The sequence below is a fragment of the Phyllostomus hastatus genome, unplaced genomic scaffold, assembly GCF_019186645.2.
Source record: "Phyllostomus hastatus isolate PE091 unplaced genomic scaffold, TTU_PhHast_1.1 phas_scaffold_93, whole genome shotgun sequence".
Classification (NCBI taxonomy): domain Eukaryota; kingdom Metazoa; phylum Chordata; class Mammalia; order Chiroptera; family Phyllostomidae; genus Phyllostomus; species Phyllostomus hastatus.
Genome location: NW_025334042.1, coordinates 16,786,360 through 16,923,002, shown reverse-complemented (window position 1 = coordinate 16,923,002; position 136,643 = coordinate 16,786,360). Strand labels below are relative to the sequence as shown.

The following is a 136,643-nucleotide window of genomic DNA, read 5'->3' as shown; positions in this document are numbered from 1 at the left end:
TTAGTTTCCCAGTCAGCCAGCCCCTCCTCGCCCGCAGAAAGCATCTTAGCAGAAAGTCCCTAGGTGGTTAAGCAGTGGCTTCTCTTTTAGCAGAAGCCTCCCTCATGGTCTTGGGGACAGCTCATCACAGACCATCCTAAAGCTTGCACACGAGGTGCAGTGGCCAAAGGGAATTTTATTTAGAGAAAAGAAATTCAGCAACTTAGCATTAGATAAGAGGAAAATTACAATAGTCTAAAATCCCGTGAGGAACACTTCCCAGGGCCACTGATGGCTTCTGGGGGAGGACCGAGTTCAAACAGAGTCCAAGTCCACTGCCTCCATCCTGCCAGTCAGACCCAATGGCAGATCTTCCCCAGCCAGCAGAGGCCTTACAGAAAATGTCTGTGGACAGCTCCTGAGCCAGGTAGGGATGAGCTATTTCAGGGAAGTGTCTTCTACACAGAGCTGCCGGGGCCAGCGGCAGCCCCTGGCAGAGAGGTTCTGTGACCCCACAGTTAGACATGTTCCTCTCGGGGCTTTGCTTCTACTGTGACTGTCAAGGAGGTAGCGATTCTCCCCATAGTAGGGGTGTGAGCTCTTGTCCTCAGCAGGTCACAGACACGTGAACAAAGATTCACAAATCCACAAGAAAACAGAGATTGAAGCTGTTTGGAACAAGGCGTGAGCACAGAGTGACCTTCTGAATGCAGAATTGGTGAAGTCACAGAGGAGTGGCCAAGCCAACTAGGAGACAAAAGAGGAATTTCAGAGCCAAGATAGGAAAGCAAGTGTGGAGGAAAAAGCAGGTGTATGGGACCAGGACTTTTAGGGTTGACACTTGTCTGCCCCATCTGGGAAGGGGAGCAGTTTAGTGTAGTGGAGAGTAGGATGAGTTAGAAAAGTGATGGGAAATGAGGTTGGAGAGCAGCCATTTCTTAGTGAAGGTTTCTTTTCATTTTGTTTTGTTTTGTTTTTTAAGTAGCAACACAGACGCATTTTATTTTAAAAAATTCTTATCAGTCAATGATAAGCACAGATATTTCTGTAACTATTGAATATTCAAGTGTAAGTTTCAGTTCACCCATGTGTCATTCTGGCACACAGTTCAATATTTAAGTCACAATTGTACTAGATTATTCTATTGCTGATATCATCGCTTGGGAGAAATTTTTAGTCATTAATACACTAACATTTTCCTTAATATCTTGGCAATGAATTCAATACAGATTTTTAAAGGCAAAGGAAAAATGACAGGACAATATAATGTTCTTGGTAAAACAACAGAGCATAAACTTGAGATTTCATTCTAGTTTTGTGGGGTTTTTTTACATGTTGGCCAAGTTATTAATGGAATTTATAAGGTCAAATTGTTTTATCAAGCCACCATAGAAGAACTTAAATTATGCTGACCTCAAATTTACTTTAATAATAAAATAAGGCCCTGGCTGGTGTAGCCCAGTGGGTTGAGCACCAGCCTGCAAACCCAAAGGTCACCAGTTCAATTCCCAGTCAGGGCACATGCCTGGGTTCTGTGCCAGGTCCCCAGTTAGTTAGGGAGGAGTGTGTGAGAGCCAGCCAGTCAACATTTCTCTCCCTCTCTTTCTCTCTCTCCCCCTCTCTCTAAAAACAAATAAAATACTTTTTTAAAAAAAGAAATTTGTTCATTTTCTTCTTTTATTTATTTATTTTTTTTAGAGAGAGGGGAAGGAAGGGAGAAGAGAGGAAGAGAAACATCAATGTGTGGTTGCCTGTCATGTGGCCCCAACTGGGGACCTGGCCTGCGACCCAGGCATGTGCCCTGACTGGGAATCAAACTGGTAACCTTTTGATTTGCAGCCAACGCTCAAACCACTGAGCTGCACCAGCCAGAGCCATTTTCCTTGTTTATGAATCTATGAAATAGTTATCAAATTTTGTATTTCATATTAATATAATGCCCCAGTACTTAGTTTGAAGTTTCCATCTAAAAAGAAGTGATGTTATTTTAATGTCTGATCCCAATAGCTAATTTTAGCAAGAATTATGGCATTATCTCTTTTTGCTTCTAAAAGAATCATTAAAGAATTTTTTTTGGCCCTGGCTGTTGTGGTTCAGTGAGTTGAGCATCAGCCTGTGAACCAAAAGATCGCAGGTTCGGTTCTCAGTCAGAGCATATGCCTGGGTTGCAGGCCAGGTCCCCAGTAGGAGGTGCATGAGAGGCAACCACACATCGATGTTTCTCTCCTCTCTAAAAAATATAAATAAATAGAATATTTTAAAAAAAGAAATTTTGGGGAAAGATAAAACACTCACATGGTACAAAAAAACACTGTAAGGGAAATTCTCTTCCACCCCAGTCTCCCAACCTCTCAGATCCCCTCTCTGGAGGCACTAAATATCACATCACCAATTTCTTGTGAATCCTCCTGGAAGTGGAGATAATCTGTGAATGAGCAGATAGCACACACACCACACATTTAGATGCATGTATGTATATATGTATATATTCACCTTTCTTTACACAAGTGGTAGAACATTGTACCCACTAATCTATACCTTGTTCTATTGGGTTTAGCAGATACTGTCAAAGATTTCCAAAGTGGCTATATCAACTTACACTTTCACCAGTAATATTTGGTATTATGTATCTTCTTGTTCATTCATTCATTCATATTATTATTGACTCTCAGATTTTCTATTTTGTTCAATGAGTTATAATCTATACCCTAACAGGGTATAGTTTATACCCTATATGCTTATAGTTTTATTGAGGTACCATTATGTATAAGAATGGGTACATATTTGCAGTGTTTAACCTGATGAGTTTTGAACACCTGTAAAACCATCACTACAATCAAGATAGTGAACATGTCTATCAACCATGAAAGTTTCCTTGTGCTCTTTGTGACCCATTCTTCTCTCTTCCATCCCCATCCTCAGGTAATCACTGGTGTACTCTGTCATAAGAGGTGACATTTTGTAGAATTTTATATAAATGGAATCCTACACCATGTACTTTTTTTCTCTGGCTTATTTCACTCACCATGATTGTTTGGAGATTCATCCATGTTGTTGGAATATATCAATAGCACCTTTAATTACTGAGTAACAGCATGTGTGTGGATGTACCACAGATTATTTATCCATTCAGCTGTTGATAGACATTTGGGTTGTTTCCAGTTTTTGTCTATCACAAATAAAGTTGTTCCCATAGCGAAGTACCCTCAGCCTTCCTTCGGAGACCATACCCATGTGCCTCCAGGATCTGGTCACAGAAGTCAGGATAGTGTATCGCTGCCAGGCCCCTGACCCTCCCGCCCACTACCACCTTTGTCCTGAGCTTGAGATGTGCAGAGAGAATCGGGCCTCTCCTGAAGACCATGGGCATGAGGGAGCAGAACCCAGCAAAGAGACCAGAGGTTTGTTCTCATTGCAGGCCAGCACTCAACCCACTAAGCCACACTAGCCAGGGTTGGTTCTCAAATATTTTTTTAATAAATAAACAAAATCCGCTAGACTGATGCAGCAAACTAAGGTAGAGGAGAAAGGAAATTAGGGAGGTAAGAGCCCCTGAATCAGCAATGCAACCTCCTCCCCAACCCTATGGGCTAAGGCACTTTTGGGGAGATAGGTCCTTGGGGTCCTGCTACACTGGGTGAACCGGAGCGGGAGAGATTAGGGTCTCCTCTCCTAACCCCTGCATCAGGACATAGCTGCCCTTCTCACCCTCTCCTACAACCCCATCCCTGATTTACCCCTCTCATCTCACAGCATTCTAAAGGGAGGTTCGGGCATGCTCCTCCTGGAGGGAGTGGTCTATGCCCCTGAGAAAACAGATCCTGCAAAATCCTGGTGGGACAACAGCAGCCCACTCTACCATCTTCATCCCGAGGAGCCGTCTCTGGGGAAGGGATGGAGGGGACACATAGGCCAGGCTGGGACAGGGGAAGCTAGACAGTGCCTGGCGCAGGGTGACCATCAGAGCCCAGCTCAGGGTGCCCGTCAGCAGCCAGGATGGGGTGTGCGTCGGGACCCTCCCTCCGGGGGCTGCCCCAGTTGCTCCTCAGAATGGTGCCCGTCTTTTCCTCCTTGAACTGCTGTCGGTCTTCCCGAGGGATCTTCACCGCATGGTACTGGGGCACGGTGGCCTCAGGGTACCGCGCCCGCTTAAAGAATCCCATCTGGAAGAACACCAGGACAGACATGAGGACTGAGGTCCCTGGAGCAGATGCCCAGCATAGCCCAGCTCCCAGCTCCACCACCCTGGGACAGAAAGAAGCAAATGCTGCAGAAAGGAGATGGGTTGGACAGCATCTAGTGCAGTAAGTAGCCCCCACAGGTGCCACTGTCAGGGTCTCATTTACAGCAAGAGAAAGACCAGGAGGGGGCCCAAGATGCAAGGCCAAGGACATCTCCCTTGGCACCTGAAAGAGGGGACTGAAGATGGAACATCAGGACTGCTGGCCCCAAAGTTTCCACCAGCCCAAGCATTTTAGGGGACCCAACAGCATTGCCTAGAGCACAAATAAGATCTGAGGGAAAACATGGCTTCCTAGAGCCCTGCATACTCCAAAATGAGTCCTCTCAAGCCTCATACACACACACCCTGTGTACTTAAACACTGGGCAGCATCCCCTCAGGGCAGAGTTTTCTATCCGTGAATATGATGGCCTCGCCCCTTCCTAAATCATGAACATGCTGGTCTGGACAAAGTGGAAATGTGCCCCTTGCACACTCACACTCAGGACTGCCAGAGACTCCCACATGCTCAGACTGCATAGTACCTCCTTACACATTTGTCTCTGCACACTCGTGCCCAAGGAAAGACATGCATGCACCTCCCTGTACTCCACATGCTCACACTCCAAGATCCCACCCAACCCTCTGTGCACGCTCCAGGCTGTATATCCTCACTCTCATCAGCTCACCCTTATAACTGTCTTCCACCTGAGTTCCCAGGACTCACCCCACCCTCATGCAATCTCATTTCTTCACCCTGAATGTTCTGGGTCCCCTGAAGGCTGGGCACTCTACTAACACTCACACACAAACATACCCCCATACACACACATGCACACAAACAAAAATTACCCCACAGTCCCTGGACCCCCAGCTTCCACAGCTGAGGGCTGCACGGCCAGATGGGCCCGGTGATAGTTAGTGGGGAAAGATGAGTTCTGGCTGCTCCGACGGAAGAAGCCACACTGAGATGTCAAGAGGGGAGGGGAGCAAATAAGAGGGAGATGGGAAGACTAAGGAAAGACAGGGCCTTATCTCTGCTCTGCCCCCCTTCTGTAGGAGCAGGGAGCAGGGATCCCAGAGCCAGTTTCACAAAGGCATCAATCTTCTCCAAGAACAACAGGGGTCCCAACAGTCTGGATGCTAGTCCAGAGTCAAAGGGTGTGTCTGGTCTGTAGTTGGTTGGGGGTGGGGTGGGAGGGTATCCTCCACAGAGCCCCAAGGACAGCATGGTTCCCCATAGCCGAGCTGTGGCCTGGGATTCCTGGCATGACCACAGGTGATGAATGGGATACCCTGCGCCGAGTGTGCTTTTGTGTGGACGCCCAATTCAAGTGATTCTGCCCATACTCTGTTTACAAGAACGGTCCCATGGAGAATCTGGTACACACAAGGTCTGAGTTCAGTCTTGGAGGCAGGTTCCTGGGGGTAGTTCTCCACACAACAGTGGAGTAGGGGCCTGTGTGGCCCCGGTGGCCTTCCCAGCATTACCCTGTCACATTCTAGTTAAATAGACCACACTTCCCTGCCTCCACGAGTCGGCCTCCCGTGGTCCTTCTGGAAGGCCCAGACCTCACCCACCTCATCTCCCACATCCAGATCCTACTACCACACCTTCTTCTAAGGCCCAGCTCTCAAGCCATCCCTCCTCTGAACTGCCACTACACTTTCTTGACTTAGTACCTTCTGACTACAAGACCCCCCTCCCCCACTGGACTACCAAATCCCTGAGGACAAGATCTGTATTAACTTATCTCTAAAATGTCCAGGACCCGACAGAGTCCCTGGTACAGGCAAGGTAAGTGCTCAGTACAGATGCTGAGTAAATGAGGGAGTGGGTGAGTGAGAACCACAGCATGAAAGGCCACCTGCTTGACAGGGAAGCCCAGCCCCCACTGGCCCCACCCTCCCCAAGCCTCACCTTCCACATCAGCAGCACCAGCAGCGCCAGCACCAGCAGCCCTGCCAGTACAGCCAGGAGGATGACCCACCAGGGGACTCCCTCTGCTACCACGGCCACCGGATCCAAGTACACCATCACTGGGATCTGGGGAGCAAAGAGTTAATGGAGCAAGAGCTCCAGCAGGAGAGAAGAGCTCCCCCACCCTCACCTCCCAGCCCTGCAGCTCACCACTGTGGAGGCATCTCTGAGTAGCAGGTTCTTGATGGAGGACTTCACGGTGATGTTGGCTCTAACAATCACTTCCAGGGACTTCACAGCTGAGTACTCCTAAGAGAGCAGGAAAGCAGGCCCGCCTCCTAAATGCTCTCATCCCCTCACCTCCACCCAGCTCCAAAATTATAAATGGAATGGCACCCCACACAGAGGGTGTTTCTGCCCATCTGGGGTTAAGAGTGTGCTGCATTTGGAAAGGAAGGAGGTAGAAGGAGAGGTCCTAGAGGGGCTGCTGGGGATGAGGATGCCCAGCCTGCACCTCAGCAGTGCTCTCACCTCCAGGAAGGTGCTGTTCCAGAGGCGGCCCCAGACATGCAGCACAGCTGCTCGGTCAAAGCTGTAGAGTGGGCAGCTGAACAACACGCAATTGGCCGTGCCCCGGTCACAGTCCTGGGCACCAAGACAGACAGGGATATGAGCTGCTAAGCCTGCCCAGGGTCCAGCATCCTCACAAATGCGGTCACATGGACACAGTCTTCCCAGAGCCCTCATCCATCCTTCCATGAGCCCCCACACCTTGGACCCCTTTTCTCCTTGCTCCTCACTCATATCTCTATTTTCCTCAGCAGCCTAAAACTTCCCTCCTCCAGAAAGTCTTCCCAAACTAACTTTGTGGTCCAACATAGCAGCCTACCCCAAATCTGGGCTATTGGCTTTGAAATGCATGAGGAGCTGGGAGGATGGCTCTTACTTCACAGCAGCAAGTAAAATAGCTGCCCCTACTCGATGCTGATGTTACCTAATGTTGTTCCTATTCATTGAGCACCTACTACCTGCCAGTACTTAGCTCATTTAAGCTTTACAACTATCCTCCAAGGTGCATATTATTATCATCCTCAGTTTTCAAATTAGGAAATTGAGGCTCAAAGAGACCAGGTGACCTACCTTAGGTCCCAAAGCTAGCAAAGCTAGTAAGTGCGAAGCACGTATTTAAACCCAGTCCCATACCGGGCAAAGCCATACTCCTACACTAAGTCCAAACTCACTGATAAAGGAGGAGCTGCTCCAGGAGCTGCTGGGGAAGGGGACTCAGGCCCTGCTCCTTCCGGGCCTGACCTATATCCATTTGACCTAATCCCACCTAATGATCCATTTGCCTAAAAACTATGTTACATTCATCACATTTCATAGAAGAACAGCTTGAGAGTGTTTGAATTCTGTGAGTTGTCTTTTATTTTACCACTTTTGAGCAAATCAAGTACCCTTGGTCAATTGTCTAAAAGCAAGACCTTCTGCCTTAATTTGAAGCCAAAGAATTAATTTCAAAGTTCTTTGTAAAAAAAAAGGGAGCTCTGCCCTGGCTGGTGTGGCTTGGTGGATTGAGTGCTCTCCTGCAAACTGAAAGGTTGCTGGTTAGTTTCCCAGTCGGGGCATATGCCTGGGTTGCCACCTAGGTCAGGTCCCCACTAGGGGGCGTGCAAGAGGCAACCAGTTGATGGATCGCTCATGCATGCATCAATATGTTTCTCTCCCTCTCTCTAAAAAAAATTAATAAAAATCTTTTTTTTTAAGTAGGGAGTTCTTTCAGAGGAAATTAATCATGTGGAGAAGGTGAGACTCTCCATACAACAGGGAAAAACAGCAATTACACAGGTTCACCTTGCACCCAGGCACCTTCGTTTGCCTCCCGCCTGCTCTCCTGCCTCCCACGCGGGAGGGACAGGGTGTGACAGTAGAGTTCCCTCCCAGACAGATGGCGCCAGAGCTGGCCCGACTGCTTACAATCCCCTGCAGTCTCTGCAACTCCTTGCCTCTATTGCCCAGGCATATCCACACCTGCGTTTCACCTCCTGGAAACCAGCCAAATAGCCCCTTAATCTGTGTTCCCTCCACACTCTCATGCCAGCACCATTCTCAAAGGGTGAGCACAGAGCATATGCCAATTTGCTCCATGAATCCACTTAAATAACAAAACTAAATAAAACAAGCAGGAAATGGGGGGCAAAACTGATCAAAAGGGACAGACTCAATGAACCACACATAACAGACTACAATTAGAACTTATTAAAACTTAAAATGTTTTTGACATTGTAAAAATCAAACAGGTTTTCTTACACAGATTGACTTTTTTGTCGTAAAAGCATTCAAAAGAGCAACAAACAGATCTCAAAGGTAGCTAAAACCACCCCACTGGTACAAAACGTTTTCTTTGGTGTAAAGTGAGGAGATTCGAATGCACAGGTAACTGAACGCTGAACTCTGGAGGAAGCACTTGCTGGGGGTGGGGCGGGGGGGGGGGTGGACTTCTGGTGTCAGCAGCTGCTTCACAGGTGTGATGTGAACTGTCCATCACACCTCTCAGAAGGCCAGCCCCCCTGGACAACCTCCTCACTGAATGAAGCTCCATGCCCCCAGCATCCTCTCTCACCCCACCACACACCCCCATTCTGCCTGCACCTCACTTGCCCTGCCCTCACCAGGGTGATGTTCTTCTTCTTCTCAGCAGAGGACACGGGCCACCAGGACGTGCTAGGCTCCCGCTGCTCAGGAGGCTCCTGCTGCTCTTGCTGCTCCAGCTCTCGACGCCTCCTGTCCCTGCTGTCCACATCCTGGATGTGGGGATGGGGGTCCATTGAGTATCCCTCCAAACTTAACCACCCTGAGATGGCATCTCCTCCCAGCCGCCTTCCTCCTGGCCCCCACTCACCCACACATGCCCACTCCACGATGCCCTTCCCACAGTCTAACGCCCCCCACCCTGCTTCAGCAGCCTGGCTCCCACTCTGCCAAAGCCTCACCAGGTGGAGGATGTTGGGCCTGGGGGAACAAAGCCCCTTCTGCCCAGGCCCCTGCCCGCCCTCCAGCTCCACCCGCATGGGGTACAGCAGCCACTTCCCGTTGGCAATCTCGTGGGGCCACATGATGTTGAGGAAGGCAGAGCCAAGGGTGTTGAGTGACTGGCCCTGGTTGGAGACCTGTGGGCACAGAGAGTGTGAAGGGAGGGAGCAGCTCAGTTTCTGAGTGGCTCTGAATCCAGAGTTGGAGAGGACAGGGTTGAGGGGAGGGCCTCAGGAAGCACAGTTTCGACAAAGACTCAGGACCCCAGACCCCGCCAGGCACCATTCTCCACCTGTGTCAAATCCAGGAAAACCTGGAGATATCACTGGGTGGTGTGGGGAAGCCCCAGTGGAGCCAGAGCAGAGTTCTGGGGAGAGACATCAGCCCCTCCCACCATGTTCTCACACCCCAGCCAAGGCCCCAGACAGAGAAGCTTCCCTGGGCTCTCATAGCCTCCCCAGACCATCAGGTGAGATTTTCAGCCAACGACAATGAGGAAATAGTCAGATGAGGTCCCTGCACAAATACCTGCCCACAGCTGAGGTACATCAGCAGGGGGAGGCCTTGAACTCACCATATAGTAGAAGAGCCCCGTCCCATGGGCCACGTCTCAGCCTCTCCTCTGCACCAGGAAGGGAAGGAGACCATGAGGGACCACATACCAGGACACTTACCGTGACCTCATACTTGACCTTGCTGCCTACATCCCGTTCAGATCGCATGGCACTTTCACCCCGCACAACGCCAGAGAAGAAGAGCTGCTGGGGAATGGCCACCCTAGAGAACAGGGGTCAAAATGGGAACTGATGAAGCCTGGGACCTGATGGAGGGTCAGAGGCAGAGCCCAGGCCTGGGTTTGAGTGTGGCAATGCCCACCCCTCCAGTGCAGGCCCACTGGGACAGGGCTCACCCCGTGATGGACAGCGGCAGCTCAATGAAGACACGGGCCCGAGCAGAGACTGGATGTAGCTCCTGCTCGCTGATCCTGGTATGCGGGCAAAGGCAGGAGTGGGCAGCAGGCTAAGGCAATGCCTCAAAGGGTCAGCCCCTTCTAGGTGGACATCAATTCCACTGCCCCCAACCTTATCCCACACCAGCCCCACCAGGCTTACGTGGCCAGCAGCAGCTCCACCTCCAACTCCGTAGTCTCAATGGTGATCCCTGAGGTGCTGAGGATGAGGTAGAAGGTGATCTAGGCCAAGGGTGGAGCAAGATTAGAGTCAAGGGAGGTCACAGGCTTGAGGAAGGCCCGGGGTTAGAGGTCACTTAGATAGGGGTAAGGGCAGACGTGCCAACCTGGGCACCTCTCTTCATAGGGTTCCCCAGCTCACACTCGACATGGGAGGCATTCTCATTGGACACGCACAGTGGCTTCTCCTGGAGTGGGGAGGGAAGGAGAGGTCAGTTCGGATTATTGGAAACCCCCAAGATCATGCTCCCCTGCCCAGGTCCTCACCACAGAGTCCAGGGCCCGCACTCCTGAGTAGTGCAGAGAGGCTGGGAGGCTGACCAGGAGCTGTGCTTCATGGGCATCATCCCCATCAGCCTGGGGCTGTGCTGGGTCCGAGGGCAGATTAGTGACCTTCAGCTCCAGGCCAATGAATGGCTGCCCACTCAACGCAAACAGGGCTGTTGTCCCATCGGCATCCCTGAAGGGTCAGATCCCACTCACTCCAAGATCAGAACACCTTCCCCTGTCCTGCCTACTCCTGCCTCCCCCACCCACCGCCCCCCAGTGAACGCCACTGGCCTCTACTCCCTGAGCCTCTGCTCTCACCAGGCCAAGCCTCAGGTCTTCCCCATGTTCCAGACATCCACACTGGGAGTCAGGGGACCTCCATTCTGGCCCCGGCCCCACCACTGACTGACCTTGGACAAGTAACTTAACCTCTCTAGGCCTCTGTTCTCCATTTATGAAGTGGGACTGATAATAATTCCTACCTCACGGGGCTGTGAAGACTAAACAGTGAGATGTACTTAAATTGCACAATATTATATGTGGGGTAAAGGATTGTTATTCCTTGCCAGGGGAGCTCTGGCAGTGATGGCCCCATCACTGACCCCTATCTGCAGTCTTCTGAATTTTCAGCAGATCCTCCCCAGCCTTCCATCCTCCTCTGCAGGCCCCACCCCTCCCTCTGCCTGGCTTCCTGAGAAGCTTCCTTCCATTCCTTGAACTCCTGCCTTCCCACTCCACCGGCTCCCTCACCCCCCTCACATGGGCAGAGGCTGGAACTCCATGTCGCTGACCCGGGCACAGAAGCGGGCATGGACCAGCTGTAGATTGCTCTGACAGATCTTATCTTCACCACAGCCTTGCTTCAGGAAGTGGATCTGGGGAGGGATTTGAGGAGAGGGTCATTCCTAGGGGGTGAGCAACGGGGCAACTGCCACCAAAGCATATGGTGGGGTAGAGCATCACAGGACTGCACAACCTGGGTTCAATCCCCAGATCTGCTGCTTACTGGCTGTGTGATATTGAGCTGGTCACTTAACCACTCTGAGCTGTGTCCTCACCAGTAAAATGATGGGAGTGTTATGATGCCATGATAGGGACTAGCAGGCTGGTCCACAGCAAGACCACATTTCCCTGGACTTCCTTGCATGTAACTGAGTTCCAGATCCAGAAGGTGGAGAGAAAGTGGAGTGCTACTTCCAGACTGGCCGTGAGAACCACATAAGGAGCTTCATGCTCCCCTCTCCCGGGCGAACAGGACAGGCATGGTCTTAGTACTGAGGAGGCCACATTTATAGACAGCAGACCTCTATCAGCCTGGGGCCCTGGCTAATCACCTGGAATCAAGGAGCACTGCTCCCTCTGACTAGGAACACATGGTCCTTCGGGCCTTTCTCCATGTGGGGGTCTAGTTGTTATAGCACTTGGAGATGTGAGGAACTACTGGAGAAACATGTGAAAGAACTCTGTGAGCTATGAGTCAGTGTCACTGGTGAGGGGTTATAATTGCTGCTCCTCCCAGCTCCTTCTTCTGGGCTAAACCAGAGCCATTCTCACCTCTGCCCGCTGGGTGCTGGGCTGGTGGGCATTGAGAATGGGGGCTACTGGGAGAAGCCCCTGGCCAGGAACCTGTCGCCGGAGCCGGGGGGTCTGGAGACTATAGGAAAGGGTCACCACAATGGCCCGAAGCTTGTCTTTAACATTCTCCTGGAAAGGGGAAAAATGGAAGGGATACAAGAACAATCCTCAGGCCCCAGCCAAACTTAAGACAAACTCTGAAACCTGGAAAGAAGTTTAGGGAAATGATGGACAGAAGTGGAGAACTGAGCAAAGAGAAGGGAGAGCAACTAAAGTGGAGAAGGGAAGAGACCCACGATTAGGGCTTTGAGAACCAGATGTGACAGGGGACCCTGCCATCTCCATCTCCAGGGAGCACAGAACTTGGCAGGAGACATACGAAGGCAACAGTCAATAATGGAGCCTTCCCAAAAGTCGAGATCTCAGAATGAGGTGTGAGTGTGTTAGGGAAGAAGCTAAGAGGAATCAAGGAAGAGATCATGCAATGACAATGACCCTCAGAGGCCAAGGGGTCAGTGTCCACCTGTAACTGAAATGTGGTGTCTCCACAGACTCGGTCATGCTGGTGTTTCAGCCACACGGTGCCTGAGGCCTGGTGCTTAGGGTCATCGGGGCCACGGCTCAGGAAGGTCACCCGGGGAACCTGGCCCCGGAGCCTGCGGTCTGTGTCCCCGTCTAGCACATAATCCAGGGCTGTGGCGTATGGGGAGAGGAGAGGAGACAGTGAGCTGGGGAACTGCTTCAATCTGACCCTGTACCCAGGGGCCCTTCTTTCCCCTGTGAAACCCAACAGGGTAGGAGACGGGAAGGGGACCCCACTCACCCACAATAGGGCTGTAGCTGCTGGGGGTTGCAATGTAGCTGAAACAAACCCTTAGGTCCACACTGTGGAGGGGCAAAGGGTAGCTCTTGAGTCAGGCAAGGCTTATGGGCCACGCCCACACCCCTACCCTGCCCCCTCCTGATCCAACAGTCAGCCCCGTTGCCAAATGAGGCAGGGAAATGGAGAAGGGAGAGGAGTTTAGAGGCCCTGGATGACCTCACCCAGCCTCCCTCCCCCCTGGGTGCTCCCTCACCAAACCAAGTGGCCACCAGCACAGTTGGGCTGTTCTAGGTCGATGGCTCGTGGAGAAATGGAGACCTCATGGGAGACATGGAGGACAGGTCTGGCCCTGGGAAATGGAGAGTTAAGGGCACAAAAAACATAAGAACATGAGGCTGAGAAACTGGGGGGTGGGTGGGGATGGGCTCTTCAGCATCAGATTTGGCACGAGTGGGCTCGCAGACTCAGGAAGGGAGAAGACAAAGGAGGGGCAGGGCCTCACCTGAAGAGCACTGCAGTGTCGGCCAGGGAGCCCACCAGCAGGTCAGGGTAATGGTTCCCGTCCACGTCCAGGCCGCCCGACAGAGAGTAGCCAAAGCTCTTTACACTCACGGCCTCGCCCTCCAGCACCTGCAGGACCTGCCTGTCAGTGCCCCCACCCACCACTCAGACCTCTGCCTCCTCCCTGCCCTCTGCAGCCACGCCCCCCATCCCACCCACGCCCACTCCCTCAGCCCAACAAGCCCCCTCACCTGGGAAGGTTTGACAACAACCCCCAGGCTGCTCCCGTGGTAGATAAAGACTTTCCCGTCCCCATCAAAGGGAGCGCCCACTGCAAAATCTGGGTGAGCAGAAAAGGCAGTCGGGCTGGGGGCCGGGGTGACAAGGTCCAGGCCCCAACTTTCCCTCCATCACCTAGTTCGATGTCATATGTGCTCCATTTCACAGAGGCCACTAAGTCCCAGGGGCCTTGCACACATCATTTTTAATGCCCTCAGCTGCTCCCTGCAGATACCACCAGCTCAGAAAAGTTAGGTAACTCGCCCAAGGTCACACAGCTGGTAAATGGTAAAGTTCAGGTGTGAGCCCCGATTGCTTCTCTCCCTGGGCCCTCAGAAGAGCTCCTCGTGACCTTTGAGGCACTTCCTGCCCCTGCCCCTGCCCCTGCCCCTGCCCCTGCCCCTGCCCCTGCCCCTGCCCCTGCCCCTCCTGAGCCTTTCCAGTTCCTATCACACCTGGGAAGCCATCTTGGTTGAGGTCCCCAAGGACAGCCAGACTGATCCCAAACATGGAGTCGGGGGTGCCGCTGAGCCGAAGAGGGGAGACCCCAGCCCAGTGACCCCCTTGGTTCAGGTACACATACACAGCACCCCCCAGCTCTTCTTGGCGCTCAAAGAAGTAGGGAGCACCCACTATCAGGTCTGCCCAACTATGGAGAAAGAAAGACAGTCAGTGCGGGGGCCTGCCCAGCCAGGAAAGTCAGGAGGAGATGCCAGAGACCCCCAGCCCCCCTGGACCCAGCTTCTCCCAGCTCCACTCCCCTATGCACACTCACCCGTCATTGTTCAGATCAGCTACAGCCAGCGAGTAGCCAAAGCCAGAGGTCAGGCCCTCGCCAGACAGCATCACTTCGGGCACCAGGCGACTGGCACTGTCTTTGCGCAGAATGACCACAGCCCCCTTGTGGTTGGCCCGGGGGGCCCCTGCCACAAAGCTCAGCTCCTCTGCACGCACCAGACCCTTCCCCGAGTCGATGGAGAAACCTGGAGGGGGGTGACCTCCCAGTGAGCACTCTCCTTAAGGCCCAGGAGCCAAGGTGTGCCGCAGGCCCCGCCATCCCCTCCTCACAGGTCTGGAGCCAAAGATGCAGGCACCTCCATGTTACCACCACCACAGCTGACTGTTCCTCCCCCTACAGAGGCCTAGCAGCCCCCCACACCCAGAGACTGGAGTTTGGCACAGGTAGTGCAGTGAGGTCAGCCTCGGGGACTGGGAAGGAAAGATAAAGGCAATGGCTGAGCAGCCAGACGCTGGGCAGGAGTGAGCGCACTGGCAGGAGCTGGGGCGGGGCCCCACCCCTACAACTCCCAGAGAACTGCTCTCCCCTCTGCACACCCCGGAGGCCCCTGTCCTATCCCGTGCACCTTCTTGGCCCCCACTCCCACCATCCTGGCAGGGAGAGGAAGTCCTCACATGGGTGGAGGGAGACAAGAGGGAGTGGAGAAGAGCTTGATTCACCCAAATTTCTCTCAGGCCTCGTTCCTCCCTTCTCTGCAGTAGGATGCAGATGAGACAATGACAGGGACTTACCAACACGCCTGGACTCTTATCCAGCATGTGCCCACCATCCCTCCCGGAGAAAATGTCCCCCTAGAAGTCTGGCCTCTTTCCTCCCCAGCGTGGTCTCTGTCCACCTGGTTCTTTCTCCATGGAGACCCCTGTTCACAGCCCCTTGGGTTCTCCCCCTTGGGACCTTTTCTTCTCAGGTCTGGTCACTGGGCCCAGCTCGTCTCTGGGTGTGTGGGGGGGTGGGGCAGAGCAGGAGTGGAGGGGAAGCCAGGCCAAGCCCCCAGGGCCCAGGAGGACGTGGGTGGGCGCTTACAAACCTAAGTAGCTATTCAGGGCCAAGTCTCCGGCTGGTCCGGGGAGCCGGTCAGCGGGGTCCAAAGTTTTATACACCAGCTGGTCAGGGTCTGAGCTATCAATGTTGGTCACAAAGAGCAACCCTGTGGGGGTCAGGGGCAAGGGGAGGAGAGAGACACCAGGGACAGGACATCCAGAGGAGGGGCCACGGAGTGCAGAGACAGAGCCAGACACAGAGGCACGAAGAAGAGGAAGAGGTTGAGAAAGAAAATGAGAGAGACAGAGGCCAAAGGGAGGAGAACAGAGACAGAAAGACAGGGACAGAGACGGAAGGGTGGGAGCGTGGAGAGGGAGGACAAGAGAGAGGAGCAGAGGGTTAGAGTGACTCTGGGCCAGGAGAGGTCCCTACCAAAGTAGCTGTTGGCAGGGACCGGGATGAGGCGGGGGTCCTGCTCCTTCTCACCCCCCGCCTCGTAGGGCCCGTCGTCCAGGTGGGCCAGGTCCGCTGAGCCCTGCGCACAGAGCTCCACCCTGGCGGTGCCTGCAAGGACAAACCTGTTAGTGCCCAGGGCAGGGAGCTCGGAGCACCCTTCAGTCCGGATGCTAGTTAGACAGTCACACAGGGAAGCCACTCCTCTCCTCTGCAGCCCCATCTCCACCCGCCCCCCGCAACTTCTGGGGTCCCACAGACTTGGCACACACTCACCGAGTGTCAGCTCAGCCAGCAGCAGCGTGTGGAGACGGGAGTGGGAGTGATGAGGTGTGGCTGGGGTGTTGGCAGGGAGGACCGGCCGTGCGTGTGGGGCTCATGCCAGCGTGTGGAGGAACACTCGGCCATGCGCAGGAGAGGAGGTACCTCCATCCATGCATGTGCTTGCACGACGGGGGTGGGAGGCATGGCAGTGCCCCAGGACTACATGGCAGTGAACGTGTGGGCATGCTTGGCCGCGTGCTGCCCTCTGAGGTAAGAGGACAGTTTGGTGCCCTTCTGCCCTCCCAGAGGAGTGACTCACCCTTCCAGTTATAGGTCCCGGGGGCCCCAAAGAGGAGGTAGTGGCTGTCGGGGGAGAAGGCAGCGGCAGCTCCCTGCTGGCAGAACCCAAATTGTTCATGGCCCTGGGGACGCCCCTCACAGAACTTCCACTCGCCACCATCCAAGTCGTCGTGGGTGGCCAGGTCCTGGCTCAGCACGAAGCAGCGACCAATCACGTCCCTCGTCTCCAGGATTTGGCCTACTCGCTGCCTTGCCTCATATCTGTGTGCGCAGGTCTGCAGGAGACAGAATGAGGAGCCATGCCCCCGGGTGAGCCAGGGACCTGCCCGAGCCACACTGCCCACGTGCACACACTTGACAGGTGCTGTTTCGTGTGCACGCACCACACACGCACAACACACACACATGACAAACCCCTGTGCGGGCACTGCCTGAGCTCCACCACCAGCGCAGTGTTCGTCAGCTAATTCACAACCCACTACCCCACCGGCACCCGCTCCCTTGCCCTGGCAGGAAGAGGTCCGTGTTCCGCACTCCGTCTGTGCACACACAGGCACAACTAAGCCAGCACACGCAGCTCTCGCGCCTCTACGGCCACACCAACAGGACCACTTTGGTCCTGTCTCTGGCCCTTTATGTCATTGCCTCCTCTGCCAAGAACTTCCTCCCCGTCCCCACTCTCCACGTGTCTCTTATTCTGGAAAGCCCAACTCAGTCGCCCCACCTCAGACAGCCTCTCCCCCCACTCTTCCTTCAGACTTTGACAGACTGAGGACTATACCGCTCACTTCACACTGACCACACTCTGTCCCACGGTGACTTGTACTGATAATTGTGTACTTGTGCATATTGGTGAGACGATACACAAACACACACACAGAAAAGGAGAGGATGAGACTCTGCATATGTGCAGTAGGCTATTTGAGTTGCGGACCAAGCGTTTCCCTGTCTTTATTTTTTTTTAAGATTTTATTTATTTATTTTTAGACAGAGGGGGAGAGAGGGAGAGAAACATCAATGTGTGGTTGCCTCTTATCGCACCCCTACTGGGAACCTGGCCCACAACCCAGACATGTGCCCTGACTGGGAATTGAGCTGGTGACCCTTTGGTTCACAGGCTGGTGCTCAGTCCACACACCAGCCAGGGCTTCCCTGTCTTTACATATCCTCTCTCAATAACTAGCACAATGACTGATGCTTAAAAGGTTCTCAGTAAGAGTGTAACAAGTGGATGGATGGACGAATGTTTAGATGGTTTAAATTTATAAGGGGCCATATCGTACACTTTTTATCTCTCCTTGAGGTCCTGGGAATCAGACCATCATACCAAATGCCCAGCCTGTGCTCTGTAAGCACATCCGTCCATATGCACATGTGCACGCACACACACACACGCACACCACCACCCTGGCATACAGCCACAGTAGTGGCACTCACCACAATTTTGCCTCCAGGCCCCTGGCTCCGAACACTCACTCCCAGCCATTGGTTCTCCTTGCTCTCCTTCTGCACATCAGCTGGAGGCAGGACACTGGGAATTAGGGGAGGGGAGCAGAGGCCAGGTCCTCTCCTCCCCTCCTCATTTGCTGCCACCACTCCACTCCCACAGGGCCCATACCTCCCTGATCAATGTCCACTCTGTAGCAGTCAGTCTCCTCCAGGCTCAGGGGGCAAGCGAAGAGACCTCCGGTGCGGTTCGCCTGCTGCCCAGGCAGAGCCAGGGCCTGGGGGGCACCCACCAGCAGCCTACGTGATGGGGTAGGGGAGGAGTTAGCAGCCAAAATGCTCCCATCCCCCAGAGCTTCCCAGGCCCAACACCTTACTGCCACACAGTGTTGAAGGGCTACAGACAAGGACCCAAAACCCTTTCCCAAGTCCTGACAAGGGCAGGTTAAGGGCAGATTGCTAACTTGGCCACGCAATCATCACAGTACATATGCTCGTACTGCAGACACACACACACACACACGGCAACCCAAGCATCCTGGTCAGCACTGCTAGTTTGAAAGAACCGCCTGTCCCAGCACCTGTTCCTGACCAGGCCTTTCCTGCCACTCCCTGGCCCCATCCCCAAGCTCTGCCCCCCTCCACAGTCCTGTTGAAACCTTCCCAGAAATGCCAAGAATGCTGGAAGCGAAAGTAACCGGAGCCCAGACTGGCACCACAAGGTGGCCCAGGGATCAGCTTTGAAGGCCAAGCAAGAGCCTAGACATAGGCCTGCTTCCCCCACCAGGGAACCTGTCAGAGACCCCGCCGCCAGCAAACCTGCCAGCCCAGGTTTGCTGGCGTCTATCCGTCACTCCAGGCAGCAGCAGGATAGGGCAAATACCTCATCTGATCTCCAGTGTTCCCTCTATTCTCCCCTCACCTCCTGAACCCCCTTTTCCATCCTTTCTTCTCCTCCCCACAGCTACGATTTTCCCATTCCTCTCACCCCACCCCACTGCCACCCCCTCCCAGTCTTCTCTCCTACCTCCCCCTCAGACGCTTTCCCAGCTACAACTTTCTTGGCAGGACAATTTTCCATAATCACAGCCAAGGCTTCTTCCCTGAGAGGACTGTGCTGGGAATGGAGGCTGCCTGGGTCCCTTGAGGCTGAACCCTCAGGCCAGCAGTGGAGGAGGGGTGAGATGAGGCGATTGTCACCCAGCTGGCTACAAGGATTCTCTTTTTGAAGAATGAGAGACTCAAAAGTGGCAGCAGGGCAAACGTCAAGGCCTCTCTCCCACACTGCTTCCCTCCATCCCCCCTCCTGGGGGAGGGGCCCAAAGCCGTGTGGGGCAATACTGCAGCCAGGCATCTGTGGGGCACTGTGCCATTTCTGTTGGGTGGGGGGTGGAGGGAGGGCACAGAGCCACTCTCCCTTCCCACAACTCCTCGCCTCTGCCCAGCTGTCATCCCTTGTCAGAGCCAATGTCAAGAGAGAGACCAGGGGCGGGGGGAGTAGTGGTAGGGAGGAGAGCGTGGCATGCATTCGGCATTTGTTAACAACTATTTATTGAAAACCTATCTGCCAAGCCCTATGTCAGGCACTGGTGAGGCAAGGAAGGAATATTCATTCAGCACCTACTCTGGGTCAGGGCCCAGGCTGAATGCCAGGGACATGAGGAACTTTATCACTCTCCACCTAGGTGCTGGGCTAGGCAAGCTACGTGCATTATCTCAACCTTCACGACAATCCTATGTAAGGCTCCTTTTCTGGTCTTTCAAAACAGGACACTCAGAGACGTTAAACGGTATGCTGGGATTCAAATGCACGTCTGTCTAAGTCCAGTACCCGAGCCTTTCCACCACAGCCAGTGACAGGCCATGTTCCGAACACTGAGACTCCTCCAGAAATCCAGAAAGAGGTGGTTCAGTTGGTTGGAGCACTGTCCCATACACCAAGAGGTTGTGGGTTCGATTCCCTGTCAGGGCGTGTACCTAGGTTGCAGGTTCCATCCCCAGTCAGGGCAGATACAGGAAGCAACCTATCAATGTTTCTCTCTCTCTCTCCCTCTCTCCTCACCCTCTCTCTCTCTCTGCCCCCTTCCCCTCTCTCTAAAATCAATAAACATATCCTTGGGTGAGGATTTTTTAAAAAGAGAGAGAAACCAGGCAGCACAGCCAACCTTCAGACAAGTCGGCAGTAATGCCAACACAGAGACAGCTGTCTCTTAGCGGGGGGAAGCTGTCTGACTCATCTCCGTGCTCACCCCCTAGGAGGCCGAGCCACACTTCATGTGGACCCCCAGAGGCAGGCAGTGTCTCAGATGGTCAGTGCATAGCTGAGCACCAGGAGAAGCTAACAGTCAGTGTTCACTGTTCACATCTCCTCTGGAAGTCAAGAGGAGAGAAGAGGGGGAGGAGAGGGGTCCGCAGGGAGGAAAGAAGTTGAGCACATGGATCCACCCAGCCCCACCCTTGGTGAGCAAACCAGCCCATGCTTCCTGGAACAAGAGTTCCCACATGCAGCCTCTCTGGTCCCTCCACCTCTGCCCCAGCCACACACTTCTTCCTGGCTTTATCCCACGGTCCCCAGATACTCCAGGGCTCTAGACAGAACAGTAGCCACAGCTACTAGGAGAGAGAAAAGACAAAATCCTATTGGCAGCTGAGGGCAGAGGGACTCCCTGGGAGCTGGGCTAAGTGAAGGTGAAAGAGAAGTCCACAACCACTACACCTCTTAGTTCTCCACTCACTCCAGGCTCCGACCCAAGTCCAGCCCCCTCTGTCTCTCTCCTCTGGGTGGCCTTCTGCGAACAGTGCTGGAACTGAATGAAGGCTGGCTCAGCTTGGGAGTGCTCTAGCCAAGCCTTTGAATCTGGGCTTGCTGTAAGGTGCTGAACCTATTCTCTAGGTCTGTGGATCCCAATACAGGAATTATAGCATTCACTATGGGCCCTGCACTGTTCTAAGCATTTTACATGCTGGAGAAGGAGATGTGGAACTCAAAACCTAGGGATAAGCAAGGTACTTGGTCTCCCACAGGCCAAAAGGCAGAAGAGCGCCCCCTGCTGGAGCAAAACCCGGGGTTAGGCATTCAGGCCCCTGGGGGAATGCCCTCAGCTTGGCTCCGGGAGACAGAGTCAGGGGCCACCTTCAGAGATGAGGGGGAAATGACAAGAGACCAAGCTATTAAAAATAACCTAGAATTTGCCTAGAAATAGCTTAGAGAGTTCAGCATGTCCTAAAAAGGCCTCCGGTTCTGGAACTCTGGCAGATGGGGGAAGGGGGAAGGGAGACAGATGAGGGAGGAAATAGACAGAAGACTAAAGACGACATGAAGTCAGTTGCTTTCGTGTTTTCCAGACTTCGGGGGACCACTGACCCTGCTCCCTGATGACAGGGATAATAACGGGAAAAAGATCAGAGCTAGCCGCCCCGCCTCCCTGAGCAGGAAAAGAGAAATGAGCTCTTGTCACTACCCTCTGCCCCCAGGCCAATAGTAGCAGGGAGAAGACAGTCCCTGTGGATGGCATTGATCCCAGTAATGGACACTTAGTGTGGCTTAGGCTTGGCCTAGGAGAGAAAAGCTCTTTGGCAGGAGGAGGTGGGAAGCTCCCTTCTTGTCTCCCTCTTTAAAATCACCCACACAGCCAGAGCAAACAGTACACAAAGCACCATGGTCACAGGCCCCTCACAAGTGTGTCCTTCTCCTATAGGTCCTGACCTGATTAGAAAATAACCAGAATTGTCCTCTACCCCTCATTCCACCCTGCCTCCCGCTGCTGCTGAGATTCCTGGAGCTGGAAATTTCCTGAGGAGGAGGAAGGGGAACAGCCTGGCCAGCATCCTTCCTGGATCTCTCTCTCTGTCTCACTGCTGCTACACCTTTTGGGGGCTCTGTTTCCTGCCACTCTCTCTCATTGAAACACCTAGTACAGGTTGCCAGACCCCGCCAGGTTCTCTCCCAGCTTTCCAGTGGTCTCCAGCCACCGAAGTAGCAGGTCTCTCCTGGCTTCCCAGTGTCCTGCTGCCCTGATCCCATCCTATAGCAATGCACTGGCAGGAAGTTATTTCTGGAGCCCACCCTCTACCCCTCCCACGGCACCTTTAGCCTCTCTGTCCTTTCCCTCTCTTCCTGTCCCAAGCAGAGACAGCATGCTCAGTCCTCCTCCCTGAGGGAATTCGGCCCTCTGAAGAAGAAGGGGAGCATGCACCCTGGGACTGGAGCCAGGATGCAAGTTGGGGGCGGGGTGGGGGGGAGCAAACAAAGATAGCCCCTGCCAAGGCAAGAACTGTGCTCTACAACTCATCCTCAAAGCAAGAACCTAGCTCTCGGGGTTGAAGGGTACCCTCCACCTGGAAATAGATGGGGCAAGGCTCCAAACTGGGGTGCCGAATATCTGTGGACAGCCAGTCTTCGTGGGGTTCAAAGACTGAGAGATGAGGCAGGGGTGGGGAATCCAGAGGCTCGGGCACAGGGACTCTGGGCGGGCGCGGTGACTCACCAGCTCTGGGGTCGGGGCTGTAACTGCCGGTGCAGAGCCACAGAGAAGCCGAAGAGGCTCCCCGGCTGGCCCTCCTTGCGCAGGGCGCCCATCACATCCAGATTGAAGGCGACAGCCCCCGGGGAAAGCAGTCCGGCTAGAAGGGTGCCAAGAAGGTAACAAATCCCCGAGAGGCCCCCAGGATCGAGGCCCAGAGTCCTGGCCATCGGCGAACCCTGGGCGCGCTCCCCACGGGCGCAAGGAAACTCGTAGCGCCCCGAGCACCAAGGTCTCTCAGGCCGGTGTTGGTATCGAGTCCCGCTGATCTTCAGGGGTCTCCCAATCCTTCACCGCTCCACTGCCCCAAGCACGCTGGCCGGACTGCTGCGGGCTCTCCGCATCCACTGGGGCTCCCGCCTCCGCCCCCTCGGGCAACGCCCCGCCCCGCCCTCCGCCCGCCCTCCAGCTCCGCGGCAGGTGGAGGCCGGCGCGCGCGGAAAGATGCCCAGGCGGTCTGCGGGAGGAGAGACCTGGCCTTGCTCCCAGGTCCCCCAGCCCCGCCCCAGCTCCGCCCCACTGGGCTCCGTGCTCCTCTTTTCCCCTCACTCCTGTGGGTGTCCGTGAAGGGTGGAGGCGGCGCCTAGGAATGGGGACTAGAGAGGGACTGAAAAAGAGAAAAAGATGGTAAAGAGATGAGAAATGGATGAGGCTAAAGGAGTCTGGGAAGAGAGATAGGCACACAGAAAGAGAGGAAATGAAAGGGGAGCGGTCTCGAGCCTGGGTCCTATTTGGCCCCTTAGCCCTCCCTTCTCCCCCTGGTCACATGGAACACTTCTCACACTGCTCGACTCAAACTGCTTCCCACCTCTTCCTGCACGACGCTCCCAAGCCCAGCAGTGACACCTGGTCTGCATTCAAGGGAAGAAAGGGAAAGACTGGCAAGAAGAGAGAGAAAAACTCAGCAGGCCTAGGGAGAGAAGCAAAGGAAGCAGGTAGAAAGAAACAAACAAAAAGGAAAAGAAAATAGATGGAGAAAGAAAGGCAAGAGTTTGATCAACAAGAGATGGGAGAAAACAAGAAAAACATAGGCTGGGAGAAAGGGGGTGCCAAAGGAAGGCAAAGATGAGAGACTGGACCCAAGAGGCAGAGGGATGGGAAGGATGTCTCCAGCTCCCAGACCCTTTCCAGGACTGCGCGTTTCCCACCCACCTAAGGGCAGAGGATGGGAGGGGACAGAGTCCTGGGCTGGCCCAGGCAGGAGCTGGGTGGGGCTTCGCAGGGATCTCCAGGGGGACCTGTAGGCCTGTCCCTGTCTTCTCCCTTCCCCCAGGCTGAGACAGAATCAAAGGGAGGGGGGACATTTCCAACTCTCTGCTATTTATAACTCCAATCCAGAAATGGGGCCATGGAGAAGAGATAGGAAATAATTTGGCACAAATGGAACCTCACTTGCTCCCATCTTCCCTTCCTAGATATCTTTCTTGCTGGGTGGTGATCTTGTGTGTATCCCTGTGTCCATCTTTTCTCTCTCCTCTCCCCTCATCTCCTCTCCTCTCCTCTCCTCCTTCCTTCCCTCTCTCTCTCTCTCTCTCTCTCTCTCTCTCTCTCTCCCTCTCTATGTCCCTCTCTTCCTCTCTCTGCTTTTGTCTCATCCCAAACTCGACTTTTTCCCCCTTCTTAGAATCTTCCTCAGACTATTTCTCAGTGTCTCTAATGTTTTCTCTGCCCCTCAAATGCTATCATATTTTTGAGATTCTGTCTTCTCCCTCCCTTTCTTAAAAGCTGCAATATGTGTTCTACCTAGTTCTTTACATGCTCCCTTTGTCTCTTCCTTTTTTTTTTTTTTCTAATCAGATAGGAGCAATCAGGGTGTTGCAAGTCCTGATTCCACAGAGACATTTAATCGCAAATCATGCAAATTCCAATCATCATAGTCAAATCTGTTCTACAAAAGGAAAAACAGGTAAGGATTATCCCACCTGACGATATCTCTTACTTCTTTGTCCAAGATTATACTTGTACTTTTTTCTCTTTTTTTCAAAGATTTTATTTAGTTATTTATCTATTTATTTATTTATTTAGAGAGGGCAAGGAAAGGAGAAAGAGAGGGAAAGAAATATCAATATGTGGTTGCCTCTCATGCATCCCCACTGGGGACCTGGCCCACAACCCAGGCATGTGCCCTGACTGGGAATTGAACCAGCGACCCTTTGGTTAGTAGGCTCATGCTCAATCCACTGAGTTACACCAGCCAGGGCTTCCAAGTTTATACTTTTAAACAAACAGGTAGACTCTCACTCTGCTGGCCCTTTGACAATCCTTGCCCTGGGTGCAAATTACTAACAAACTTCCAAATTACTATGCACTTGAAGGTTTGGGCCTCTGTTTTTACAATATTACACTTGTGGCCAGGGGACTAGGCAACCTCTAAACAAGTGCCACTAAGGAAGTACAAGTACGACTGCCAGCAGGCTGGCACTGGGATCCTACTGCTAGTACTCCCAGATATGCTCTCCCATCCCTTTTCTACTTCAGGGCCACAGACAATAGAGAAGGGCTGGTATGAGAATACAGAAAAGTACAACAGAGAAAGGACCCAGGACTCCTGACTCAGAGCCCAGACCTACAGCCCGGGTCAGAATGCCTTTAGAGCCCCAGCTGCCTCCCTTTCTGCACCTACAGCTTCAACCTCCCTCCAGCTGCACTCCACTGGCTCCTGCTAAATCCGAGGCTGAAATCAGATGCCAAGAATCTGCTTCTGACCTCCTCTGCCCAAATATTTGAGAAGTCACCTCACTGCCACAGGAGGAAGGAGAAGGAAAAGAGAGAGAGAGAAAGGCTGCCCAAAATTAGCTTGCCTATAAATAGTGGGGCAAGGGTTGGCGGGAACATGCAAGAGCTCTAGAGCAGCCTGGTAAGTTTAGTCATGTAGATTTTCTCTAAAGGAGAAGTAATACCAGATTGTTGGAATGGAAAGCAATATTATAGAAGTATTGTAGATAAAGAAGGGAATGAAGAAGCTGGATCCTGAGAATGGAGGAAGCTGAACATCAGAATAAACAACCTGCCAGAGAACTTCCTGTATCTGAGTCAAGAGTTTGGGAATTCAGTAAATTAAAACAAATGCTGATACTATATGATTCCACTCATACAACATTCTCAGCCCTGGCTGGTATGGCTCAATGGATAGAGTGGCAGCCTGCAAAACAAAGGGTCACTGGTTCGATTCCCAGTCCGGGGCATGTGCCTGGGTTGTGGACCAGGTTCCCAGGAAGGGGCACGCAAAAGGCAACCACACATTGATGTTTCTCTCCCTCTCTTTCTCCCTTCCCCTCTCTCTAAAAATAAATAAATACAATCTTTTAAAAAATTTCTCAAAATAATGAAACTAGAGATGAAGAACAGATTAGTGATTGCCTGGGGATGGAGTGGGAGGTGACTACAGAAGGATAGTATAGCAAGTTCCTTTGTGGTGATGAAGCATTCTGTATCTTGATTTTGGTGGTGGTTATTTGAATCTATACATGGGATAAAATTGCATATAACTACACATGCATACACACACATCCAGATACATGCAAATGAATGCATGTGAAACACTGGTGAGAAATGGGTAAGGCCTGTAGACTAGTTAATAACATTGCAGCTATATCAGGCTCCTGGTTTTGATGTTGTGCTACAGCTATGTAAGATGTCGCCACTGGGGGAAGCTGGGAAAAGTACACATAGAACTTCATGTACTATTTTTGCAACTTCCTCTGAGTCTGTAACAATTTTAAAATAATTTTAGCCGTGGCTGTTGTGGCTCAGTGGATTGAGCACCGGCCAGCGACCCAAAGGGTTACTGGTTCTATTCCGTCTAGGGCACATGCCTGGGTTGCAGGCCAGGTCCCCAGTAGGGGGCGCACAAGAGGCAACCACGCATTGATATTTCTCTCCCTCTTTCTCCCTCCTTTCCCCTCTGTCTAAAAATAACATAAATAAAAATAAAATAAAATAATTTTAAAAATTGATAAATGCCCAGGCTCAGCAATGCTTGTTCAAGTGGGATCTGAGGCTTTCTCCAGCCCTTTCCCCCTCTACCAGTCTTCTTCCCTCCATCTGGGATCCCTATTTTTCAGCTTGGTTCAAGCAAAGACCTCCAGAACACACACTGTCGGGTTAACTTCTCCCTCCACCTCATCTGGCAGCAGAGCCATGAAGCATTTGTCCCCCAGGGTCAGTCTTTTCCCCCTCACCATACACAACATGATGACTTTCTCACCCCACCCACCTCTCCAGCACTGGAATCCTTCCGCCTGCCTCTGAATTCTGGCTGTAGCCAAAGCTTCAACTATGGGAGTGGCTGGGAGAGAAAGAATATAAGTGTGATTGAGAGGAGTGTCTGGGGAAATGACCACTCTGGTCTTTGAGGATCCAAAGGAAACCCTTGCATCTTGGGAAGAAGGACTAGGAGATCACATCCCACAAGGAGCCATTTAAACTGTCTCAAGGGCCCCTTTTCTTTGAGCACTGGCTTCCGGCCAACATTTGGAACTTGGCCACACCACCAACGGCCCCCTTCTTGAAGCCCAGCCAGATTTCCCAGTATGAGAAGCCTTCTCCACTCACGCCATGTCCTCCCTCAGTCCTCACTCAACCCTTAACAATTCAGCAGCTTCCGGCCCTAACATTTAGCCTAATTAGTCAGCTTGAAGCTTGCTAATTAAAGTTAACTCTGAAAGAGACCTCAAAAGAACAGAAAAATGAGTGGATGAAAAGAGCATGGAGTTATATTCATTCATGCTAAGGGAGAATAACTAGGTGGGGGACTGTAAAGAGAGGTGGGCAGAAAGAGATTTCAACTATCAAGACTCATTCTCGGGATACACGTGCAGCTTTTCTCCATCTCTACCAAAGGCAAGTGGGGTTGAACTTAAACTGCAGCAGAAACTGAGGTTAGACAATACACAAGAACCCAGAAAAAGAGCAACTGGAGGATGACTGGCAAGATCAGCTGCTGTCTGCAGATACAAGTACCCATGTCCTGTGTCCGGCTCTAGGGCAAAGGAATAGCCAGTGTTCAGGAGGAGAGGGAGGGGCTGATGTCTGCAGAATCCTGGCAATCTCTGTACTGATTGTGCAAATGTCACACAGTTGTGCCAAGCAGGGTGAGGGTAATACAGGATGGGCCTGGCACTCTCACTGAGTCAGCCTAATCTTAACAGTGACAGACTCTCCACAGAAACCCTCAACACCAACCTCCCTCATTAGCCCCTGCCTTCTGTTTCACATCCCCCAAGTCACCGTTCTCTGGTACCCCTTCCAACCGCTGCCCTTCTTTCCCAGGCCTCACAGGTCTGGGAGTGAGATACCAGGCATCTTCCAGTCCGCCTCTATTTTGCTTGATCACTGCAGTTAGAAGCTGGAGCCAGCGTGGGGGGAGGACTGGGCCAGGCTGCCCTGTGATGCTCTCACTCTTCCCGCTTCTATTGATCAGCGCTTCTCTGGAATGGAGCCTCTTCCCAAACACTCCTCCCCTGCCAGGATCCCCTTCAATGGATGCCAAGGCTGAAAGGGCATACTGACAAGAGACAGGGCTCCTTCTCTGGGGGTCCTTCCCTTGGCATCTGCAGTATAGTGCAGGGGTTACATTCAGGCTTTGGAGTCAGATAGCCTGGATTTATATCTGAGCTCTACTTTTTGTAAACTCTGTTACTTCACCACTGTGTACCTGAGTCTTCATCTGCAAATTGGGGGTGACAATTATAATACTCTGCAGGATACTTCTATGGATTAAATTAATTAATACATGTAAAGTGCCAGAGTAGAGGGTTCCCTGGACTCATTGAAATTCTCTTCCTTCCTGACCTTTCCCTCCTGGCAGCTCCAGCCGGTTCTCGGTTGATTCTCAGTTCCTTCCCACTAGGAGGGACTGCTTTCCTTTCAGAATTTTTATTTTGGCACTTAACGTCCTGCCTTTGCTGCCACTTAGCCATTTCACTCACTGAGCCTTTGATGGTCGCACATCTCCCGGGATTTAAGATGCTACTCTGCAAATAGCTGAGTAAATCAAGCCATCAGCAGTCCCCAACTCTTCCTCAGAAAACCAAGAAGGATGTTTTATTCTAACTCAGTCAGCACCCATTTCTCCTCCCCCTGCAAGTAGACACAATAAAGTCAAGCTTCAACTATGTAACTCACTCACAAAATAAGAGAATGCCAAAGTTAGAGGTAGTTTTAGATATGGTTTAGTCCAGTGATTCTCAACCTTCAATGCATTTTAGAGTCACCTGAAGAACGTTTTAAAAAGTACTTATGCTGGGGCTCCACTCCTCAGTGACCTAATTAATCTAGGGCCAGGGCATTTTTTTAAAAACTTCCCCCAGGTGATTCTAATGTTTAGGCAGGGTTCAGAATCACTGTTCTAATCCAACCCCTTTATTTCACTATATTTTACTTATTTTACTAAGGAGAAAACCCAAATCCAGAGTGGGTAAGCAACCCACCCAAAGTCACCCAGCATGTTAGTGCCTGGTACACCAAGAGAGACTGTGGCAACAGCAAGAGTATGTTGATGATGTTTATAACTTTTTATTGTTGGGAGTTAATCCTGGAAGCATTTTTCTTAGTTCAGAGAGGTGTTATATAATTTACCTTTTATTTTGACAGCAGCACTTAATCTTCTCGTGAGACTGAGATGGGTTTGCATTCCCTGACCACAGAAGGAAATGGAATTGCATGCACATTTCCGTACTAGCCAGTCAAATTAGCAAAGCTCCCTAGGAGGCCGCTCGAAGTGCCTAAAACGCTGTTTCTCTACAAAGATCACCCAGCGCTGTGGGACCTCGGTAGTGGTGAGAGGGCTGGAAAAGGAAAGAAAGCAGTCCCTCCTAGAGGGAAGGAGCTGCCAATCAACTGAGAACTGGCCGAGCTGCCCGGAGGGAAAGGCCAGGAAGGAAAAGAATTTCAGTGAGACCAGATAGCCTCTGGTCCAGCAACAACCAAACGGTGAGGGACCGCGGGCAAAACCAACCTCCCTCCCAACCCCCACAATCCAAAAGAGATGTTTAAAATTGTCCCTGCAGTGTGAGTGCTAAAAACTTCTTCCAACGCCCATTAAAAGTGAACCCTGAATAAAGACAAGAACTCACCTTCCCCCAACCCTCTACCACTCCCTTTCTTCCCAGGAAAGATTTTCACTACCTGCCAACCTGTCTCAAAAGGGGGAGGGGGGGCGGGGTAATCCCGGCCTCACGTGACAGTGTGGGCACGTGACCCTGCCCCCGCGGGAGCGGAGGGCTGCAGTTCAGCTCCTGGAGTCACAGGGGGCCGGGCGTGTCCCGCCTCCCAGCCCCCAGCCTCCCAGCCCGACGCGGCCATGCTGTCCCGCCTGCTGAAGGAACACCAAGCTAAGCAGAATGAACGCAAGGAGCTACAGGGTGAGCCGATATGTATCGTCGTGTCTGCCGTTTTCTCTTCTGCCGCGGCCTAACCTCAGTCCTGAGCCTGGACCTCGAGTAACTGCCCAGATCCAGGGAAGAGCGCGGGCTAGTGGGCACAGGAGTCGGGGGGTGGGGGTTCCTTTTGGTGCCAACGGGCTCTGGTCCCTTTAGCAACTCCCCTGTCCCCCTCGGAACGCCCACCACGCTCGGACTCCCTGACCTCCTGGTCCCACCCCCTGCTCATGGAACGCTGCGCCGATTGGTCCAAGCAGCCTCTCGTTGTGGAAGTGGGAAGGGACGTTCCTGAAGGGAGGAGGGTGTTGGGGACCCGACAGGGATGGCATTCTCGGAGGCCTGAAACCACGGAAACGGGCGTGAGGAGCTTGTTTCCTGAACCTAGGCTTGGAATCCTGGAGTTATCAATCCTTAGGCCAAGAAAGTGGGAACAGAGTGCCTGGGAGTCTGGAGTCCTGGACGCTGCCCCTGAACCGCCGGCGTCCCTGGGCAAGTGGCTTCCCCTCTCAGGGCACCAGCTTCCTCACCTCTAAAATGAAAGGTGTTTATGTTTGGCAGAGGTCTTTTCAGTTCTTGTACTCTGAGATTAGTTGAGATGTTCCCAACTAATGTCATGAAGGGGTGGGAAACCTTCAGCATCACCCCTTAAAAAACCAAGTCACCATTCCAATCCCTTTCTCCCTCCCTCCAGAAAAGAGGAGAAGAGAGGCAATCACTGCGGCGACCTGCCTGACAGAAGCTTTGGTGGATCACCTCAATGTGGGGTATGAACCTCTCCCCACCAACACCAGCTGCCCCCACCCCAGATGTGGGCACAGGCTAGGTCTAGCGAGCAGACTACTCTGGAAGGGATGAGATGTTGCACCCTTTCTCTTACCCTTCCCCCACCCAGCTTAAGTTTATGGAGAGAGGCTTGAGTCAGCTCTGACCGGTAATGTGGGGCAGGGAGGAACAGCTGCAGTTGCTTGGAAAGCAGCCAGATCTCCCCCTCCCCACCCTAACTTCCCTGGTGCTCACAACTTGCTGCCATCTGCCCACCCTCCCCTCACCCATGCAAGTCCAGCTGTCACTTTGGTGGGAGGGAGGGTGCCCTCCTTCACCACAGCTTACCACCTCTCCTCCACCTCCCACCCTCTGGCAGGCCTGGAGAGCGGCTGGCAGGAAAGAGATGGCACAGCTGGTGAGGGTGAGGGCAGAGTCTGTGCCAGGAGCTACACCAGAGCCAGGCTATCTCTGCACTTCCTGCTGGGTCTCCAGGGACCACCTCCTGCTCCAGTCCTAAATGAAAATGCCATTAACAACCAAAAAGTTGGGAAGGAGCAAAGAATATTGTCTCTTGACCTTGAGTGACTGAAGAGAATGCAGAGATGATGATTCTGTAGGGCAAATAGAATGGCATACTTGTGAACCCAGAGACTGAGTCACCCAAGTGAGCCAAGCAGGGGCTTTTGTCTCCATTACTCACGTCTGGGGAAGATTAGGGGAAGCCGAGGCTGTGGGTGGGGCCTGATCTCCCTCCTCTCCAGGCCTCTCCTGTCACTCAGCATGAATAACGGAAAACAGGAGATCAATAGGAAAAACTGGGGTTTCTGAAACTCCCAGAGGAATCTTGAAACATTGGGAGCCCCCTGCTCTTCCTGCTTCAGCTTCTACCCCATCCCCTACTGTGGCCCAGCTGTCCCCAGAGAGAAGAGACAGGGTCTACCCCCTCTCCTCCCTCCCATGTTGGTGCCTCCTGGCTCTGTTGTGAGGTTGGCCCAGGCTTCTCCCTCTCCTCTTCCTTTGCTAGAGGCCACCCCACTTTCAGTCTAGAGGGCAGCTAAGCCAAAGCCAGATTAGAAAGGGTTTTGTGTTGCTGCCCACGGCCCCTCTCATTCCCCAGAAAGGAACACAAAGGCCCCATCTATCTCAGCCCTTGTCAGGTGTCCTTCCCACTAACCCCACACCCTAACCCCGTGCCCTCTCCAGCCCCCACAGATTCCAGTGGGTGGGAGTACCGGATGTGGAGTCTCCCTGCTGACCCAAAGCTTTGGGGTGGAGAATGAAAGATTCACCAGCCAATAAGAGAACAATTATTGTACAATTATTGGAGGGGGTTAGGGGGAATTGGGGCAGGCAGAAAGTTGAGAATAGCAACCTCATGGCAGTAATGGTAACCACAGCCAGTACCTTGATTGAGGAGAAAATAAAAACTATTGCATAGAGCAGAAGGAAGGGAGAAATTGCACATGTGTGTTCATTCATTTATATGCGAGAGGAGAAAGGTTGGGAGAGAGACTAAGAGCCAAGAAGCAATCCCTGGGAGATTCTCTCTGGACCCTGAGTTCCTGGGGAGGGGGTTGCTCTTCCATCCCACCCCAGAGTCAGGGAGCGGCCCAAGTTCCTTTCTGAACTTTTTGCACAGATCCCTGGGTTTCCAATTACTACCAGATGTGTGCCTGCTGCTGGATTTTCCCAGCTTCCTCACACACCTTTTCCTTCCCGGTGTTTTATTCAGAGATATTCTCCTACCAGATTTGCCCTAACTTGCCCCACCCAGCTTCAGAAACTTGTCAGCTCCCAGCTAGGGTCTCCTGGGAATGCAGGGAAGGAGCTGGGTTCATTTGCATGTACTAGTGTATTACGCATCCTGTAATGGTCAAAATCACAGGTTTTCCCACCTGACCCCTGGCTGGCCTCCCATTCTTGCAGTAGGATATTAGTCCTGGAGACCACTCCCACTAGTTGGCTGAGTTGACCTCCTCCCTCCTCCAACCTCTAGTGTGGCCCAGGCCTACATGAACCAAAGAAAGCTGGACCACGAGGTGAAGACCCTACAGGTCCAGGCTGCCCAATTTGCCAAGCAGACAGGCCAATGGATCGGGATGGTGGAGAACTTCAACCAGGCACTCAAGGTGGGCCACGCTCCTCACATCACCAGCACCATCCTGGGCCCCCACTGACCACCTCCAATAGGGTCACCTCAGGCCTGGGGTTAAGGAAGAAGTGGGTGTGGAGTCAGAAATCCCATCTATGGCTCCAGTGTCAGAGAGGCTCGAGAAAGAGGGAAAGGCAGTTGGTGGGTCCAAGCAAAGCCCTATGTAGGCGGTGAGTGGAACGTGCCCCCATCCGTCCACTAGAGCCACACTCTACCCACCCTGATTTATGGACTCCCACCCCCTCCCCTTCCCAGGAAATCGGGGACGTGGAGAACTGGGCTCGGAGCATCGAGCTGGACATGCGCACCATTGCCACCGCCCTGGAGTACGTCTACAAGGGGCAGCTGCAGGCTGCCCCATCCTAGCCCCTCCCCCTCCTCCTCCGCCCAGCTCCTACCCCTGCGCCCTCCCCATGGGGCAGGAGGGAAGCTAACAGGCCACAAATAAAACACAAGTTTCCATTTCTCTTTGGTACATGTCAAGGAGCTCCTAGCTCAGCATGGAGGGTGGGAATGGAAGGGGCAAGACTGTTTCCCTGAGGGACTGGCACCTTCTGGGTGGAGGGTGGAGCCATCTTCCTCTTACTATCTCAACTTCCCTTTCTCAGGCCTGGTACAGGTGTCTGTTGGGTAAGCAGAGGTTGGGAGTTTCCCTCACTTCCCCAGAGAAGGTCACAGTGGGGGCCCTGCCCCAAGCACCCTAACTCAGGACTTCAGTTTCCTGCAGGGGAGAAATCAGACAGGGAGCAGGCCTGGTCCTGGCTCTGGTGCTCTGCCTTCCCACGTGCCCATGACCTCTCCCAGCCTGGTGCTAAGCCGTGTCATGAGTCTGGACCAGGTGGGAGATAAACTCTTAAGCATGGAGGTGCTTTGGGGCTGGGAAGGGGGAGGAATGACAGGTCCAAGGTCACCAACAGGGAGAGGCAGCTGCCAAACTTGATATATCCCTCCTCCTGGGAGTCCATGTCAGAGGTAGTCAGAAACCCCAGCTGGAAAAGAGCGAGAAGGGGCAGGCCCTGGTTGCCTGCCTGTGCCAAGCCCTGGCTTCAGCCAGCAGGCTTCAGCCTCCCTGACTCCTCCCCCAAGTCCTCCCTCACATACACTTAATAGTTCTGGTGCCCAGTCCACCCTCTGAGGACTTTGGCCTTAGCTGCAGTTCAGGTGAGAGCCTAGGGAGGCCGGGAGCAAAGTTTCTCAAACAAAGCAAAAGAAGAAGCTTCCAGTGTTACAGTACCTGCTAACTTTCCGAGAGGAGGTAAGCAGGGCACTGGGAGCTGGGGTGCTGGGAGAAGACTTGCAGGATCTTACAAGTATTGGTAAAACTCAAAGCTTTAAGCTTTTAACGTGCTTCCTCACATATTTTCCCCTTTGATCCTGTGCAACTTCCTAGTGGTCTTGGTAGATATTAGTCCCACTCTGCAGAAGGGAAAACAGGTTCAGAGACACAGTGAGATACTCAGATCACACAATAAATTTAGGGCCACCAGGACCGAAATGCAGAGCTCTTTGTTCCCTATGTGTTTCCTAAAACAAGGCTAGCTTACACTTATAGAATTCAGATGCCCCTGGTTTAGCCAGAGAGCAAACCAGAGACAGCAGACAAGACCCTTCTGCCCCCTTACAGCAGGGTTGCACACGGGACCTGGCTCATCCACTGTTCATTGTCACCCACAAATGGAGAGTCTTCCCAGATCCTAGCTTTTCCTAGATAAGGTATAATTTTCCATTTATCTACAGGCAGATAAATGCTCAGGCCACAGACTTGCAGCTAGGGACACTGTTAAGGGGAAGGGTTTGAGCGCCAGAGTAAACTACACAACTTTTCCTGTCCAGCGTCAGCTGCCACCTGCAGATCGCTTGGCTCCAGCCATGTGGCTGCCTCTGCTGCTGGGGGTCTTACTCTGGGCAGCACTGTGGTTGCTCAGGGACTGGCAGAGCCTGCCAGTCAGTGATGCCTTCGTCTTCATCACCGGCTGTGACTCTGGCTTTGGACGCCTTCTGGCACTGAGGCTGGACCAGAGAGGCTTCCGAGTCCTGGCCAGCTGCCTGACGCCCTCGGGGGCCGAGGACCTGCAGCAGGTGGCCTCCTCTCGCCTTCACACCACCCTGCTGGACGTCACTGATCCCCAGAGTGTCCAGCGGGCAGCCAAATGGGTGGAAACCCATGTTGGGGAAACAGGTGAGTGTGACTGGGCCACTGGGAACATGGTGTCAGGTGCTCCCTCACAGGGGCTGTGGGAAGCCTGAGGGACTATGAGGGAATGTGCTCAGGCCCTCCCAGGAAGGAGAGGGGCTACTGGAGTGCCTCACCCACCCTCTGTGTCCCATCTCCCTGCAGGGCTTTTCGGTCTGGTGAATAATGCTGGGGTGGCAGGTGCCATTGGGCCCACGCCATGGCTGACGCAAGATGACTTCCACCAGGTGCTGAATGTGAACACACTGGGCCCCATCAGGGTCACCCTCGCCCTGCTACCTTTACTACAGCAAGCCCGGGGCCGGGTGGTTAACATCAGCAGCGTCTTGGGTCGCCTGGCAGCAAATGGTGGGGGCTACTGTGTCTCCAAGTTTGGCCTGGAGGCCTTCTCGGACAGCCTGAGGTAAGGGGGCAGGGCCCCAAGCTCCCAGGCCACTCACAAAAGAATTCGCATCTACCCTGCAAAGATGATTAAAACTCATCATAGAATATTCAGAAAAGACAGTTTAGGGCTCAGCATGATTTAGACTAGAGGCCTGGGTTCAAGTCCCAGCCTCTCATGTGAGCTTTGCGACCTTACTAGCTTGGTTCTCTTTACCCCAGTTTATCCCTCATCTGGTAAATCAGGAGGAAAAGACCTACCTCGTGGGTGCTGAGAGTGAAGTGAGATACCTGTAAAGCCCCAGCAGAACCTAGCACATGGAAAATACCCCCAAAGCCTGCTGTCCTTGTTATTAGTGTTATTCTTGATAACAACTTAGGATGAGCTGGTACCTCTACATAACATCTTTGTATTAATTCTCCCAGCAACCCTATCGGGTAGGTATTAGCACCCTCAGAGGAACCCACCTTACCCCAGACCACTGGAACTGCCTGCTTGCCTTCCGAGCCTGGCCACGCTATTCTGCTGCCCCTCATCTTTAGATAGTGATGTTCCAAGTCTCGTGAGAGTGCAGTGGACACTTGGCAAGGACAACACAGGAGCAGATCCTGAACTCTGAGCAGAAGTCCCACAAGCCAAGCCCACCTTCTGAAGGAAGCCTGCTTTGTCACCATCACTCAGCAAATAATTTCAGTATCGACATTCCGGCATGTCCCTGTCCCTCAGTTTTTTCATTTTCCAGCTGGCATCATGGAACACATACTTTATAGTTGGATTTCTGTATTTTGGGAGCAAAGGAATCAGGTTCTTCTAGGTCTGCAGTTGGCAAACTGCAGTTCTCAGGCCAGATCTGAGCAGCCACCACCAGTAAGCCAATAATGGTTTCAACATTTTTATTTTTTTAAGATTTTATTTAATTTTAGAGAAGGAAGGGAGAGGAAAAAAAGAGGGAGGAGAAACACCAATGTGTGGCTGCCTCTTAACATGTTCCCCACCAGGAACCTGGTCCACAACCCAGGCATGTGTCCTGACCAGGAATTGAACCAGGGACCTCTTCGTTAGCAATCCAGCACTCAATCCACTGAGCTATACCAGCCAGGTCTGGCTGTGACACTTTTAAATGGTTATATAAATGCCTTCGTAATATTAATTTTTAACCCTGCAGTACTGAAAATATTTACTTAGTCTTTTAAGGACTTTGCAGACTCCTGCTCTAGGTTGTCGAAGAGGATACAGAGGGAAGAAACTTCAAAATTACCTCCCTCCCTCTGTCCCCACTGCCTCATCCCAGGACAGCAAGGTATACCTTATCATTGAGACCCCTGTCCCTGGTCTGACAGCTTTCCTATCTTAGGCTCCCCCAACTTATCCCTGAACATCCCCCCCCATATAAGGGCAAAAGCCCAGAAACCTCCCTCTGCCCCCTACTCCAGGAGGGACGTGGCTCCTTTTGGAGTACAAGTCTCCATCGTGGAGCCTGGCTTCTTCCGAACCCCTGTGACAAATCTGGAGAGTTTGGAGAATGCCCTGCAAGCCTGCTGGGCACGGCTGCCTCCATCCACACAGGCACTCTATGGGGATGACTTCCTTGCCAAGTGTGAGTAGCTGGGCCCCTAGGGGGGAAATGAGAGTGCCAGAAAGGTCAGCCCTGCACCCGCCTGCTGGGAGGAAGTAGGCAGGGCAGTCAGGGAGGGGCTGAGGGTGAATGGGACACCATAGAACACCCAGGCCTGTGCAACCTGCCCATTCCCCAAACTGGCGATGGCACTAACTCCTCTCACCTCAAGCCCCAGGACCTAGAGGAGGGCCTGAAATGGGCTGGAGTGGGCATGGGGCACTGATTATAACCACCCACTGGGCTGCAGACCTGAAAGTGCAGCAGCGTGTCATGAACCTGATCTGTGACCCAGACCTGACCAAGGTGAGCAGGTGCCTGGAGCATGCCCTGACTGCCCGTCACCCCAGAACCCGCTATAGCCCAGGCTGGGATGCCAAGCTGCTCTGGCTGCCAGCCTCCTACCTGCCAGCCAGCCTGGTGGATGCCGTGCTCACCCAGGTGCTTCCCAAGCCAGCCCAGGCAGCCTACTGAATCCAGCCTTCCAGCAAGATCTTTATTTCTGCCGCCACCCTGGTACTGCCTAGTGCCTGACACAAAACAGGCACTCAATAAATGTGTATTTTAAAAATAAAAGTAGACAGAAATGAAGGTACTCTTAAGTGTTAACTACCCTAGGCTGACTTACTGCCCAGGGTCGCCTGTTCAGTGCCTGCAAAACAACTAGCGCCCACTGGAGGGCGTAAAGGGGCTGCCTTGCATGTCTAGGTGGTCTTTGACGCTGCACCTAAATGGCCACCAGAGGGCACTCTTGGACGTCTTTATTTTCTACATGGAGTAATGTTGCAGTTCATGAAGTGTTTGGAGTGGGAATGGCCCTTACATACTTTTCTTGGTGGGGGAAGAGAAGGTGGTAAAGAGAGGTCAGGGCCAGGTTGGGTAGTTTCCATGGAAAAACAAGGCAGTTCCCATTTAAATTCTCTATCATCTAAATCAAGAAGGATGACACTGGTCACACAGGTGTCAGAGCAATTCATCACCACCCTAAAAAGAGCCAGGCCCCTGGGTGGAGGAGGAAGTTGCCAGGCCCTGAGTAGGACAGAAGCCCAGGGAGAAGATATCCACTGTAGATGTGGACTGACCCCTCCCAGGTAGGACCTTTGAGGGGAATCCCTGATTTCTGCAGAGACGGCTCCGTGACAGCTGCAGCACGGAGCCTGGCAGCACAGGACAGGGAGACAGGGCCACAGCCCCCTCCCAATCCCCACTTCCAAGGCCAGGCCAGCCAACACCTTTCCCAAACACCCTCCAAAATGGCCTTTCTTTCCTGGAGGTGCAAATAGAACAAGGTCCCAGAGTACAGGAAGACGGGTGAGGAGAGAAAAGGATAAGGTATCACTCATTAAGACAAACCAAGACTAGCTTTTCAGCCTGAAAAAATAATCCGTTTAATTGAAAAATGTGGAGTATACTACCCCACTCTCCTAGATGAGGGGCTGAAGAGACCAGACCCTCTACATCACTTCATAGCCACTTCGGATACTCTTCACAAGGCAGCAGGCAAAGATAATTCCCAGGACCTAGAGGGAAAGACGGGGGTCGTGAGGAGTCAGAAGGACAAGGTACCCCCAACCACCTAAGAGACCCAAACACACCCTGGGCTCCCCTCCCCAGACCAGTACCTCCTGCTCAGCACTCTCCTTCCCACAGCCCCTACGCCCCAGATGCCCTGGAATGAGTCTCAAGGGTGTCTCTCACCTCCACAAAGGCAATGCCCAGGGCTGCTGCAGCTACCACCAGCACATTGCTCCTCAGCCAGACCCCAATCTTCTCCACACAGCCCTGAAGGGGGGCAGGCACACAGGGCAAGGACATGAGAAACTTCCCACCCCCTCCCCTGGTCCATTTGTCTCTCCGCCACCCTCTACATCTTTCACCTCACCCCTACAATTCCCAGATGTCCTCCCCATCCCTGATCCCCAACTTCTGAGCCCTGACTATGTCCACCTCTATCCCTGGTTCCGCTCACCTCTTGGGAAACATTTCCCAAGTTTCCCAAGCCCTCTGCTATCTCATTTTAGCCTCCTCCTTACCTCGGTATAGATGTCCTTCACTTTGAAATTAATCCCACAACCCTGAGTGACATTGATGCAGCAGGAGTCGGGGACACGGCCCTTGGGCTCAAGAGGGATGTTCCCCCAATCCGTGTAGTTAGCTGCCCCACAACACTTGAACTGGGGGGAAAGAAAAATATGGGGGGGAGGTTAAGTGAACCTCCACCTTCGATAATGAAGATAAGAATCTTATTCCCCCATCACCCCTGCTCCCAGCAACCCTACTCACGTTTTCCTGCATCCCGTCCAGGATCGAAACACCTGTGTGGTTCTGTTTGGGATAATTCTTCATCTGCTGCCGGAAGTCCTTATTAAATTCTGACATCACCTGGGAGTAGGAAAGTTGAGGTCAGAACTTGGAGAACCTTGGTCCCAGAACAGCCGGGCCTCTGAGACAGGGCCCTCCCTTTATTCCCTGCTTACCTTGTCTCTAAACACATAGCCAGCAATGGCTGCTGCCACTTCCACCAGCATGATAAGTGAAAGGAAGATGACAAACTGCAGGCACAAAGGACGAGAGTCAGGTTTGGAGTCTGGGTGAGAGGGGCCTGCTGTGGCCCAACCAGTGTCTGGGACACTCACCAAGGTTTTCCTCACCTACCCACCTCACTGCACCCACCCTCCTAAGGCCCCTCTACAAAAGTCCCACACCCCCACACTGGCCCCACAGCCCACTCACCGTGATCATAAGACAGTTGTTCTCCTTGCAGGCCCCACAGCAACCCACAATGGCCACCAGGAAGAGGAAGGCTCCCACTGCAATGATGACCACAAGCAGCACAGAGCCAGGAGTGGCCTCCTGGCTGATAGTCTGACTCAGGACATACTGGGCCGCTACACCCACAGCGATCAGCCCCACGGCACAGGCCTGCAAAGAGTGCAGGGTCAGGGTGGGACCAGACCCCCCAGCGCATCATGGTGGAGGGCTGAGGGTGTATCTGGGAAATAGAATAACCCCACCCAGGAGAGACAGATACTCGCCCCTCCAGGAAATCTGACTGGGGGAGGGGAATGACCCATCCTCGCCCACAGTTCGATCAAATGCCAAAAGAGAAGTTCCCAGAAAGCCTTGGTCCCAGGGCTCATATTCCTAACCAAGAGCTGCTTCCTAGGGGCCTCACGGGCTCCCAGAATTGCCTTCCCACTATCCTCGGTGCCTAACTCATCTGTATCAGCTGTGAATAGGGTGCCTTGGGCCAGCTGGGCCAGGGAGGAGACAGGGTTAAGAGCAGTGTGCCCCTCCCTGGACAAAGTGGCCTCTCAAGGCAGGAACCCAGGGCAGGACCAAAGTGAGGTGAACAGAGCCTCTCCCCACCTGAAATCAGCTGGAAGGAGTGAAGAGGGAAAATTTAATGGAGAGGGATGAAGAGGTGGAGAAGAGAGAAAGGACAGAGGAGGGTGGGGAGAGCAGGGTGGCCCTGTGGCATAGCGATAGCCATCAGCCGTTGGCTGGTTGCCCCACTGCCCCTATCACAAGTGGTTGGGTCACCAGACAGGAAGAGCCAGGAGGAGTTAGGGTGAGGTGCCGCACATCCAAGCTGACCACTCTCATCCATACCAGCCTCAGAGGTCTCTGAAGGCTGGAGGAGGAGATGGCCGTCCTGTCTTCGGCCATTCCCCAGGCTTTCCTTCCACATCTGGTCTCCAGCTGCCTACATTCTTCATTCCTCAACCCTCACACTACAAGCCAGGTCTCCCCGCAGCCTGCCAGCGCGCCCCCTTCATCCCGCCACCGCACTCACGCAAAAGGCCAGCAGAAAAACGTAGAGCAAGATCTTGACACATTTCATTCCTCCTTCCACCGCCATGGCTGCCGGGCCTGGGGCAGAGTGGGGGCAGCGGTATTAGAGCTGGCCGAGGGGGCCCTTGGTTTCCGGGCTCCCTGCCGGCCCTCGAAGCCTTCCTTGCCCGGCCCCCATTCCCGGCCCCGCCCACCCGGAAACCCGCGGTCAGATCCACGTCTCCCAGCCCCCTCTCCTCGCTGCCCGAAAGGGGTGGGGGCGACCGCGCGCAGCCCGGACCCGCCCTCCGCCCCCGCGGCCCGGGGCAGATCCGAGGGCGCGAGCAGGGGCTGAAGCCTGCCGCCCACCCTCCGCCGCCAGCCCCAGGCACTAAACACCTCCTCCCCGCCAGACCCGTTCCGAAAACGGTCCTCAGCCCAAGCCCGACCGCTGGTCACTTTCCCTGCGCTCTAACCACCCCCAAAATACAGGTTGGGCCCGCACCCCCACCACACGCCGCCCCGTCGGGGCCTCTGGAACTTTTCAAAGTTGCGAAGTTGCGAGGGCCTCGGAGCGGCGATAGCTTAACGGGTCTTCGGAGCCGGGGGCAGACCCGGAGGAGTGGGCTGCCAGCGACCCACCCCTCCGACAAGCAGCGGTCCTGACCTGCGGCCTCACCTGAGCTCCCAGAGGCTACGCGCTCCTCTCCCGCCGCCGCTCAGGGTCTCTCTAGCTGCGCCCCCCGGCTCCGGCCCCGCCCGCCGCGCGGCCCCGCCCCGGCTTTCAGCCCCAGCCCCCTCGTCCGCCCAGTGGCCACTGGCCTCCCTCATGTGACGCGCGAGCAGCTGGGGCCTGAGTCACCCGTCCGCCCTCCGAGGGAAGGGCCGAGCCCCACGCTGGGTCAGGGCCACGTGGGCCACGTGGGCCCCGACCTGGAAGGTAGCGCCCACCCCCGGCCGAGGGAGGGCACCAGGGGCAGGACCTCAGGGTTCCTAGGGCTCAAATGGCACCCCCAGCCCCGTGCCAACTGGGGTAGGAGAGCGGGACGCCTGCTTCTCCAACGTTCACGGAAGCAGAGCAGGCGTATGAGAGCCAAAGCAGGGACGAGTGCCCTGGCCGGGTGGCGGAGCTGAAGCAGGGTGACAAGATGTCTGACAGAGGCCTCCTCGTCCTCCACCCAGAGCCCACTCCCTTGCGAGGGCTCCATCTCTGCTCAAGTCCCACTCCATCCCTAACTGCAGAGGGCGCTGTCGCTCCCTGGGATCGGGCGGGGCCAGAATAAACACTTCCAGAATGTCCCCAGGCTCACATCCTGGGAGTCCCCCAACATTCTAGAGTGGGTGTTCCTGTCCCACTCTGTTAGTCCCTTCTCCGTTTTCTAGGACTGAGAAGGGGAGGAAACTCTTCTCCCAGTTACCCCACCCAGCCGGTCATGGTCCTTCCCAGTGGAGACCCTCCCTCTGGGAAAGGATTGGCAAGGTCTTGTGTTCCCACCACTCCTGGATCAGCCTGTCAGTGACAGAGGTGTGGGGACAGACACTAAGGAAGGCATGGCATATATCCCCTGGGTTCCCCCCTCTCATCCTAGTAGATGGCCCTTCTCATCCCCCAGGGCAAAGCCAGGTGAGGGTTGGTAGGGGCGGTGGCAGACTCAAGCTGCCTTCCTCCCATCTGTGCTACAGTGGTCCCCAGGAGGAGTTGTGTGAACAGGCCAAGGACAGAACCAGCCAGTACACTTCCACACCCCTAGCCTGGGCCCCACCCCTTAGGTTCCTAGGTTCATGTCTCAAACACTACTTCCTGAGTCTCCGTGTGTGTACACAGAGAAGGAAAGAAACTGAGAGCAAAAGGAAGGAAATCTAGGCTGGGCTAAGAGCCAGTTTCCAGGATCACAACCTTCTAGCAAGCCACACCAAGCCCATTCTGGACCTTTCTCCCCAATTATCACAGCAGACAGGCTGTGGAGGAGGATCGGATCAAAGACGCTGTAGAAAAGAGTATTCGAGGGTTTCTTGATTGTGCTGCCTGTAGATGCCAAGCATGTGTTAGGCACAGGGGTGGGAGGACAGTGGTCCTGCCCTCAACCAGCAAGCCCACACTGCAAACAGAGACAGAAACCTCTGATGTCAGCTGGATGAGCTCAGAGGGAGAGACAGGTGATGCCTCAGCCCAGGGAGGAAAAAGAAAAAATTAATTTCGCAGAAGTGGGCGGTACTCTCCGAAGTGACGTTAGGGAAGGAGCAAACTCTCAGTTCCAGGAAGGAGGGAAGACCAAGTGTAAACAAAGAGCAGGTCGCGACTCCAGCACAAGTCAGGACTGGGAGGCCCGAGTACTCAGGAAGGATGTGGTGAGAGATGTGCGGGAGCGAAGGTGGTCTGAAGTCAAGATTGAGAAACTTTAGACACGTAAAAACCAAGTACAGTGCTTGGTCTTTGCCTGACTCTTTGTCTGAACAAGCCAGCTGTGAAGAGATATTGAGGAACAACTGGGGAAATTTGCATATGAACTGAGAATTGGACGTGAGAAAATATTTTTCTTAGCTACGATGACAGTATGGTTATATAGGAAAATTACTCTTTTTTTTAAAGATGCATAGTAAAATATTCAAGGGAGAAATGCCACATCTGTAATTTGCTTTGGAATACTTCACAAAACACTAGGCAGAGCACAAAGGAGACAGCCTAGGTGATGGGATTATTGAAAACACGGAAGGCTGTGTTAAGTATGTTCTGAAGGCACTGGAGGATGGAGGTGGGAAAGGGAGTAAGTGGGATAAATGGTCATGGAAAAAATACAATAAAAATAAATTTTAAAAAATAAAGGCAGTGGGGAGTGGTGGGTGAACTATCTTGGCATCGGGCCCACATTGAAATGAGGTGGAACAAATGTCAGGTGGCCTGGAAGACAGCCGGGACAAAACTACCACGGTCCAACCAGGAGCTGATGAAGGCTGGAGCCACAGAGAGGAGGGAAGTCTGAGGGGGCATTTCAGGGGCAAATCAAAGGACTGCTGGACTGTGGGAGGGGGAGAGGAAGTAGGAAGAGTCCCAGATGACTCAGAGTGATACCCTTGCCCCCCACACACACACACCCTCCGGCTCCACCACCCCTCTGCCCCAGTTCAGCAGAAAGGCACGGTGGCCAAAAGTGTCCTCAGTGAGAGTGGTGCCATCTAAGAGCACATCGGCATTGGCCAGAGCCAGTGCAACGCAAAACACCTTGTAGCCACTGTGCGAGGCCTCCTGAAGCCCACGTCCATACAGGGAACCCAAACAACTTCTCCCCTCTACTCAGGGATCCCCAGGGCCCCCTGCTCTGCACCACTGGGAGGCGGCCTGCTCAGAAATGAAACTCACAGGTGCCCTGGTAGGAGACGGCCTGGAACTCAGAACTGCCACATCTACCACATGCAAAGATTAGGGCAGGGTGGGGTGGAGGATGAGGAGCGGGGAGGTGGTGGCACAAGGGAAAGGAGAGGAGGAAAGAGAAAGAAAGAGAAGGGCGAAGAAAAGTTGAGAGAGGGGTAAGGAGATAGAGGAGAGAACAGAGGAGGGTGGAAGACATGGGGGGACATGAGAGGGGAATGTGGGCATGAGGGAGAGGGATGAGAAGAAAGAGGAGGAGACCAGAATAGGAGAGAGAAAGGAAACGCAGGGTGCGTCTAGTGTTGGGGCCGTCTCACTGGGGAGGGTGGGAAGGGTAGTGGCTGGAACTTAATGTCAGGAAGGTGAGTCTGAATTAGGGGCCTGAGATTCAAATCTAGAGTCCCCGGGTTGGGATATGAGGAAGCATGGGTGCGTGATGGCGACCCCCAGCCTGCAGGGTTAGATTAAAACCTATGGCTCTGTGGGTGCTGCTAGTAGAAAGGCTCACGGACCACCCCAGCACAGGCTCCCCAGAGTCAGTGAAAGACCCCGATGTGCACCAGGGCTGAGTGGAGCCCCGAGAGGAAGATACCCCACACCGGTTCTGTGGGGACAGCAGCACTGAGGTACTGGTTGGTAGAGTCACGAAGGTGGCCAGCTGTGACTTCCCTCAGCTGTCTGAGCGAAACTAGGTCACGGGTCGCACTGTGGTACCCAGGAGAACATCATCATTGCCAGTCACCTTGCATCTTTGCTTCAAGGAAAGTTAGGCTTGGAGAGATTAAGCCACTCACTCAGAGGCAACGTGAAGGAAAGAACCAGGGTCTTGACACACAAACTCCAGTGCTGAGTGTACCAGGCACATTACCAGCAAGAAGCACCCTGAGATCAGAAGCCCTGGTGCGAGACAGGTTCTGCCCCTCATGCACCAGGTGGGGTGATTTTACTACACTCTCACCTTCCCTGAGCCTTCCTTTCCTCATCTCAAAGGAAGGTTGAGGATCACAGAAGAAATGAAGGGGACCACCCTGACTGGTGTGGCTCACTTGGTTGGAGTTTCATCCTATAACCAAAGAGTTGCAGGTTCAATTCCCGGTCAGGACATATACCTAGATTGCAGGTTTGATCCCTGATTCAGTCACATACAGAAGGCAGCCAATTGATGTTTCTCTTTCACATCAATGTTTCGCTCTCTCCCTTCCTCTCTCTTAAGAAAAAAAAGTAAAAATAAATACAAAGGCAAACAAATAAAGGCTATCAGTTTTGTTACCTTAAGAATAATAAAAATTGCCCTGGCTGGTGTGGCTCAGTGGATTGAGAGCCAGTCTGAGAACCAAAGGGTCACCAGTTTGATTCCCAGTCAGGGCACATACTTGGGTTGTGGGCCAGGTCCTGGGGGTGGGCAAGCATACAAGAGGCAACCACACATTTTGATATGTTTCTCTCCCTCTCTTTCTTCCCCCTTCCCCTCTCTCTAAAAATAAATAAATAGATAGATAAATAAATAAATAAATAAAATCTTTAAGAAAAGAATAAAAGCTTCATCATACCCTATTTTTAGACATATGGAAATTAAAATGATTTTACTTTGGGAAATATCTGGACTCCACCCTTCTTAAGGTGGCCAAGGAAAGGGTTGAGAGGGGCAGTCTGGCCTCCCTCACCCTCTCCTACCCAACCCAGCCTTAGCCCGGAGCAAGCTCCTGTTCCGGCCCCACCCGGCACCACCCCGCTGCTCTGTCCTCAGTGCTCTGTCTTCCTTCTTGCCCTTTTCCTTTCCCCTACTCCTTGGGCCCCCAGCCCCTGACTTCTGTCCCCATGTTCTCCTCACCCTTGCCTGGTTCCTGTCCCAGCCTGTTCCCAGCCAGTGCCACTGTTACCAATGGGGTCAATCCAGACGGCCGGCTGGTGACTGAGCTGGGTGGGCAGCTCCAGCCCATGGCCTCCTAGTGTACGGCTGGGATCAGGAGCCCAGCTGTGTGTGGTTCCAGTCCAGGACTGACTCAGGCATACAGCAGTCTCCACTGAGAGCCACAGACCCACATAACCAAGGTTTCTCCTGGGGTGGAGCGAAGATGGACACGGGAGAAATGGGAAAGAGGTGATGCTGGGGCAGGACGGTCACCTCCGGTTTCTGTGCCATGAGGTTGAGAGGAACAGAACGTCTACCTAACCAGGGGCTGAGGAAGAAACCATTCATTCACTCATTCGTCCATCCATCCATGCACCCGTTTATGGAAAGCCTGACACCCCAGGCACTGGGGCTATATCGAGGTGCATAAGGCATGGCCTTTCCTTTAAAGTGATTACAATCTGTAGGCACAGATTTTAAAAGGCAGTGAAGTAGCCCTGGCTGGCGTAGCTCAGTGGATTGAGCCCGGGCTGCAAACCAAAGTGTTGCAGGTTCGATTCCCAGTCAGAGTACATGCCTGGGTTGCAAGCCATGACCCCCAGCAACCGCACATTGATGTTTCTCTCTCTCTCTCTTTCTCCCTCCCTTCCCTCTCTAAAAATAAATAAATAAAATCTTTTTTAGAAAAAGGCAGTGAAGTGAGGGCTACAACAAAGAGAAACCCTGGATGCTGGGGGCCATTTAGCACAGGTTTCAGGGGGTGCAGCAGAACACTGCAGGCTTTGGGGACATTCACTTGGGCTCTTCTCAACTGGTTGGACTCCTCCCCATGAGTGTGGTTTTGCAGCTCAGGGATCTAGGGATTCGGAGATGAGGAAGGGTTTGAATGCATGGGATCACAGACACACACAAACACACACACCCCTCATCTGGCAACAACCTTGACCTTCACTGCCCTGTGCTCTCTCCTGGAGGCTGAAGTCACCCTGAACATGCCTGCCTCCAGCTCCCCTCTGCTTCCCACCAGATCCCCTCACCTGGCAACCCAGGTCATGCTGTGTCACCTCTGGGGTCAGCACATCTACCAGTGCTGTGAAATCCCTGAAGAAGACGTTGTACTCCGACTCCTCCTTTTCTTGACCAGCAGCTGCAATAGTGGTGCCTCTTGCCAGCATAGCTGGTCAGCGGGGCCAGCTGAGGCTGACACCCCCAAGCAGCACCCCAGCAAGGGCCTGGAGAGGGAGCTGTAGGTGAGAAAGACAGGCAGAGGTGGGGAGGCCTGGGGAGAGAAGAATGAAGGTGGAAAAGAATTGGAGGGCTGGGCCTACCCTGAGAGGAAAAGCGGGAAAAGATGATGGGGGCTGGTGTCTTCCAGGAGCCCAGAGGCAAAGGAAGATGTGGTTCCAAATGATTCTCGGAGTTCTCCACTTGTATCCCACCGCTCCCTCAAACACAGACTCTTTGGCTCCCTCCTCCCAACCTCCAACTTCTTTTAGAGGGCCTTGGTAACAGGGCGGGTCCAGGCAGGATAATTGTAGGGTTTAGAATGTAGGATGGAGAAGACGGTAATTACAGTGAGGTCCTGAAAAGGAGGGGCGCAGTATCAGGGTTTGGGGACAGAGAGATCTGGAAGACCCACAGAACACCCCCAGCCCAAAAGAGTCTCCTTCCCTACACCACATTCCAGAGGCTTATGCTGAGAGCAGGGGAAGCAAGCTTCGGAGGAAGCCCCCCTTCCATCAGCTGCTTCTCAGTGACCCAGCCTATCCCCTCCTTGGAAAGACCTGACGTACCTGACAATGAGTCCACTGACCCTAAAAATGAGGCCTTTAAGAAGAAAATTGGAGAAGAGAGAAAACTAAGGATTCTGAGTTACTCCCCACTGAGCCCAGCTCCAATAAACAAGCAGTTTGGATGTGAGGGCTGGCCTGTGTGGAAAGGTTTAAGGCAAGCACGAGCCCCTTCTCCTCACAGTGGTTCCTCTTTCTGGGGTCAGCTCTGAGAGTGGCCCTGGTGTCTCTGGCCTGAACTCTGATGACTCGCCCATGACAAGCAGTGCCTCTTCCTGAAGGCGGGCTCCTCTACTGGGAGTTACACAAGTCTCTCTTTCCATCAGCAGCTCCTGAAAGCTCATTCCCTCCCACTGAAACCCTCCCCTTCTCTCCCTGCAGCTCACACTCTTCAAACCTCATTGCCTCCCTTAGGCCCCGACCTACATTTTCTATGAACCAGTCAGGACCTTGAAGGAGGTGGGCCCGAAGGTTGCTTGGGTAACGCAGGAAGAGCGGCACTTCTGGCATTAGGACAGTTGCCGGGGAGATCAGGACAGTGGGCGGGGCCCCAAACCTTGGTTAGCTTGTACTGGGATGAGGAAAGATCTCAATGTCCAGACCTCTCCCAGCTCCTCTTCTGTAAAGCCAGCGGAGCTCCCTCCTCCGTACTGGGTCTAAGGAGAAAGGAACAAGACTTAGTACATTATGATATGTAGCTTCTTGGACTAGAAATCTAAAGAGAAAATATGTGAAGTATGCAAAACAAAAAGAAAAAACAAAAAGGGCTTTTGGTCTTACCTTCAAGAAACAGAAATTCCAGATTCTATCACCAGATGGCAGTCTTGCCTATTCATTGGGTGAGGTGCCGGCTTGGGCGCCTAGGAGAGGAAACCAGGAGGTGGAAGTCACTTCCGATTCAGAAGTTGTGCCTTGACTCTTGCTCTCTGGTGTTCAGCAGGTACCCATAATTCCTCACGACCAGAAAAGTACAGTTTTCTTTCTACATCCTGGCTCTGACCAAATGCAGTCAGCAGGATTCATTCATTCTTTTTTTTTTTTAAGATTTTACTTATTTATTTATTTTAGAGAGAGAAGAAAGGAAGGAAAGAGGAAAACATCAATGTGTGGTTGCCTCTCCCCCACCCCCCACCGGGGACCTGGCCTGCAATCCAGGCATGTGCCCTGACTAGGAATCAAACTGGTGACCCTTTGGTTCACAGGCTAGCACTCAATCCACTGAGCCATACCAGCCAGGGCTCATTCATTCTTTATTCAAAGCAGCAACGGAATAGAATACTTTGGTGAGAAAACTAGGGTGGGAAGTTGGAATAACAGTAATGACCAATGAACTCATTTAGACCTGTGCGTCAGGCATTTCATCCTCATAACCTTATGGAAGAGGTACAATATTGTTTTTCCCATCTTATAGATGAGAAATCTGAGACACAGATTTGAAGTTCACAGAGTCAGAGAAGGGGGTGAGCTGGTACTTGAAACAAGGCAGCCTAGTTCTAGCCCAGAAGCTATGTGATTAGCCCCCATATTACACAGATGGTGCAGACAGAGCTAGGAGGAGCATCTCCCCTAGACTTGGGAGTCAGGAACAGACTCCTGGAAAACACATCTAAAACCTCATCCACACGGAGAACTCCATCTGAACAAAGAACGAATTTGGCCAAGAGACTGTGAATGGGGGAGAGTGAGCTGGGAGAGGCAGTGGTTCTAAGAAGAGGAAATAACTTGTGCAAAGACTCAGAGATGATCAAGAGAAAGAAAATTCAGACTACGTCCAGGTTTCTGGCCGGGCTGATTGAGTGTCAGTCACTAAAAATGAAAAACATCAGGATGGGAGCACATTTTAGGGGGAGAGAAGGGGATCTCTCTTTGTCCTATTTAACCTAGAGGTTGAGTGGCCTTGTGACTTGGAGCTTTGGCCAGCACTGTTCACCTAGTGTCTTATCTAGTCTGCATGTTCCCTAAGGAAAGGGGCTGTCTTATTTATCTTTGCATCTTTCCTAGATCTACCACTAGATGCACGTTTAATGGAGAAAAGAAGGCTGGGTCAACTTCCCTGAGAAAGAAGGAGATGACACCACCTCTGCTCTCAAGGAGTTTGCAATTTTGCTGAGGAAATGATACCAGAGAAACATTTTGCAAGACAGGATATGCCAGAATATGTGTTAAAGGCAATCACTGCTCTGGGAGATCAGAAAAGAAAGGGAAAAAATCACAAGGAAGGAAACTGGAGAGGCCACTATTGATTAGTAACTATGTAATCCTCACAATCAGTTGAGGGTAGACACTGTGATCCTCATGTTATAGATGAAGGAATTTGATGGCATGTTGAGATGTCCATGTCTTAGACCAAAGCAAGGGAAGGAATCAGCTGCCTAAGTTTTGGTGGGTTGTTTTTTTTTTTTTTCCCCCATTCTGCTGCAGTCTTAGTTCCTATCCTCCATAGAAATGTATCATCTCTTCATAGCTTCCCAGCGTGGTCCTCCTGATCCCTAACCAACTTTCCTCCCTCACACTTGGAGCCCCAGTTTCTTCCTTCATCCCACTCCAGCTCCCCACTCCAACTCTATCCGTACACCTAGTGCTCTATCAAGACAACTTTGAGACATTGTGTTGAGCTCTAATGCGGAGAAAACCAGTGTCACTCTATTCTGTCTGACAAGCCCAGTAATGTCCTTCCATTGATTACATAAACATTGTGTAGGTCAGGAAACCAGCAAGATGCAGGGCTGTCAACCATTCTCAATCTATTGGTTGTCTATTGACCCCTAAGGCTTTAGACTCAAGAAATAAGCCTGGAGAAACTGAGGTCTGGGAAGAGGAATTCAGGACCAGAAGCATTTCAGGAGAATTTTAGCACGTTGGCAATCTTCCACCAGGGTTACACTTGCAGACCAGGGTTGGTCCCGTATTTGGGTTTCTCCCTTTACAAGTTGCTATCTCCAACTCAGGCATCTGAGGGCAGACCACTCTCTTCTTCTCACCCCTACAACTACTACCTCCTTCTCGGACTTCTAAGACCTAAGACCCTGCAGATCCAAAAGTATAGTTAGAAATCTAGAGATCCAGATTCCTCTGTAAGTATAATAGTCCTCATCCCTGCTTTCTCCCATTCAGCCCCGTTTCTGCTGCTTCCAACCCGCTGGTTATCTTATCCCTTTCAAGTATCAATTTCAAGCTCATGAACTCTTCCCAGCTCTAAGTCTTCCTCGTGACTCAGGGCTTCCCAACCACCTCTCCACCTTCTCAGATCGTCCCTGTCCAAAGAGATTCCTAGTCTCCCTGGCGAATCTCCACGCCCAAGCCCTGCATCTCTCTCTTCCTGATTCTGCCCGAGGCTCCTCTCCATGGCTTCTTTAAACAGCTTCTTTGGGCCACCCTTGGTAGCTAGGGCTCTTCTGGGCTCGATTCCCCACCTACTTCCCATCAGGCTCTCCGTGCTCCCACTAAGGCCGACTCTTGTCCCTGTGCTGTCTCTCCCCTCCCGAGCCTGTCTCCTCATCTCTGCCCTTCCTCCCGTCTTCTGTGTGGGCCTCCTTAGGGGCTCCCTAGGTAGCTCCAAATCTCTGCCTCTCTCCCTCCTGTTCCCCCTCTTTCCCAGGGTTCTGGTTCCTGCCCCATCAGTTCCTTGGCCTCTGCTCTCATCTCTCTGCACCCCTGACCTCTTGAGGTCTGACTCTGGGAGACCTTCACCTCTCCCCCTGTCTAGCCATACCTTTCTCCTCCCTCCAGTCTCTGTCCCTTATCTTTGTCTCTGACTCTACCTGTTCTAACTCCCTACTAGTTGTGCCTGTCGCCTTCTTTCTGTCTCTCTAGCTGAGTCTGCTCTCGGGGTCTTCCCCTCTGACTCTCTCTTATTCCCCATCCCCTTTGTCTCCCTCTCCTGCTTTTCCTCCTGCTCTTCCTATCTCTGTGTCTCTGATCTGTCTCTTCCTTTTTAGCCTCTCTGTCTTGCCTCGGTCTCTCTGAGTCTCTCTCCCCCTTCTTCTCCCCCACCCCAATATCTCGGTGTCTCCATCTCTCTCTGGGCCCTCACTCCCTCCCTCTCTCTCTCTTTTCCACGGCTCTCTCCGGCTCCCTCTCTCGCCTCGGATGACAGCGCTGCCTCTTTTGTTGGCTCCGCAGCCAATCGCGGCCGCTGACGACACGGGGGCCGGGGCTATAAAGGGCCTGGCCCGGGCTCGGGCCCCCCCAGCCGCCCGCCCCGGCCGCCCGCCCGCCCCGCCCGCGCGCCCGCCGCCCCCGGCCCCCCCCGGGCCCCCCCCTCGGCCGGGCAGCCCCCAATCCCGCGCCGCCGGGACCCCCTCCTCCTCCTCCTCCTCCTCCTCCTCCTCCCTCCCTCCTCCCTCCGCCCCCTCCCCGCGGGACTCCGGCGTCCCCGCCCCCCAGTCCTCCCTCCCCTCCCCTCCAGCATGGTGCTCGCGGCCCCGCTGCTGCTGGGCTTCCTGCTCCTCGCCCTGGAGCTGCGGCCCCGGGGGGAGGCGGCCGAGGGCCCCGCGGTGGCGGCGGCGGCGGCGGCGGCGGCGGCGGCGGCGGCGGGGGTCGGGGGGGAGCGCTTAAGCCGGCCGGCCCCGTCCGCGGCGCCCGAGCCCGACGGCTGCCCCGTGTGCTTGTGGCGGCAGCACAGCCGCGAGCTGCGCCTGGAGAGCATCAAGTCGCAGATCCTGAGCAAACTGAGGCTCAAGGAGGCGCCCAACATCAGCCGCGAGGTGGTGAAGCAGCTGCTGCCCAAGGCGCCGCCGCTGCAGCAGATTCTGGACCTGCACGACTTCCAGGGCGATGCGCTGCAGCCCGAGGACTTCCTGGAGGAGGACGAGTATCACGCCACCACCGAGACTGTCATTAGCATGGCCCAGGAGAGTAAGTGAACGGCCGGGTGCGAGCGGTGGGGTGCTGGCCCGGACTCTAGGAAAGTGAACGCCTCCAGCTGCGAAGCGGGGCGCTCCCGGTAGCTCCGGCCCGGAAGCCTTTTCTGCGAAAACTTGACGGGTTGGGGGCGGGGGCTGCTTCCTAGAAGTTTTTCTAGCGGCGGAGACGGGCTTCGGAGTTGTGTGCACGCCCCGTTCCCGGAGGTGGGGGGTGGCAAAACGAGAGGGTTTGCGAGATACCTATGCCTTCTACCCCGGGAGGTGCGAGAAAGACCCGAGTTACGGGGAGTCTGGGGAAGCCGGGGTCCGCCCGCAGCGGAGGGACCTGAGTCCTGCAACAGTCGTTGTGGAGAGGCTGGAGACCAGCACCGGGAGGCTTCCGGACCCCGGCGTACTGGCAGGACCGCAGCGCTCTCCGCCTCCCTTGCCCCTGGCACCAACTCTCCACCCCTCCCACCCTGGGCTCCGCAACACGCTCCCCGGGCTACAGAGAACTGAGTGCCCCTCTCCCTCTCCCAGGAATGAGATCCGAGAGCCCCGTCTCTCCCCCAGTACGTAGCCCAGCTGGCACGCATTCCACTCGGAGACCTCTGACACCCGGTCTCCCTAAGGGAGAAAGCTGTGCTTTCTCGGGACTGACCGAGCCCGGAGAACTCAGCTCCATTGCGCTGGGTTAAGGGCATCCGTTTGGCTGCCCAGGCCTTAGTGTTCTACCCCTTATGCATCCGTCCCTACCTCACCCAGACTTGAGAAGAGAGAGGAAGACCCTAGGAAGAAAAGGAAATAGATGAGGAAGGAGAAGGAACCCAGGTATCCAAGCCCCTGGCCAGATGAAAGATGAACATGTTAACAGATTTGAGCTGTTTTGAAATTTTATGGTCTGGAAAACCCCGGCTAACACTCCCCCCAACACCCCCAAACTCCCCAGCGCTCCTTAGGGTAAGATGACTCCCTTTCCCCTCCCCCACTGCGGTCTCCCCCCACCCCCAGCCTGCAACTCCGGGGAACCAGGCCCTCTCTTATTCCCTAGAGGCTTGGCAAAGTAACACCCCCCCCTCCTCCCCACACACACAACTGCTTAGTTTTATGGCTCTGAACAGAAGAGGGGGGAGACTCTTTTATTGGCAGATGGGTCATAAAACTGGGGGCTGAGGGGAGTCCTGGTGGCCCACCCCCATGGGAGCGGCACAGGAACCCAGGTGTGTATCTGGGAGGCAGAGTGCCTCATACTGCCACCAATTTTTTTGCACATCCGAACTCCTCAGTACTTGGTCAGGGCTGTAAAGAAAAAACTCAAAAACATAGGAAACTAATTTGGGAGTAGGGCAGAGGTGAAGTCCGGGATCTGATCTTGAGTTCCCTCAGTATCCCTTCCGTTCTTAAGGCTTCTGCTTTATAGAGGCTAGGGTTCGTCAGAGATTGACTGCGGGCAGCTTGGGGCTGGGGACTTGTGAAATAGAGTTGCAGAGGAATTCTGAAGAAGAGTTTGCTAGAAAATGAAGGGTATGGAGGGAAAAGATCCTCTCTGGTCTATGTGGTATAGTGTGTGTGAGGATCTGTAGATGGGTGATAGAGCTGTGGGCTTCCCCATGCCACTTTCTACCCTCAGCATCCTTCAACCAGCGGATCTGGGTCCGGAGCTAGCCCTGGTAATGGGGATGCGGGAAGTGAAATGTACTCTGCATGCCTGGATTGGGAAGTGCAGGTTAGGATGGGTTGGGGGGAAGGGAGGAGGACTACAGCAGGTGGGGTTCCACCCCAACTTCTGCCCTCATGCTACCCCAGGATTTGATAACTAGGGACTGGGTCTCCAGCCAGGTATTGTACGTCCCCTTTAAGAACCTAGCTGCGCTCTTAAGAGAGGGAGGGGGAGTGGAGGGGAGGGAGGGGAGAGAGAGGGGGAAAAGGAAAAAGAGACTTTTATAGTCTAATCCCCAGGGACCCGCTTTAATAAGAGACTTGTGCTCTGCTAATCGGGGGAGGTGTTTGTCAGCAGAGATGGCCTCCGATCCCCTCCCCCTTCTCCCCTCCCCCAGCCTTCAACCCTGGACCCCAGCCCCCCTCTCCTAGGCTGCAGTGCCTGCCCTAGTTCCCTCCACCCTCTCAGGCTCTCCCACCCCAGCGTTCATCCTGGGAACCCAGCCCCCTTGCCCTTCTGGGAACCAAGCCCAGCCCCTCAGTTTCTCTCTCCTCCCTACACCAAGAGGCCCCTGTCCTCTCAGCCCAACCTCCTGCCCCTAGGCCTTCCAGCCAGGGTAAGAAGAGTGTGTATGGGGGTAGGGGGGAGGGCGAGGTGGTGAGCAGTGAGGGGGTTGGGCTTTTGCTGAAAATAGTGCAATGACCTCTCTCCAGACCAGCTCCGCCTACTAAACCTGACCTGCTGCCTGCCACCAACCCGATCAATCCAACACAGATGTGGCTCCTTCCCCTCCCCTTTGGGAGCTTGGCCTATGTGTATGTCGGGGACTCTCTGAAGCCCCTTGTTTCCCTCTGTGGTTCTACCTGCTTCTCCTTTGTTCCTCCCTGTGTATCATTCTATCCTCTCTTTATCCCATTAGGCTTAGCTACCATTCTCCTTTTGCTTCCTAACCTCCACCCACTCCTTTAAATCTCTTCTTCTCTCCCTACCACAGTCTTCCCTCACTTCCTTCTCTCCTCCACCGCACATTGTCTTCATCCCGTCTCCCTGTAGTATCTGACTGTCCCCACACACACTGGGTAAGAAGGGTATGGTGATTCCTTGGGGTGGGAATGGGGGACTCTGCATAAAGACAGAGGGATGGGGCCCTGGTGCCCAGTCCCCTATCTCTAAAGCCTTGGGTAAGCTTAGAAAACTAACAATAAACCAACATTTATTGAGAAGTTAGCACCATTTTCACATTCTTTATTTAATGTTCAGCACTCCTGTGGAGCAAGGATTATTATCTGTATCACCGAGAAGTTTGGTGGGTAAGGTCAAATGCTGGTTAATGAGAAGTCAGGGAGTGATTAAACCCACTTCAGTTGTAGCCAGAGAACAGTGTTCAGATGGCTGGAAGAACTTTCAGGCACTGGCCTGTATAATGTAAGACTGGGAGTTAGGGAGTTCATTCAGCATGCATTTGTTGAGGACTGCCTCATACTGTGGTAGGCACTAACACCTCAATGAGCAAAACACACAGTATTGACAGTGTCCACACTCATGGAGATTAGTACAATCCTTATGCTGAAATTAGGCATAGTGTGCTACCTGGATTGCTGTTTGTCCTTCCCCCCAGCCTCCCTGCCCCAGCTCTCCTGATCTCTGAATCTCCGCGCCAGAAACCGTGCCCCACTGCACGGTCACTGCAGTGTCAGGAGGAGGGTAACTGGGAGGATTATCAGTGTCCTGGGATCTCAGAGAAGAACCAAGGGAAAGGAAGCTGCAGAGGAACTTGGTGTCTCATGTCCTAAATATATGAAGAGCAGTAAGGACTTTCCTCCCCATCTCACTTGGAGGCTCCTCCTTCTGCTGGGGTGAAGATGGGGGTATGCTGAGGGGAGACTGGAAATGCCAAGGCTTCCTTGGTCATGCAGAATGCAGAGACCGGGGCCTGGTACCGAAGGGCTTGGGCTCCCTAACCATACTCACGTGGCTCTGGAAGCTCCTTCCTGATTCTTCCTCTCTTAGTCCATTTAGAGTGAGGATGGGTATTCCTGTATTCCTGATGGGTATTAGTTGGGAATGCCTTAAACATGATTTAAGGCATTCCCAACTAATGTAAGGGATTAGAAAAGGGAGCTGAGATGAGCTGCAGTGGAAGCAGAGGTAGCTATTGAGAATCATCCTTTAGACCAGGAATGGTCAATCTGTGTTCATAACAAGGGGAAATGGGCCAAAATATAACGTTGGGATGTTAAAACTTTGTAAAGACATACTGGCACAGGACAGGAAGCTCAGGGGAGAAAAGACTGATTACAGTTAATCTGGCGTGTTAAGTATTATTTCTGATGCTTTGGGCAAGTAGGAGGAAACCACATAAGAGCGGGTTTTTCCCTTCCTCAAAAGCTAAGGTAATGATGGTGATGAGGAAGAAGCTGAGGAAACTGGTTTTTGGACTAATGGGAGAGTCTGATGCACAGGAGTGTTTGAGTAGATACATTCTTCTTGGACTATTATTTCTCTTGGGAACAATGCCAAGAAACCTAGATCTGAATTCTGGTTTACTTCATGGAATGAGTTTAGCCCATGAGCTCTATCTGGACCCTAAGTTATCCACTCTCAGAGGCCATCTGTTTTTTGGGGGGTGGGGAGGGCAGGGCTGTGCCAGGCTCCCCTGGCCACCAGACAAAATAGAGCAAAAATGGGGGAATGTGATCTGAAGAACGCAGGTGTGATGTGAAGTTTGACTTCTATGAAGAGTATCAAAGGATCAGAAGAAGTTTCCCCTACTTGTCGGGGAAAGTTGGAGAAGAATTCTCTAATAACTGTCTTTGCAGGTCATCTGGTAGGGGAGAACCTATGCATTAGGGCAAACAGATTAGGGAATGGGTGCAGATCAGTCAAACCTGACAGAGCACTCATCCTTCAGGGAAAGAGAGGAAACACTGTTCTGGGTACTGGTGACATGGTAGTCAACAAGACAGGCGTGGGAGAAGGGTGAAAAACTGGGAAACTCAGGCTGAGGAGTCCAAGTTGCCGGTGCCACCCAGGGCTGCTGACCCTCTCCACAAACACCCTTTGCTGACCGTGTACCCCCTTTTCTCTTACCAGCGGACCCTGCGGTGCAGACAGATGGCAGCCCTCTCTGCTGCCATTTCCACTTCAGCCCCAAGGTGATGTTCACAAAGGTACTAAAGGCCCAGCTGTGGGTGTATCTACGGCCCGTGCCCCGCCCAGCCACAGTCTACCTGCAGATCTTGCGACTGAAACCCCTAACTGGGGACGGGACTGCTGGGGGAGGGGGCGGAGGCCGACGTCACATCCGTATCCGCTCACTCAAGATTGAGCTACACTCACGCTCCGGCCACTGGCAGAGCATCGACTTCAAGCAAGTACTACACAGCTGGTTCCGCCAGCCACAGAGCAACTGGGGCATCGAGATCAACGCCTTTGATCCCAGTGGCACAGACCTGGCTGTCACCTCTCTGGGGCCAGGAGCTGAGGGGCTGGTGAGCAGGGAGCCTGAGATGGTGGCAGAAATGTGTAACCTGGCCCTGAGGAGGTGGGATGTTGGAAAAGATAGACCAGGAATGTGAAGGGGGTTGGGGACCAGCATTATTTACCTGGGGCAGGAACTGATTCTAGAGGAGGAGTTTGGGAGGGAGTAAGGGGAGTAGCCACTATCACTTTTCAGAGATCCAAGGCAGGCAACAGCTGAAAACTGGATTTGGGGTGAAGGTGTGAGTTAATGGGAGATCTGCAGGAACACAAAAATGGGCTGCTGATGAGACCCCTGGGCCAAGGGGCTGCTGAGAGTTAGGTTGCTGGGAGAGGAATTAGGAAAGGTGAACTGAAGGAGAGATGGCTAACTAGCAAGAAAAGTGGGCAGACGATATGGGCTGGGGATGGAAAAACAGTCTGTTCTTATGCCCCTGTTGAGGGGCAGGTGAGAAAGGCACACGGAGTAGGAACCCTTCAGGACTCTATCACATCTCTTTCTCCTCTCCCATCCCAGCATCCTTTCATGGAACTTCGAGTCTTAGAGAACACAAAACGGTCCCGGCGGAACCTGGGCCTGGACTGCGATGAGCACTCGAGTGAGTCCCGCTGCTGCCGATACCCCCTCACAGTGGACTTTGAGGCTTTCGGCTGGGACTGGATTATTGCACCTAAACGCTACAAGGCCAACTACTGCTCTGGCCAGTGCGAGTACATGTTCATGCAAAAGTACCCACACACCCACTTGGTGCAACAGGCTAATCCGAGAGGTTCTGCTGGGCCCTGCTGCACCCCCACCAAGATGTCCCCAATCAACATGCTCTACTTCAATGACAAGCAGCAGATTATCTACGGCAAGATCCCTGGCATGGTGGTGGATCGCTGTGGCTGCTCCTAAGGTGGGGGACAGAGGATGCCTCCCCCACAGACCCTACCCCTAGACCCCAGCCCTGACCCCCACCCCACCCCCAGGCCCTAGATCTCCCTCCACCTCTTCTCATGAACATCACACCTTGTTCCCTGCCCAAGCAGTGTGCAATACAACAGAGGGAAGCAGGAGGGGTCTGGGGGAAAGGGAGAAGAGGAGGGGGCAGGTCAGGTGGGGAGTGTTTGAAGTTTGCAGGTGAGAAGGTTTGGCAAGAAGAGAGACATAGAGCAGAGGGAGAGCAGAGGGAGAGAGACAGAGCAACAGTAAGAGCAGCAGTGAGAAGGCGAAGGGATAGAGACGCAGGTGAGTCAGAGACTAGGCAGAGATAAACAGTGAGAAAGAGACCGAAAGGGAGTAAATAAGAGAAAGCCCCATATCAAGCCTCCTTTCTTTCACTGGCAAGGTGAGAGGCTTAGTATGGTTTGGGAAGACCCCCTGACTACCATTCTCAGTAGGAGAGGACATCAAAAATCCATCCTTAGTTTCTTCCCTTTCTCTCTCCAGCAGTGGCCTGGGGAAGGGAAGTGAGGGCAGGGGCAAAAGTGAGGATTTTGGAATTTTATTTATTTATTTATTGTGACTTTTCATTTTTTGGTATTTGGCTTTACTGAAATAGAAGGGCCCCTGCCCACTGTGCCCCATTTGCCCCTTATTCCCCAAACCCTGTGGTCCCGCAATACCCACCTACTTAAAAGCACTTGTATAAAGCCTCCAGGGTTGGGAACGGGAGTAATGGCAAGAGGGCTGACATATTGTGAAGCTTCCAATCCATAATCACCCTACTTAATTAACCTTCCTGAGCCAAAGGGGTTGAATTCCAGCGGTCATGGAAATAGTAAGAGGTTAGGGTTTAGGAGATGGGGGATGGGGGAGCCAGCCCTCAACATCTAGGATCTATATGAGAGCCACTAAACTAACGCTCAGGTCCACCCTCATAGTATTGAGTTATTTAGCTGGAGGGTGTGGCCTGCTTATCCCCAAATTCCCCTCCCAGCCAAGAGAGACCAAAGAGCCTGTGGAATGCCCCTGCTCCCAGCCTTTATCTTCAGGTCAATAAAAAGAAGAGTATGGAGATCCCAGAGTTCCTGGGTCTGGGGAGGGTTAGGAGGGGTGGAGAAAGGAGTAGTAAGGAGGCTGATGGTTACAGGGCATTTGAATCCAAATCACTGCTCTGGGCTAGGGAATAGACCAGCAGACCAAGGTGGAAGGGATTCTGGAGGGGGGACATTTTAGTCCCCCAACCCCAAAGCTCAGGGTGGAAGGGGAGAGAAAAGGGAGCAGAGTGTCTATAATTATTTTTATGTTTATTTTTGGAATCTAGCAGTACCTGGCAGCAGGGATGGGGACAATACAGTGGAGAAAAGCATCTGACAAGGCCAGTTAGAGCAGAGGATGGGAAGGAAGGAGAGTTCCTGGTTTGGAAGTCTAGAAAGCAGGCAGGGACTGGTTACCACTCCAGGTCACTAGCTGGGCCCATTCATTCTTCCCACAATCCTGACCCACCCTCCTCTGGACTCACTGTGCCTCAGTTTCTTCCCCTCGATGGAATGAAAAATAGCAGCACCCGCCACAGCCAAGAGATGAATTCTGAGCACTTACCACGGGCACTTTATGGACATAAAATACCTCTCGCTGTGGGACAGATAACCAGGGCACCAGAGCAGTGGTGAAGAGATGAGGCTTAGAGGAGTCGCAGGCTTCAGAGTCCAAGTTCCCCTCTGCCTCCCAGCTGGACAGTGCCTGAAGCAAAGGAGCTGAGAATCTCCTGATCCACACCCTATCCATACCTCACCATCAGACCTCTTGGCTCTAGGCAAGAGCCTAGAGGGTCAGGAGAGGAGGGGGAAAGAACCTTCAGTAAAGTTGTTCCTCTTTAGAACCAGCAGTTATGGTTCTGATACAAATGGTACTGAACTGAAGTTAAGCCGGAGCTGGAGAGCTGACTAGGAAGGTTTGTTCTTCCCAACAGCATGACTCTCCCACCTGGCCCAGCCAGTGGAAGGGGCAAAGGTATGTGACCACCCTTGGGAAGTTGATGTTGGTGAGCTTTAGCATCTTATTCCCATAGTGAGAGTGAGATAAGGTGTTTCAGTATAGGAATAGGCAGGGGCTATTAAGCATGTCAACTTGCCTCCTCCCATACAGCAGCTATGCTAACCCCCGCCCCGCCCAGCTTCCTCTCTGACCCTGTTTATCCTTCTGGCCCAATCTGGGAGAACCTTCAACACCATTCACCTTTTCTTGGTGGAAGGAGAGGAACACAGAATTGAAGAACAGAAGATGCCTTCTCCAAGGTCAATTGCTGATGTCTTGATCTTGGCAGAGGGTGGGGTTGGGCAATAGACATCAGATAACTTCCCTCTACAAATTCTAGAGAGCTGGGACATTAGACTTGGGGACACTTAGAATATGCCCCTTTAATACCACCAAATAAAGACCTTTGGGGGAGGGCCTTTCTCTTACAAATATGAATCTGTGAATTGAAGTCTCCTTTCCCTGGTCCTCCCCACCCTCAATGAGGCCTGGAGGCACAGCCCAGTGGCCTAGTGGGAACTAGCACCACCCCTCAACCACCTTAGGATGTGTGTGGACCTCGCCAGTGCCCTCAGATCATAATTAGTGTAATTATTATTTACTTTGTGTATTTGTTACACTGTGTGTGTGATTGCCTTTGTTTGTTAAGGGTGTCTGAGGAGTATGGGGCTGACAAGGGCACTGGAATGCCGGGAAAGGACTTTTTCACTGAGATCAAGGATTCCTGGAGGGAACCATTGCAAAAAGGCCATCAGGCAGTTTTCAAGTTATGTGACAGAGGGCAAAGATGGCCATAGGGTGCTCTGAGTTTTGGAATGGTCACATGACACAATCCAGCACTTGAACCTGAAAAGAGAAAAATAAAAGCAGTCAAAAGAATTTAGAATTCAGTGATGAGCTCTTCTCCCTAACCAAGTGCCACATTTACACTTCCGAGACCAGGAACAGAAGAGGATCTGAGACAGGACGAACCCTTATGCTCAAGAACTAAGAAGAGGTGGGTCTTTGGGAAAGGGAAAAACACTAGTGGCATCCGGGATGAGGGCTGGGACAAGCAGCCCAAGAATGGGGACCTAGAACCCCTCTAGAGAGCTTGATCCAAAACAGCCCCGAAGGTTACAAAAACCCTCTCCTAGCTTCCAGAGAATGAAGATCTAAAAGTTCTCATGATCCAGCTCATGTCTATCCTACTCTGCAGTTCCATGATCCTGGGTTTGCTCAACAAAGTTTTACCAACATCTATAAACCAACAAAGCCATTCGCCTTGCCAGTATACCAAGAATGGTTAAGTGTCTCAAAAATTCCTCCCATGTACCTATAGCACACTTCCAAGGCATGAGTTGGGAGTACCAAAGGAATCTTGCCTAAATTGTATTTTTTCAAAAAGAAAGCTACTATTAACATCGACCTGATCCAGAATGAAGACAGGCTACTGAGGGTTCAATGTGCCACCAAGCCTTCCCTGTCTTGTCAGTTTTATTTACTGACTCCACCTCAGACCAAGACTGAAGTTGAGAGGACAAAGGTGCTACATACCGTATCCTCCCAAGGAACTGCTTTATTCACATCTACCCCTAGCTTTTTACCTTAGTTAAAAATAGGCTGTTTTCCTCTACTGCTCATTGTTTCTTACTTTGAGGACACCCAGAAGAAACTACAAGATGACTTTTGTCCCCAAACATCCTCTAAACCAATGCATGAGTTCATTTTGGGGATGTTGGGTGCCCCAAGCTGAGTACCAGCAGAAAGTGGCATTTACAACCTGTGTTCTCTAGTGAGGCAGAAGCAGGGAGGTCTGCCCCAGGTGACAATGTCAGTTTTCCCGCCCCAGCAGGTACGGGAGCAATTAGGACTCCTCTCCTCCCCCAACTCATCCTCCTAATGTACCTACACATGTAGTGTGCACACAAATTTCATTCAGCCCCTTACCCTCTAGTTGGATGCTACTTGGGGAAAAGAAAGTCTTCCCACTGTAAATCACCTAGCAAAATTAAGAGCTAATACTTACCAAATGGTTACTATGCAAACTATGGTAAGCAAATTGTGCCAAGTACATAATATAGCAATTCTCAAGAGTTCCTAAAAATCACACCTAAGTAGCTGCTATACAATATTCCATTCCAATATATTGTATTAATAGTGGACATATAGCAAGAGAGGCAGAGGTTAGTTTCCGATGGATTTCAATAAGCAGGTGAGTGACACTGCCTGTTGGAGGTCAGAGAAAAGGGAAAAACGGTTAGGATCCTTCCTTCCCTTTCATTTCTCATACCTACATGGCAACTTAACACCACTAAGTCCTGCTCTTACATCTTCCTTCTTATACCTTTTACCCCACAGAAACTTCTAGCCTTATCTTCAGAAGTTCCCCAAAGTTGGGAAAGGACAGTCTTTTTTTAATGGGAACTCATTTCTTTTTTTTTTTAATATTTTATTTGTTTTTAGAGAGGGAAGGGAGGGAGATAGAAAGAGAGAGAAACATCAATGTGCGGTTGCTGGGGGTTATGGCCTGCAACCCAGCCATGTACCCTGACTAGGAATCAAACCTGCGACACTTTGGTTCGCAGCCCGCGCTCAATCCACTGAGCTACGCCAGCCAGGGCTGGAAAGGACATTCTTAACTGAATGATGTTGGAGAAAAAGAGAATGATCCTGGAAAACAATAAAAATGTATAGATTTACAGCTGAGGAAGCTAGTTCCCTCCACATCTTTTATAGACTCCCTCATTAAGAGTTTCCAGGTATGCAGAGAATGTCACAGCTTCAGAACAGAGTAGCCTGTCAGCTAACCACACCTAGATCTTGGATCAGCTATAGTAGACAGACTGGGGGATAGGAAGGAAGAGTATACCAGATTCTAGATAAGAGGATTAGAAGCCTGGCTGCCTGTTTATGCCTTTAAAGGGACTTACTATTTAAAGACTAAATTAGTAAAAAAGACTTGAACTACTCATGCTCAAAAACTACGTGTAGAATGACTATGAGACAGAGAGAAGAACAGTTAGTGACCAGATTTAGAGGTGAAAGACTTCTGACCAATGTAAGAACAGCTACTGGAATGAGATGAAATAGTTAGAAAGTCCACACTGTCAAGGACTTGGGGAAAGTGAGTTGAGTCAGGAAAGAATGATTTGGCTTTAAGAGAATCCTGGGGTGGAGTGGGTGCTGGGGAGACAGTGCTTTTATGTAAGGTTACAGAGGAGGCAAAGTAAACTTGAAGGATCCACTGCTCCACTCCATTATCACCATCTGTTCAATTCCTTTACCTATTACTTCTTATCATCCTTGGGTAGAAGACCCTAACTGAATCTATGACCTCTTTGAAGCTGCAAAACAACTAATTCTCTCTGGTTCTCTTTTTAAGAGTAGAGAGAGGAAAAGCTAGCCTTAAATTAGGGCCTGGAGAAAAGAAAGGTAGGCTGACAGAAGAGGCCAGAGGAAGGAAAAGTTTAACTAGGAGTCCCTTTTGTTTACTTTTCCAAAGTCTCAGAATGGGGCAAAATTTACAACAAATGGGCAATCTTTGGATCTACTCTCCGAGGCAGTTTTCCTAACGTGTCTAAACCTAGGTCCCTGCCTCCTCAGCAACCAGAGACTTTGTGGAAAGAGATTCTTGTTAGGAAGGGGATCAAACCATTCCCTATTAATTACTAAACAAGCCAGAAGGTTTTAGTAGAAATGGGAACAAGGAATTACATTACAGCAACACAGGATCTGATTATGATACCAAAGCCTTCAGGTAAGGTGCCAGGCCCTTAAGATTAAATAGCAGGTCTCAGATCTACATGAAACTTCAAATGCAAACAAGCAGCCTACTTAGGGCAAGCCAAAACTTTCCAAGTTAGGAAACCCAGCAAGTACAATGGATTTTAGTAAGATCTAAGAAATGTTAGCACTAAAACTGCAATAGTATATTTCTGCAACAGAAGACAAACTAGCAAAGGGCTTGATTAGAAGGTAGAAGCCTCCGGTCCATTGCTTATGTCCCCAGTGAGCTAGGCAACAATGCTTAACACCTCTGACATCATGTCAGGCTTTGAATCTCTACATTTTCTTCTAGCTCAAGAGGGGTACCCAGCCCATCTCCTTTACTGAACTGCCTGACCAACAGGGTCCCACATACTGGCTTTGGCTGAAACCAGACAGTATCACACCAGGTCACTTCCAAATCAGGACCCTTTTGGACTCCTGACATATAGCAGACTACCAATCATTAGCCCTTATATTTAAATCCTTTGCAACTCCTAAGACACACAGTGTTCTTCCTATTTCATCCCAATGGGTCACATGAACCTGCTGAAGCAAAGGCTCAGGGTGAAACCTGGCCTCTTCATGGAGCATAAAGAGGTAAAATACCTGTGAATATGACAATATAAATAGGCTTTAAGGGATTGATTCAATCCTTTTCCTTATTCTCTTTTCTAATGGGTAAAAAGGCATTATGACTAACTCTGTTTATCTGTCCCTGAAGTTCCCCATATCTAATCTAATTTGGATCTAAGAACTCAAAGGAGCACATAATAAAACACATTGTTCTCTTTTCTATTTTTTATTAACAAGCAAAATAATTAAAAACAACAACACAACAACAATCTTAAAGTTGGAACAGTAAGAAGTCAAACTGCTACTGTAGTTCACCGGTGTACCTGGGGTACATGCTCTCTTAAAGAGAGGCAGGACCTAGGCACAAAACTGTATTTAGGTATATATATGACCAATAAGAATCAGAGAAATGGAAACCACTGGAGAACAGAAAACACTGAGCTTCTCATCAGGCAATCCCAAAGCGCTCTGCTCTTTTCCTCTTCTTTGCCTATAAGGAACAAGCAAGAAGGAAAAAAAAATTAGATTGCAAGATGATAGTGTCCTGGGTTCCTGGCTGCTTTAATCCAAACTCACATGGATTGTCACAAGGTCCAAGAAAGAGGGAAGGCCCAGGTTTAAGCTTGGCAGCCAAAGATTTCATTCCTGAATTTCTCTTGTTATCCAGTTAGAGCTAGGGGAAGTTTGGTGGAAAAGGAGGGTGAGAAGGGTAGAAGATTGTAAGGGGGGGCGGGGGGGGGCAGGAAAACAGTGGCAGAAAATGGATAGATTCCTGAAGGAGAGAGGGCCGCTCAGCCTTGTAGCAAACAATGGACTCTTAACAGGCTGGGGAAAGTCTTCTACTCAGCGGGAAAATGGAAGATTTCAGTGGACAAAGCGTTGGCCTATGCCGTGGAGGTGAGGGGAATGACCTTCTGGGCCCATGCAGCAGCTATTCCTTAGTCCTCCAAATCCAAAGAGGCATAATATGTCAACATAATAAATGGGGAGAAGAGGGGAGTCCCTAATATGGATCTCTTAAGGGAAGAAGCATTTGAGGGCACAAAATAGGGTAGGGGAAAAAACCTTTTTGTTCTAAGACTGACTCAAACAACACTGAATCCATCCTTCCTCCAACCACTGCCCCAGCAAAAGGGGGCTTCTTTTTCATTCCATTCACACAGGAGGTTTAATTTAGATTAAAAAGAAAAGCTGAGTGTTTACAGACCCAGACCACTCAACAAGGATTATTAACACAATTCTTTGGAATCAAATGAAAGTCATCTGGTTCACATAAACTCCATTAGCCTCAGAAACTACTACACTTCCTTACATACATGGACTTTCTCAACAAAAGCTGGTATTCCTTGCCACCCAACAAATCTGTCTTACCTTGGAGAGAACAAATGTATCAGCTTAGTGAGCACGTCTAGTCTAACAGTTTCCTTGGGAAAAAGGGAGTAATTTTAACTAGAATGAACACATACCTAGGTGTATGGTTTACTTCTAGCTCATCCTGGCTAGTCACTGAGTAAGCAGATATTTATAACAGATAGTGATTTATTCTGAATTAGGACAAAAAACACAAACCCCTCTAGTTTTTTCGTAGTGAAGAATGTAAACTGAACAGACTCTAAAATTTTCAGGGTTTATTTTTATTATTCACAAAGAAACTTCTTAAGATTTTCAGTGTGCGAAGTAACAGATTTTCAGAAGATATCTCCAGAGATAAGGGGAAAAAAGAAGAAAATCTGGATTAAATGAGAAAAAGAATATTCCAAATTCCTCACCACTCAAAAAATTTCTGTAATTCAAAACATCCATTATTTCAAATGTTCCTTATATACACACGTCAGGTGACAATTGGTCTCCAGTATATTAACTTGGCCAAAGTCTAGGTTTTTTTCCCCATAAAATAAAAAACATACTTCCTTATTTAAGATTTCATTTATTTATTTTCAGAGAGAGGGGAAGGGAGGGAGAAAATAGATGTGTGGTTGCCTGTGGCATACCCCCCCACTGGGGACCAGGCCTGCAACCCACGCATGCACTCTGACCAAGAATCAAACTGGCAACCCTTTGGTTTGCAGGCTGGTACTCAATCCACTGAGCCACACCAGCCAAAGCGGATTTGGATATTTTGAGTATGTCGACTATCTCCTGCAATTGGCTTCTACTGGGTAGAGGCCACGGCTGCTGCTAAACATCTGCTTTTAAAAAATGCATGCTGAACGCTGGCTGGTGTGGCTCAGTGGATTGAGCATGTCAGCCTGTGAACAGAAAGGTCACTGGTTCAAATCCCAGTCAGGGCACATGCCTGGGTTGCAAGCCAGGCCCCCAGTTGGGGGTGGGTGAAGGGCAACTGATCGATGTATCTCTCACATACTGATGTTTCTCTTCCTCCCTTCCCCGCCCTAAAAAAAAAAGTAAATAAATAAAATCTTTAAAAAACAATGCATACTGATATGACAGCTGTCACAATAATATCTAACAAAATTATTTTGAATGAAGTCTTTAACTAAAGCACTACTAGAGACATCCAACGGAAAATACTAAATGAACTTTTTGGCCAACCCAATAGATACTTTCAAATCAGCAAATCAATATTATCTATCACTGTTCTAAGCAGTCTTCCAATGTTTAAGAGTCTCAGTGAATGTGAGTTACTCCACAGGAAGCTGGAATATGGATGAACACAAGTCTTAAAAAAGGTGGCGGGGGGAGAGAGACTTCCGGTCAAGATTGCAGCACAGGCAGACATGGCTTGCCTCTTCGCACAACTGAAATATAGAACAACCATCACTCAGAACGATCAGAAATTGAGTTGAATGGAAGTCTTGACAACTACAGAATTAAATAAAACCACATCAATACAGTTTGGTAGGAGGGATGCAGACAAGGAACGGGGCTAGTCCCACATCCACGTGTGGTAGATAAAAATTCGGGAAGGTTATATCGAGAGCAAGGAGTCCCAGCCCTACACCACACACACCACACCCACCAGCCCAAGGTTCCAGTGCCAGGAAGATAAGTCTCCACAACTTCTGGCTTCAAAAACAAGTGAGGATTGGTTCTGTGGAAGAAACTTCTGTAGCCCCAACAGATCCTTGTAAAGAACCCACCCACGAACTTACTTACCTACTTACACTTACTCCCTCTGAGCTTTAGCACAGGGGTAGCAGCTTGAAAGGCACGGTGGTGTACTGTGAGAAATTGAAGTGTCTGGCATCAAGGCAAGCAGAGGCCATTGTCCATTTTCTAAACCCTCCACAACAGGGCCATGGAGCCATAAAGCCAGCAAGCAGATCCCATATCTGAGATTCCATCAACCTTACTAACACCATTTGACCCACTCTGGAGATCTCCTGAGACTCCACCCCACTCAAGCTGCTTTTCCGTATGAATGGCTGGTCTTGGCTCACGCTGCACAACTTCCTAAATCCTCTCAAAAAAGCCTCAGTGAGCCCCAGGCCCAGCAGCAGCAGCAGCAGCAGCCAGCCTGGATTCACAGCTTGGTTTCTCCTAGGAATCTCCAAGCCCAGCACAAGTAGCAGCCATATCAGACTGATTTATAGCTCAGGCAGGGTGGCCCTAGGGCAAAACACAGGTGGTGGTTGACCTTAGCCTGCGCCACCCAGGAAACACAAGGGCTAGTGCACCCAGTGGACAGCTACAGACCACGCTGGAGTACCACCATCCTGTCCCAGCACAGCTGATCCTCTACAGAGGGCAGAGGTTGGTGGTCAGTGGTCACAGCCAGTCCTTGCAGCCGACAGGCCTGGGTAAATCCCTCCCATTGATCTCCCAACAGCAACCAAGACTCAACTACAAAAGGAGAGTGGCCCTGGGTGGTGTGGCTCAGTGGATTGAGTGCTGGGCTCCAAACCAAAGGGCTGCCAGTTCAATTCCCAGTCAGGGCACATGCCTGGGTTGTGGTCCAGGTCCCCAGTGGGAAGGCAACCACACACTGATGTTTCTCCTCCTCTCTTTCTTCCTCCCTTCCCCCCTCTCTAAAAATAACTAAATAAAATCTTAAAAAAACAAAAACCAAAAGGAGGATGTACTCAGCCCACATGAAAAGTGTACCTTAAGTACCCAGCCTGGGTGACAGGAAAGACTGTACTAATGAACCCTTACTACATTAGGCCACACTACCAAGACATGGAGTCAAAGCAGTTGTACCTAATAATACATAGAAACAAATGCAGGGAGTCTGCCAAAATGAGGAGATAGAGAAATATGGCCCAAATAAAAGAACAGATCAAAACTAAAAAGAGCTAAATGAAATGGAGAAAAGCAATCTATAAGATGCGGAGTTCAAAACACTACTTATAAGGATGCTCAAAAAACTTAGTGAAGACCTCAGTGGCATAAAAAAGATCTAGTCAGAAATGAAGGATACTCTATTTGAAATAAGGAACAACTGGCCTGGCTGATGTGGCTCAGTGGATTGAATGCTGGGCCTGCAATGCAATGGGTTACTGGTTTAATTCCCAGTCAGGGCACATAACTGAGTTGTGAGCCAGGTCCCCAGTAGGGGTCGTGCAAGAGGTAACACACATTGATATTCCTCTCCCTCTCTTCCCCTCTGAAAATGAAAATAAAATCTTAAAAAAAATCAAAAGAGAACAATTTACAGGGAAACAACAGTACAGTGGATGAAGCCAAGAATCAAATCAATGATTTGGAACATAAGGAAGCAAGCAACAACTAATCAGAACAGAAGAAAAGAGTTTCTGAGTGTTCCGGACAAGATGGAGGAGTAGGTAGACACATTGTGTCTCCTCATACAACCAAAAGAACAACAACAAATTCAAAAACAAAAACAACCAGAAAATTTGAACTGTATGGAAGTCCCACAACCAAAGAGTTAAAGAAGAAACATTCATCCAGACTGGTAGATGGGCAGCCAGGGTGGAGAGGACGTGTGGCAAGGTGGTGGTGGTGGGTGGAGGACCTCCGCAGATGAGGTAGTGGCTAGCAGACTGGGTGCTCCCACATTTCTCTGAGATGAACCAGGAAAAACAACTGAGGCGCAAGAAGACCATCTGTGCAACCCAGAGTTCCAGCACAGGAAAACAGCCTCAAAACTGACTGAAAAAACCTGTGGGGGTTGTGGGGGCAGAAAAAACTCCCAGCCTCACAGGAGAGTTCGTTACAGATACTCACAGGGTCCTAAAATGTACACAACCTCACTCACCCAGGAATCAGCACCAGAGGACCCAATTTGCTAGTGGGTAGCAGGAGAAGTGACTGAAAACTGGCCAAGAGCTGAGCAACTGGCAATGTTCCCTCTTGGACCCTCCCCCTCAGTGCCACAACACAGCAATGTGAGTTGCCCCACCAAGGTGAATACCTAAGGCTCCACCCCTTACTATATAACAGGTGTTCAGAGACCAGAAAAAAAAAGAGGCCCAAATGAAAGAACAGATCAAAGCTCCAGAGAAAATACCAACCAAACAATGAAGAGATAGCCAACCTATCAGATGCACAGTTCAAGACACTGGTAATCAGGATGCTCACATAAAGGTTGAACATGGTAGCAAAACAGAGGAAAAAGTGAAGGCTATGCAAAGTGAAATAAAGGAAATACACAGGGAACCAACAGTGACAGGAAGGAAACTGTTGACTCATATCAACAGTTTGGACCAGAAGGAAGAAATAAACATTCAACCAGAACAGAATGAAGAAACATGAATTAAAAAAAAAATGAGGAGAGGCTTAGGAACCTCCAGGACAACTTTAAACATTCCAACATCTGAATCATAGGGGAGGAGGAAGAAGAAGAGGAAGAGAAATAGATAGAAATCTTTTTTAAAAAGATTTTATTTATTTATTTTTTAGAGTGGGAAGGGAGGGAGAAAGAGAGAGAAACATCAATGTGCGGTTGCTGGGGGTCATGGCCTGCAACCCAGGCATGTACTGTAACTGGGAATCGAACCTGTGACACTTTGGTTCACAGCCTGTGCTCAATCCACTGAGCTACGCCAGCCAGGGCTGAGACAGAAATCTTATTTGAAAAAATAATGAAGGAGAACTTCCCCAATCTGGCAAAGGAAACAGACTTCTAAGAAGTCCAGGAAACTCAGAAAGTCCCAAAGAAGTTGGACCCAAGGAAGCACACACCAAGGCACATCATAATAACATTAGCCAAGATCAAAGATAAGAAGAGAATCTTAAAAGCAGCAAGAGAAAAGAAGACAGTTACCTACAAAGGAGTTCCCATAAGACTAGCAGCTGATTTCTCAAAAGAGACCTTAAGGCAAGAAGGGGCTGGAAAGAAGTATTCCAAGTCATGAAAGGCAAGGACCTACATCTAAGATTTCTCTATCCAGCAAAGCTTTCATTTAGAATGGAAGGGCAGATAAAGTGCTTCCCAGATAAGGTCAAGTTAAAGGAGTTCATCATCACCAAGCTCTTATTATATGAAATGTTAAAGGGACTTATTTAAGAAAAATAGCAAGATCAAAACTATGAACAATAAAATGGGAACAATAGATATCCATCAACAATTGAATCTAAAAAACAAACTAAGCAAAGAAGAAAAACAGAGACAGAATTACAGATATGGGGGTGGGGAGGTTAGGCAGTCGAGGGATTAAGCAAAAAAGAAAAAGGTCTCATGGACATGGACAACAGTGTGATATAAAGGAACTAAATAGTATTGGAAATGTATAGTAATGTATAGTAATAGTAATGGAAAAATATAATAAAGATTACATTAAAAAATCATGCATACGAAGAGTGTTTTTATGGTTACTAGATGGGAGTGGGGTATTAGGGAAAAGGTGAGGGAATTAAGGTATACAAATAGGGGCCTGGCTGGTATGGCTTGTGGACTAAGTGCAGGTCTGCGGACTGAAAGGGTGCTGGTTTGATTCCCAGTCAGGACACATGCCTGGGTTGCAGGCCAGGTCCCCAGTTGAGGGCATGCAAGACTCAATCAATTAATTGATCTAGTTCTCACACATCGATTTTTCTCTCCCTCTCTTCCTCCCTCCCTCCAAAATTAAAGAAGTAAAACTGAAACAAAAAGAAAGAAAGAAAGAAAGAAAAAAAAAGTACAAATAGGTAGTTACAGAATAGCCATGGAGATGTAAAGTACAGTACAGGAAATGGAGTAGCCAAAGAATTTATATGCATGACCCATGGACATGAACAATGTTGGGGGGATTGCCTGAGGGAGCGGGAATGTTGGGTATAGGTGGGCAAAGGAGGATAAATCAGGATGACTATAATAGCATAATCAATAAAATATAATTTTAAAAATTTAAACAAAGAAAGCAAAAATGAGAAACTATCTGTAAATAAAGTGCTAAGAACAGGACATCTCACTTCAGTCCATTGTCCTACGTAGAGGGGAGTTAGGCACAACTATACTTGTGCCTGGGTCAGATATAGCCTTCATTAAATAGTCAAATATACCTGGCAGATTATCAGCAACAATACTACTAATTGAATACTCAAGTATGACAGGTGTCTTCATGTCAAGCATTCTCCCTAGAATCATTCTTTTTTATGTAGAAACATTTCATGCTTAAGATACTACTTCAAAGTAGGTATTACTCTACACCCAAGATGCTAAAACTAAGAAAAGTACCATAGCCCTGGCTGGTGTGACTCAGGGGACTGAGTGCCAGCCTCCAAACCAAAGTGTCACCATGTCAAAGCCTAGTCATGCCTGGGTTGTGGGCCAGGTCCCCAGTGAGGGGTGTACGAGATGCAACCACACATTGACGTTTCTCTCCCTCCCTTCCCCTTTCTTTAAAAATAAATAAATAAAGCGGGCTGTGAACCAAAGTATCGCAGGTTCGATTCCCAGTCAGGCCACATACCTGGGTTGCAGGCCACGGCCCCCAGCAACCACACATTGATGTCTGTCTGTCTGTCTGTCTGTCTCTCCCTCCCTCCCTTCCCTCTCTAAAATTAAATAAATAAAATCTTTTTAAAAATGCATTTAAAAAAATAAATAAAATCTTAAAACAAACAAAACAAGAAAAGTGCCATAACTTGTAAATATTACTGTAATACTAAATGGCTGAGCCACTTTTCAAATCCAGACTTATCTGATTCCAAATCTTATGGTGTATTTTTACCTCTGTATCCTCTGTGGTTCCTGTTCCAGCTGAACTTGTGACAATTCCAAATCGTTCCTTCCTCTTTTTCAGTTTCTCATCATCTTCAGACTGTTCAGGGACAAAGAAAAGGGTTGAAACAAGTTAGCCTCCATTCACAAGGGAAATGGGAGTTAACTATAATTTATGGATCACAATATGGTCAACCTTGTATCAAGAACTAAGGATCACACAAACAGAAGAAAAACAGGTAAGAAACTGAATAAGCTAACATAAAGTATGCTGTCCCTAGAATAACTAAAAACTTTATTTTATGAAGGGGCTAGAAGATGGTGGTTGACCCCAGTGTTGCCAACAGAAACATGGAGATAGGGAAGATCAAGAAGCTGATTAAGTAAAAGCTTGGAGGCGTCCCTTAGCAATGGCACAGGCATGATATATTGATCATTCCTCCCGAAGGCCAGATTTCACCAGTGGCAAAAATGTTAGCAAATGCAGGAACTGCAAGTAAGTCACAGGTGTGTAATGCCTGGGAGACATTACATCTGTATAACAAAGATTCAAACTTTAAAACAAAATGGCCTGGTTGTTTACCATGGTACAATTTCGTAACAGAAGAAGGAAAAGAAAGTCAACATTGACTTAGAACTTCTGAAACTGATTAATGCCTTATTGTATTTGTGTGACAACAAATTCCACACATAGGCTCTTATAGCACTACCTTCAGATATTAGATTCATTGTAATAGATCGTAGTGGTGCACTTTTTGGCACACTCCAAGGAAATACAAGAGAAAGTCTGCACATATTCACTGTGGATCTTCCAAAGAAACATGGAGGAGGTCAGTCAGCTCGAGTTTTGCCTGTTTAAGAATGGAAAAGCGACATAACCATGTCAGAAAGTAGCTAAGACTGCTGTTTAGCTGTTTATTTCTAGGGACAAAGAATGTGGCTGGTCTCATTTTGGCTGGATCAGCTGACTTTGAAACTGAACTGAGCCAATCTTATGTTTGATGAGACATTACAACCAAAAGTTTTAAAATTAGTTGATATATCCCATGGAGGTGAAAATGGATGCAACCAAACTACTGAGTTATCTACTGAAGTCCTCTCCAATGTGAAATTCATTCATTCAGAAGAAGTTAATAGGACAATACTTTGATAAAGTCAGCCAGGATATGGAGGAAAAAATTCTCTAACTCCAGAACATGAAGAGGATAAATCTCATTTCACAGACAAAGAGATAAGACAAGAACAGGAGCCAACTGAGATCATGACCCTGCTGGAATGGTTCGCTAACAACTATACAAATTTTGGAACTAGAATGGAAATCACCACAGATAAGTCACAAGAAAGATCCTTGTGAAAGGATGTGGTGGAATTGGAGGTATCTTGCAGTACCGGGTATATTGCCAGGGAATGGAATACCAAGGAGATGATTTTCTCAACCTTAATGACTACTAGTTGACATGGGTCTGGCAAAATATGCCTCACCCTCCAGCATCCAACCCCAAGGAGCATATCCGTGGTGGAATCCAAACACACCCCTTCCTTACAATTGAAACATTTCCAGAACTTAATCCATGAGTATTGGATACTGAAAAGAAAACGGAAACAAAATTGGATACAACCCTACACTTTGGTTTGTCCTAGTGTCAGCACAACTAAATTCCTAAATACAACTTTGAACTAATTTAAGTAAGAATCCCAGTTTTTGGCCCTAGCTGGCTGGTATGGTTCAGTGGATTGAGTGTCGGCCTGTGAACCAGAAAGTTGCCAGTTCTATTCCCAGTCAGGGCACATGCCTAGATTGCAGCCTGGGTTCCCAGTTGGGGATGTGCGAGAGGGAACTGATTGATTTATCTCTCACGCATTGATGTTTCTCTCCCTCTTTCTCCCTCCCTTCCTCTCTCTCTAAAAATAAATAAAATCTTTAAAAAAACACACACCAATGAATGCATGAATAGGTGGAATAACAAACTGATGTTCTTCTCTCTCCCCCTAACCCTCTAAAATCAATTAAAAAAAAAAAAAGTTTGTTTGAAATCTTTTGACCTGACCTTATGCTGGTTATCAAAGAAACTATACTGGCCCATAGTGAGGGTGGATATATGTGTGGAGTAGAGGGTCTCTTGAGATGTATGAGAGAAAAGATTCTTTGTCAGGAGTGCCAAGTTCAGGGAAAGGGTTGGGGTGGGGAGAGATGAGACACCCCAGGGGTCTACCTGAGTTTAGATGTTAACCAATTCTAGGGCTGCGCTTTTGATTACTGGCAGTAAAATGTGAAGGGAAGGTGGAAAATGAAAAACATCTGTTAAAGTGGGATAGATAAAATGGCAGGTTTTAGGTTCTGATGGGAATATGTATGAGACTTTTACATTGAAAGTAGCTTAGTCTTTAAAACAGCTCTAGGAGAATGGCCAGCTTCAATTCTAATTCAGTGAGTTGAAACACTGTCTCCAGTTACAGGGCAGGCATCATGAGTCTCTTGGATGCTTGGAAAGGTACAGAGCATCTCTCTCTTAGCTGGTTCCTTGACTCACCTTATTTCAAAATCATTTCAAACTACTCAGAGTTCTTTTGGCTTGAGAAACATGTTCATTTTCTCCCTTTTGCTGCACTTGCCTTCTAGTGAGAATGAAAGGAGCTAAGAAAGGTTGGTGGTCATGAAGGACTGAAAAATCCTACATATGAGTTACCACTTAATTATATTCTACTAATAACTAGAACAGAATATAGCCTGCATAGTTTTTCTGCCTTTTTCATTACAACCATCATCAAATCCATAGTGGCTGCATAATTAATATAATCTAAATTACTATAAAACATCATGCCAGGTTTTAGAAAAAAGTATCTTGTCAACTTTAATAATCATAAATTAATATATTATAGCCACTAAGATTTGAGTGCTTACTATGTGCCAGGTACTACATGTTCTTTACAGGCAGTATCTCATTTACTTCTTACAGCAATCTTAAAAACAGTAGGTACTATAACATACATAGTGGGGAGACACTATGACTAAATTCATTTAATAGACAAGAAAACTGAGGCTGAGAGATTACATAATTTGCCCAAAGTTTCACAAATAGTCTTACAGTGTAAATGTGAGAGGCAGGAATGGAACTCAGGGCATTTTAGCCACTTTCCTAACTTAACCACCTCAGGTATCTTGCATAGGCATTTCTTTACAACAATGGTAGCAGAGTGGAAGAAGTGCTTAATTCCCATGGGGTAAGCATTAGTACCACCCTTAGATAAAAGTAGTTGTGAACTACTTCAATGACTTCCATATCACTCAAATAACTTGAGTCAATGATAGGATCCTATCCCCTTTCTATCATACCAAATGCCTCCACTTTATAACTATGCAGGGATCTAAGGAAGGGACTGTCATTAGTCATCTTACACTAAAGATTTTTCTCAACCAAATTTGTTTCTAATTTTGGCTTACCGATTATTCGATCTACTGAACTGCAATAAAAAATTAAGAGGGTTTCCAATGAACACAGGCCTCACTACATTTTTCCTTACCTAAGTTAGCAGGAAAAGTTTTGTCTACCACCACTAACGTAAAAGTGAATAAGGGATATAAATCCCTTATTGGAAATTTCAAAATAAAAGCCTCTACAGAATATTCTTAAAAAGATTTTATTTATTTATTTTTAGAGAGGGAAGGGGGGGAGATAGAGATAGAGAAACATCAATGTGCGGTTGCTGGGGGTCATAGCCTGCAACCTAGGCATGTACCCTTACTGGGAATCGAACCTGCGACACTTTGGTTCACAGCCCGCGCTCAATCCACTGAGCTACGCCAGCCAGGTAGAATATTCTTGATAAAGTATCTCTACTTCACTAAGTCTCCAGGCCAAGGTGGAGTTTTAAGGGTAATGAAAAGAATGTTCCATACTCTTCTTGGGGAGAGGCAGGACTATACCATACCTTGCTAAACTACCACACTATGTACTTTCTTTCATTTAATTCAATGCTAGGGGTACTTCAGTAAATTCAAATTACAGAGAGGGTGATGCTACCTGAAACCCAGCCATTCTCAGCACAAACCCTGGGGCCACTCCTCACAAATCTGTATTCAGAATGTGTGGAACAACCTTTATTCTGGTTTCCTATTTTGCTAGATCCAGAAATGAGAATTTTGATTTCTAAATTAAATTTCCTGTGTTTCCTTTTGAGCTCAAAGGTAAGGCAAAAACAAGGGAGGAAAAAGAATGGAGGGAGCAGAGAATATACTTCTCTAGCCACTAGGGAAAGTATAAGAGATTTCCCTATGAGCTTCCTTTTTTTTTTTTAAATCCTCACCCGAGGATATATTTATTGATTTTTTTAGAGAGAAAGGAAGGGAAGGAGAGAGAAACATCAATCGACTACCTCCCGTACATGCCCTAACCAGGACTGAACCAGCAACCTAGATATCTGCCCTGACCAGGGACTGAACCCTCAACGTTTTGGTGCACAGGACGACACTCCAACCAAATGAGCCAGCTTGGCCAGGCCATGAGCTTCCCTTTTAATCAGATTGTTGGTGCCTCTCCTGGAGATTCAAGGCAGAGCATCTGCTCCAAATCTACCAGGGGTTCTAGGGGAAAAACAAAAACAATACAGGTCCCACTTCCCACTCCCTATAAACAGCCTGTCCACTCCTCTCCTGCAGAGACCAGTGAGGGTTTACTTTGTGCATGCCTGTTCTTCCCTCACCACCCAGTGCCCCTCAACTCCCCTCCTAAAGCCTCTTTCCTTCTTGCCCTGCAGGGAAAGTGCACAACAGGCCCAGTAAATCAACACAGTTCTAATGACTTCCCTCACTTGACCCTTCTAGCGTGAAGGTGTCGCATGGAAACAAATGTACAATAAACTTTACTCCATCTTTAGCTCCTTGCTGACAGGCTTTGATTCATGGGATGGTGAGACCTATCTAAGGGAAATTATCTTGATCAAAATGCATCTCTCTCTGCATTCATCAAGCCAATGCTCCCTTAGGCCATGCTCAAGTGCACAAATGGGGTTATGCCTCTGCAGGCAGCACTGACCCCTTTAGCTCAAGTGTCATATGCATTTGCAAACCTTTCTCTTCTTCATCCCTCTTTCCACTTCCCTCCTGCAAACTCTCAACCACTAACAAATCTTTATTCTTCCCATGCACGGTCTTTGTCAGAAGAATAATGCTGGAAAATGAAGTGTCCTTATTTCCTATTAAGTAAAAATTCCTAAAAACATACAACTTGTATCCAAAATCAGAGGAGAAACCTGTCCTGACTGACTAAACACAGGCACTGGATGTTCAGATTAATCCATATAGTTTTCTCCTATCCTGTCACTCAAAAATTAAACAGCAAGCCAAGGGACTAACATCAATAATTTCAGCATATATAATAATACTATTTCTCCAAAACTGCCTTTTATCCCTAAAAGCTCACTGATAAAAATGAAAAAGGGAATGTGCAAAAGAGGGGAGAGCCCACATATAAGCACAGGACAGAAAGCAATATCCATATTTAATAAAGTCAAATATCCCCATGAATCACTATTGCTGTATTTTCTACCATGGAATGAGACAGTTCCAAACTAAACCCTTCAGAAGACATCTTCCAACTTTTTGGAATTCACTTTTCTCCTTGTTCCCCTTCCATATTTGCAAAATCCTCAGGCAATTTAATTAAATAATACCTACTCAGGGAAAAGACTGAGAAATTCCAGGCAAGAATACAAATTACATGTATGAATATGCTCAGTACACAGGAACTATCATAAGGGCCACAGGTAGCAAACACAAGGCCCAAGGGCTGAATCTGACCCTCCACCTTGTTTTATCCCTCTCAGTACTTTGTTTCCACCCTGCAGCAGTGCCAAGCTCTTGCTTAACTGTTAAGGAGCAGTTACATTTATATACTCCTAACATTACATTTGGCACTTTGAAGGCAACCTTGAGGCTGAAGTGGCCCCCAGTGAAAGTGACTTTGACACCCTTGATATAGACATTCAATAAATATTAGATATTATTTTTACTGCAACATTCTTCCTACTCCTTGAAACAAAGTCTGAGACTACCAACAATCTGCAGCTGACAATGCCATAAGTTCTTCCTCTACATTTGAAGTGAACTCACCAAAAGTTGGTAAGAATCACCTAGCTGGTGTAGCTCAGTGGATTGAGCTCGGGCTGCGAACCAGGCATCGCAGGTTCGATTCAGTCAGGGCACATGCGTAGGTTGCAGGCCATGGCCCCCAGCAACTGCACATTGATGTTTCTCTGTTTCTCTGTTTCTTTCTCTCTCTCTGTCTCTCTCTCTCCCCCGCTTCCCTCTCTAAAAATAAATTAATAAAATCTTAAAAAAAAAAGTTGGTAAGAATCAGACCCATTACTAAGGTAACAAGGAAATGCCCTTTAGCTACGAGGCAAATGAGTATAGGACAAATGACCCCATTTAGTGTTCAAGTGTGGCAGAATAGTAACTGGACAAAACCAGTCTTCTCCACCAAGTGCTATTAACCATCTTCTTCTGAATCCTAAAAAAATCTATGTTGCCAGGCTTTACTGATTTCATCATCCCTAATAATTAATGATTAAAAAAAAGATATCTATATAAGGAAATATCCAAGGGAACTGAGCCAGGACTCAATCTCGAACTCCGTGGACCCAACCCCAGGTACTCTCTATCTAAAGGCATCTGAGGAATGGCTTCCACTAAATTTACCAGACATCAGTTTCTACCAACACTTCCAAGGACACTGAAACTGTAAAACTAGTTCACTCACCCACTAGTCATTCAAATATCAACTGAGTGTCTATTTTTGGTCAGGTACTGTATGGCACTGGTAATAGAGAAATGAATAAAACAAAGATCCTTAACCTCGTGGGGCTTATAAATTCAAAACTGAGTTACGTCAAGATGTGTGTCATTTTCCATTACAGCACTGCATTATGAGGACCCATGGGAAGATTTTCTTTCTGGTCCCCAGACCCAAAATAATTACGAAATAATTACGTTTTTGCTCAGTAATTTGTTATTCCTTAACCCCTGAACCCTGTGAATAAACTGTAAAAAGTACAACTGTTCTTTCCTTTTTTACTATTATAAACTTTGAAGCCAAATGCGTGGTCTCTCTTTGGCAAGTGATTTTTGAAAAGAAAATTTTTTAAAGGTTCTTTATTTATTTTTATTTTTAGAGAAAGGAGGAGGGAGGGAAAAAGAGAGGGAGAGAAACATCAATATGTGGTTGCCTCTCATGTGCCCCGCACAGGGGACCTGGCCTGCAACCCAGGCAAGTGCCCTGACTGGGAATTGAACAGCAACCATTTGGTTCGCAAGCCAGCACTCAATCCACTGAGCCACACCAGCCAGGGCAATTTTTGAAAATATTCCTATTATAAAAGAGAGGCCAGGGTACTCCACTGAAAGAGAAACATGAGATCCAGAGATAGAGATCCAACACCCAGATCCCAAAGTAGCAGCTCAGAAGACAAAATGAAGTGCAGTTAGTGAGACAGTTGCTGCTGTACCTTTAAGAATATATTCTTCTCTAAATACAATGAAATTAATTTTAAAATACCTTAATACCCCAAAAAGGAAAAGGAGAGGGAAGGAGGTACTTACTAGGTTATAACTAGACATTTTTATTTTATTTTATTTTTATTATTTTTTTTAAGATTTTATTTATTTTTAGAGAGGGGAAGGGAGGGAGAAAGAGAGAGCGAGAGAAACATCAATGTTTGGTTGCCTCTCAAGTGGCCCCCACTGGGGACCTGGCCTGCGACCCAGGCATGTGCCCTGACTGGGAATCAAACCTTCGACCCTTCGGTTCACAGCCCGCGCTCAATCCACTGAGCTATGTCAGCCAGGGCTAGAAAATTTTAAATTAAAGGCTCTTGTCAATGGTTTCCTTGGCATATATAATATAGCCAGGAATTAAGTCTCAAATGGAAGATCAACTGCAATAAATGGCAGTCTGGGTATCATAGATGCTTTTTCTAAAGCGACTGCCTCTTTTTATGGCCAAAAGTACCAAGGCTCAGCTCTCTACCCAAAATTGATTTCTGCCTTTGTTATCTTCCAAACCAAATTTGTCTTCAAGATTCAAATTCAAGAGAACATTAAAAAACAAACAAACAAAAAAACCTTACTAATTTTATCCTGAATACAATAGTTGCTACTATTCCAAACTTAGTTAGTTCTAGGGTTACCAGCTCTGCCAAAAGGAGTCCACTTTGATTTAATTAGCAATAGCACCCCATGGACTGCCTGTGTGTTGAAAGCATTCACTTTCTTCAGTCTTATTACCAGTGCCACTCTGGATCATAAAAAGAAATGAAAAGAAACAAAACAGTGACCTAAATGTAACCTGGGCTTATTTAGGGAATTTGAACTCAGTAATTCCCAAAACACAAAGCAAGAGTATTTCTGAATTCAAATAAGAGACATACTCACTATTGTTAGAGGAGACCAAAAGCATTAACCAAGCCAGGCATTTTTCCTGGTCAGTGCTACAAGCGCACTCACTTAAATCATGCACAGGAAACAGAAATTTCAATCTAAATAATTCAGTAAGAGCCCTGGCTGGTGTACCTCAGTGGATTGAATGTGGACTGCAACCCAAGGGTCACCAGTTCGATTCCCAGTCAGGGCACATGCCTGGGTCGCAGGCCAGGTCCCCAGTCGGGGGCCATGTGAGAGGCAACCACACACTGATGTTTCTCTCCCTCTCTTTCTCCTTCCCTTCCCCGCTCTTTAAAAATAAATAAATAAAATCTTTAAAAAAAAATTCAGCCAGAGATATCTTTACAAGTAGGAAGGGGCTTCAGGGAAGCTCGGGTACTGCTGTGAGTTGGAGCTGGCCATTCTCCTATAGCTGTTTTTAAAAAATACTTTATTTATTTATTTATTATGGGGGGGGGGGCAGACAAAGAAAGGGAGAGAAACGAAGTGCGAGGGAATGGACAATGCGTGAGAATGGGATCAGCTGCCTCTCACATGCCCACAAATGGGGACCTGGCCTGCAACCCAGGCCCTGGGCCCTGACTGGGAATCAAACCAGCAATCTTTTGGCCCACAGGCCAGGGCATAATCCCCTGAGCCACACCAGCCAGGGCATTCTCCTATAGCTATTTTAATGACTGAGTTACTGTCCACATCCAACCATGTTCTATGTAAAAGTATATGTAAAACTATGTATAATACATTCCCATCAGGACCTAAACCCTGCCACTTTATTTATCCCACTGTAACAGTTATTTCCTCAGAACTCTCTTCCGTGGAGTGATGAAAAAAAGGCTAATAGGGACCTAACATGGTCACATTTTGCAAACATTAACAAACTGCCCCCTTTTGTAAGTGAATTACAATACTATGTTAATAGTTCTCAGGTCAGTCTGATTTTTCAAGGGAATGTAAGGCAAGAGTGAGGCAAAAAGAAAAGAGGGACTCTTATGGTCATACCCTGACTTTCATTGCCATGTGACCGAGGGCAAGATGAAAAGCAGAGCCTGGGGGCTTTCAGGCGATGGTAGATTAATAATGACATGGCCTTGACTTCCCAGAGGTAAAGGTTATGAAACACTCCAGGGTAAGTGGGCTTCCAATTTCATACTCTAAGGGTGAATGACAGCAACCAATGGTTTTTCTCTCAGAAACACTTCAATGCTTAAACATACAGCTGTCACCTCCCTGCCCCAGGTTCTGAAATTCATCTGTACATGTTTACTCTTGAACCTTATGCCCGCCAGACCACAAAACATGGGGTGGTCTGGGTTGTACAGAGCCTAAAGGAGGACTAAAGGTGAAGGACTGGACCAGCAGAGGATATACCATCTTAGCACATACATAGTGAACAAACATTCCAACACTCTCTCACACATACATATAATGCACTTCCCAAAACAACTATCTTACTTTCAACAATCTTTCAACTCTGAGATAAAAATCAACTTTCTAGGGCCAGAAGGGTATCAGGAACTTTAAAACTAAATCAGAGTAAGATACCACCGGGAACTGTATCTCCTACCTTCACAGGATTTGAAGCTTCCAAACACAGTCAGCTCAGAACTAAAGACCCTTCAGAATCACTAGCTCCTATTACTTTTCTTTTCTCTTGTCCAAATCAAGCTCTTTCCCCAACCCCCACTCCTCTCCAACCCCAGAGGACGTCGTCTCGGTCTTGCTCTAACTGATTGTAGGACAAAGCAAAGCAGGTGGAGGAAATGAAGGCTTCACACTTGAGACCCCCGGAAACTAAGTTTCTATTAAAGTCCCCACCTCCCTCCCTTAAAAGCCAGAAGGCTGTAGCTTTTAAGGATAAGCGATGCAAAGCTTGAAAGAAATGTCAAGAAAGCTAAAAATTTCTGAAGGGAGATAAATGCTACCTTGGCCAAAATATACAGAAAATGAAGGATGACAGTTACCTAAGAATTCACAAACTTAAAACAAGCACTAGGAAAATGTATCCTTTTTAACTACAATATTTTAAAATGCAGATTTCTGGCTTCATCCTATTCAATAAATCTGAACCTCAAAAGGAAGAGCTTAGGGAGCTCAACTTCAAAAAGTGTCCCCTGGTTAATCTTACAGACAGTTATAGTTGGTAAGAACTGCAAACAGCTTTGAAAAAGTAGGGTCAAAAAATTTTTTTTTTTAATTTTCTCACCAAGTCCAAAGAAGGCTGCTACTACATTCCAATCCCCCCATCCCCCAAAAGCACTAGGGGCCTTCCAAAAAAGTTTAAGATTCCTACTAAGAGGATATCTCAGCTGCAGGGATATGAAAAGAAAAAAAAAAAAAAAAAAAGGAAGAAATCACAACTGGCTCTAAGGAGCACACCTGTCTCACTGCCTTCCTAGAATTCAAACAGAGGAACAGAAAGACCCTTGTTAATCAGAGGGGTTCAATAAAGGAAGAACATGCCAAAACAAGATCAGGGAACACTTCAGGTATGTGGGGAAAAGAGGGAGGCAACTAGGTTCAAACACATAAAGGTACTTTTTTCCTACAGAACTAATACAGAGTAAGAGAGAGAATGTCAGTAAAGTGGAGAACAGATTTTTAAGGCTTATGTGTTTTGCTTGTTCATTCAGAGCTCTAAAGAGAATTATCATATAAGACCTCTCATCTTATGGCTCTATTCATTTCTAGTTTCCTTTCCTACTCAACCATATCATATCTAAACACAAGCATTAATAGTGAAAATTCTTAACTGCCTTCTGTACTTTAACTCACTAAACTCCTCACTCAATAAATACTTCCCAAAATCCAGACACAAAGCACTTCAAACATAATCTCCTCAATAATATTCACTGCTACGGACTTAAAAGATTCAATATTTGATATTAACTACAAATGTGGAACACCCTGAAAATACATTTCTATTTCTGTCCTAAGAATCTGCTCTGGGGATGAGAAAGTAAGATTTGGTTAAAATATTATTTCTGGAAAATGTGAGAAAAGAGTAGCAAAGGAACAGGAGGGGGGAAAAGGCATTAATATTTTCTAAATCTTAAAAGGACCTCAGATTTTATTAAACACAGGCCCTTCGCTAGTTTGCTAGTGGGGACCAAGTATCCCCCTATAAAATATCTCCCAATCTAACACCATGCTTCACCCCCATCTCCACCTCTATAAGATTATAGAATTTTTTTCTGAGCAGCTTCAGCTATCAGGCATGAAAAGCAACTTTGCTATTTTGGTGAGTACATAAAGAAAATGAACTATCATGTAATTATTAAACCTTTATTGATTGAACCCTTATGCATTTTTAAAAAGTAAAATATTACCTCTCCTAATCAGTGTCAGCCCAAACAATTCAAGTGTTAACATCTCAAGTATTAAAATACATCTTAGCCCTGGCTGTTGTGGCTCAGTGCATTGGGCACCGGCCTGTGAACCAAAAGGTCCCCGGTTCATGTCCCAGGCACATGTTTGGGTTGCAGGCCAGGTCCCCAGCTGGGGGTGTGTGAGAGGCAACCAATCGATGCTTCTCTTATACACAGATGTTTCTTTCCCAGCCTTTCTCCCTTCTTTCCCCTCTCTCTGAAAATAAATAAAACCTTAAAAAAAATTCTTAAACATTCCTGTACTGGTACAGCTCTCACATCATGAGAAACCTTTGGAACACCAAAATTCTCCCCTCCCAGCAAAAAATAACACACACACATACTAAACAAACAAACAAACAAAAAACACAAAAAGCCCACACTTTTCCCTCCCATACAGATTTTGAAGGATGGACAGACAGACTTGGATTCAGGTAGTTGGCTCACATTTCAGCATAGCCAAGAAAAGTGTCTGGTAGCAATCAGACAGGTACTGATTGCTCTGCTTAGAAAAGCCAGGGCAGCTACTGGTCACTCCAAAATTAGACATAAGATCATACATAATGTGTTTACAGGTGGGTTTTAACAATTATTCATCTTATGTACTAAAGAATAGTGATTTAAAAAAAAAACAAACCCACACACACAAAAAACTGACACTCAAAAGTATAATCCCACCCCAAGAGCTTGGCTAGCCAAAAACAACCAAAAGTATTTAAAAGAAAAACAGACTCAACAAAATCCAGCATTCCCCTCCTTTTCCAGGCTATGTTTACTCTTGGGGCAAAGACTACAGGGGGACCACAGAGAGGCATAAAACTTGTTTTTTATCAAAGCCATCAGTTCTGACATATTAGAAGAAGGAATTCAAAGACATTAGTAGGGTTGGTATATCAAGCAGGGGAGACAGGAAAGAGAGTTTACCTGACTATAAACCTTCTTACCCACTAGTTATTTGGGTTCAAACTCAATGAATGAAATCAGAAAAGGAAAAATCAAATGAAAAGGTATGTACCTTAGGAAGTATAAACCCTTTATCACAAACTTCTCAAAGTTCCAATTTATAGTAAAGAGGGCAAAGCACCAGCCATAAAAGCTAACATAGCATCAAAAATTTCATCTTGCTTCCCCGATTTTTAAAGTTTTTCCCCTTGAAGTGTGCAATTTATATTCCAAATAATTCATGTCCAATTTTCCCTCATACCCAGCTAGGTAAAAAGTGTGTGTCTGAAAGTTAGGGGGGAAAAAAAAAGCTAAGGCATAGTGGGAGTAGAAGTTGTTGAGCAAAGAAAAACCTGACTCCTACTTCTCTAGATAAAATTAGAATACATTCTCAAGGAGATAGAAAAATTCCATTCTGCCTCTTTGCTCTTCCAAATTCCTATGGCCAAGTGGTTCAACAGCAGTTGAATGGCACACATAATGACATCATTGATTGGAACCATAATAGAAGGGAGTGAGAAGAGCAGGTGGGGGGGGGGGTGGGAAGGGAGGGAAGTGAAGATGTATTTGTGTTACAGACAAAAGACAAGTTCTGTTCCTCAGCAGGAACAAATGGAGAACCAGATGAGGGTATAAACTGAGGTCAGAGAGTTTTCCCTATTGTTTCCTCTTTAAACAGTTCCTTCACCACTCCCTAAAGCTTTGTTCCAATTGTTTGGGTGGATTAACAGCAGTATAAGAAATGCCAAATATTTATTTCCAAATTATGAATTAGAAGGGGATGTAAAGGACTGATTAAATTTGGTTTGGCCCTAAAATGCTCCAAGAATTGCTGAAGACTAAGTAGGGTTGGGTCTTGGGTTTTTCTTGAAATTCATCCTTTCTCATAACCACTCTCAACTGCTGTCTCTATCTCCCATAAATATAACCCACTCTTACCTTTTCTTATTGGTTAGTATAATTTAAAAGAACACAGTTTTTCAGAGAAATCATTTTGGGAAAAATGACAACCTAGGATGAAGGGGGGGGGGTGTATTTCCCCAAAAGCCCTTGAGATCAATGAAATGTAATGACTAAAAGGATCACACTGAGGATTTTTCCATCTACAATTCCACACTCTGCATTTTTCTTGGGTTTTGCTTTTTTGGGCTTAATAGACATTTATTTTCTTATGGTTCTGTAGGCTGAAAGTCTGAGATCAGTGTGCCAGTATGATTGGTTTTTGGTGAGGGCTCTCTTTCTGTTTTGTAGTCAGCCACTTCTCATTGTGTCAAGCGTATTTTCTTGGTGCATGCATGTGGAGAGACAGAGAGAGTATGGGAAAGCATGTACGCGAGGGAGCTTTCTTGGTCTTATAGGTTCCTATGAGAAACGGAAACAGAGAAGTTACATGTTGCACTTGCTCTAGGTATAGTTGCTTGAGTATATTTGGATGAATATAAGAACCCAAACCTACTCAGCAGGCTACTTTCCTAACTTATCCTGAGATCTATATCTTCTACCACTATCCCTTTAAAAAATATTCTATAGAACACCTTGCCATAGCTTATGGTTAGTTCCATGCTGGCAATGTCCTATTCATGGCCCCACAGTTCTCCCTTTGGAAAAGCTTTATATACCCATGGATAAACTCTCTAATAAATCCCAATTATAGGTTCTCTGGGAAGGCTGATAAACTTCCTTCTCCCCACATCTCAATGGCTTATCTCTATTCCAAAGCCCAATGCTGGAGGGGAGAAACAAACAAGTATTTCAAACAGGATAGTGGAAGGGAATCTAGATATAATCAAATGGGCCTTCCAGAAGAGAGTGACTGGAGACCAGCCCACCACCAGTTAGCCACAATGAAATCTGTATGCTAGAAGACACTGGTACCTTCCTGTGTTTGGAACTGACTCTTTGTCCCAGCTTCCTCTTTGATATCTTAACCCATTTTAGTGATAAGCTCCTCAAAAACAAAGCAGGTCTAATTTCTCTCTCACTCTAAAGAGATTTATCTCCAATCAGTGGGTGAGCAAAAATATACAATTATATGTAAATCTCATGAAACTAATCACTGCAGCTACCCAAGAACCCTCTAGTTCCCAGTCTCACCAACAAGAAGATGGCCACTGGAGGGAGAATTTGTTTTCAATTTTTATATTCTGACACTACATAACTTAAGACCACATTATCAGGGAAGAAACTGGCAAAAATCACAAACCTGGGAAAAGCAGCCTTCAGGGTTTATAAGCCTTAAGATAAATTATTAGCACAGTTAGCTATATGAAGAGCTATGAGTAAGGAAAACCCAGTTAATACTATAGTAGAGAAAGAAGATGTATTAAGATTAACAGGGATACAAGATGCTTATATTTTCTTCTGCTATTAATGAATAAGTAGTAACACATGCTCCTCACATTCCCAGGATGGGAGAAGAGTATATAAACCACATTCTAGTTTTCTGCTTAGTGGCTGGGTTTGTTTGTTTGTTTTTAAATACTTGCCTAGGTGGATTTCCTATAACTTCCTAAAGTATCAAGTTTCATTTTCCCAAATGTGCCAATATTTGAAAACAAAATAAAATAAAAAACAAATTCAAATTAGCTACTTCAGTGAGCACTGTAACCCTAGACCCAGACTTAAGTTTTTACCAAAACTAATGTCCTATGACCAATATATGTTAACTGATCTGGCCTCCCATCTATTCCCTCTACCCATCCCTCTCACTCCTTCACAGATCCTGTCCTACACCAACAGGACTTACAACACTCTTTCTCTTGGGAGGCATGGAAAAGTTCAGGGGGTGGGGGTGGGGGGGAAACAGTCAAACACAAGACTGAAAACCTAGCAGATGATCAATCAGAACCAATCAGGCAGAGGTTATTTATCTACATTTTGTTTTGTTTGAGGGGTGGGAGGTTTCTCAGCCCATAGTCACCAGGAGGTTTATACAAGAAAAGGCATGCCATTCTATCCTTAAATAATCCAAAGAGTTGGAGGGGACAATTTACAGCCTCTTGTGTAAAAAATGTCTATAAATGCCAATGCCATTCTTTGCCCCGTCACTTCCCATTATCCTAAACCAACAGGATTCTATTCACTGAGACTTGAGCTGAAAACATGAACGGACAGGCCTTTCTTGGGCAGGGCAAAAGAGGGAAGATGATTGGGGGTGGGGGTAGATAGATTTCTTTAAGTTTCTGTGTAATGCCTAATGTGTATAGTACACTAGTGGAGCTAAAAACTGATATATGCATAGTCATGCAAAAGTCAGCCTAGGAAGAAAAGTTGAGACTCAGTATCCTCAAATGTGTAATATGTACAAGCAAATCTAAAATACAGAGATAATCAAATTATGAAAGTTAAAAAAATTAATCATAAATACCATTATCTATGGCTTACTTCCTCTCATACACTTTCTCTTCATCATATATACTGGTCTGCTATAAAATCTGCTAAAGAGACAGCAGCAAGCAATCAAGGTCTTAAGGTGGACCAAGTAAACACATACCCTGTGACATGGAGATGACAGCAAGTAGGTTACTCCTTGTACTCTTTAGGATACTAGGATGAAGAAGAGACATCTCCACACCATCTACTAACATACCACTATTGGCATCATATCTAAGTGAATGAGATCTGTGCCAAATTACGTAGGAGGATTCTGTACTAGAACCTAGGATCCTAAAATAAAGTGGATAAAGTGTGCTGATCTGGTTGTTCCATAAATACAAACAATCATATCACAACCTTGGCCAACCAACCAAATACTAGGTAACAAATCATCTCTGGTGATAAAGAACAGTTAAACATAAGACCAAACCAGGCAACTCTCACCAAAAACATGTCCAATTTGCAATTTCAAGATTTGGATCTAGGATACTAAGTTGTCCAATTTGCAATTTCAAGATTTGGATCTAGGATACTAAGTTCTGGAAAAGAAGTTACTTGGTGAACAAAAAAGAACACTTTTTTAAATCTTACTTCTATTCCTCCAATTTCTCTCCTTCTACAGATTCAGTCTAAAACTGCTTATATTCTCCAAGTATTAAAAAATTCTGGGCTACAAAAACAGTAATTCAATTTATGTAGTCTGACAAAGGAATCCCATGCTACTTCCAAATGTAAAAGCTGTGTGAGAGATATAAACTAGACTTGAGTAGTTCAATAAATGTGGTTATTTAAATTAATTAAAAATTCAGTTCCTCAGTTATACTAGCTACATTTTAAGTGATCAACAAACACACGTGGCTAATTACTACTATATTAAATAGTAAATTATTCAATAGAACAATAGTCTATAGAATACTCCCATTATCACAGAAAGTTCTATTGGACAGTAGTGGTCTAGACAGCAAAATATCTACATTTCTGGGACATTTTAATGGTTTACGGGGAAAATTAGAGCAAGCTATTAAAATTAGGATGATCCTGAAAATCAGGATTTAGGATCAATGTGTATGGAACCTATACTCAAAAGATGGCATCTCAAAAAAATCACAAACCTCCAAGCAGAGTGGTACCTGGTACCCAGAGTAAATCATATACTCTAATACAGTGCTCAAAATGTGGTCTGCCTCCTGGTGCTGTCCCCAAACTGTTTGTTACCAGTCTGCAGTATAAGTCCAAAAATTGAGTGTTTAGACATTTCCAAAGTAATTTAACACTGGTGTGCCATTTTTATTGTATTTTATACAAGTACCACTTTGCAATAAATTGAAAATTTAAAAAAGTTAGTCTTTGTCACAGAATCTGAGAAATACCATGCTAGAACATGTGTGTGACATGAATAGGATCAGAGAAGAGAGCTCATATGGTCAGAGTTCTGCCAATTACCATTATCTAATTGTAACCCGTTAGAGATTTAAAATGAGAATTGAAATCTTCTCAATGATGAAATAAAACACCAAAGTTAACTGCCTAAATTAAAGTCATAAAGCCAGTTGGCCAACAGAACTGAACTAAGAGCGAGCCCTGGCCGGGTGGCTCAGTTGGTTGGAGCATCATCCTGTACACCAAAAGGTTGCAGTTTCAATTCCCAGTTAGGTCAGGGCACATACCTAGGTTGCGGCTTTGATCCCCAGCCAGGGCGCAAACAGGAGGCAACAGATCAATGTTTCTCTCTCACATCGATGTTTCTCTCTCTCCAAAATCAATAAACATATCCTTGGGTAAAGATTAAAAAAAGAAAAGAAAAAGAAAACTAGTATTTATTGAGGGTCAAAGTGTCACTATGTTAAGAATTTCGAATACACAATTAATTACTCTTCACATAGTGTTAGGTATTACTCCCATTCTTATAGATGTGGACCAGATAAATTTAGTACTTTGCTCCTAGTCACAAAATAAATTAAGGTATACCATGTTTTACCCAGTCTCCTGTGGACTGAAAATGAAATCAGGTCAAATATGGAAAAAGACTCTAGGGAAGGATAGAAAAAGCTGATATCCCTGTAATGAAATGTTATCAAAATAACTCAGGTGGACAGTATAGGTGAGGGACAAATTCCTTTCAGGAATGTGTCCACGTGAGCTGAGTAACAGGAGGTATGATGTTCTATTTAGTTAATTTTAATGGAACACACAAACACACATAATTCCCCAGAAGAGTGAAATTACTACTGAGATTCTTAGACACCTAGCCCTCATATACAAAAGAAGATAAGAACCAGGGCCACAGATCCAAGGAACCCTTTCTGGGCTATCTAGCAAACACAAATGACTTTGGATTTATAATCATTCTTCCCAATTAACCTGTATGTGGTTTAAGAATCACATACTCTGCCTACACCTCAACACCAAATTTTTAAAAATTTCACATAGACCAGCAAATACTTCTACTGAATACCTATGGTCTCAGCATCAAGCTGGGCACACAGAGCTGATGTTATATTTCTGGTAAACATCAAATATATAACCTGAAGGGAAGATGAAACACAGTTGTAAGCAAAGTTATGAGTCCTATAGGAGCACAAATGTTTACTTTTTAGTGTTGTTTTTTTCCTAAGCAAAAATATAACTACTGTCAGGTCAATTTTTCCAATGAATTTCCAGAGAAGTCAGTATTTCCATATGCAAATGGGAAATAATCATTAAAAATTTATTTATTTATTTATTTTTAGAGAGAAGGGAAGGGAGAAAGGAAGAGAGGGAGAGATACATTATTTGGTTGCATTTCACATGCCCCCTGCCAGGGACCTGGCCTGGAACCCAGGTATATGCCCAGGTATGTGCCCTGACTGGTAATTGAACAGGTGACCCTTCAGTCCACAGGCTAGAGTTGATCCACTGAGCCACACCAATCAGAGCTAATCATTTTTTTCAATGATGGTTTTTCTGGTTTGAAACATTCTTCCTTATAGAGTATGCTCAAAAAGCCTGAATAGAAGCTATGAAAGCAATCTGGAAACAATTAGGTTTGTGAAACAATTCCTGTAATGTATTCAACAGCCAGTGAAGAGATGATGGTCAAGGACTGTGTAAAACAAAGTGTTATACTTCTTGGCCTAGTAGCCCCTAAGATGCTCTAATGTTGCAAAAACAGTACTTTACCTTTCTGGAGATTGAAGAGACATTCAAACCGAATCTTTGAGCTCTTTCCTTTAGCTTGTCCAGGTTAACCTACAAAACACAGGGGGAACCAAACAAAACAAAACAAAACAAAACAAAACCCACCTGTATTAAAAAATCAAAACAGAAAGTACAGAAGGCAGAAACTATGGTCCACAGATAAGAGTTTAAATAAGACTACAACATTAAAGATACCCCATGTGCTAAATCAGGAAACTAAGCAGCAACCACCCATGCCACTAATTATTAAAAGGCCTTTTCTGGAATATAGTGAAAGATTCAGCCCTGTCTCCTTCATTCATCAAAGGTAGTAAGAACCTGAGGAGGGGATTTAAAATCGAAGTAGGAAAATACTGCTGGAAAAAACAAACAATTGTCTAAATCATCGCCTCCAAGCACGTCCACCATTCACAGTCAAAAATCATTAATTCCTATACAGTCTATACAAATAGTTCTTGATTCTACCTCCCGGCAAAAAGAAATTATCTCTACACATCTACTTTCTTCAGAAGACACATCTACCACTGAACTCCACTCATTTTTTTTTTCATTTTTCTTGGAAGCTTTGATATATCATGCCTTATTATCATAAGGATATTTGGGACTTTTTTTTTTCCCCATTAAGGTAGGTAAGGGCTATTTTGAATGATTAGTGTTTGTAACTGCCAAGGTTACTATGTACAGGTAAAAGAAGTGAGGCTTTATTTCTTGGTCTCTTTCTGCTTGGACAGTGTCCTGATGGTCTACTTCTTGACCTGAAGCCATTCTACATGGTGCTTGTATGCTTCCTTGTTCTTACACCTGTAGGTCTTAGCCTGGTTAGCCAGAAATTTCTGTGTGCCTTGTCTGTCTTTAGCTTGCGAATGTGTTCCATAAGAATCCACTTAAAAAAAAAAAAAAAGCTTTTATTATTTTAAGAGAGAAGAAAGGAAGAGAGGGAAAGAAACACCCACTGGTTGCCTCTCACACCCCTGCAATTGGGGGACCTGGCCCACAACTCAGGCCCAGGAATGTGCCCTGACCAAGAACTGAACTGGCGACCTTCTGGTTGGCACTATGACACCCAACCCACTGAACCACATCAGTCAGGGCAAGAATCCACTTGTTCTTTATCATGTTACCTCTCACTTTCAGGTACAGGCTGTGATATATGTGGTGGTCAATCTTCTTAGATTAACAGTATCTTCTGAGCAGTGGGCAAAGAATTCTCATCCTCCTCATCCAGGTTACTTCCTCAGGCATTCAAGCACTGGCAGTGTACCGCCTGCCTTACCTCACCCATATACCTGCCCTTCTTACAGGCCAAGGTGTTTTCCTGGCATCAAGTCCAGAAATGGAGAATCACAGACTTCTAGATGATCAGTCCATCTTTGACCAGCTTATGAATCTGATCATGGGAGTTGGCTTTGGTGATTTCACTGATCTTACTGGAGTTCAACCTGACCTTCTTTTGCCAGCAAAAGACACTAGAGGTAAGCCTCTTGTGAAGCCTGAGCATACTCATCAATGAGGCCGCAACGGCAAAAGTATTTTAGATATTTTCATTCAACTGTAACCACAAGAGCAAGATTCCATAGAACTGAATATATTTCACCACACCATCTGTTTCCATTTTCTAAACATACTTGCTAGTCACAATGGCCCAAAAGTGTCTTATTCTACGTAGTCTTTATCTTCTGATTTTACATTTACTAGGGAGCATTTAAAAATACCACTATCTATAAATAGAATTCATTAAGTTGATTAAGTTGCTTTCACAGATTCTCTTATGGTAATTAAGAACTAGACATTATCCAAAGCCATTTGATAAGACCTAAAACTCCAGTACCATAAAACATAGTGTTACATGGGCTGTGTCTTCTAACAAATCTATTCATTTTTTCAAGAGGAGTGGTAGAAAGATTGCTATAGCATTTTTGAAGATGTGGCAATTTTCCTGACCTCTAAGTATCTCAAACAATTCTTTTTATTCAGGACATAAAACACTACTGAAAAAGATCACCAAGCTCATATGATCTGAGTTTCCTCTGACCTGCAGAAAAGGAGGAGTGTCTAACTTTAAAACTAACTGCATAGAGTTAAGCTTTGGCTCTAAAGGTATAAAAAAAGGATTCTTACCATAGGCTTGGTGTCAGATGACAGGCCTAAAAAAGAAAAAGGTTTTATTTAGTATTTTAAAAAGTCATAAAGGAAGTTCAGAGTCATCAAATCAAATTAGCACAGAAATAGTTTATAAGACAAATGTCTTTTATGGCGAGAAAGGAAAGACAAATTGCATCCAGAGATCGTATCTGCATTCACCAAGAACATAATATAGCCACTATGGAAAGCAGCTTGGCAGTTCCTCAAAAAGTTAACATGAAAGTTTATCATATGACTTAGCAATTCCATTCCTAGGTGTCCAGAAAAAAAGATACGAAAACATACATCCTCATAAAAACTTATATATGAATGTTCATATACAAGCATTGTCCATAGTAGCCAAAAAGTGAAAACAACCCAAATGTCCATCAACTGATGAATAGATAAAATATGGTATATCCATACAACAGAATATTATCCAACAAAAAAAGAAATGAGCCCTGGATGGTGTGGCACAGTGGACTGAGTGCCAGACTATGAACCAAAGGGTTGTTTGGTTGATTCCCAGTCAGGGCACATGCCTGGGTTACAGGCCAGGTCCCGGGAGGGGTGGGGGGGGGAGGAGGGCATGTGAGAGGCAAACAGATATGATATTTCTTTCCTTCTCTTTCTCCCTCCTTTCCCACCTTTAGAAATAAATAAAAATCTTAAAAACAGAGAGAGAGAAAGAAATGAAGTACTGACACATGCTACAACATGAATGGACCCTAAACATATTATGCTAAGTGAAAGAATTTAGTCACGAAAAAACATGAATTGCATGGATTCATTTACATAAAGGTAAATTTACAGATATAGAAAAAAAATCAGTGGTTATTTGGGGGAAAGGGTGAAAAACAACTGCTAATGGGTATAGGGTTTCTTTTTTGGGTAATGCCTATGTCCTAAAATTAGACTGTGATAATGGCTGCACAACCCTATGAACAAAAAAACCAAAACACAAAAAAAGCACATTATATATTTTAAATGAATGAACTGTATGGCATATAAATTATATCTCAATAAGGCTATTAAAAAAAGATAAAAATGGCATATCTGGAAAAAAGAGCAGAGTTACTATCATTGAGTTAACATTATGGCCTCCTTAAGAAAATGTTCTGTACAGAAATTATCAAAGTAAGTAGTACATTGGCCTATAGGATCAATCCTAATCTGGTCAATAATTATTTATTTAACCTGGCTGGCGTAGCTCAGTGGATGGAGCGCGGGCTGGGAACCAAAGTGTCCCAGGTTCGATTCCCAGCCAGGGTACATTCCTGGGTTGCAGGCCATAACCCCCAGCAACCGCACATTGATGTTTCTCTCTCTCTCTCTCTCTCCCCCTTCCCTCTCTAAAAATAAATAAATAAAATCTTAAAAAAAAAAATTATTTATTTAAAACTTTTAAAATTTCATTTTAACCAATCTTAATTTTGTAATTGGTTCCCTAATACTGTAAACTTTTTTTTTTTTAATTGAAAGAGAGAAAAAGAAACACCAATGAGCGAGATACATGGATTGGTTGTCTCTCACAAGTCCCCATCCTAGGAGGACCAGGCATGTGCCCTGACTGGGAATTGAACTAGTGACCTTTCTCTGTTAGTAGAATGGCACTCAACCCACTGAGCCACACCAGCCAGAGCCAACATTTTATGTATGGATTCAACTTTTACCACAAACCGTGTGGTAGGAACTATTAGGTGTTTTTATGTTCTCATTCATAAAACTCTAACTCTTTTTAAATATTCTATTCTTTTAAGAGCTACTCTATAGTTCTATGATGTCAGAATTATACAATAATGCTGTAAATGCCCCATATACATTATTTTATCTTTCTTGATCAGGGTTCCTTTTCAGACTAGGAATTAATCTGAACTTTTCTTCTTTCTTCAAATAGTACCATCTAATGTCTAATCATTTTTGTTGTACTATCACCAATCCTATTTTATCTCTTGATATAACTAAAGGCCAGAAAGTATCTTATTTCTAAAACATAGAGTGATAGCAGCCAGAATTTTGCTGGTCTTTTAAAAAAGCAGAGCAAAACACTGTAAAATCTTTGGAGGGAATTTTCTTAACATACTTGGAACTACTAATAGGTCACTAGGAAGACTGGATTGCATTCGGAGACTACATTTAAATTTTAGGTCTCTTAGAACAGGGATTGATTATTTGGTTTTATTTTTTAAAAGATTTTATTTACTTATTTTTAAAGAGAGGGGAAGGGACGGAGATGGAGAGGGAGAGAAACATCAATGTGCGCTTGCCTCTCAGGCTCCCCTACTGGGGAACCTGGCCCATAACCCAGGCACTTGCCCTGACTGGAAATTGAACCAGCAACCCTTTGGTTTGCAGGCTGGCACTCAATCCACTGAGCCACACCAGCCAGGGATGATTATGTGATTAAAAAAAACCCTTTTTTCCTAATTTATAACAAAATGCACATTCACTGTAGAAATTCTAAAAACACAGAAAGAAGTCAATCAAAACTCTACCTACCAGACATAATGAGTATTAACAATTTAGTATATATCCCTTTAATCTTTTTTCCTTGCCATATATGCATTTTTATTACTAAAATGGGAACACACTGCAAACTGTATAACCTGCCTTTTTCACTTAGTATATCTTTCTGACAAATATTCTTTTTTTAATTTTAATTGTTGTTCAAGTACAATTTTCTGCCTTTTACTCCCATGACAAATATTCATCCATATAATTTTTAACATCTGCATGGTCTTCCACTATACTATTGTATACATTTAACCAACTTTCTACTGTATATCACATTGTTTCCAGTTACTGACCACTATAATTAATGCATCATCATCCTTGTGGCTAAGTTTTAAAAGTATATCCAAGATTATTTCCTTGTAAATTCCTAAGAAGTTAAGATGGTTGAGGTAAAAAAGGACTCTCTGTCGCTTTACCACCACACTAGACAGTATAACACCGGACAGGCACACACTAATTATATGCTGATCTGAGACACCAGAATAAGCAAGGTCCTAGAAACTCCTCTGAAAGTGTCTAAGAAAAGGAAAACAAATGTTGGCACGTCTTCTTATTCTCATAACTTCGGTACCTTCTCTAAATTGCCCAGGAAGGCTTAATTATAGTTTTACCTAAAGCAAAGAGGTAAATGTTATAACCTCTTTTTAAAAGGCTTCTAGAGCTAACAAGTTTACCTTAATGAGGAGAAATAAAATCTGTTAAGCTAGAAAATAAAACTGTAGTGGTAACTTTCTCAGAAGAGTCTCTGGATGCTTACCTTTTGATGGAACTGAAGAAATCCCAAATCTGTAGAAAGAAAAACAAGCTCAGTTTTAAGAAGCCGTTCACACTCCTGGTCTCCGTGTCAAGTGTACATATGGCACTTCTTGCTTGTGATCTCAAGCCTTGCAATCATTAGCTAATTCTAACAAGCCCATGAAAGAAGTCTCTTTTACTTTTTCTCACCAAGAGTCCAGATAAGGTAAAAAGAAGCCTTAACAGAATTGGGAGCAGTTCCTGACTTTTACCTATTACAAACCCCTGCTTGATAATAAAACCCATCTACAGCAATGATCCAAATCAATAGAGTTCCATCAATGCAGCCAAAACAAAACAGTGTTTCTTTTCAGCAAGGCCTATATCCAAACTAAAGTCAACAATTGGATTTAAACCCTGGCTGGTGTGGCTCAGTGGGCTGAGTGCCAGCCTGCAAACTGAAAGGTTGCTGATTCAATTCCCAGTCAGAGCATGTGCCTAGGTTGCGGGCCAGGTCCCCAATTGGGGGAATGCAAGAGGCAACCTATCAATGTTTCTCTAGCACATCAATGTTTCTCTCCCTCCCTTCACCTCTAACAAATAAATAAAATCTAAAATAAATAAATAAATAAATAAATAAATAAAGCCAACAATTATATTTCAAACCCAGGATCACAGCCCTTCACCTTCATACCAGTGCTATCTCAGGTCTGAAAGGCTGAGGACACTCACCTAGCTGCCCGGGCAGCTTTCTTACTCTCCAAACTCACAGGTACATTGAATCGTTCAGCTCTCTTCTGCATTCTCTAAGTGATAATGGACAAAAGAAGGGGGAAAAATTTCAATTTCTGGATTCCTACTTTTAAGAGAAAAGTTGTTTAGAGGTGTGTATATTTAGAACATCAGAAGTAATTTCTTAAGGTCTAAACTGAGAATACTAACAATCCTAGAAGATATTAGGTTATAACCATCTGAGGACTTAACAGACTTTTCCAAAAAGCAAACACAAAAAGACTATTATTACATTCATATCCTCAAAAACAAAAGAGAAGGAATAAAATAAAACCCACATTCTTCATGAAGCCAAGAAGACAAAAAGCTATGTCCAACTGACCTTTGAAAAGGGATCAAAGGAACAGCCTGGTTCCAACACTGGTGGTACTCTTTTAGTTAGAAATGAGGCAGTGTTGTCCCATGCCATCTTTACTTTAAAGGTACAAAAAACAACACAGATCTCAAGTGGAACCTAATTTCAAAGATCTTAAGACAGAATCCAGAGAAATTTCAATCTTACCAACAAGTGATTTGTAACTTAAAAGTGTATCTTCACTTTCTACTTTTCATCTCTTCCACGGTACAATCCCCCCAGACTCCAATCCTAGTTTATAAACATCCTAAAGAAACCACTAAGACCATAGTTCTATATATATAAAAAAAATAGGGCTTCAAAGGTATTTATGCTAGTCCAAATATTTTCTCAAGTGTAGCTGGTGGAAAAATATATCAATAGCAAAATCTGTCAATACTGATTATCTACCTATGAGTAAAGTTTTTAAAGTGGTGATACAGAGAGAAGGGTAACAAAACTGAAAGACATACAGAGAGACTGCTCTTCTACCAGGGAGCATAATACCTACCTCAGTCTGTGGTATTTCAGATGTAATTTTTACCACTTTCTTTTCTGACGCCCTGGAGAAGAGGAAAGAGATTTTTTAAATTAGAAAACTGATGTTCTAACCCCAAACTTTAGAATTGTATAATAACTTAACCAAATCATGTCCTCTGCCCCATACCTCTCTGCCACCCATTAGTTCAAAAAACCATGAAGCCAATTATACCTTCAGTTGCTAGGACTGTCACCTATTTATAAGAGTTCACTAACAGACTAAGCTACACTGCTAAAGCATATGGAAGTTATTCAGAAAGAAAGCTGGTTAAATACATTGGACTGAAGGGAAGTATTCAAAGGATACTGGAAACCATTTGATTTACTTTTAGGAACTTTAAATTTACTTCTGGACTAATAACTATTTCTCCAACACTCATTTAAATACCAGCTCTCAACTTTCATCACAGAAACAATTAATGTGTGCTCTACAAGCTCTTGTTTTTTTCTTTAACAAATCCTTTATTCTTCCCATGAAGACTGTAGCTTCAGCTAGAACAGTGAAAGTGGGACAAATAAAAATGCCAAAAGGAATGGGGAGAAAAAAGGCTAAGGGAGTCTGAATTAGGAAACATGTTAAGTTACCAGTCAAAGGCTTAAGAGAAAACAAAAGAGGGGGACCATAGGGGCGGGAGACAAAGTTCAGAAGTACCCAGGATAAATGGAAGGGCATTAACCTTCCACCAAACAACTCCCATAAAACTGTGGGTCATAACCAGTCTCATTAAGGTCCCTCATTTAGAGACATAGGCGGCTTTTGTTCCAATATCCCAGACACTTTTCCCATTTGACGCCCTCAAAGGTAGTAATGGTTTAATGGCATTTTCAGAGGAAGCAATTCTGGAACAGGAACTTACTCTCTCTTCCATCCTTTTGTTGAATGTCCCAGAACTGACAAATAAGCGATGGGTGCCCCCTGCTGACCATAACTAAGTCATACAATATTTAACTGATTTAACAAGGAAATACAAAAAAATCAAACGAAACAGAAATATTTTTGGAGATCCTCAAACCAAAGATGACACAAGGGGACCTCCTTTTGAATGTTCAAAGGACCTAAATCATCCCTAAATATTCTGACTTTTAAAGAAATTTCTGAATTCTTCCCATTTCCTGGTCACTCTTCCTTCCCCAACCTTCTGTCTTGTGAAGCAAAAAGGGACACTGAAGTTTAATGTTTTTCTTGAAGTCCAATGCCATTAAGAAAGCAGTTCTTTCTACCAACTCCACATTAATGACTTCCTTCACATTCCTGTCTTAAACCACAATCACTGCAGTATACCTCAGCAAAAAGGGAACCCCAGAGAGGAAGCCTCCTCCTGCTTCATTCTAATGCCCTCAGGCACAATTAAGCACAAGCAATAAAAACACATCACATTCTGGGACTCAGGAGAAATTTCATTTTTTCACTGAGAAATTTCTCTCCAACCCATAGTCATATACAAAACACTACACCTAAACTAAAGGGATCCAGATATTTTAGTCTAACCATTACTTCCCTCTAAAACACAAAATCACCAACCCTACACACATTCAACTTCCCTGTTTTAGAAATTCATTAATAAAATTAAAACCCTTTAAACAAATTATACATTTTACATATTCAAAGGGTAATGAACTTCTACAAATTTTTTTGATTTCATTATTTTTATTTTTTAAAATATTTTTTAAAGATTTTATTTATTTTAGAGAGGGGAAGGGAGGGAGAAACAGAGGGAAACATCAATGTGTGGTTACCTCTCACACACCCCCTACTGGGGACCTAGTCCACAACCCGGGCATGTGACCTAGACTGGGAATTGAACCAGTGACCCCCTGGTTTGCAGGCCAGCACTCAATCCACTGAGCCACACCAGCCAGGGCAATTTCATTATTTTTAAGCCACACAAACCAACTATCCTTGTATTTACCTGATCTGCCTTCTGGTCCCAGAAGTCCCCAAAACATTTCTATTCTATTTACTTCTTTATTTCTTCACTTATTTATTTTTGAGAGAGGGGAAGAGAGGGAGAGAAACAAGGAGAGAAATATTGATGTGAGAGAGACATCAGCTGCATCTCAAATACACCTGGACAAAGGACGGAACCAGCAACCTAGGCATGTGCTCTGACAGGAATGAAACCAGTCACCTCTTTGTGGGACAACACCCAACCAACTGAGCCACACCAATCAGGGCAAAACATCTTTATTTTGAAGCTATCCCATAAATCATTTTCTAAAAGCATTGTATCTAGACATACACCTCCTACAGTGGAAGATAACTAAAGGCTTTTGAAAGCAGTAACATTTGATAAAATCTAATACAACATTAAATGCATATCCCCTGTGATGTAGCAAATCCAGGGATTTATCCTATGGACATACTTGTATGCATATAAATACAGTTTCAGCCCCGGCTTGAGTGGTTTGAGTGCCGGCCTGCAAATCAAAGGGTTGCAGATTCAATTCCCAGTCTAGGGCACACACCTAGTTTTTGGGCTAGGCTCCCAGTGGGTGGGCACATGAAAGGCAACCACCCATTGATGTTTTTCTCTCTCTTTTTCTCTCTCCATTCCCCTCTCTAAAAAATAAATAAATAAAATCTTTTTTAAAAAAGTTCAGCATAAGGACATGTAGAACTGCATTTCTTGCTATTATGAATAATCTAAATGCCCACCAACAGGAAACTGGTGAAATTACTGTTCATTCCTGGAATGGAGTACTATCAGCTGCTAGAAAGAATAAGATTCTAAGCTAATAACTACTAAATGTGGGTAAATGGGTATTGGAGGGTCAATTATACTATTTTCATAACTTTTACATAACACAATTCCCATAACCACAAGTTGGGAAAAAGGAGGCCTACCACTTACTAGGATAATTACCCCTATTTCACAGGATTCATGTAACGATTAAAGGAAGATATATTTGCATAACACTTAGAACCTCACCTAGTACAAAACTAACATTTAAGTAAGAACATTACTGTATGACATAGAACGATTTCCAGATGTGGAGGGGGAAAAAAAAAATCAAGAAACCAACAATATGCATAGTGTGTACATATGTATCTGTATAAACACATATATACACACACCGTGTAAAACATTACAAAAAAAGATATTAAAAACCTCTAGGAAATTAGATGGGAGTGAAAACAAGGGGTACTTGAGTATATGTACTGTTTAATTTTTTTACTAGTCCACATATTATAACCTTTTATAACCAAATGGTTAGCCTTTTATAGCTAAATGCATTAATACAGCTATGAAGAACAAAAATGTTAAAAAGGACTCAACTGCTCTTAATGTGCTGGAGTATAAGATGGCCAGACATCTGTGGAAAGAGTCCCAAACAAAAAATGTTTATGGTAACACTGTGGGGTAGTTTAAATAAACTTGAGATCTGGCCTGGTAGCTCTGTTTGTTAGAGCGTGTGCTAATACAACAAGGTGGTGGGTTCAATCCCGGTCAGGGCACATACAAAAATCAACCACTGAATATGCAACTAAGTATAACAACAAACAGGTGCTTCTCTCTCTCTCCCTTCCTCTCTAAAATCAATAAATAAAAATTTAAAAAAATAATAATAAATCAAAATCTACTTTCCACTTTAGTACTTTGCCCTCCCCTGTTCCCCTATAAATCAAAGAGACAACAGTGTTACCTCAGACACAAAAATCTCTCGTCAGCACCCTCCTTCCTTACAAAATTCTTTCTATGCAGAGAATCTGTACGATTCTCTATACAGAAAGAGAATCATTTATTATGGTGATAAAACAAGGCTAGGAGACCTACACTTGGTCTGAGCTTGAAGTCTCCTGGTCCTAATCACCTATTACAGAACCCGGAGACAAACTATTTTGCTTTACTGAGACCATGTACTTGAAATGAAATAGACTCTTCTGAAAATGTGTGATGTAATAAGAAATTTAAAAAAGCCATAAAAGGCAAACAAAGTGAAACACTATGCCCCCCCCCCCAAACACACCCAGAACTATCTGCTCTGTACTCAGATTATAAAAAAGAGATAGTTACACATCAACAGTTTTTTCAGGGGGTTCTTCCTCTTTGACAGGCAGTTCTATGGGCTTTGGTTCTTCTTCCTGAAAACAAATGAAACAAAATGGTTAACATATATCAAGAATAAAAACCTGTCAATAGAAGACTACGAGAACTTCAAAATGAATCAGTCTTTCAGAAACTTCATTCCCCCACTACTCTCCCCTAGCAAGTTATTAGCATTTAAATCTTCTAATGATTGATGTTAAGTAATGTGGCCAAGGTATTGGCACATTGCCAGTCCAGTCACTAACCTTTACTCTCTCCAACTCACCTCTGTTTCATCTCCCAGTACATCTTCTTCATTTGCCTCCTCTTCAGCTAAAGAATATTAAAATATCCGGGTCATACCCTGCTACATTACCATATTGATCATTGTACTCAGGCTAAAATTACAATCATTTTGTTTTCCCAAAATAAAATTCAATAATAAGTGTAGAACTAATGTTCATAAAATTTGTTCCACATGGAGGAAATAAAACTGTTTTCTCTTCCTAATATTAATATAAAGTTGAACTCCAGATGGAGAATACCTTTAAGATTTAGTGGTGGGGGAACATTTCTTAAAACAAAACCCAGAGGTAAAAGCAGTATGAGAAAAATTTCAAATTTTTCAAAACTAAGGAAAAACACCATGGAAAAAGAAACACATGACAAAGAAGATATTAGAGTCTAAACAAGGGAATAGTTACTAGAATATAAAAGAAAAGGCTTGCAAACTAACAAGTGAATGATGGAAACCCCAAGAGAATAATGAGCAAAGGAGAAACCCAAATAACCATAAACATGAAAAATGTTTAAACTTTTTAATAATTAGAGAAATGTAAATGGAAACAACCTACAGATTAGTAAAAATTAGGCCACTTGATAGGACAGATTTGTGAAGGCAAGACAAGAACCTTCATGCACTCTATAGATTATAGAGCAATTCTGTAAAGCAATTTAGCAGTGCTTAGTATTAGTACGTATACATTTATAAATAGGTATTTATCAGCAACCCAAAGTATGAATCCCAGAAAGACTCTCACACAGGAATATTAAGGAACATGAAATAAGTAGTTCAGGAAGCAATACAGATGTCTATCACTGGGTGAAATAAAATGTGGTGGGTTCTATATATCATAGAATACTACTCAGGAATTGAAATGAATACACTAGTTGACAACACAGGCACAGGCCACAAAGATACATCTTTAAAAAACAAACAAATGAAAAAACACAGCCTGGCTGGTGTGGCTCAGTGGATTGAGTGCTGGCCTGCAAACCAAAGGGTTGCTGGTTCTATTCCCAGTCAGGGCACATGCCTGGGTTGTGGGCCAGGTCCTCAGTAGAGGGCATGACAGGCAACCACACACTGATGTTTTCCTCCCTTTCTCTCTCCTTTCCCCTCTTTCTAAAAATAAATAAATAAATAAAAAATCTAAAAAAAAAAAAAAAAAAACAAACCACAGTACTTAGAGACAAAAAAATACACACCAACACATTACAACAGTTGTTTAAAGGAGATGGGATAAAAGGGATGGGAATAAAAGGGAATAAACAAGAGGTAAAGAGGACACTTGTACAACCTGGGATGACAGTATGCCTTAAATAAAGTGGTCTTTTTCTTTTTAACTTTTTCCTTAAATCCTCCCCTCAGCATATGTTTACTGATTTTAGAGAGAGGAAGGGAGCAGGAGGGAGGGGAGCTGGAAACAGATGTGAAGACAGAAACATTAATTAGTTGCCTCCCATACACACCCCTGACTGGGGATGGAACCTGTAACCTGTATAGGACGATGCTCCAACCAACTAAGCTACCAGGCCCAGGCAATGAAATTGTTTTTAAAAGGCGGAATTAGCCCTGGCTGATATGTCTCAATGGACTGAGTGCTGGCCTGCAAACCAGAAGGTCGCCAGTTCAATCTCAATCAGGGTACATGCCTAGGTTGTGGGCCAGGTCCCCAGATGGGGGAGTGCGAGAGGCAACCGGACGATATTTCTCTTGCACATCATGTTTCTCTTCCTCCCTTCCCCTCTCTAAAAATAAATAAATAAAACCTTCAAAAAATGTGGAATTAGAGAATGTCAGAACCAGAGGTTATCTAAGTTTATGAATTTCAAGGGTAGAGACACTTGTCCCACTTCATAGATCAGAACAAACAAGTGTAAAGAGTAAGCCATGTAAACAGTGACTATCCAAAGCTACCTAGTAAATTTCTGGCATAAGAGGAATCAGAATTCATATCTTCCAATTCTCAGGCTAATGATACTTGTTTTACCATACTTCCTTTTAAATAATTTGCTGAAATAAAATTGCAATGTATTAAAGGGGGGAAAGGAGTGCTTCTTTGGTTCGTAACCACTGTTCTGGATAACCAGGAGTTTTCTTGATATAGTTCATTAAGAGTTTATGTCACCAAAAACATAAAGGAAAAGAAGAAATCTTCCACATGGCAAAGCCTAAAAATCAGTACTCTTAGTCATACCACTCTAACTCCACAAAGCACTCACCATGCTCTTCAAGGTAGGCCTGGAGCCTGTTGATGAGATCTTGTTTTATTCCCTTAGTCTCCAAACCACGAGCAAGACACTCCTGCTTTAGTTCAGCAAGCTGAGAAAAAAAGAGTAAAACTTTTCCTTAGTTAATACAATGAACCTGGTAAAAAAAAGAAAAGACGTACAGCTGACCCTTGAACAATTCAGGGTTAGAGATGCTTACACCCCATGCAGTCAAGTATCTATGTATAACTTCTGAATCCCTCAAAACGTAACTACTGCCTTGGCCAGTGTGGTGCAGTTGGTTGGAGTATTGTCCTGTATACCAAAAGGTTGGGGGTTTGGTTCCCAGTTGGGGTGCATATGGGAGACAACAAATTGATGTTTCTCTTTCACATCAATGTTTCTCTTTCTCTTTCAAATTAATAAACATATTAAAAAACATAACTACTAATAGCCTACTGTTGACTGGAAGCCTTACCGGTAAAGTCAATTAACACTTACTTTGCATATTACTATATACTATATTCTTATAGTAAGCTAGAGGAAAGAAAATGTCATTAATAAAATAATAAAATACAATTACAGTACTGCATGTGTTTATCGAAAAAAATCCAAGTATAAGTAAACCTGAATAGTTCAAACCCATATTGTTCAAGGGTCAACCATAGTTCTCACAAAAAAGAAAAAGAGAGTTCAATTCCAAACAACTGCTCTTAATCCCACCAAGCCTCTAGGTCCATGAAGATAGTCCATTTTCTTCTAATATTCAATACGTAAGAGGACTTCCCTAACACATGATGAAGAACAAACATCCTAGTTTAATAAAATTCTGATCTATTCGTGCAACTACTTATTACAAATCTTTAGCATTTTTGATAGAAAAAAACTCCCCCCCAAAATTACTATACCAGCTAGTTAATGGAAAGAATTAATCTTTAAGTATAAAATCTAATTATCTAAAAGCAGATTCTTGTTATTCCAGACCTTTCACTGAAACCTTCCATAAATATGCATTCAAGTCCAACCACTGTAGAATTAGGTAAATGTGTTAGCCAGGTTAATGTCAATAATGAATCAATTAAAAGATCTGTGTCAAAATGGAAAAAATATATAAATGCATGCCAGAGTTCTGTTGAAGATTTTTAAAATCAATACTTGACTAAAGATATAACAGGTATGCTTACCAACTCTGCAGACAATAGGAGGAGGAAGAACTGATGGATTACTGACAGAAATAAGCTAAGGGTAAGGGGGGAGTTCTTTAGAGAGAACAATGAGTCAAAAATAAAGATTCAATTTAGGAAGAATAAAATATAAAGTACTGTAATAATATTCTAAATATAAATTGTTCTAAAACCAGATGAGTAAGATCTGGCTCAACAGTACTCAAAGGATAAAGACTTCAGGGTTTTAGATGATTACAAGTGCAGAAGGTAACAGTATGATTTGCTACCAAAGTAATTCTAGGTTATGGCTAACTGAAAAATAGAATATATTAATTGATGTAATAGCCTTGCTGAGCTCCAGATTCTTATTTAAGCATAATGATATGCTAACCCAAAAAAAACAAGGAAAAGGAAAGCTCCAGAAACCCTAGATACAAATCAGTGCACAAATGTCATAGATGTTTGCCCTGAAAGATTTTACTTGTTTTGAAGTATAGATTATAGATCAACCAGTAGAAGTATGAAAGCAGATTCCTATAGAAGAAAGAACTTTACAACTAAGAGAATATGCTGGGCATCTCTAGGTTTTCAACCAAGGGAGAATTTGAAAATGGAGAGAAGCAGCTTTTCTCCCTCCTTACAATAATTGGTTGGTTGGAATATTCAGTTGAGCAGGACAAGCAGGCAGAAATAATATAGGGTGGAGCAAAAGTAGGTTTACAATTGTGAGTATGTGAAACACAAAGTTTATGCTTATACTGTTAATAATTATTGTATTATTTTCCATATGAACAACTGCAGATCTACTTTTGCCCCATCCTATATGTAAAGAATTGACCTACTCAACAGGCCAATAGCACTCTCTATTGAAAACATGGTAGATAATCACCCTTTAAAAGCATGGAGTGGCAGGAAAGGGACTCCAACTGAAGAGGACTACGCAGAATGAGGGCCATGCAGGTTTCCCAAGCACCAATTCACTCCTTCAGCTCAAATGCCTGGAACCGCTTTGGAGAACCTAGTAGCTGAGGAACAGAAACCCTTCCAGGCTGACAATGACCTTCTGGGTGCACTCACAGGGGAAAACAATAACATTCTGTACAAACTGACTACAGCACTGTGGACACTGTGTCTTGGAGGCATTACCTACAGCCTTTACTGACCTTGGGTTTCCTTCCCCCACAAGAAGTGAGACCAAGAAGCCTGCAGACCTGAAGAATTTAAACAAGCACCAATACATGTACTGGCTTCTTGAGGAGGTTTGGGGTGGTGAGAGGAGTGTGGAGTGACTGCATAGGCTAGCATGGCCTCTGAAGCCAGACTACCTGGGTTTAAATTCCAGCTTTACCACTAACAGCTGTGTAAACTTAACTTCTCTGTGCCTCAGTTTCTCATGAAATGGGGATAAGACCTTTACCAAAGAGCTGTTATGAAGATTCAGTTAGTAAATATTTATAAAGCATTTACTGTAGAATAGTGCTTGGCACCTAGTAAGCATTTCAAAAGTGTTAGAAAAGGGACAATGGCCACTGCCTGGCCTCTAGGGTTTTGTCCAGGAGGAAACTGTCCCCTGGCACTCACCCTGATGCCAGACACTTCAGTTTCTCCCTTTGTGCCACTGGTGCCCCTTCCAGCTGCTGCCCCGGTGCTGGAGCCCAGAGGGAGTGAGTCTGCGGAAGTCCTAATTCCATTTCAGGCCCTTTAAGAGGAGACACATGAGAATCACAGTTTCTTCCACCACCCCAATCCCCAGTGATTTCTGCAGCCAGAAGTTATGGGGACTTATCTTCCTGACAATGTAACCCTGAGAGGAGTGTGGGTGCTCTGGTTTGGGGTTGGGATCCCCTGTTCCCAAGGTATACCTCCCAATTTTTATCCACCACATGTAGGTGTGAGACTGCCAGTTCTGCATCTCCACCTCTCCTAACCATCTGGATGAATGTGACTTTTTTAATTCCTTGGCTGTTGGACTTCCACACAACTCGATTTTCTGATGATTCTGGGTGATAGTTGTTTTGTATTTTACTTGTAATTTTTGCTATGTTTGTGCAAGGAGACGAGCCATGTTTACCTACATCTCCATCTTGACTGGAAGTCCTAACACTTTAAATATATCATTTTGTGTGTGTGTGTGTGTGTGTGTGTGTGTGTGTGTGTGTGTGTATTCAGGTGGTGTTGGTTGCTTCTCTGCAAAGCAATATAGCTTCTTTATTTTCTGTAACTCCTCATCTTCCTCAGAAGCTCAATTCCTCACCCCCACCCCGTTTAAGTAACATTTTTGGTAAATAGGTGACTCATCAACTTTCTAATAAGAAAGGTGTTTCCTCCCTTCTCCTTCCTTCCCAAAATAGTGCCTCGGCAAAGTTTACAAAAACTTCCAGATAAGAGGGAAATGTACAGTCAGAGATGGTTTTTGCACAGGGAGCTGATGTGATATAGTCTGATCTAGACTCCAAAGAGACAGAATGGTACAACTGGTTGTTTACATGTGTAGCATTCATCATGCTGACCACTGACCTTACTATTGCCTTTGGTCACTGAAATCTCAGCCCCTCACTGGTCAAATAAAAATGTTACATGTGGTTTTTACATATAATATTACTTTAGTTATTGTATGGTGGGTTCTGCTCATATACTGGGACATAAATTTCAAAAGGAATACAGATGAGTAAAAACACAAAACAGCTGAAAAAGTCATTTCTTCTAGCACATTTCATTTGGGTAAATTATGATAATAGTAAAACAAAAATCTTTTAAAGACTCAAATAATAACTTATAATATCAAAACTTACCCATTTTGATATGCATCTGACTTTAAAATATTTTAAAAGAGCATATTTAAAAAGCAACTTATATTGAGCCCTGGTTAGTGTGGCTCAGTGGATTGAGCACTGGCCTGTGAACCAAAAGGTCACTGGTTCAATTCCCAGTCAGGCACATGTCTGGGATGCAGACCAGGTCTCCAGTTGGGGGCATGCAAGAGGCCATGTTTCTCTCCCTTTCTCTCTCCCTTCTCCTCTCTCTAAAAAGTAAATAAATAAATTTTAAAAATAATAAAAAAATAAAAAGCAAGTTACATTGAGTTGTATAATATGTGAATTATATCTCAAGATTATTTTAAAAGACCAAGTTACAGAACACTATACATCATACTAACTTCAATGTCATTGTAAAAAAATAATGCACATGCACATATACACCTCTCACTCTAAGTGATGTATATATACAAGATGCCTGGACAAGAAACAGATAAGTTAACACTGGGAAGAAGAAGCTTGTTAAGGGCAAGCATAGGAAGAAAACTCTACCATATACACTTCTGTACCTTTAGAATTGTGAACTCGTACATGAATGACCTACTCAAAAATTAATTTCTAAAATTTTATTTTTCCAATATCAGTAAGGCATTTCCAATCTATCCAACCTACAGAGAAAAAACCAAATGATGGACTACATAATACAGTTAACATTAATCATTTACTTCCTTGTGATTTTTTTGTTTGATAGTCTTGAATTTTGATTCAAAGCTTTTTCATGTTATCTCTTGATATGGTTTGTGAACTCTTCGAGGGCAGAGACATTTCATATTATTTATAACATTTCACACAACAAATTCAAATTTATCTTTAAGTACTAATGTATGCTGAAGTTTGAATGTTATTTCCTCATTTAATCCTGACAACAACCCTAAGTATTATGATCTCACTTTATAAGTTAAGAAAATGAGGCTTAAAGAGATTCAATAATTTGCTTAAAAATCATATAGCTAGAAAATAGTGGTGCCAATATGCCAGCTCAGGTCTCTCTGATTTAAGCCCAACCTTAACTATCAAGATGCCAACAACTGCTCTCACATGCACACTCTATCTAACTCTCCATTTTCTTCTTAACCTCTTCTCCTCAGTCTCCTTGCTATCTCGCTAGCTCTTCTCTTACTCAACCCTGTAAATTCAAAATTTACTAAGATTCCTTCTTTGGTCTCATTCCACTTGTATAAAAGGCTTTTCACTTCCCAGAATCAAATCACTGGCAAATCAGCTCTAACTTCAAAATATATTTAGAATCTAATCCTTTCTGATCTTTTTTTCATCCAGATTCTTATAAAAATTCTGCAGCCCTTGCACCTTATTATATTATATTCTTAGCAGTCAAAGTGATCTTTTGAAAATTTAAGCCAGAACATGTCATTCCTCTATTCAAGACAGAGTCCTAACAATCACCTATAAGGCCCAATTATAACATTTTGCATGTGGTTCCCTCCTTGACCTCCTTCAAGTCTCTGCTGAAATATCACCTCCTCAATGAGGCCTTCCCTAGTCACCATATTTTAAATTGTAATACCCTTCTTCCCACTGTACTCCCTATCCTGCTTTCCTGTTTTTCTGTACAGAACTTACCACTATTTGACATACCATAAATTTTACTTTATTGTGCCTTCCCCCAGTAAAACATAAGCTCCATGACAGCAAGACTTTTGTCTGCCTTGTTCACTTCTATATCTCCAGTACCTATGTTAGTGGGCACATGGTAGGCACTATATAAATACTGTTTTCAATAAGTCCCAAACCTTTATTATCAGCTTTCAACTCTTGAGCAGGAGACCCACATTTCCAACTGACTACCAGATATCTCCAAGTATCTGTCTCAAAGACACTTAAGCCCAAAACTAAACTTATCTTCTCCACTGCACAAAATTGGCTTCTTCTCTTCCTCCCAACCTAGACTAAAGGTATCACTACTCAAACATGGAGTCATCTTTCATTACACCCACATCTAACTGATCTGTAAATACTTACAATTCTATATCCTACATTTTTTTAAGTCATTCCTTTCAAAGTAGCCACTACCTTACTTCAAGTCTTACTAAGTTTATTCACTTGGTAACTAGTTATTGGGTACCCATTGCCTGTCAAGAATTATTTTAGATACAGAAAAACAAGCAAAACAGAATTCTTGCCCACAGGAAGCTTACAACCTAGAAGGGAAACAAGGCAATCAGTGATCATGTACATAACACTTAACTGATATATATATTTTTTAAAGTAGAGTCCTATGAAGGCATTTAAAAAGTGGTCTGACCATGTGAATAGGGAGAACCTATCCTACCTAAGGGTTTCTTGGGTAGATGATTGACATCTGAAGGACAACTAGTAGTTAATTAGATGAAGATGTAGGGAATGGGGGTGGCAGGAGCAGGAGCAGTGCAGCCAAAAGCATGTTGTAAGTCCACAGGGTTGTCCAACCTGTAGCCCTTGGGCCATCCGTGTCCCAGGATGGCTATGAACGTGGCCCACCACAAAATTGTAAATTTACTTAAAACATTATGAGATTTTGTTGTGATTACATGTCACAATGTACTTAATGTGTAGTCCAAAGCAACTTTTCTTCTTCCAATGGGGCCCAGAGGTGCCAAAAGGTTGGACACCCCTGTAAGCATTCTGACTTCTGAGGCAAGTAGTGTGCAACAATTAAGAACATGAATTTTGGAGACAGACTGCCTGGATATGATCCACCACTCATTAGTTGTGGGACCTAGGGCAAGTTACTCAGTTAATCTCTCTGGGCTTCCATTTTTTTCTCCTGGTAAAATGGGGATATTAAAGGCATTTACTTTCCAGGGTTATTTTGAGAATTAAATGAATTTATGTAGATAGCTTTGACGAGTGCTTGCCACATAATATGTGTTAGCAATTAATGAACACATTCACACTGAGGAATGAGATAAAATAAAGCCAATATGGTTGGAGTGTGAGAAACTAGGCTGGAGAGATTGGCAGGTATAAAGTTAGATTTTAAGCAAGAAGTGAATAGTATAGTAAAAATATAACTGGTGAAATCTCTCCCTCTCCAGACCCCATCCTCCATATTGCCAAAGGACATACACGATCATCACATCAGCTCCTCCTTTCAAATTTCCAAAGGCTCCCCTCTCTCTGCATACATGACAAAAACCAAATGCCATACACAACTTAAAAGGCCCTTTTCAATTTCACTCTAGTCTACCTTTAATCACACAATTCACCTAGTTCCTTTTACACAAGGTCTTCAATCACCGACATATATGCATTTTATACTTCAAAATTACATGTCTCACTGTTTTCAACACTCTCAGCCTAGTACATGCTTCTCATTTTCTCCTCTACAATAGTCCCTTTTCTCACCATTGATTGGAAATCTGGTACTAATATAGTTCAAAGCAGTTTCACCCACAATTCAGTGTCTGTAACTGCGTTAGAATGATGGCATTTCTACAAAATCTTGAGAACTCTGCAGTTGATGTGGACTTCTCAATTGATATTCTTCCTTCCTGCTTCAAAGCTTGTTCCTTGTCTCTGAGATCCCATTCTAAAAGCCCAAAATTTCTTTATAAAAATGGAAAGGCTTTTTAAAAAAAGAGATAAAAACTTTAAGTCAACCTAAGTCAAGATTATTCCATCAAGATGAACAGTGGAACCAAACATTAACTGTCCTGGAAGTCAGAATTAAAGGCATGGATTCTTAACCAGAGGTCCAAGGACTCCTCAGAGCTACAAGGTAATTTTATGAAGCCTCTCAAAATGCATGCAAAGTACGTGTACATGCCTTTTTCTGGGGAGAGGGTCCATACCTTTCATCAGAGTTTCAAAGATATCTGTGACCTCCAAAATGTTAAGAAGTGCTCTAGAGAAAAAGCAAAGACAAGCAAAATGTGATTAAAAGAATGAATCCTTTTTAGGCTGTCAGGAGTGCCTCATGTTCTCTTAGACTATGACACTAGAAATCAGGTCAGAGGATATCATCCAATCAAAATAAAATTTAATATAGTCCAAACAAACAGATCTTTTATGGAAGGAGGAACTCCATAAACCAACACAAAATCCATAAAGGTAAGTCACAAGACTGGTGCCTTACTACAGGAGTTTCAAAAATGTGACTAACAGGAAGACTATATTTGATTTTCTATTCATATTTCCTTTTTATCACATTCATTCAAAAATTCCTTTTCTGTGTATGTTCTGTGACATACGTAACACTAGGGTAGCACATAATTTGCATAAGTATATACGCAATGGAAGTGGTTGACCAGTTTCTTTACTTTTGGTAATAGGAGACCACTGATATAATCCACTCATTTCAGTACCACCAAGTTAACAAAAGTCCAGAATGACACAAAAACGCCCTAGCACAGATTAGAATCCAAAAGTAAGACATTCATTAGCTTTCACAAAAAGTCTAATTGATGTCAACTAAAAAGTAACTAAAAGAATCTCTCCCTACCATTACTCTTACTTTTTTTGTGTTTTTAAGCTCAGCAGGCTTTAAAGGGTCAGTTTGCAACTTCAACAAAATCAGCCTGGTTTGTCCAAGGTTTCCAGGATGATGTGATCAAAACATTTAATGGGAAAACTACTTGTGAAACCACATATGGACGCGATATTCTCATAATTCACCCTAAAAGAAACTCCTCTTTTCTCCCAGGAAAAAAATAATCTAAATGTAAGAAAGCTATGAGGGTTCCCTAGACACAACTTAAAATAGGTGACTGAGAGTGTCACCCAGTGGTGATATCAAGAGATGCAGGGTACATACGTGAGATGAAATGGGGACAGAGATAACTCTAACCTTGGAAATGCTTTTAAAATATCACAGCTACAACTGAGTTGTCTGTATTACCGGCAGGGAGTCGGAGGCGAGTGGGGGTGGGGGAGGAGCCTGGCCGGCAGAGAACCGCGTGAGAGAACTTGAAAAACTTTAAATCCAAGCTTTCTGTGCCTTCATTAACTCTAAAAGGCTCCTTAAACCCAAAGTGTCTATGGGGAGACCTATATTCTGAGGCGCCTCCTTAAGTTTCAAAGTCACCCCCTGGAGGCGTAACCCCATCTTTAAAAAAGTGGGGGGAGTGGAAATATTTTCTGGATCATGTTTGAGACCTAGATAGACAGAAATACACAAAGATGACAACCTCTGCTAACGGGAATCTCAGCTTGGGATAACAGATAGGAAAGCATCAACCCAGGTAAGGAAAAGGGGTGCTGGGTCCGGCATGGGGCAGAGAGGAGGGAACCACTGACGTAATGCATCTCTGACGAAAAACAAGAAGAGAACAGGTTGAAGGCACTTACACAACCCGGTGGAAGTGACGGACGATACACCGATGAAGAAAAGAGCAGAAATAACAAGTACAGATACAATAAAACCGTGAGGAGCATGAGAAATTAGGACAGGCGTAGTGAGGAGGAAGGGAGGCACAAAAGAACTACAGGGGGAGCCGGTAAAAAGTGGGGAAGCCTACAAGGAGAATACGTAGGAACAGCAACAAGCCACTCCGCAAAATTCAGTCCCCAGAAAAGTTCAAGCCAGCCCTTTCCCCCGTTCACAGTACCTTCAGTTTATGCAGCTCTACCGTCTCCGCCGCCATCTTGTTACCCCTCTACTCCACAAGGTCCCCTCCCGCTGCCTCCGCTTCCAGGAGCTCCCGCCTAGGAGCAGACAACCACGATCAACCAATCACTGCCACTCTTACTAGCACCTCATACCATTCACTCTTCCCATTAGTCAATAGCTGGCGTCCCTCTCACAACTTTAGGCAGCTTTCCCCACCTTTCTCAAAAGGTGGGGCGGGGAGTGAGGCGGGTTCTGCACCTTCCGAACGACGGAAAGGGCAACCAATTGTGGGTCTCCATTGCAGACCGCCAGCCAATGGGTGGCGCCAGCGCTAATTCTGTTTCACCAATAGAGAGACTGCAGACGGGCGAGGGTGGCTGCTTCCTGGAGACCACAGGTGTTGAAGCGAGCGCTGTGCCGGTAGCCGACCGGCTTCTTAAGCTTGCAGGTAGGGGCTTCCGAGAGACTGGAAAGGGGTGCTGAGGAAAAAAATGGTGGGAGGCCTAAGGGGAGGCGGGCGGTGAGCAGCGGCGAGTTAAATACTAAGAGAAGAGCGCTGAGGAGAGCCGATTTACAAGGAGCATGGGGCAGACTCAGGATTAGGGTTTAGGAAATTTTCGGTAGAGAAGGGCGGGCAAGAACTGCTTCCTAACTAAACATAATCAACTTTGACTAGCACGATTTTAAGGAGCCAAGTTGAGACGAAATGAGCCGCCCCTAGATTTGGGCCAGGACTCCATTTGGAGGCGCTCAACTCAAGTTCCTTCGTAGCTCAACCCAAAACTCTGGGCAAATTCTTTAAATGCCCCACGCTTGAGAAAAGGGATTGGGGTATTGACTGCTTACATGCTAAAAGGATGAGAGGCAAAAGGGGCAAGCCCCGGATTAAAGGTGGGGTTTGGAAGTAACCTTACCCCCTCACCCCTCCTTAATGAATCCTTGTTTCCCATGACCCTCTTCTGGAATGCTGGGTGTAAGTAACTTCATGCTTCCTCATTAACTTCTTCAGGAAAAAAGTGAGATACTTCTGTTTCCCTTGCTCCTTGAAACGGGTGCCTGACGCCTAGACTCACTCCTGCAAGTTACAGCTGAAGTGTAAGAATCAGAGTATCTGATTACCAGATCCTTAAGACGTAAAGTGGACTCTTCTGACCTTTTTTCCCCCCCAGTCTTCAGTTTTTCCTTTGTGCATGATGGGGATGTGCTTTCATTCCCAATAGAGTTCAGGAGATTTGAGCTACTCAGAAGGCAGTGTTGGGAGAAAAAAATCAAAGTGGGGTTGAGGGGAAATTGAGGTAGACTCCTGCCTGATCCCCCACTGTGGTAGGATGAATGTGGGGGTGGCACACAGCGAAGTAAACCCCAACACTCGAGTGATGAATAGCCGGGGCATCTGGCTGGCCTACATCATCTTGGTAGGACTGCTGCATGTGGTTCTACTCAGCATCCCCTTCTTCAGCATTCCTGTCGTCTGGACCCTGACTAATGTCATCCATAATTTGGTGAGCATTAAACCACACCCTATACCCACCCCAGGCCTTTCCCCAACCAAAAACAAAATAAAACCCCCAAATATTTGGGGATACTCATCTTCCTTTGAGGATCTTAATTCTTGGGCTAAAGAACTACATTCCGCCCCTTTAAACTGCTCTCTTCTCTCCTTCCAGGCTATGTATGTCTTCCTACATATGGTGAAAGGGACACCCTTTGAGACCCCTGACCAAGGAAAGGCTCGGCTACTGACACACTGGGAACAGATGGACTACGGGCTCCAATTTACCTCTTCCCGAAAATTCCTGAGCATCTCTCCTATTGTACTGTGAGTCCTAGGGGAGATATGGTGAATACTCCAAGAGCCAGGTACAAAGGCCTACAGGGAAGCTTTAAAAATGTAGAAGGCAATAATCAAGCATTCCTTGCTGCCTCTTTGATAGTAGGAGAATGGAGAAGGGACTGAGAAAACCAAGTAAAACCAAATGATTTTACATTTCCAAAAGATGTGAATAAATCAAGGCAGAACTGATGTAAATCTGTGAAAACTTTGTGGGGAGTGGAATCAAAGAGGACTTAACAGTTATACAGGCTGAAACTGCTTCAGCTGCTATTTGTCATATGTCTTCAACAATTAAACACACTAACTATAACAAATCTCCAGTTAGAGGTGCTGATTATCTCCCCAATCCCTAGGATACTTTCAGATATCCTAGGACTGGTCATTTAAAATATAAGAGAAAGTCACTGGGAAGGCATGAATATGGATAGGGAAGGCCAATTTCATTCACCCTATTTCTTTTCTCCCCAGCTACCTCCTAGCCAGCTTCTACACCAAGTATGATGCTGCTCACTTCCTCATCAACACAGCTTCATTGCTTAGTGTACTGCTGCCTAAGTTGCCCCAATTCCATGGGGTTCGTCTCTTTGGCATCAATAAATACTGAAGGATGGGGCTGGGGACGACGTTGGAACAAAAGGCTGTAACATCTTTCTCCACACTGTCTTCTGTATCTTGAAGTTTGAGAACTATACAACCATTCCCAAACTCCCAGGAAGAAAGCAGAATAGAAAATGGGGCTCCCTGGGCCTAGCCCTGCTAGGAGTAGGTTTAAGTCAGGAAAGGCAGGTAAGGTAAGAGACTAAAACAACTCTCCTCCATAGGAGGCCATGTTTGGGCAGCTTGTTTGGTGATTAAGTATTTCCATATCTTCCTTTATACTTACTTTATAAGTATTTTCCTTATAATAAAGGTTTGGTTTTTTTTTGTCAGATATGGCTACTATGTGGTCAGCACGAAAAAGTAGTGAGATGTCCTTACAAGGCAGGGGAAGAAGATAGAACAGTGACTTATTGCACAAACCTTCTCTAAGTGTTTTGTATCCCCTCTTCCTTGGTTTAGTAGGAGTGCCCTTCACTCTCAACTAACACTAAGAGAAAGGATTCTCAAATGTGTAAAAGGATACCAGCTATTATAAGAGCAAAGAAGAGAGGGAAAAAAATGTGTTGCCAGTTATATATTTATAGAAAGATAATTCCTGGCTTTAAATAGATATGTACATACAAATATGAACAAACTTAAAAAAATACAAACCCTTGGATCATAAGGAGGCTGCCAGGATCCCCTTTATCCTTCCCTTCGCCCAAGAGCAGAGGGCATAAATTTGATTTTTAAAAATTATTAGTTCTGGCCATCCCTGCAGCAACCAGCATAAATTTGGGCAGTTGCCCACAAGGTGAAAGAAAAAATTCAGAGTTCCCACTCACTGAACTCTATGTATCTCCTATAATTAGGGCTACACATTTTCTTGTACTGTCTCTTAACTAGTACATTGGGCTAAGGGCGGGGGTCCCCTCCTGAAATGGGTCAAGAAATAAAATAGACTTGTAATTTTAAAAAAGGGAAGCAAGTGTCATTTGCTGTAGAAGCAAAAGACAAGACAAAGGCATATAGACACCAGGGAAATACCCAGTTCCCACCCTGCTTTGGGAGGTAACATCCAGTCCAGGTCCATGCCCTAGGTTCTTTGCTCTAGCCACCCCCTATTTCTTTGGTATTGTCAGAAGACAAGATTCAATTCCTGGGTGCTGGTGGAGGAGGAAGAGTGGTTCCGGGGCTTCCAACAAGTACTGAGTGAACTATTTGAGCTTAAAATTTTCCCTTTTTTAAATAATTAAAAATAAATCAAACTCCATCCTGTGCTGTACACAGCCCTTTTGACTCCCTGACATTGATTTAAGGAAAGAAGAAAACAAGTGTCAACGTTGGAAGGGCCTCCTCACTTTCTTCCGCCTCTTCGGTTTGGCTTCTCCCTTGGGTACTGTGCTGTTGGGCTTGGAAGCTGCAGTGGCCCCAGAGCCAGAATGAGGAGCTGCAAAGAAGTTCCCATTGGACATCTGTCTTGGGGGTACTTGAAAGATCCGGCTCAAAAAGTCCTGAAGGTGAGCAGGAGGCGCATCTGGGGTGGCTCTGAGAGGAAAACAGAATAATGAGATGAGAGATTTAAGAGTCCAATGGTCACCTATTAATACTTAATTTAAAGATATATCCTGCCCTGGCTGGTGTGGCTCTGTGGATTGAGTGCTGGCCTGTGAACCAAAAGGTCACCAGTTCAATTCCCAGTCGGTACATGCCTGGGTTGCAGGCCAGGTCCATGGTAGGGGTCGCTCAAGAGGCAATCACACATTAATGTTTCTCTTTCTCCCTCCCTTTCCCTCTCAAAATAAATAAATCTTAGAAGGAGAGAAAGAGGGGAGAGGAGGGGAGAGGAGGGAAAAAGGAAAGGAAAAGAAAAGAAAGGTAGATAGAAAGAAAGATACATCGAGCCAGTTACCAGACTTCTTAAAGGGTGAGACATCTAGGTATCCTAAACATCAGCTCATTTGAAACCATATTCAGAACTAGAATAGTGGGTATATTATTGAAAGAAATATGACCTACCTCTGTCGCCCACTGGTGCCTGGGATCCGAGAACCAAATGAGATGTGATAGGGGACTCTGTGAGTATCTGGGGAGATTACCACACGCTGGCATCCAGCCCACTCTACAAACATGAGAAATAATTACCAATACATCACAGTTTTAAGTATACATGAGCCCATATTTCTAGAGAACAGAAGTGTACCTGTTATATCATACACCTTCCCATCCATCAAAGCAAAGTAGGTGATCTTGAGGCCCAACATGCTTGACTCTGCCCAAAAGTCTCCTTCTTCAGCAGGATGCAGCCTATTACACTCAGCACAGTATCTGGCATTCTTAGGTTCCCGGTCCATTTCAAACCTTCTGCAACCCAACAGGAGGATAATTCTTTAATAATCTGTCAAGCCTGTGATGTTGCTATAGTCTCATTGGCTATAGTCTCATATAGTCTATAGAACGTGGCTGAACGTTCTAAAATTCTCAGTTGTTATATATGCCTATGCATACCCTGCTCTCAACCTTCTATCATAAAGCTAAGAAGTATCTTTTTTTTCTTATTATTTCAAATCTCCAGTCTTTTGACAATGTGGCAGAAGTGGAAACCTAAGGTTTTTTTTTTACTTACCATCTGTATCCCATAAACTACCAATGAAGGTAGTTTCATACCTATGCTTTCCCTGGCATCGGCTGCACATCATAGTATTCATTGCCTCTTTGAGGTCATCCTGCAGCTTGGACAGAAACTCATTCACTGACCGGCTCAGCTCATTCTCTGCCATTCGTTTCCTAAGGGAAGAAAGGCTTTGTAAATCAGAGGGTATTGAGCAAGGGATAAAAGGAGACAGATCTACTGGCCTCTTAAGGCCTGGGCCAGCTAGAAAGACAAGCAACCTCAATTCTCTCCATTTCAGAGAGCCTCCACCCCCAAGTCCAGGGACCTCTGCTATTGAAGATTATTCTTTTATCCCACCTGACAACTTCCGACCTCCAACTTACATCTCATACTCCTTCCTCCTTTCAGGGTTACTGACAATGTCCCAAGCTGCCCGCAAAACCTTGAAGGCCTCCTCAGCCCGAGGATGATGATTTTTGTCAGGATGAACCTATCAAGACAAAGATTTCATCACAGACCCATTCCACCCATCTCCCCATCTTGGGTCAAAACTTCACATCAAATGGCTCTCTTCCACCACCCTTTTGGAGAGTCAATATAGCTTAATAATTAATTGGTCTGGCTCTAAAGACAGATCTCAGTTCAAGTCCCAGCTCTGTCACTATTAGCTACATGACCTAGAATACTTTATCATGATTATTGGGAATATTAAATGAAAATACATGTGGAGTAGGTAGCAGAGAATCTACTAAGGTAATCCACCATCCTAGTGCACCTGGGATTGTCCCAGTTTTAGCACTGAAGTTCGTGTCTCAGGAAACCTCAATTTCAGGCAAACAGGGATGGCTGGTCGCCTGACCGGGCACATACGTACTAAGCCCTCACATTTTAACTTTACTACCAGTTACAAAGTAAGAGTTCCAAAGATAGTACATCCTCAAACACTTTTCTAACTAGAAAATCCTCATATCTACTCAAAACTTCCTGCAAGTTTCCCTTTCTGTCCCAGAAATAAAATAGCTTATCATGACACAGGGTTTTTACCCACTTTTCAGCCTTTTCTCCAAGACAAATAATATCCTTTCTCCCTATACTTCCTTACTGTTCCCGTCCTCACTCCCCAAAAAACAGTGATAAAGCTAGCCTCTTAATTGATGTCAAATAAGCAGAATGCTGTTAAATCTCATATTCCCAAGCATATAGAACATCCCTTTGGTCATGGTCACTCTGGCGCTTAATAAGAGTGGTGAGAGGTTCTATTAAAGAAGCCTACAGACATTCTGATCCAGAACAAGGGAGAGTTATGGGGTGTGGGGCAGGTGTGTGGAGGATCAGGGAACATTATCTCTACTCCAAGAAAGTAAGTTGAAAATGAGATATTTTTAGAAGAATGATACTCCCCAAGAGAGGATATCTGCTAAAAAATAAAAAGGTGAGAAAAGAGCTTCACTATTAGTAACAATCTGAGTGTACGCAGTTGTTCCCCACTCTAAGAATATCCCAGGCTACCAACTAAGGGGTATGTATTTCCCACAAACTAGTCTTCTGGTAAGCTGAATGGTTAACAGAAACCATGGTTGCTCTGGTGTCAACTGTTGAGGTAATCTGCATACTATATTTTACCAGTCCAGTTCCATACATTCAGTCAAACAGACCTCCTGTGCAATTTACACACATTACTTAATAAAGTTTCACTTCCACAGAAATAGCGATAACAATCATCTAAAAAAAGCAACCTAATATCAACTTCTAATAACAATTTAATGGTATGCTTTTATTATATCATTTCTCTCAACAATGCGGTGCATCACAATTCTCACCTGTAACTACTTTTCTCAACGAAAGCAACCAGGTTTTTATGTATGACATATGTATTCACATATGTATTCACGTATCTATGATTTCTGTTCCCCTTTCCTTCCCTTTGCCATTCTGGCTTGCTGGTCTTAAAATAGCTTGTTTTCTTTCACCTGGTCCTGGAATAATCATATGCGCTCCCTGAACTGTCCCACACCAGGTCCACACTCACCTTTCCAGGACAGATTATAGGATTTCCTTGTGTTCAAAAAAACCCCTCAATTGTTCAGGGAGAGGAACTGATAAGCTTTCTGATTGGATCTCTTCACCCTAGTCAAAGGAACTTCATCTTGATATTTCAGGGTGAGTCCAATACTGCCCAATTTATCATGTTCATTTCTTTTCATTTAAGAAAAAGAATCTCATGACAAACTTGAAGGGAAAGTCAGATCCCATAGTAGAGATGAAAAAGGTCTTTTATGACTTTTCTAAGAATTAAAGTTACTCTGCAGCTTAAAATTGACCTTCTCCACCTTCTCTTTATTTTACTCTCCATAAAATTACAAAATAAAATATAGGAACAAAAGAGGGACAGGAAACAAGGGAAGGATACTCACCATCACTGCCAACTGCCTATAGGCTTTCTTCAGTTCAACATCTGATGCTGTGGCTTCAACCCCCAACACATGGAAAGGGTTTAGCTCATCTTCAGGAACCCCAGCCATGGTCAAGAGTCTAGTCACTTCCTCTTCAGGCTGGCAGCAGCGACCACTAGCTACAGGTGCATCCCCCTGCCTATTAGTCCTCTGTTTGACCCAAGGCAACTCCAGCCAACTCCACTGAACCATTCTTACAAGCTGCTGCCATGGCCTGCTATCTCTCAGCAGAATCAGGCAACGCTGCAAGGTGGGAGATTCCAGCCAAGCAAAGAGCCAGGTGGCTTTACCCCTCCAGCCTAACCGGTCACCTAGTCCCACAAGAAACCGCCAGCCCAATTGCAGACAGCCCAAGAAAAGGGCCAGAGCCAGAAGAAGCAAAGCACCCAGGAGCCTAAGAAAATGGGTGAACAGCCCTGCCCCATAGCAAAATCCCTGGCTCAGAAATTGGAACATCACCTGGGCCCAACCACCCAGTTGTCCCGCCCACATTCCCACCCAGACACGAAAAATGTCCAAATCACTGCCTTTCAGCTGCCTGCATGCATAGATGAGATGACCACAAGTTTCCACATACTCTCCCACCAACACCAGCAGTTCAATTAACCACCAGAAGCCTGCCTGTCCAAGGTGACACAGTTCTTCTGCTCCCCATAATCCCAGGCCCTTGCGCTTATCTGCCTGACTTCGTTTCCGGCCCAGCCGATGTCGACCAGGGGTCCTGGGATCTCTGCGTCCACCCTCCCGAGTATCCTCCTTGGTTGGAACACGGTGCCGCTGTCTCCTGGGTGGAGGTTTCTTTCCACTGGGCACACGTGAAAAATCACTGGGGAACTTGAGTTCCTTATCATCATATTCCTCTTCGAACTCCTCATCTTCCCCCAAAGCTGGAGAGGTACAATGGTGGCAAAAGTTGCTAAAAGAGCTATCTCCTCCCCTACAGTAAGGCCCTTCAGGGATTCCAGGGGTTCCCTGGCAGCTGCAAGCAGATGGAATGGAAAGAAATGGGTTCACATCCTCCTGGTGCCCAGCCTCATTCTCTCTTGAGAGTTCCTGGTCCGCTCCTGATTCTTCTTCTGAAGATGCCTCGCTCTGATCAGGGTCCTCTCCATCTCTAGGGGGTCCTGGACCCCTTGGGCGACCATGGCTTGGATCCGACCAGTGAGCTGGGTTTGGGGGCTGTGTGTACTTAAGACTAGAGTGCTCTGTGAGGCAGTGGGTACCATTAGGAGCAGGCCTCGTTGAGTCCCTCAGTCCTGAGAATGAAAGTATTTCAGGGTCCACAGAGGGTCCTAAAGTCCCAAGAGAGGCATCACCACTGGGGTGGGCTGTACATAACCCTCTTTGTCCGGGGTGCTTCTGGGCCATGACCCCGGGAGTTCCTGAAGATTTTAAGTCACAGCCATCGTGGTAAGTTCTGATGCCTGTAACAAAGGTATCAAGGTGGAGATAATCAAGGATAGAACCGAGAAAGGGGTTAAATAATCTTAAATTGGAGGTATATTTAATACGTCCACCCTCCCCTGTTTTCCCAAGTTCCTTTGGGGTATTCATTACCCCTAGCAATAAGCCAATACTACCTTAACCACAACACCGCTCCCTGCCGCCTCCTGTTCTTCTTCTCCCGGAAAAACACAGTCCTGAATCCGAGAAAGAGGGAGGTATGGCAAAGGGTGTGGTCTTGGGGTCACTCTTGGGAAAAAGGGAAAGACGGTCGGAAAGCAGGGCCATAGGCTGTCTGAGAAGGGTGTGGACCGGGCAGCCCTTAAAGAAAAGCTGGGGGCGGAACTTGGGGTTGCCCCCGAGATAGACAACCAGAGAACCCTCAGGGTAGGGAAAGGGGGCAAAGGTAAGGTACCGAAGAGCGGCAGTAACCCCTCCCCTGTAGCAGCTGGGCCCAGCGCCAGGGGGAGTTACGAGAGCAGCTACCCCAGCTCCGCCTCCCGTCCCCGCCGCAGCCTCCGACCTATGCCTGTTTCCACTTCCGGGGCTACCAGGGAAGCGACAGGAAGGAAAAGAAAAAAGCGGTTGGCAGAGACGTGAACCAGTGGAGCAAGTGTGAGTCAAATCAGAGGAGGCGGTCCAGGGGAAGTACTGGCCCGGCCCCTTAAAGGGCCCTCTGCTGCGACCCTCCGCGTGCTGGAGTAGAGTCCCCGCAAGTTGCACCTCTGGAAGCGAGGCACATAGGTGCTGCAGCGGTGCCTGCAGTCTGGGAGTGGGTTCTTAGGGTTCCTCTGGTTGGATTCTTGGGCTTTACCGAGACTGGGAGCTAGAGGACAGCCACCGAGCCACAGGCTGTTTCTCTTGAAGACACAACTAAGGAGCGTTGAGGAGTCACCGCCCTGATCCCTTCACTGCTGGCAGTACGAGGATAGAGGCCCTTTTGTATCTTGTCCTTTTCTTGAATCGAGGAAAGGACACCTCGGGCCAACCCCCGCCCTGGTCCCCCCTAGTGCTGTCCCTTCTTTCCCAGCAACCCTCGGCCTCCCTAGATCCTGACCCAGCTGGGGAACTTCCCCGTACAACTGCTGCTCCCACGGCCCGGAGCCGCCCCTCTGGACGCAGGTCTCAGGCACCGTCACCGAGCGGGACCCGGGGGCTGAGAGAGAGCCTAGCTCCGCTGGACTCAGGACCAGAGAGGAGTGCCAAAAAACATTGCACTCATCTGCATGCTGCTTTACATCTTATTTGCATACCGAGCTGTTCGTCGACGTCGACAAGCGCCCCCTCCCCCACGCAGACCCAGCTTGAGTCCCTTCTCTGTCGGTCTCCTTCTCTGCACACGTCTCTCTCGTTAGTTCCCCTTCCAGACTCTGTCTTACTCCGCAAGTTTGTCCACCCATGCACCTCGTCGGCGCCCCAAGATCAGCAAGACCCCCTTCCCCGAATCCCCAGTCTGGACCACCAGATTCTCCAGAAGACAATACTCCAATTCTCTGGGAAGTGGAAGAAACCAAGCCGGAGCGAGGGGGGCGCTGAGACCCCTGTTGGGGCTTTGAGAGCTCCCAATTGTTGAGTCATCGCCTAACTATTCAGAGACCTTTATCTAAACCCCTTGTGCACCCAGAGCCTTTCCCTGGTGTGGTTGAGGGGTCCTCTGGTCCCAGCCTCGAGCAGTAGGCAAACTGGGTCCCCCACACACAAGAGAAAGAGTTGGAGGGGCCCGGCCCGTGATGTCACCACCCCCACCCTGTCCCCTTCCTCCACCCCACCCTACCTCCAAAGCTAATTGCATTTAGCTCACGGGGCTTGGGCTACGACTTGCGAGAGTTTAGAGGGAAACTAACTGAGTGGTTCTGGAGGTGCCCACGCCTGACAACCGCCCGGATCTCCGGGCAGGGATGCAGCTGGGGATCTAGGAAAGCACTTCTGCCCCCTTCCTCTTCTCAGCCCTGGCGGGGTGGTGAGTAGTTAACACCCCCTACCCAACCTCTCCTTATTTAGGGTCCCTAGGCTTCCAAGAGGATTGAGAAGAGGAGCCCCAGGGATTCCTCAAGCCAACCCTCCAGACTGTTAGGACTTTGATGTCCAAAAGAAGATAGCTGAAGGAATGTACCTGCATCCACCCTACCCCACTCCCAAAGTGCCCCCAATGCCAGCCCCTCCTTGATGTTCTCGCAGAAACTAAATTCAAACCCCACTGGCAGCCCTGACAAGCCTGGGGAAAGGGAGGGTTAGGAAAAGCCCCAGTGTCCTGCTGGGAGGGTTAAGAGGCCAACCAGTAGGTGAGATATCTATGGGCAAGGTGCCTGCTTATTCCATGAGGGGTCGTTGGAGTTCGACTGGCTGGATGCCCCTTTCCCCAACAACTTGGTCTCCTCAGGAAGCAGAGGCTTCAGAACCCTGACAAATGTGTATGACTGTCTCTACTTAATTCCTTGTCCCAAACTCTTTTGGTGCCAGTTTTTTCCCCCTTTTCCCTGGAGTTGGAGCAGCTGTCGGAAGACCCCACCATGACTCATTCTCTCCTCTTTCTCCACCTTCTCCCCCTTTTATTAACCACACCCTTCCTAGTCCAGTGGGGTAATATTGAGTCCCAGCTGCAGATGTGGGCAAGCTTTCTTTTCAGCTGAAACAGGTTGCTGGGTCTTTAGCCCCCAGTCCCACTAGTGGCCCTGGACACCTCCCTCCACAGACCATAGAACTTCCTGCTCCTCCCACCCACCCTGGAAAGCTAGGGGACAGACATGGCTCATTATCTCATAAGATTTTCATTTTAAGTTTTATTTAGCTTCCTTGTTGCAAAGGGTAGTAAAAAGACAGCTGGCTCACCTCAACCCCAGCAGGGCCATGTTCCCTCCTGAAATTGGCCTTTCTTTAAAAGAAATAGAGGTACAAAGTCCTTAAGATTCATGGGCACCTGAGTTCCTGCCCCCTACACCCTTGCAGGTTTCCCAACCCCCTCAAGACATTCATGGATGGATGAGAGGAGCTGACACTGACCTCCCCCTCTGTGACCACCTTCTCTTCCTGCCATGGAGGAAGCTTTGCTGCCCCTGGCCATGACCTCTGACCCCAGGCCCTTTAATCAACAACTCCCAGAGCATCCAGATCCAAGATGTGTCTTGGAACCCCAGGACAATCCTGAACTGGCACCTGCCCTGGTGTGTGCTCTTTGCTGCTGCTTTGGAATCATCTACTGCTGCTTCGGTGAGGGCAGAGCTAGGGTTCTGGGGGGCAGCTGCCCAAGGCTGTCACCCTCAAGGATGATGTTAACTTTCTCCTTTGTTGCTGGGCTGCCACTACTCCTCTGTCAGGGTATGCCTACCTTCAGTATGGCCCGTACTGCTCTTGCTGGCTTTTCCTGTTCATCCCCCGACCCGTGCCCTCCAGCTCTGACCCCTGGCACTCTCACTTGCCTTCTCCTTACCTTCTACCTCAAAATTTCATTCCCAAATTATCCTCCATGTTAAGCCTCCATGTTAAGGCTTCTTCACCCTCCCCCAATAACCTGCATTGGCCTATGCTGATTTCCTCTCATCTACCATCCCTGAAAAGATTACACCTTCTTTCTATACTTACTTCCCTCAGTGCATCCATCCTACCTCCTGATTTTTCCCTCCCATCTCCTCATAGTCCCTGTCCTCCCTGAGGTGATCCCTTTCTGCCTCTGGCCTTGAGGTCCCTGGGTGTGCCGCTCCTGTTATCTGCTCCTCTGCTTATCATCAGAGCCATCCCTGTGGACCCCCCACCCCTTCTGCTTCTCAGTGCCTCCTGCCTCCCTTCCCAGGCTACCGCTGCTTCAAGGCAGTGATGTTTCTCTCGGGCCTGCTATCAGGAGCTCTGGTGATCTTCCTGCTTTGCCACAAGGAGCGAGTGCTAGAGACACAGCTGAGCCTGGAGGTGAGCGCGGGCATTGCGCTGGGCATCGGACTCCTCTGTGGCCTGGTCACCATGCTGGTTCGCAGTGTTGGGCTCTTCCTGACTGGTCTCCTGCTAGGCCTAACCCTGGGCGCTGGGGCCCTGCTGGGCACCGAACCTATCTACCAACCACCTTCAGCCTGGGTGCCGGCCGGGGGGCTGGTGGGGCTGGCACTGCTGGGAGCCCTTCTCACGCTTCGGTGGCCACGTCCGCTCACAGTTCTGGGCACAGCCCTGCTGGGTGCTGCAGTGCTGGTGGCCTGTGCTGACTACTTCCTGGAAGGGCTGGCACTGGGCAGTCGGCTGGGCCAACGCTTGCAGGCACTTCCAGCCTTGCCTCCTCTCTGCTGGTATAGCTGGGTCTTGCTGGGGACCTGGCCAGCCCTGGGAGCCCTTGGGGCCCTGGCCCAATGGAAGCTCATGGATGAGGAACATGGAGGCCACGCCAATGGTAAGTTAGTGCCATGGTACAGCAGCAGCCAATCTGTGCCTTCTAATGTCTCCAGGTCCCAGACTTGAGGAGGGGAGAAGGGAAATACCCTTGAGAGGAGGGTGGAGGTATCTAAGGTGAATGGGGCAGGGCATTGAAAGGAAGTTAGAGTTTCAGGAGCCAAAGTCTGAGTAAGAATGAGAAGAAAAATTGTCAAGGGGAGCAGAGAAGAGAGAGCTATTGGAGACTGTTGTGGAAGAAAAGAAAGATCTCGGGAAAGTCTGGAAGGAGAGAGTAGGAAGACTCAAAAGAAGGATTTCTTTTAGAAGAACTGGGGGGAAGGCGAGGTTTGATAGAGCTGGAATAAGGAAATCAGACGAATTTCTCTTATAGTGTGAGTGTGTTTGGGGGTGGGATTTGGGGTCTAAAGAGGCCTCCCTCAGTCTGTATTGCCCTCTCCCAAGCAGTGGTCTTGAGCCACCATCGAAGGCATCTCCAACTCCTTCGAATCCGTCAGCAAGAAGCCAAATGGCACCGGACCTCCCCTGGGGTGGCTCTCTGTGAGGGCAGCTACCGGCGCCAGCTCCCCACCAATGCCCGGAGCCCTGCTGACAGTCTGGCTCCTGTAAGTGGGGGAGAGGGGGGCACTCTGGAGGATGGGGCAGAGGGCACATGGGGATGGTGAGGGTGGGGCGGGGACTGACTCGGACCCTTCCTTCTGCCCTCTCTGCCCTGTGTCCCTCCAGAGTTACCTCCAGAGCCTTCGAGAACGCCACCTGGGACCAGGAAGTCAGGCCACAGCCCCCCACACCATCTTGGACTTGGATTCTGACTGTGGTTCCACTGTACCCCTCACCACACATTCTGGTTCCACCCAGACCTGAGCCTAAACCTCCACTGATACCCCCCACGCTTAGCAAGGGCCTGGGAACACTAGGTGGGCAAGGCCTGAGCCCACAGGACCCACACACAAACTCCCTACCTTTTAGACTTGGGAATGGAGTCTGTGTTCCAAGCTAGACCATCCCTGTAGGGAAAGGTTTCAGAGACAGAGAGGGAGTTTAGGGAGGGGAGAGGAATGGAAGTATGAGTAGCTACCTCTGTCCAATAATAGAGGTGCCCTGGTCCCTAAAGTAACTGACTCCCTAATTCCCTCCAAATAAAGGGGGAGCTTTACCCAGATAGCCTTTTATATACCCTCATCAGTGTGCCACACAAAGTAAAATAAGGAGTGTTCTTTTTGTAGGAGCTTTGGAAAATCAGGAAGCCTCCTAAAGCACATGATCGCTTTTTAAATGGGAGAAGAGTGCAGAGGAGCTCCAGAATCCCCCAGTCTCCAGGCCTCTCATTAGGGGATAATGGGATTCTTGATTAGCCTTTCTTCCTGGGCCACATAGGCTCAAGCCCCCTTCTCCTACCTCAGTTGGGGGTATTGTCCTCCACGTTCCTTCCCTTTCTCTCCTTGACGTGGGGAAGACCATGGGGCAGTGCCTGGTTCAGACCCCCTCTCCCCAAAAAGCTGGCTTCTTGCTCCAAGGAGGGAGCATTGCCCCACATGCCAGAATGTTGCCTTTTTGCCCAAAGGAGCCTGGTCTTCGGGCTGCATGGGAGACAAGTGCCTTCTCTGCCTCTCATTGTAGGTGATGCTAATCTCTTCCATAACTAAAACTTGGTCCCAGCCACTAACCCACTTTAACTCTCCCACTGTGATTCTCCTGCCCAAAGTCAGTTCCCTGGTTCCCTAGACAGCATGAAAGAAGATATATCCCTTCCCTGGGCAGCAAGGCTATGATGGGAGGGAGGAAGAACATGGGAATGTGTGAATAAAGTGGCATTGAATGCTGAATCAGGGAGTCTGGCCTCTCCTGTTGCTGCTCTCTTCTTTCTTTGCATCCCAAAACAAAGAGTTATCCACACTGACAAGTCCTCTGACCACTAAAGATTTGGTAAGGATTCCCTTAGCAGACCGGGCTACTGTAGGAACCACACATGCAGCCAGAGGAAGAGTTGCTCAGTGCTCTCATGAACATGGAATTAGTCTTTATTATGCACAAGTGTGCCAGACACTGTCAGGCACTTCACATATAGTATTTCATTTAATGCAACAACCCGGCAGGATTGGTAACCTCATTTTGCAGATGAGAACTCTGAGGCTCAACAAGGTTAATCAACTTGTTCAAGTCATAAACAAGCAAATTTGATTCTCAAGGATTCCAAAACCCTTGCTCATTTTACTGGCCATGCTGTTTTCTTGCACTTGATCTAGGAAAAGCAGGACCCAGGCATTCAGCTTTCCAGCTGTTGCCCCATCAGGCCTGATTGACAACTTCCCTCTACCACTGTCTTCCAGAGAGTAGATAACACAGTTGCACGTGCTATCTAGGGTAGGAAAAAATGGATGGAGCTGAGGGCCGACCCAGAGCACAGGGGGAACGTGGCTACAGCTGGGACATTTAGAGGTCCGAGGTCTCTGGCCCATGCCACTGCATGGGCCTGCAGTCTAGTGAGTAGACATTTGGTTGAGGTCTTTGGCTTCTGGAAGGGTGATACTATCAGGGAATGAAAGGGTGGTGGAGCTTGTGGCTGAGGGGGTCATAGCCAAGATTGTGTCTCTGGGTGAGTGGTCAGTGTTCAAGGTGGCATCTATGGATGACAAAGTGGTATCCAAGGTTGTTCCTGTGACTGAGTAGTCAGGGCCTGTGGCTGAGGGAGAGGTGTCTCCACCTGATGGGGCAGTGTCTGGGATCTGGGGATGACAGTGCATCCAGTTGTGGGCGATATCTCTGGGATAGCCCTTTTGTACTCGTAGCTGCTTGTTGAGGTGCCAATATTGTTTGCCCTTGAAGAAGTAGACATGGCCATCCTGCCTACTCATAGCAGCTGAGGGCTGGTTTGGCGCTCCTGTAAACAATCCTTTGATTGGTTTGGGGTAGTGGCTGAAGTCAGTTCGGGCCATCTCATCCCACTGCCAGTACTTGGAGCCCTAGGTGTGGGATGGGTAAGGAAAAGAGGATGATGAGGTTAGAGCTTGGGGCCCCCAGATATCTACCCTCAGCCCACTGCAGCTGCACATCTCCCTTTAGGACTATTAGCTTCCCCGTGTGAGGTAGCCTGCCAGTCCTAAGAAGGGATTTGCCCTTGCTTTGAAGTCTATACCTTAAAGAGGAACACCTTTTGGTTGACTGGCCAATAGAGAGCTGCATCCAGGTTGGGTTCTACTCTATTCAGCTTCTTGGGGAAGCCAGGAGACATCTTGAAATTAATGTAGCGCCACACCTTGTCTCCTGAGAACATGTATGAATAAGTCACCTCTGTCCTTAGGTGATAGTTTTTTTGATTCCTCCATTGCACCCTCTCAGAAACTTCTCATCTTTCCCTCCCTTTTATGGCTTCTTTGATGGCTGGCCCTCAGGTAAGATACATAAGCTAGTCCTTTTACCCTTAAAGAAGTAAATCCAACGTGTCCGAGGAGAGTAGACCGCAGCATCCAGGTTTCCTGGGAGGCCCTCCCAAAGAGCAGACACTCGGAACAAGGGACCCAGCCCTGAATCTGTCACGGTCCACACATATCTCCCCTTGAAGGCATAGGTCTTCCCGCGGGGCCCTGTCAACAAATTAAAAAGACTGATCGAACAAAGGCTGTGGTAAAAAAAACGACATCAGTTAAATAAAGGTATCTCAGGCAGGCTGATGATTTGCCCTCCTCCCACAGGCTGGTTACTCAAAAATTAAGTAAGATTAAAGGGGCAGAGAAGCAGGACCCACAGTTCAGCCTCTCCTTTGTTGTTCAGGGCAACTGAGCTCTGGTCCACTCAGCAAAACAAAAACCCTGCAGGGAGGTGCTCCCACTCTCACTTTCCACTCTAAATGACTTCCAAGTTGTCCCTCCGTGCAGGTATAATACCATCTCTAACAGGCATTCCAGTTAATATAGTTTTCTCCATCTTGCTGTATTTCCAGATATGTTTAGATGGCCCTTATAAGGTAACACCATGGTAAATGCCTGCTTGGTCCAAGTTTAATTTGGCTCTGAACCCTCCCTCCCCATGCCACATGCCTCCTTCCATAACTACTAACTCCTGCCTGGTGTCTAACCTCCATTGCTCATGCTGTGCTCCTGCATCATTCCCATTTGTCCATGTCTCGAGGCCTGTAGGCTATCCCCACTGCTTGCCTATAGCCTGCAGGCAGGGGAAGGGCCTCACCCAGCATGATGGCATCCAGTTCACCACTGCAGGGGTCCGGCATGGGACTGGGTTCTGTGGGCACTTGTGGTACAGTGAGCTCCATCTCCTCTTCCTCATCCCCTGTCTCAGGGCTCTTCTTGCCTGTGAGGTAATGTAATGCTGCACAAAGAGAGAACTCGAACTCCTGACCTCCACTCTTCTGTAAGTTTGGATCAGAGGCCCCACACAGAGGGGGGAAGGGAATCCTAGAGTTTCTCTTGGGGGCAGACAAGATCACATTGATATCAGCAGGAGACATGTTTTAGTTGAGTAGCAAGGTTTGCTGGAATTCTTCATCTCCAAGAATGGGTCTGAGGGGAAAGAGGCCCCAAAGGAAGATTAGACAAGAAAGTGTCAGAAAAATGGTTCCTGAAAATAAAAGTCTGAATAACTGGGCAGGAAGAAGAGAAATAAGCCAAGCTATTTCCCTCCATGAAGACTAGACCTGCCTCTTCAAGCCTGAAGAGAGACTGGTCAGACTGACCCTCGTGATCACTAGGGGAAAGGACTACCATAGAGAGCCTGGATCCCTGCCACATCATCTGGGTGCAGCTTGAAGTGGGGCCGGTATCCAGAGTAGACAGGGGCCATGAGGGCTTGGGTATATCGGGAGTGCCCAAGCCCCAGGGCATGGCCCAGTTCGTGGGCTGCAATGATGCGAAGGTTCACCCCCTGGTAGGTCCTCTCAGTCCAGAGCTCATCTTCATCAAAGTGCACACTGCCCAGCTCTGGGATGTCAGCATGGGCCAGGACCCTCCCTGCACAAAGGCAAAGGTGGACAGGAAACAAGTCAGAGCCCCTAGGCTGGAGCTCCCCTGCCTGTTATTAACTCCAATCACTCCATTCCCATAAAATTCCCTCATCTATGGTCACTGACCTTTGGCTGCCTCTCTCTCTCCTTTCAGACTCCCCTGTCATCATGCAGTTCTCATAGGGATGCCCACATGCTGTCACTTTGCCTCCCAACCACTTGCCCCTCTCTGGCCCCATCTTCTCTGGGGTGTGCTTTGAGCAGGACCCCAGGGAGGTGATCAGCTACTCCCCAAGGGAATGTTAGAAGGTGGTTAGAGAGTGTAGGGTGCAGCTGGGCATGGGGGCAGCCTAAACATTAAGGTTCCAGAGTCCCTGGCTCAAGGGGACAGAGATAATCTCAGAGGTCTGTTTGGTGAGCTCCAAGAGCTGGTACCTACCAGGCCCATCAAAGGTATTGGAGCAATATGGGCTTTGGCGGCCATGGAAGGAGAGGCGGATGTCAGCCCAGCCAGCCTTTACCTCCCGGAAGGTCAGGGGGGCCACATTGCTCCAGTACTCAAAGGCTTTCAGCAGGGCTGCCCGGGCTGTGTGGAGTGGGAGGGTGGAAGGCAGGTTTAAGATGCGGAAGGTCAGGTGCTTCTTTCTCCAGCGGCCTGGTTATTGGACCAGAAAACAGATTAGAAACACAGATCCTTCTGCCAACCCTAGAGAGCTCCCCTGAGTTTGTGCATTCACTCAGCAAAGCTATGTAACAATATCTCCAGGCAAGGGATGATCAGCACCAGGTGACCATCCATTTAACACTGAGCTAGTCTAGGCTATCCGGCCACTCCTGCCTGTCCCTCCCTTTCCCAGGTTCAGGCCTCACCGAGCATCAGGTATTTAAGGGTCTTCTGGTTGAAGGGGTCCTCCAGACCACAACGGGGCTGCCTCATGCGGGCCCTTGTGGCATTGTCCAGCTGACCTGAGACTGGAAGCTCAGATGCTTCCTGAAAAGCTCTGAAAAGTAGGAGAAGGATAGGTCCAGCAGTCTGGGATGACTGGGACCTGGGGGAAGCTCTTTGGCCCTCTGCTGCCCAAAGTGATAGCTGAGAAAGCATAGAATCTCTGAAGCTGATGGGGTTATTTCCATATCCAGTCCTCATAATTGGAACTTTCTCTTCCATTCTGGAAGATACTGCAATATTCCAACTTTACCTCCCCATCTTCAGTCTCTTATTTGGGTAAGGATTCCCTCAGGTGTAGCCTCCCCCCACCTCCACTGTGATCTAACCTGCTCTGGGGACATGTCCTGACCCCCTACTCTGGAGACTCTTCCACCACTGCTCCCACCTGAGGGCCTGTTTTCCCTCAGCCTTTTCCCCTCCTGGCTGGATGCCCCTCCCAGCCCAGCCTGCTCTGGAGCAATTTCATCCATCAGGCACTGCAGCCACTGTGGCTTTTCAAGGGACTGTGAACATATGTGAGAGCAAACAGAAAAAATGATCCATTACATCCAAAGTATAAAAAGGAAACTTCAAAATAGAAATTAATAAATGATTAATTAAATGTCTACAAAAGGCAATATCATGTCAACAACTCAACCCCAACTCAACTCAATTAATAGTTTTACATATAAATTATATTTAATGTGGGATGTGACTTAATGTTAGTATTTGAATACAATGTGGAGTCTCCAAAGGAGTTCTTAGAGCCTCAGAAGATCCAATGACTGCTCCTCATCTTTGAATTCCCATCTCACCCCATGCCCACCACCCTAATAGTGATAACCAGCCATCTAATTCCCTAGATCCCAACATGGATTTGGTCAGGCTGAGGGGGGCCTGGAGAGAGGAAGGGATGAAAAGAAGGAAAGACCTTGCAACCTCAACCCTGAAGGCATGCACCTTATGACCTCTCACCTCAGAGCCTGCATGATGTCTTCTAGCCTGAAGTCATCAGGTCCTTCTAGAGGCTTCTGTAGGTACCCATATTGCAAAAGGTAATCCTATAATAGAGGTGGGGGTTAGTCTCAGGGTAAAGCTCTAAGTGACCTAACCAGCCCATGAGGATAGGAGGCAACTGACATGGAAAGATTAAAGGAGAGGCACCTTGGGAAAGGAGACCAGGTAGAACAAAGGGAAGGAGTGGGAGATGGACAGGGGTAGATCATGGAGTAGAGGACAGCAGGGAAAGGCAGGCAGGTTGAAGGTCAGGAGGGAGGCTTGGATGAGACTGTGAAACAGTACCCCCAATCCCTCTCCTGGCCTGGGTCTTTCTTACCCAGGGGACTCACCACTGCTGCCTCCTTTCCTGCAGGCCCCAGGGCCCGGCCTGTGACTGTCATGGGAAGTAGGAAGCCCAGCCACAGCAGCTGCCAGTTCATGGTCCCACCAAGCAGGAGTTCCAGCAGCCGTCTGTGGCCTCTGCCCTGAGATTTCTGGGAGCCTGGGGGAGCAGGGTTTGGTGGGTGGGGGGGCTCTTACCTCTAGTTCTTTTCACTTTCCAGTCTCTGGTCCTCTTTATAAAATGCCAGGGGAGGGGAATTGGGGGGAGTGGCATTGTGCAGTGACTCAGCCCAGAGATATGTTGTAATTCACCATTAACCCCTGACCTGCCAGAGTGCCCAGTCAAAAAGGTCCCCCAGCCCATGCTCCAGAGTCTTCTGCTGGAGATGGGAAGAATTTTCATGTACTGTCCTGGGGGTGGGCATCCTAGAAGGATGAGAAGCAGAATCTCTGCAGGGACTAAGGATAGGGACCATGGTCATCCCCTGGAGCTGGACATTCCTGTGCCCCAAGGGACCATGAGTCAGCAAACTCCTCATCTTCAAACTTTATGTCTCCCTGTCTACTCTGGAATAGGGA

General features: G+C 47.1%; 10 protein-coding genes, 1 non-coding gene and 2 pseudogenes across 22 annotated transcripts; 6 read left to right on the top strand and 7 right to left on the bottom strand.

The window, feature by feature from the left end:
- Nucleotides 1-3,433: 3,433 nt before the first annotated feature.
- ITGA7 (integrin subunit alpha 7) lies at nt 3,434-22,927 on the bottom strand. 5 transcript variants are annotated; one of them, XM_045829599.1, is made up of 27 exons: nt 22,522-22,927; nt 18,207-18,334; nt 18,026-18,105; nt 16,608-16,863; nt 16,058-16,135; nt 15,618-15,737; nt 14,567-14,774; nt 14,247-14,440; nt 13,764-13,852; nt 13,514-13,641; nt 13,265-13,360; nt 13,012-13,073; nt 12,712-12,881; nt 12,168-12,317; nt 11,373-11,488; nt 10,611-10,803; nt 10,451-10,531; nt 10,267-10,346; nt 10,065-10,139; nt 9,829-9,931; nt 9,115-9,291; nt 8,794-8,925; nt 6,653-6,766; nt 6,332-6,430; nt 6,122-6,247; nt 5,053-5,165; nt 3,933-4,142 (listed from the first exon to the last, which is right to left on the bottom strand). In XM_045829599.1, the coding sequence occupies exons 1-27, from the start codon at nt 22,725-22,727 to the stop codon at nt 4,082-4,084; spliced, it is 3,435 nt and encodes a 1,144-aa protein (XP_045685555.1). In that variant the 5' UTR covers nt 22,728-22,927; the 3' UTR covers nt 3,933-4,081. The 5 variants fall into 5 exon arrangements, with proteins under 5 accessions (XP_045685554.1, XP_045685556.1, XP_045685557.1 ...); XM_045829598.1 differs by lacking the exon at nt 5,053-5,165 and having other exon boundaries at nt 3,434-4,142; XM_045829600.1 differs by lacking the exons at nt 5,053-5,165; nt 15,618-15,737 and having other exon boundaries at nt 3,434-4,142; nt 16,004-16,135.
- Nucleotides 22,928-24,349: 1,422 nt separating this feature from the next.
- Nucleotides 24,350-24,486, bottom strand: LOC123813131. The gene has a single exon (XR_006784647.1). It is a non-coding gene; the product is annotated as a U8 small nucleolar RNA (small nucleolar RNA).
- A 5,286-nt stretch (nt 24,487-29,772) lies between these two features.
- BLOC1S1 (biogenesis of lysosomal organelles complex 1 subunit 1) lies at nt 29,773-33,322 on the top strand. Its single transcript, XM_045829863.1, has 4 exons — nt 29,773-29,921; nt 30,631-30,703; nt 32,701-32,833; nt 33,112-33,322. The coding sequence occupies exons 1-4, from the start codon at nt 29,861-29,863 to the stop codon at nt 33,220-33,222; spliced, it is 378 nt and encodes a 125-aa protein (XP_045685819.1). The 5' UTR covers nt 29,773-29,860; the 3' UTR covers nt 33,223-33,322.
- A 116-nt stretch (nt 33,323-33,438) lies between these two features.
- Nucleotides 33,439-37,638, top strand: RDH5 (retinol dehydrogenase 5). Of its 2 annotated transcripts, XM_045829861.1 has the most exons (6): nt 33,439-34,111; nt 34,690-35,035; nt 35,195-35,453; nt 36,724-36,732; nt 36,866-37,029; nt 37,298-37,638. In XM_045829861.1, the coding sequence occupies exons 2-6, from the start codon at nt 34,726-34,728 to the stop codon at nt 37,519-37,521; spliced, it is 966 nt and encodes a 321-aa protein (XP_045685817.1). In that variant the 5' UTR covers nt 33,439-34,111; nt 34,690-34,725; the 3' UTR covers nt 37,522-37,638. The 2 variants fall into 2 exon arrangements, with proteins under 2 accessions (XP_045685817.1, XP_045685818.1); XM_045829862.1 differs by lacking the exon at nt 36,724-36,732.
- A 772-nt stretch (nt 37,639-38,410) lies between these two features.
- CD63 (CD63 molecule) lies at nt 38,411-41,632 on the bottom strand. 2 transcript variants are annotated; one of them, XM_045829542.1, is made up of 8 exons: nt 41,501-41,632; nt 40,844-40,920; nt 39,781-39,969; nt 39,525-39,599; nt 39,331-39,429; nt 39,081-39,221; nt 38,746-38,829; nt 38,411-38,567 (listed from the first exon to the last, which is right to left on the bottom strand). In XM_045829542.1, the coding sequence occupies exons 2-8, from the start codon at nt 40,907-40,909 to the stop codon at nt 38,502-38,504; spliced, it is 720 nt and encodes a 239-aa protein (XP_045685498.1). In that variant the 5' UTR covers nt 40,910-40,920; nt 41,501-41,632; the 3' UTR covers nt 38,411-38,501. The 2 variants fall into 2 exon arrangements, with proteins under 2 accessions (XP_045685498.1, XP_045685499.1); XM_045829543.1 differs by having other exon boundaries at nt 41,489-41,511.
- A 10,607-nt stretch (nt 41,633-52,239) lies between these two features.
- GDF11 (growth differentiation factor 11) lies at nt 52,240-62,237 on the top strand. The gene is made up of 3 exons (XM_045829967.1): nt 52,240-52,687; nt 57,428-57,825; nt 58,332-62,237. Exons 1-3 carry the CDS (start codon nt 52,240-52,242, stop codon nt 58,710-58,712), a joined length of 1,227 nt encoding a protein of 408 aa, XP_045685923.1. The 3' UTR covers nt 58,713-62,237.
- A 3,072-nt stretch (nt 62,238-65,309) lies between these two features.
- Nucleotides 65,310-115,696, bottom strand: LOC123812932 (SAP domain containing ribonucleoprotein). Of its 2 annotated transcripts, XM_045829866.1 has the most exons (11): nt 115,546-115,695; nt 106,030-106,129; nt 103,811-103,857; nt 103,513-103,580; nt 99,468-99,519; nt 98,563-98,636; nt 97,853-97,881; nt 94,579-94,604; nt 92,443-92,511; nt 73,175-73,264; nt 65,310-65,589 (listed from the first exon to the last, which is right to left on the bottom strand). In XM_045829866.1, the coding sequence occupies exons 1-11, from the start codon at nt 115,579-115,581 to the stop codon at nt 65,548-65,550; spliced, it is 633 nt and encodes a 210-aa protein (XP_045685822.1). In that variant the 5' UTR covers nt 115,582-115,695; the 3' UTR covers nt 65,310-65,547. The 2 variants fall into 2 exon arrangements, with proteins under 2 accessions (XP_045685822.1, XP_045685823.1); XM_045829867.1 differs by lacking the exon at nt 92,443-92,511 and having other exon boundaries at nt 115,546-115,696.
- On the top strand, nt 73,483-74,616 carry LOC123812931 (annotated as a pseudogene).
- On the bottom strand, nt 93,162-93,964 carry LOC123812933 (annotated as a pseudogene).
- A 217-nt stretch (nt 115,697-115,913) lies between the features above and the next one.
- Nucleotides 115,914-118,308, top strand: ORMDL2 (ORMDL sphingolipid biosynthesis regulator 2). The gene is made up of 4 exons (XM_045829245.1): nt 115,914-115,995; nt 116,875-117,049; nt 117,215-117,366; nt 117,850-118,308. The coding sequence occupies exons 2-4, from the start codon at nt 116,876-116,878 to the stop codon at nt 117,983-117,985; spliced, it is 462 nt and encodes a 153-aa protein (XP_045685201.1). The 5' UTR covers nt 115,914-115,995; nt 116,875; the 3' UTR covers nt 117,986-118,308.
- Nucleotides 118,308-125,907, bottom strand: DNAJC14 (DnaJ heat shock protein family (Hsp40) member C14). 2 transcript variants are annotated; one of them, XM_045829244.1, is made up of 7 exons: nt 125,724-125,907; nt 122,989-124,451; nt 120,958-121,064; nt 120,628-120,747; nt 120,164-120,324; nt 119,980-120,082; nt 118,308-119,508 (listed from the first exon to the last, which is right to left on the bottom strand). In XM_045829244.1, the coding sequence occupies exons 2-7, from the start codon at nt 124,393-124,395 to the stop codon at nt 119,298-119,300; spliced, it is 2,109 nt and encodes a 702-aa protein (XP_045685200.1). In that variant the 5' UTR covers nt 124,396-124,451; nt 125,724-125,907; the 3' UTR covers nt 118,308-119,297. The 2 variants fall into 2 exon arrangements, with proteins under 2 accessions (XP_045685200.1, XP_045685199.1); XM_045829243.1 differs by lacking the exon at nt 125,724-125,907 and adding an exon at nt 124,608-125,018.
- Nucleotides 125,908-126,234: 327 nt separating this feature from the next.
- LOC123813066 (transmembrane protein 198-like) lies at nt 126,235-130,664 on the top strand. 3 transcript variants are annotated; one of them, XM_045830111.1, is made up of 5 exons: nt 126,235-126,430; nt 127,417-127,677; nt 128,258-128,839; nt 129,286-129,443; nt 129,565-130,664. In XM_045830111.1, exons 2-5 carry the CDS (start codon nt 127,503-127,505, stop codon nt 129,700-129,702), a joined length of 1,053 nt encoding a protein of 350 aa, XP_045686067.1. In that variant the 5' UTR covers nt 126,235-126,430; nt 127,417-127,502; the 3' UTR covers nt 129,703-130,664. The 3 variants fall into 3 exon arrangements, with proteins under 3 accessions (XP_045686067.1, XP_045686066.1, XP_045686068.1); XM_045830110.1 differs by having other exon boundaries at nt 129,283-129,443; XM_045830112.1 differs by lacking the exon at nt 126,235-126,430 and having other exon boundaries at nt 127,496-127,631; nt 129,283-129,443.
- Nucleotides 130,665-130,836: 172 nt separating this feature from the next.
- On the bottom strand, nt 130,837-136,316 carry MMP19 (matrix metallopeptidase 19). 2 transcript variants are annotated; one of them, XM_045829532.1, is made up of 9 exons: nt 136,263-136,316; nt 135,699-135,784; nt 134,666-134,796; nt 134,235-134,450; nt 133,557-133,802; nt 133,024-133,146; nt 132,258-132,422; nt 131,975-132,102; nt 130,837-131,801 (listed from the first exon to the last, which is right to left on the bottom strand). In XM_045829532.1, the coding sequence occupies exons 2-9, from the start codon at nt 135,710-135,712 to the stop codon at nt 131,319-131,321; spliced, it is 1,506 nt and encodes a 501-aa protein (XP_045685488.1). In that variant the 5' UTR covers nt 135,713-135,784; nt 136,263-136,316; the 3' UTR covers nt 130,837-131,318. The 2 variants fall into 2 exon arrangements, with proteins under 2 accessions (XP_045685488.1, XP_045685487.1); XM_045829531.1 differs by lacking the exon at nt 136,263-136,316 and adding an exon at nt 136,073-136,256.
- Between the last annotated feature and the right edge of the window lie 327 nt (nt 136,317-136,643).

What these genes read in the sequence shown, in the direction of transcription:
- MMP19 (XM_045829531.1), bottom strand. Translation starts at nt 136,162, where the DNA reads ATGAACTGGCAGCTGCTGTGGCTGGGCTTCCTACTTCCCATGACAGTC. An exon ending in GACATCATGCAGGCTCTGAG is followed by an intron (nt 134,797 to 135,698) that starts GTGAGAGGTCAT and finishes CCTACTTTTCAG; the next exon opens with AGCTTTTCAGGAAGCATCTG. An exon ending in CCTTAAATACCTGATGCTCG is followed by an intron (nt 134,451 to 134,665) that starts GTGAGGCCTGAA and finishes TCCAATAACCAG; the next exon opens with GCCGCTGGAGAAAGAAGCAC.
- DNAJC14 (XM_045829244.1), bottom strand. Translation starts at nt 124,395, where the DNA reads ATGGCCCAGAAGCACCCCGGACAAAGAGGGTTATGTACAGCCCACCCC. An exon ending in ATAGGCAGTTGGCAGTGATG is followed by an intron (nt 121,065 to 122,988) that starts GTGAGTATCCTT and finishes TTGTCTTGATAG; the next exon opens with GTTCATCCTGACAAAAATCA. An exon ending in CGATGCCAGGGAAAGCATAG is followed by an intron (nt 120,325 to 120,627) that starts GTATGAAACTAC and finishes GTTGGGTTGCAG; the next exon opens with AAGGTTTGAAATGGACCGGG.
- LOC123813066 (XM_045830110.1), top strand. Translation starts at nt 127,503, where the DNA reads ATGGAGGAAGCTTTGCTGCCCCTGGCCATGACCTCTGACCCCAGGCCC. An exon ending in AATCATCTACTGCTGCTTCG is followed by an intron (nt 127,678 to 128,257) that starts GTGAGGGCAGAG and finishes CTCCCTTCCCAG; the next exon opens with GCTACCGCTGCTTCAAGGCA. An exon ending in ACATGGAGGCCACGCCAATG is followed by an intron (nt 128,840 to 129,282) that starts GTAAGTTAGTGC and finishes CCCTCTCCCAAG; the next exon opens with CAGTGGTCTTGAGCCACCAT.
- BLOC1S1 (XM_045829863.1), top strand. Translation starts at nt 29,861, where the DNA reads ATGCTGTCCCGCCTGCTGAAGGAACACCAAGCTAAGCAGAATGAACGC. An exon ending in GTGGATCACCTCAATGTGGG is followed by an intron (nt 30,704 to 32,700) that starts GTATGAACCTCT and finishes TCCAACCTCTAG; the next exon opens with TGTGGCCCAGGCCTACATGA. An exon ending in ACTTCAACCAGGCACTCAAG is followed by an intron (nt 32,834 to 33,111) that starts GTGGGCCACGCT and finishes TCCCCTTCCCAG; the next exon opens with GAAATCGGGGACGTGGAGAA.
- LOC123812932 (XM_045829866.1), bottom strand. Translation starts at nt 115,581, where the DNA reads ATGGCGGCGGAGACGGTAGAGCTGCATAAACTGAAG. An exon ending in TCTCTTCAATCTCCAGAAAG is followed by an intron (nt 73,265 to 92,442) that starts GTAAAGTACTGT and finishes GTCCCTGAACAG; the next exon opens with TCTGAAGATGATGAGAAACT. An exon ending in GAACCACAGAGGATACAGAG is followed by an intron (nt 65,590 to 73,174) that starts GTAAAAATACAC and finishes TGTTCCTTATAG; the next exon opens with GCAAAGAAGAGGAAAAGAGC.
- CD63 (XM_045829542.1), bottom strand. Translation starts at nt 40,909, where the DNA reads ATGGCGGTGGAAGGAGGAATGAAATGTGTCAAGATCTTGCTCTACGTT. An exon ending in GCTATGTGTTTAGAGACAAG is followed by an intron (nt 39,430 to 39,524) that starts GTAAGCAGGGAA and finishes TCCTACTCCCAG; the next exon opens with GTGATGTCAGAATTTAATAA. An exon ending in TGAAGGACATCTATACCGAG is followed by an intron (nt 38,830 to 39,080) that starts GTAAGGAGGAGG and finishes GCCCCCCTTCAG; the next exon opens with GGCTGTGTGGAGAAGATTGG.
- RDH5 (XM_045829861.1), top strand. Translation starts at nt 34,726, where the DNA reads ATGTGGCTGCCTCTGCTGCTGGGGGTCTTACTCTGGGCAGCACTGTGG. An exon ending in AACCCATGTTGGGGAAACAG is followed by an intron (nt 35,036 to 35,194) that starts GTGAGTGTGACT and finishes ATCTCCCTGCAG; the next exon opens with GGCTTTTCGGTCTGGTGAAT. An exon ending in GGATGACTTCCTTGCCAAGT is followed by an intron (nt 37,030 to 37,297) that starts GTGAGTAGCTGG and finishes ACTGGGCTGCAG; the next exon opens with ACCTGAAAGTGCAGCAGCGT.
- ITGA7 (XM_045829598.1), bottom strand. Translation starts at nt 22,727, where the DNA reads ATGGCCAGGACTCTGGGCCTCGATCCTGGGGGCCTCTCGGGGATTTGT. An exon ending in AGTGGACATTGATCAGGGAG is followed by an intron (nt 18,106 to 18,206) that starts GTATGGGCCCTG and finishes TCCTGCCTCCAG; the next exon opens with CTGATGTGCAGAAGGAGAGC. An exon ending in AGAAGAAGAACATCACCCTG is followed by an intron (nt 6,767 to 8,793) that starts GTGAGGGCAGGG and finishes CTTGGTGCCCAG; the next exon opens with GACTGTGACCGGGGCACGGC.
- ORMDL2 (XM_045829245.1), top strand. Translation starts at nt 116,876, where the DNA reads ATGAATGTGGGGGTGGCACACAGCGAAGTAAACCCCAACACTCGAGTG. An exon ending in CTAATGTCATCCATAATTTG is followed by an intron (nt 117,050 to 117,214) that starts GTGAGCATTAAA and finishes CTCTCCTTCCAG; the next exon opens with GCTATGTATGTCTTCCTACA. An exon ending in AGCATCTCTCCTATTGTACT is followed by an intron (nt 117,367 to 117,849) that starts GTGAGTCCTAGG and finishes TTTTCTCCCCAG; the next exon opens with CTACCTCCTAGCCAGCTTCT.
- GDF11 (XM_045829967.1), top strand. Translation starts at nt 52,240, where the DNA reads ATGGTGCTCGCGGCCCCGCTGCTGCTGGGCTTCCTGCTCCTCGCCCTG. An exon ending in CATTAGCATGGCCCAGGAGA is followed by an intron (nt 52,688 to 57,427) that starts GTAAGTGAACGG and finishes TTCTCTTACCAG; the next exon opens with CGGACCCTGCGGTGCAGACA. An exon ending in GGCCAGGAGCTGAGGGGCTG is followed by an intron (nt 57,826 to 58,331) that starts GTGAGCAGGGAG and finishes CTCCCATCCCAG; the next exon opens with CATCCTTTCATGGAACTTCG.